Source organism: Martes martes, assembly GCF_963455335.1.
Source record: "Martes martes genome assembly, chromosome: 5".
Lineage (NCBI taxonomy): Eukaryota > Metazoa > Chordata > Mammalia > Carnivora > Mustelidae > Martes > Martes martes.
The window spans coordinates 42,569,952-42,714,130 of NC_137892.1; the positions used below are offsets into that span (position 1 = coordinate 42,569,952).

Sequence of the window (144,179 nt, forward strand, 5' to 3'; positions counted from 1 at the left end):
ACCCCAACCGTTCTATTCTGCACGTGAGGCTCTCGAGTCCCTTATCTCCTTCAGGTCTTTGCTCAGACTCAGTGAGGCCTTTCCTGTCCACCATTTTTTGATGAATGAACGAAAGAATGAAGGAATTTTTAACTATGGCGTAATGTTGTTCGGTTCTTCAGAGTGTGTGTTTTTAAATTTATTCCACAGGTAGAAATTATTACATGAATATTAGTATTGCTGATCTTAGCTATGCAATATACAGCAGAAAGAGTATCACATATAGGCTTTTAAAGATTTCTAATTTCTGTATCTTCAGTTTTGGGGTAGTCGAACCAAGCAGGTGGTTATGTTGCCACGTTAATGGCCGTGGTCATGGGGAGTAGGCCGGTGGGGATTTCCGTTTCTAGGGAGGATGACAGGTAAAAGTCTCACCATGATGCTCAAAATCCCAAGTATTGTCTTTGTGGCTGCCTGATTCTTGGCATTTCAGACCTAGTCCGGTTTGGTAGCCAGCAGAGGAAGAAAACCGGCAGGATATTTTCTGGAATGATCTGATGCAACTGCGTTTGCAGCTTTCCTGTCAGGACCCAGGGGGACCTTTATGGCCACCAGACTCACAACGTCTGGTTAGTTCCCAGTCCCTGGGCTCTGGGAAGGAGCGCGGAGGCCTGAGGGGCTTTCGCGGGGTCACCTGGCGGCCTCCGGGCCGTACGGCCGCGCCCGGCATTCCAGTTGGCCCCTGCGGCAACAGGTGAGGCCGGGCCGAGTGCCAATCACACAGCCAGCCCGCCCGGCGTCCGCGCTCCGCGCTCCAGGCGGCGGCGAGCTCGAGGAGGAGGATCCCGGCGGCTGCGCCGCGGCGGCGGCGGCAGCGGCAGCGGCGGCGGCCTTGCCTTGCCTTGCCTGAGCGACGGCACGGAGGCGGGAAAAGCTCCCGCACGGGGGCGCTGCCACCTGCGCGGGGGAGGAGCCAGAGAGGAACCGGGTTTTTCTGCCGCTCGAACGCACTGGAGTTGGGAGAACCCATCCTGACCATGAAGGGCAGCAAAGGCATCGAGAACCCGGCTTTCGTCGCCTCCAGCCCAGACACCCCGCACCGTTTGTTTGCATCGCCCTCTCACGTCGAGGTCTCTGACTTGTCCATCAACACCCAGCGACAGAATTCGCAGACGCGGGAGCCTCCGGAGCCCCAGAAGTCACCGGAGCCACCCCGGCCCCCGGCGGATCCCGCTGTCTCCCAAGAGCTGTCCGTTCCAGAGTCGCTGTCCGAGTTTGAGGAGGGACCCTGCGGGTGTGGGAACTTAAAACCGCAGAGTCTCCAGCGCTGCAACACGCCCCAGGGCTTTCTGCTTTACTACTGCCTCTTGGCCCTCACGCAAGGTAAGGGCCAGCGCCCGCACGAGAGGGCAGGGGCCCAGCGAGGGCGAGGAGGGGCGCGCGGAGCTGGTGGGGCGGAGAGGGCAGGTGTGCGCGGAGCCCGCATGGTCGACGTGCTGGGCGAGGCAGCGCCCGGCCTGGGGACTTCCAAGCGGTCCCACAGACGTCCGCAGGCTCAGGCATCCTCATTCGAGCTTTTCCTTTGTACCAACTTTTAAAACTTGCCATATGAGCTTTTCCTCCCGCCTTTTGTGTTCTTTCTCAGTTTAGCCGTTTCCGATTCCTTAAAGGAAGTGGAAATTACTGGAGCCTTCCTTTGGGAACAGTTTACACCGGGGGTATCCATTCTGTGCTACAAAAGCATGTATCTTGCTAAACTCCTTATTAAAGGGATTTTATTTTATTTTATTTTTTACATTGTTTCTGGAAGGGAAGGGTTAATTTACAGGTGAGGGTAAGGTAGTTCTCAAAGGAGAAATTTGTGGAATAGGTTAGGTAGCAGCATTCATGTATTGTTGAGTACATTTAGTTTGAGTTGTGTGTGGGCACAGGTGGAACCCAGTGAATGTTAGCAAAGGCCCGAGGCGTTGTTGAAGGGTGAGGCTTTTGAAACGCAAAGGAGTTGTGCAGTGTGTTTTGCTCCAGGATCTCTTTTAGGGTCTCTTGGGAGTTACTGATAAAGTCCACGTTTATACCCTTAAGAGTTTGCAGTCTAGACCTGGTTTGGAAGAGTGAATGGTAGAATAGAGGAAGAATGGCTCCCAGGAAAGGAAGCATGGAGAAGGTAAAAGCTGTTGCTGTGTTGCCTAATGCAGGGGTTGAAAGAAACGGGAAGGGAAGTTACACTAAGGTGACAAGACACATTGAGGAGAGGTGGTCATTAAGATGGAGCATCCTGAAGGAAATGCTGAAGGTTAGTTAGAATTTGATGGTATGTAGATATTTTTTGGTCACTTGAGCCTTACTTTGAAAGTATTTTGTAAAAAGGCCATCCAGGGCTGATTGGAAGAAGTGTAATCCAAGAAATATTTTTGAGAAGGGGGAGGAGTTGGAAATTGCTCTTTTTAAAGATTAACAGAAGAGTAAATCTAAATATATTCTTTCTTTTCTTTTCTTTAATTAACATATAATGTGTTATTTGCCCCAGGGGTACAGGTCTGTGAATCATCAGTCTTACACAATTCACAGCACTCACCGTAGTGTACCCCCCCCCCCCCATGTCCATTATCCAGCCATCCACCCCCCAGCAACCCTCAGGTTGTTTCCTGAGATTAAGAGTCTCCTATGGTCTGTCTCCCTCCCCTTCCCATCTTGTTTCATTTTTTCCCCTCCCTCCTCACTCCATTCTTTCTATTCTTATTCCTGCTCCTCTATCTGAAAGGAACTCAGAACTCAGTGCCCATTGCTTTTGCACATAATAGGTGTTCAGTAAGTAAGCATTGATTGCTGGTCAACTGCAGCTTTTCTGCCAAAGGTTGTTTTGTGCCAAAAAGTTATTTCCATTTCCACCTTTCTTGTCCCCACCCAAGTTCACCTTCTCTCAACGTCTTGGTCTTAGTTGTCCAAAATCTGTGACTAAATATTTCAGTGTCATAGGAATGCAAAGTTCAAAGAAGTTGGACACAATTAAAATTTCTTGTTTTATCTTAAAACATATTCAGAAGTTTCTGTATTCAGGAACACATTCTTGAATTCCCAAAGGAAGTCTCCAGTAAAATATTGTTTAAAATTATTAACAAATATTATTGACAGCCCTAGAAAGATGGGTCAGGTTTAGCCTAGAGTTATATCTACCTAGAGGTCCCCAATTTAACAAGCATAATACTAGATAAAGGTGACCCAATATATTCTTGTTTCAGTTTAAATCTGAATTATTACCATTTAAGTTTGAATTATTACTTAATCATGTTTCTCAGACATGATCCCTGGGAGGTCCATTTCCATGGTATATTAAGAAGTGTTTGGGAAAAACAAAAACCCTAAACTTGTCAGGTTAGTTTACTTAACCCAGGATTTCTCAAAGATAAACAGGGTTTCTCTTAGCACTTAACCTTCTAATGTGCCTCCTATTTTCATGTATGTATAATAGAGACATGTAGTATACAATATTTCCTGAAATCTCCTTTATTAAAGCAGAGTTCTTAAAACTTCTGTAGCATTGAATTCAGAGTGGCATTCATAGGCTTTAAGTGCTAAATCTCCATAAGAGTTTATAAATTTACTTTCTCAAAGAAATTGTACCATAAAGACAGTTGAGTTTTCATGACTAACTTTTAATCAGTATATCAAGTGTGTTGGGAAAGTGATTTTGGGGGGAGGGGAGGGAGGTGATCTTTGGATGGGGAAAGTTTCATATTCTCAGATAAGTTTATCTCATAAGCATGACATTCCTAGGTACATTAGACACTATACCTTTAAATTTAAAGAACTGTAAATTGGCTTTTGACTTATTAAATTGGCATAAAAATAAAATCATGTTAGGACTTTTAAAACTTGTTATATCGATTTTCTTCAAATATATTTACAGTTGCAGTCTTGATAAAGCAAAATTTAAAGAAGTTGTAGAAATCATGACTTGTGTATATTCTGTTAATTAATGAGTGAAAATGAGTCCTGGTATCCTCTTAAGTAAAGGGAGTAACTAGTTAAAAACTGTATAATTTGATCAGATGCTTTTTATTTTCAATTTATACTAATGTTTAAACTCCTGTAAATTTAATCTGTATCTGGACAAAATCTTTTTGTTAAGTCAGTCATAATTAGGTTTCCAGCTTTTCATTGTTTACCTTATAGTCTTCCATCACAGTCGTAATTAACAGATGAAGTGTGTAGTTTTTCATTTACTTTGCATATGATTTAGAATGCCAGTAGTTGAAATGACTCAGTGTGTGTTTATTTTTGTTCTAGGACCTCTTAAGTTATAACTTTCATGTCTATAAAAGTTTTAGAGGAAAAGATGTTTGAAGCTAAATTTCACCTTTCATAAGACTAAGTCAAGGATCTCTAGTCATACATAAATACGTTTAATAATTGAACAACCTGGGAAGCAATTGGGCATTACTTTAAAGACCTCTGAGTCACCTGTACTTTTTTTTATTCTTCTGAGTGAGGTCTAAGAGAGTATGTTACTCTTGGAGTCTCGCGGACTGGCTTCATGAGAATTCACCAGTCTGATTTTTTATTTGTTATATAGAGAAAAATGAATTTATCTACAATTTAGTTTATGGTAAGCATTGATTTTATTTAACACCTGAAAATTCACAAGTGTACCATTTAAAAGCAAACTGATTTTTAAGGAAGTTTGTTTGAGTTGCTAGCTTTGAAACTTTGGGACTTGTAAATTTGGCACATTAAGAAAAATCAATATAAATGAACACTCAAACTTTAGTCATAACCAAACTTTAGTACGTTGTTTTAAAACTCATAATCCATATGGGGAAGTTAATAAAAATCATGTACATACATTTTCTTTTCTCTCTTTTAGGTATTATCGTAAATGGCCTTGTAAATATTAGCATTTCCACTATTGAGAAGCGCTATGAAATGAAGAGTTCTCTGACAGGCCTGATATCATCAAGCTATGATATCTCATTCTGTTTGTTGTCTTTATTTGTGTCATTTTTTGGTGAAAGAGGACACAAACCAAGATGGCTTGCATTTGCATCCTTTATGATAGGACTGGGAGCACTTGTATTTTCAATGCCAAAATTTTTTAGTGGAAAATACCAGTTGGGGTCCTTTTTTGAAGGTAAGTTTCTGTTATGTTTTTGTTTGTTTTAATTTAAGAAGTACTTTAAAACAAGCCCTTTAATTCTATATTGCAACTCATTTGTACAGGTAAGAAGGGTAAGGGCTTAGCCTCCTTCACTATTTACTGCTTTGTTTTGATGTGAATTATGTAAAGTAGATTAGTGCATTATTCATTGCTTCAGTGGTTGTTCACGTTATTAATCCTCTGAATCTTATTCCCCAAATTACCCAGTCTTCCTCAAAAAGCAATGATCAGTTTTCCTTTGCACTTGTAACGTCACTGGGGCTTTAAGAGCTATAGTTTTCCCGTGTGTGTGTGTGTGTGTGTGTGTGTGTGTGTGTGTGTCTGTCTGTCTGTCTGTCTGTCAGTCAGACTCCCTACTAAGCAGGGAGCCTGATGCCTGGATTCCCTGGACTCTGAGATCATGACCTGATTCGAAGGCAGACACTTAAACAATTGAGCCACCCAGGCATCCCCTGACCCCCCTTTTCTGGTTTTATTTGCTGTGCTTACAGCTCCGCACTCTGGACTTGTTGATTACTGATTCCTGAGATAAAGAGAGATGAAATTTATAGAACTGAAGCCTTTCCTAAGAACTGAAGCTAGCTGTACTTATGACTATATTAGAGACAGAGAACTTTATGAGTTATCTAATGTGTTGCTCTGGTTAGTTGAAAAAGTACATTATTCAAAGGCTCAAAAGGAAATTTGACTGTATTTCTATGTTTTTTTTTTTTTCTCCCAAAGAATCCTTTTCAATGAAGAAAACAATTATGGTAGAGCCAGAGGGATGTTCTAATGAAGATCTTAACATTTTTACTGTCTTTCCTGGGATTTTTAATAGCAAATGTTGAGAAAAAGAGGGTTATAAAATTAACTTTCAGGAGTTAGATAAGTGAGGAAAAGGCTTAGAGTAAGAAGAAAGGAGAACTGGGGACTGTTGCAATATAGGCATTATTTTTAAAAAGTTAAGGTTCTTACATTTGTGGAGTTTCAATATTGAAAATTATTATTAAAGTGTTAACATTCCTAAGACCAACTTCCAAATTATAGAACGACAACAAATAGGAAAATATTTTTAACAGTTTAACAATAATATTTTTAACCACTATTCAGCATGGTTTAGGAGTATACTTAGGTAAGCAGTCTTCATTTTGGAAATAAAAATAGAATATGCAAGCATATAGGACCAATAGAGGGTGTTTTTAGAGAGTTTTGGTAGAGTTTGGAATAAATGAGATAAGGAAAGTATGTTATCAGTGAAAAGATCACTTTTATTGATTCTAGATTGGACAAGATTCTGTATGGCCAATGTCACATAATTTCCCTGGAGGTAGTTTTAGGAACAAGGCACACTAGGCTTTAATATGACACTTTTGAAATCGTAACACTGAAGTCTAACCTTGAGTCTGTCACATAAGAAACATGATACTGATTCTGTGATAGCAAAAATACTGTTCATAGCATTTACATGGTAATCTTTGTACTAAATCAAATTCCCTAGTCTTCCAGTTGATCAGATGCCCTACTTGCTTTTAAAGTATATGAGTTCTGATAATATCTCTGACTCTCTAAACTAAAACACAACACCTGTTCCAGTACCAGAGCCTGATCTCTCTTCAACAATCTTCTTAGCTTCATCTCTTGCCAGACACACTTTGAACTGTAGCTGATCTGAACAATTTATAATTCGCAAGGGGAAATGGCCGCAAATTAAGGTGTGTGTCATTGGGGGCAGAGATGAAGCCAAGAAGATTGTTAAAACCAGGTCACATTATACTGTACTATGCAAGTTTTCACCAAGTTCTTTTTGATATGTCTTACTGATATTTTTTATTATTTTAGTTGAAGTAGATTTGAGGAATTGGCTTATTGTGAGGTTTTTAATCTAAATTAGACTCATAATTTAAATAATAGTTATCACTGGCAAATGGAAACAAAATCTCAGGTTGCCCTTATGTTCTGTCATTCATACAATGAATATTGCTTTGGACTCTACATGGTGCTGCGATAACAGCGAAACAGTTTCATGCCATTAGGATTTTCTGTGGTAGTGGGAAGAAATACAGAGTTCATAAACAAATGAAATAATTGAAGATTAAAGTGGTTTTATGAAAGAACAAATAGTATGAAGTAATAATGCATAAAAGAGAAAATATGTGGTCAAGGGAAGGCCAATAACTGGATAATGAGGAACCAGCTTTGAAAGATGCTTTCCAGGCTGGAGAAAAACATGATAAATGGCCTTGGAGGGGGAGAGAGTTTGGCAGGTTTTAGGAATTGTCACTTTGGCCAGCATGATCAAGGCAAGGGAGAACATGGCATGACATGAACTTGGAGAGACCGGTAGATGCCAACATGAGGCATTTAGATCTTCCTTTAAGTGCTGTGGGAAGTTATGAGGAAGTTCCGCCCACCCCCCCTTTTTTAAAAGATTTTATTTGAGAGAGAGCAGGAAGCACAGGAGCGAGTGGGGGTGGGGATGGGCAGAGGGAGATGGAGAAGCAGACTCCCCACTGAACAGGGAGCCTGACTATGCAGTGCTTGATCCCAGAACCCCAAGATCATCACCTAAACAGAAGGCAGATGCTTAACTGACTGAGCCACCCAGGTGCCCCGAGAAAGTTTTCCAACGGGACGCGCGTGACCTTACATTCTGATATGATCATTTTGGCTTCTGTTCTGAAGGATGAGAGTAAATAGGAGAGAATCACCTAGGGTTTTTTTTATTAGAGTCCCAAAGGTGGTTGGACTGGGTTGGTATTAGTAGAGACTTAAAGGAGTGACTGATTCTCAATGTATTTTCAAGGAAAAAGAGTACTCTTTGGTAGATTGATTACGAAAGAGGAGTGAAAAATGACTCCTTGAATACCTGGCTTGGCCAACTGGAGCCATTCACTAGAATGCAGAACAGCACTGGGAGTGGAAATCAAGAAATCAGGTTTTGGAATTAGTGGGAGCTGAATATTATGTATCTCGGTAGTGTTGTAATATATATCTTTGAACATGCATGTTTGTATGAATGTGCAAGTTACTCTTTAGTCTTCATTCCTGGAAGGGTTCATATTGGGTTTGAAGGGCTTCCTCATTCTAATTTTTGGTAGGTAATGCCACACTGACTTTTAGGAAGGGATGTACCAGTTACTCTTTCACAGCCAATACATGAAAATGCCTAGTTGCTATCTTGAGTTTTTGCGTTTTTTTCCCCTGAAAGTTTTCTTTAGTAGGAATGTGTCTTTGTGGTATGTTTGTGTGTATGTGTAGGTATTCAAATATAACAGATACAGAACTCAGGACTGAAACTGTATTACATATCTAAAGGAAAGGGGTCCAGGCATTTAGAAACAGAAGGAATGTTAGAAATCATAAATTCCTTCTTTTACACCTCTAGGACAAGAGGTGAAGTGACTTCATAGTGATTTCATAGAGCAGTCAATAACAGCTAAAAGTAATACTAGTTTTTATGCTTTGTTTAATGTTTTTATTTTTTTAAATTTCTCATAGGTTTATTAACTATATTGAATAGCTTTAATATTTTTATGAATTTATTTATTTTTTAAGTGTTTACATATTACATAATTACTTTTGTGAATTTAAACCATTTTCCCCCAATTTCGAATAGCCGGTTATAATGATCTGTTCTTTCTTAAAAACATAATAACTGGTCTGTTCAAGTAAGTTAATCCACTTTTGCAAATTTTGGACTCTATAACCAAAAATCTTCATGATTTGTCCAAGTCTAAGGAGAATATACAAGAAAATGATATGAGTGGGAAAAGAAACAAAAAAGTTGAAAACTCTCTGTAAATAGATTAGAAACAAGGGCATGTACAATCTTGTTAGGTAATATAACATAAATAACCTAAAGTGCCTCACACTAAGAAATCACTTTATTAATTGAAATTATAGTGTAATTTAATTTGAAAATGACATTGAGAGAATTAGCATTTTCCTTTAGGTGCCTTTTTGTTACTGTTTTTTGAGCTTGCGAAAAGTCAGGGCTCAGGATGAAATTGCTCTGTAAGAGGAGATTAATGTAATGTAATACAGCTGGTAATTAGAGGAAAGCAAAATGTGAAATATGAAAAGCCTGTATAATTTCCACAGGTGATAGAAAAACACAAATGAGGTAAAGAGTTAGCAAAAAGGTAGAAAAGGGTGTTTGAAACAGCTTGAATTTTCTATTCTGTAAAAATAAAATTTGGGAAAATATTTTTTAAAGGGAAACTTTTATGAAGACCTAAGGGTTAGAGGTGATTATCTAACTTTGGAGATATTTATCAAAGGGAAGTTTTGGTTGTTATTGGATACAAAAAAAGGAAAGAATTAAAATAGAGAGAAATGCTTCTCAGAACTAATTTTTATATATGTTAGCCTGAAAATAGAATACTGTCATAAAATACTTTCAAGTAAATAATATTTGACATTCACTTTTGATATATTTTAACTTGTTATTACATATTTTAATATAACTTTCAAATATTATAAAAATATAATAAGTAAATCTTTACCACATAACATTTTGTTTTCCTCCAAGCACTTTTTAATTCCTTGTGGATGAGTGTTAATTTAATGCTGTTAAGGAAAATAATCTCTTTGTCTCTTTGAGATTTTTGGGAGGGGGATCCTTATTAAATATGTAGAAATTATAGGTAAGTAATTACTAAATCCAGTGAAGTTCTTTTTCTTTATTGACCAATAAATAGTTGGATAACTTTTCTTAAGTCATATTATTTTCATATTTCTCTTTTCCATTCCTTTCTCAGGAAAAGATAGCTCTCAACACTTTACATTTACTTCGGCATTAAATTTCTAATGTTTTAGATTGGTATTTCAGGAAGAATTCTGTATTGAAAGATGTTGGTTATGCAAAGTGACTATTTAAAATGTTGAACTGGGAAAATGATAAGCGTGAGACCCAAATGTGTGATTTAATTTTAGTTACTGTTTTGCCTTTTATCTTGTATTCATAAGGATTTTTTTTTTTTAACATGGAATACTTGTCTAGATTGGAGAAGACATAGGGCCAAGGATCTTACAGTTTTACAGTTGCTAATTTAATACAGTATAATTTCTCTGGGCCTCTGAATGTTCTTCTTCCTTGATATTTCTTCTTCCTTATAAAGAATCAGTTTTATTTTTCTTATATTTCAATTTAATTGCAACAAATGAATAAAAAAGGAAAGGTAATATCTTAGAATATGTAATGATGTAATAAAACAAATGATTCAAAAGATTTTTAAATTCCATATGTATAGTAAAAGAGCTAGAACTAACTTTTAGGGGTAGTCAGTGCTCCGGATGAAATTAGCACAGTTTTTAATATCCAAGGCACTTCAGTCTTCCACAAACTTCCCAGATTATATGAGTTACACTAGATGCTTGCTACCGTCACTTACTGCCCCTTGGGGGCCCTGACTCAGCAAGTCCGTAGTAGGACTCAGGAATTTATATTTTTTAAAACTAACCAGGTTATCTTATAAGTCCATTTGGGGAAACATATGTCCAGCTTGGTGCTTAATTATTTTGTACAGTTTCAGCTGTGGGCACAGAGGTTTCTTTTTCATTTCAGGATTATTGCTTTTTAAATTCCTTTAAAATGGAAGTTTCACAACTGTCGTGAAATACTAGATACTTTAATGTAGCCAGTTTTGTTGAAATTCAAATGACCAAGCTTCTGAAAAAAAGGAAACTAACAGGGGCACCTGGGTGGCTCAGTGGGTTAAGCCTCTGCCTTTGGCTCAGGTCATGATCCCAGGGTCCTGGGATCGAGCTCTGCATCAGGCTCTCTGCTCAGCAGGGAGCCTGCTTCCTCCTCTCTCTCTACCTGCCTCTCTGCCTGCTTGTGATCTCTGTCAAATAAATAAAATCTTTAAAAAAAAAAAAAAAGGAAACTAACAGAGAAAATTAAATAGGAGGCATGTGTCAATGAGTTGTTAGCACAAACTTATTTCTGCTCACAGCTATAATTTGTAAATAGAGATTTAAAAACGCATGCCCTTGAGCAAAAGAATATAATGTCCCCGCATTTCTCAAAGTATGATCTGCAGAGCACAGCTTCTGAAGATATTAAAAGTATCTTAAAAATATGTTTCATGGTTCAATGAGGTTGGGAAAATCAAAGTTAAGGGCTGTCTCTGTTACATCCCTGTAAGTTAATGCAGTTTTGAATCTTTAGTTAAGAGGATGTGATATGCACCAAAGGACTCCACTGCTTGGCCCCTTTACTCTGCTTCTGCTGCTCACTTTATGTTTTCTCCCCCAGATAAGGGTTTTGGTGAACAGGCTTTGGGGACATCTGTTCTTGCTGTCTTACATCATTTTGAAAGCCCTTGTTGAATTTAGAACCTTGATTATGGTCAGCATTAGAACAGCCTGTGATGGATAGTAGGTGTTCAAGAAACATTTGTTGAGTTGTCAGATATTTTAATGAATGAATGGATCCTTTCAGTGGAGGCATATTAAGAGTCTAATGACTTCCCCTCCATAGAAGGGCAGTGAGAGCAGTTAATGTCAGATAGAGGCAGTCTGGGATGTTCTACTCACATTTTCCATAAACTTGGCCTAAAGAGTAATGAGGCTTTTTTTTTTTTGGGGGGGGGGCACCGAGGGGAGTTTTGGGAGGAACTGTGTTATCAGAGGCAGAGCATAGATGATCTTTATGGGTAAGATTTGGGATCTGAAAAATTTACAGTGCGAAAAAGGAAGCTAAAACGAGAAGCATATTCAGGAATAGTAACACAGTGTTTTGATATTCTGCTTTTGGTTTTTGTCTTAATTACTTGCTAAACTGTTGATTTCCCTGTGTAGCTACCATGCTTCTAAGGTGATGCTGAAATGGCAGGATTTTTTCTTGATAGAGTATTAGTAGTGATTACCCTTATTTGTTTTCATGTATAAAATAAAAGGAAATGCTCTGATAAGGCATTCAAGTTGACCAGAGGCATAGTTGTGTCTTACTGGTATAGTGTATGGGAGGTGATAATTAAGCAATGCTTTTGTTGCTTCCTCAGAAAGGTTGGTAAAAATGTGGTTTGTGTCAAGAAAGAAATGAGGAAATTCTATTTTCTAAGTCACTGTTCTTAAAAAAATACCCAAAGAGGTACTGTGTGTTTTAATGTATTTTTTCCCCAGTTAATTACTATTAGCACATTACACTGAGAGAAATTATGCAGCAATATAGCAGGGATATTAGGGTCAGACAAAACTGAATTTAAATTTTTGCTCAAACGCTGTGTGATAGAACTGTGTGGGCCTGGATAAACTTTACTATAAATCACGATGATGATAATAACCCCTACCTCACTGGAGACTGTATGATACTGTATACTGTACTATACTATAGTGATAAGGAGTGCCTGGTGCATGGTAAGTGCTCATTAAATAGTAGCAATGAATAATAATGATGTTCATGATTATTAAGTAACAGCTATACTAATGTAAAAAAACTACCTTTCTTGGGACGCCTGGGTGGTTCAGTTGGTTAAGCTTCTGCCTTCAGTTCAGGTGATGATCCCAGAGCCCTGGGATGGAGCGTGGGGCTCTCTGCTCAGCTGGGAGCCTACTTCTCCTTCTCCCTCCTCAGCTCTCCTCCTTGTTCTCTCTTTCTTTCTCAAAAGAAGGAAACAAACACCCCCCCCCGCCCCGCCCTGCCAAAAAAAACAAAAAACAAAGAAACCAAACTACCTTTCTTAGTTTATCTGGAAAGTCTGGCTAAACACTTCCAAAGTAATATATTAGCGAGGATTTTAATTAGCTATGTTGCCAGGATTATATTCTTAGGAGATAAAGAAGATAAATTTGTTTGGTGTAGTTCAGCTTAAATGGATCCACTCAAAATAGTACACTAAAATATTACCTTTTAAATAGTCAAAATGCCTGTTTAAATATCTTTAATTTTTTATCTAATTTTAAACATGAGACATCCTTTGCAAGCCATTCAGAAGATTAAAAAAAAAAAAACCCAAAAGAAATGGAGTAAAAGGAAAAAAAAATGGAATAAATGAAACAAAAAGGAAGGAAATAAGAAATTTTTATACCATAACTTAGACTATCCACTGCTAATATTGTTCAGTTTTCTTAATGTATATATATGTTTGTATGTGTATTCACAAATAGTCACACATAATACAAACATTTACAGTATAGTCATTAACACATAGTCATGCTCACTCACATCCACACACTCTTACTAACATTCATATATATTCATACATCTTGCATCACATTTACACATATGCATTCAAATGTACATTTAAAGGAAACAACATTTTGAATTTCTAGATAATCACTTTTTCTTTAAGAATATATATTGGTGGGGCACCTGGGTGGCTCAGTGGGTTAAAGCCTCTGCCTTCGGCTCAGGTCATGATCCCAGGGTCCTGGGATCTGGCCCCACATCGGCCTCTCTGCTCAGCGGGGAGCCTACTTCCCCCTCTCTCTCTGCCTGCCTCTCTGCCTACTTGTGATCTCTGTCTGTCAAATAAATAAATAAAATCTTACAAAAAAAAGAAAGAATATATATTGGTCATTGTTATATGTTAAAACAGAGTTGCAAATTATTTATGTCTTTATATTCATTTTATAGATAACCTATTTAATCAGTCCTTTTTTGTTGTGTTTTTTTATTAGTACATTTTTCTGGTTAGAGAAGTCCTGTGGGTCATTGAAGACAATTTGGACAATACTAAGGAATAGGAAGAGAAAAAAAACAATTCATTGTTTTTTCTCAAGGAAAAGAACTTTGAGACTGTGTTAATGTTTTTAATGTGCTTATTTCTTTTAGAGTTAATTTAATATTTTGTATAGTTTGTAAACTTTGAGCATTCTTATTCTTATATAACATTCCATTTTAAATTTTAACTATTCTCATGAAGTTGAATATTTATATTTAAAAAGTTTTCTAGGGCGCCTGCGTGGCTCAGTGGGTTAAAGCCTCTGCCTTCGGCTCGGGTCATGATCTCAGGGTCCTGGGATCGAGCCTTGCATCGGGCTCTCTGCTCGGTGGGAAACCTTCGTCCTCCTTTCTCTCTGTCTACTTCTGATTTCTGTCTGTCAAATAAATAAATAAAATCTTTTTTTTTTTAAGTTTTCTATTGTAAATTACCTCATGCCAACATTGTTATGTTTAAAGATTTTACTATATTTTGGTAATTATACAGTATTTAACATTTCAGAATTGTCTTTTTTCACTCAAGATAATTCTCTAAAAACTCAGAGTGGTGGTTATCCATTGTTCATTCCTTTTTAATGCTAATTACCAAGTAGTTCATGTAATGAGTGTATTAGGGATGGTTTGTTTAATCATTCACCTACTAAAGGACATCTGAGTTGATCTGTTTTTTGGTTGTTACAAATAAAGTTATGAACATTTGTATGGATTTTTGTGTAAACATAGTTCTCATTTCTGTAGGATAGATGCCCAGGAGTAAAACAGCTGGGTCATATGATAGTTTCATGTTTATTTTTTTGAGAACTGCTAAGCTATTTTCCAGAGGGACTGTACCATTTTATAGCCCATCAGCGAAGTATGAGTGACCCCATCATTTGGTGCTGTCTTTATTTTTTATTTTAGTCATTCTGATAGGTTTCAGTGAAATCTCACTGTGGATGCAACTTGGATTTTCCTAATGGCCAATGATGTTGAGCGTCTTTGCTTGTGTCGATTTGCCATCTGTTTAACCTTGGTGTAATGTCTGTCCATGATTTTTGCCCATTTTCTAACTGGATTGTTTAATTTGTACTGTTGAATTTTGAAAGCTGCTTATGTATTCTAAGTCCTAGATCTTTGTCACATAGGTGATTTTCACATATTTTCATCCAGTGTATAGCTTATCTTTTCATACTTTTAACAGGGTTTTTCATAAAAGCAAAAGTTTTTAATTTTGAAGTTCAGTTTATCAGTTTTTCCTTTTATGGGTTATATTTTTGTTGTCAAGGCTAAGAATTCTTTACCTAGTCCTAGATCCCATTTTTTTTTTAAATTCTAGTTTTCCATTTTTGTCTATGATACATTTTGAATTTTGACTCTCTTTGTATTCCCCTTAGCACTAGCATTCTCTGTTTTTTTTCCTTTAATGTACCAAACAGGTAAGAAACATATTTGTCATGATAATCATCTGCTTGGAAAGGGGAAAATACATAGCAGTCACTAGTTCAGAGAAATCCTGAAATCCCACTGGGAAGATGGTATGCTTGTTCCTTGAGTAAAGCTGCCTCTTGGGAGGGTTCATTGTTCTCTGTTGGTTTTTTAATCGTCTTTGGCTATATTTGAAAAGGGCAAATGGAGGGTATACTCCTTGGATAGTTAGACTCTGGATCAGCCTGTTTCTTACCTGTAGAAATTTGGGAATTAAGGGTTATTTTCATACTCATTTAGTTATAATTTGAGAAGAGGCTGATGGTTCATTTGGTGATGCAACAGTTTCAAAAACAAATTTATTATCTAATTGATTCGGGTGCTTGTGCCAATAGCCATACTCATAGTTTTGTTGTATGTCTTATCTTTCTTAACCTCATGCCTCTCTCTGGACTTAATTAAGCATATCAGACTAATGGGAGAGTAATACCCTTAGGTACTTTTCTCTAAGCTGTATCTTCCAATTAAAAGTACTTGCTTGGTACCATTTTAATCCTTTTAATGGTATTAACAGTGAGTGTGGCCTTGTTTTTATCCTTGACATGGTCTGTTTTAATTGACCTTTGTTACTCACAAAGGACTTCTGAGTTTTATCTTTTATAGGATTTGGATGAGAAGCAGTTGTCTCTTCTAACTCTGAAGTCTAATCCTATTCCCTTTCATTCCATCCAGAATGCTTGGCACAGATCCACTAATCACCCACAATGTCATTACTGTCAGTTATTTGGGTTATTGGAAGAGGTCAGAAAGGCAATGACCCATAAAGCTCTGTAGGATGTTAAAATATGTTACTTAAAAAAGAGTTTCAGCACAAGCTTGCACTGTTTTTTAGCATATTATCAGGCAAAGGGTAGATAGTTAGTAGGTATTTGTTGAATGAGGACACCCTATAATGCACAGAAAAGCCTGCCACATTGAAAAAGAGCAGAAGGGAGGAAGGAACTGTTTCAGAAAGTTAGTGAATAAATAAATTACAGGATTTCTTTATTGAAATGATTCTGAGGATCTTGAGTAATACTAAATTGTTCATGTGGTCCCTGGGATAATGCGAAAAACACTTCTTTCTTGAAAAATTATCTGTAACCATGCCATTTTCTTTTCATAAATTGTACTTCCTGTTATCTCCATTTTGTTATCAACGTGGTCATGTTTCCAATTTCAGTTTTATAAGAGCAAATAATTGCTGTAATATAAAATATTTTACCTTATGTCTGAGTTTTTAAGATAGAGTCAGTGGTATTAAGAAGTGATCATAATAACTAAGTATAAAATATAAAATATTGGTCCTTTTAGTTTTGCTAAATATGACATTTTCTAGGATACAGTTTCTGTGACTGAATTCTGGTTACTTCAAACTGAAATATATTCTCTAGTCCTAATGTAACATTTAAATTTCATTTATTACATTAATCTGTGATTTCTGTTTGTTCTTTTTCATATTAATCTGTTATATTCTGACATTTCCAATTCATTTTTTGGTATTCTTATTTTCTTTTGTTTACTTTATTATTATAATATTTAGAGGCTATAAATTTTGTATTTGTCAGGTTTTAATTTTTATAATATCCATTACTGTTATTGCTACATCAGACAGAATTTTGGGGGAATGTAGGAGTTATAATTTGTTCATCATTTTCAGTATTTAATTTTTAATACATTTTTAAAATGTCAATTTTTAATACATTGAATTAACACCCAGGGCTTTTTGCTATGAAATTTAATTGATCTTATATTCTTTTTAAAAAAGATTTTATTTATTTATTTGAGAGAGACAGAACAGGTAAGTGGGGGAGGGACAAGGGGAGAGGGAGAGAATCCCCAGCAGAGTCTGTGCTGAGCACAGAGCTGGATGCGGGGCTTGATCCCTTAATTCCAAGATGGTGACCTCAGCAGAGAACAAGAGTCAGATGCTTAACTGACTGAGTCATCCAGGCACCCCAAATCTTATATTCTTGTGGTAACCCTTGTTTTTTGAAAATTCAAAAAGACCTGTAGGATATAAGTTATATTGGATGTTCTTCATTTGTCCATCCAGATCCTGGGGCTATGCTAACCTTCAGAGGCAAGGTCGGCTCCATTACTGAATGAGTTTTAGAGACCAAATTGACATATTTAAGTGGGAAAATTCTGAGTCTTATGGGCAGAAACCCAATCTGAATCAGTATTATAGGGTTTCACAACCCTTTTACCAATTCCCAGACCTAAGCTAGTTCATAGATAGAGTTCATTATTGATTATCATTATTGATAAGAAGGCTAGATATCTTTGAAGAGCTTTACAACAAAGCCAGGAGTATATGATGCTTTTCTTTCCCTAAACCTACCCTAAAACATTTTATCCAGTGTTGAGGGGGAAGGGTAGTATTCATATTCTTTGGAGATGATTAGATAATAGCTCTGAACTCATCTGATCTCTGGAGTTCTGGAGTAGTGCCAGACTTAGAGAGGTCCAATAATAGACTTGGCCCCAAGCTGCTCTATATCACAGTGAGAACCCATCCTGTAATTTCTCTTAATCTTAGGATATAGAAAGGGGATAGATATACTAGCTTGAAGAATCTTCACACTGGTTACCTGACCTGTGGATTGAGAGATATTATTGTAGGAAGAAATAATTAAAAACCCCTGAATGAAATACTAAACTGGAAATAATATGGTATTCTTAAGAGGATTGTGGAGTTTAGTGATGCCATCAAGATTTGAAAGATAACAGGGTGGTTAGTCCTACTACATTCTCACTTTTTTTTTTTATGAATTTGGTGTAAATGCATGATAAAATCATGGAAAATGACTTTAGACCATTGTAAACACAATCAAAATTGTAACTATTTTTTTATTACTTTATAATCATAGAGTATACATAATACTAATTATAGCCATGTTTCCAGATTTGGTACCTTTTCTAGAGCAAATCAACATAGACCCTGATATCTAATATATAGTTATTGATCTGGTGCATGTTTTGTTTCATTTTTCAACTACAAAATAATCAAGATGACTTGCTTTTCTATGGAAGAACAAGAGTACATCACTATTCTCTTATATCAGTGCTGCACACTCGTCTTGCTCTTTAGTGTAATATGGTCTAGAGCAGTGGTTCTCAACTGAGGCCAATTTTTCTTTCTGGAGAACTTTTTGATTGTTATGACTGTATTGGAGGGTGCTATTGGCACCTAGTGGGTAGAGGTCAGGGACACTGGTAGACATCCTAGAAGACCTACAGGAGAGGCCATTCCACGACAAGGAATTATCTAGCCCTAAATTGACATTTGTGATAATCTAGTCTAGAGGTACCATGATCATCTTACTATCCCACAGAATGTCTTGCTGGACCTTATATTGATGGTATTAAGCTAACTGGACTTGGTCAGTTAAGTATTTATTTATTTATTTATTCGTTGTATTTTAGAAGCCTCAGTAAAATATATGCATGCTAGGGAAAAACCACAAAAACATCAAGAGCCTACCATAACAGTATGGCCAAGGCCATGTTATAGTACCCCCTTTGCACATTCCACATTCTGCACTTGCATAGCCCTCGATGTATCTTTTGGGATTTGGGAAGCCTCACCTACCTCATTTGTATACATTAATCTAACGTATTTATTAGGTAATGCTTGAGATTGCCAGAATTGAGTAGGAACTGAAACAAGGTAAAATTCTCACAGCAGGTATAGACAGTATTTTTGGCAGAGAGGGAGGATGTCAGAAGCCTCTGACAAGTCTTCACAGGGAAATCGTTGTGAGGACCCCAGGTTTTTGTAGTAAGACCATCCTTTCTTCTGCTTACAGTATTCTCCATTTGAAAAGCGGCTCTTGGTTTGTCACTAGATGGTGGTATGTTAGATGTAAATGTGATCATGATCTGAACTCCCCATTATGAAGTATTGTTATTTACTGTAACAAATAATAAAATTAGACATATGAAACAGTCTTATTAAATGAAATGGTAGATACAAGTAGGTTTGGAGAGCACAAGTAACTATATAGGCAAGCATCTCACATTTGCAAGCTGCTTATTTTTATTGCCTTGTAGATGGATGTAAAGATATTTTTGCCACTTGTTAATGCTCATTTGGGCATATCCTTTGTGGAAGAGGTTCTCAATGAGGAATAAAAGAGGAATAAAAAAAGAAAAAAAAGAAAAGAGGATATATAAATAAATAAATAAATAAAAAAAGAAAAGAGGAATAAAAGTCTGTGCAGGGAATTTCATTCAGTGTCTTCTGGAATAGTACCATGTAAAGAGTGGCCATAATGACATAAGCTTGGATCCACAAACATGCCTTTCCCCCATCAAGACTGGTCTGTTAACCCCCACTGCAGATGGACTGCTTGATTTGTTAACTCTAGGGGTGTGTCCTGAGAGCTTCTGATATGTCAGCTTTCCCCAGGGCAACCAATATACCCAAAGGCAGTTAAAATATATATCTCTACTAGTTGCAAATTATCCTCCTAACTTAACTATATATTCTAGATAGGAATTTCTTCTCACTGCTCTCCATGCCTTTACCAACACTCAACATTGTTTGACTTACAGAAGGCCTTACTCATTATAATTATATTCTATACAACACTACTTCTGACCAAGAAACTTATTTGCAGCAAAAGAGATATAGTAACAAAGTCCTGCGCATGAAATTCACCTGTGTGTCTTACTCTGTACCCTAAACCAAGAAACAACTGACTTGTGGGGATGGTGTTCATTGTGTTGTCATTTGTAGAACAGAATTTTCTTAGAACATGATACATGTGTTAAATAAGGCAGAAACCACTCTGTTTTGCTGGATCCTTTATAGACAGAATGCATAGGATAAGGAGCTAGGGAGTGCCAAAGGATTAGTGCCTCTTCCTACTGTATCTAAAATTCCATTTATGGAATTTTTGCTTTCTGCTTTGGTCTTGTTGAGTCCTAGTCCCCAGGAGATAAAAAGCTTTCATCAGATAACCCAGTCATTATTCCCTTAAAGTCAAAGCCTAGACTGTACCCTAATTATATATGTGTGTGTGTGTGTGTGTGTGTGTGTGTGTGTATTAATCTATTTATATTAAATAATCAACAGGAAGAAAAGATGGTCACTGAACTGGCAGAAGTGATAGGTCCTAGTTACTCAGGGGAAATTGTGTTGTTTCTATACAGTGTCTCCAAAAAATATATTTTGGACTGAGGGAATTTACTTGGGTGCCTCTTAACACTCCCACACTCAATAGTACTTGTTAAAGGATAACTATGGCAACCAAACAGAGATAAAACAGCTGAAGACTTACAAATGCTCTGTAAAATCCTAGACCAACTGAGGTACAGGCAGGAAGTAAAGGAAACAAAACCTGGATGATAGGAAAGGAAGCAATGTTTGTCAACTCGGTCTTTCTGACCAACTCTAGAAGGAAGAACTATGGAGCTTGTTAATTGTCCTACTGTTATTTTCCTCTGCCTGTTACATGAAGACCACTGATGAGGACCAACATTTCAGTGTTGGTTTCAGGTAGGATAATAACTGGATTGACATTACCCCATGATGATGTTTTGGTGATAGATTCTTGTGGATTTCTTGTGTTGGAGATAATGTTTCTCATCTGGACAAAGATAAAAATGGATGCTAAGATACCAAAAATACCCCACAAAAAATGGATAGTCCTGGATGGATATCCTCTGTTTGTCTTTCCAGATCTGTCATTCATTTTATCACCCAGTTAAAGGCCCATGGACTATGTTGCCTTAGTACTTTGCTACCAGGATTCTTGTTGGGTTTAGCCAATGGGAGTTTGCATATTGGAAAGAAAGAGGTCATAGTACTTATTTTCCTGGTATGTTCCCCACCACAGTTGGTGCATAAGTTACTGTGTGCCTTTATATAACTAAGCTACAGTTTTTGTAGTGTTTTGGCAACTGCCTAGTGGTACTGGCACTTACTATTTGTTCCCTTTAACTCTGTCTTTGTAAAAAATCCATACCCATAAGAAAATGTTGAATTTCCCTTATCCTTATCCTTTTTGTAAGTATTCTACTGCAATCTTATGTGATACATAAAAAAATGCATACATATTTTCTAGCTTTATAGTCTTTCAAAAAATATTTTGATTTAACGTTCCTCTTTACAAGTGACTTTTTTTTTTTTTAAGATTTCATTATTTATTTGAGAGAGAGACAGAGAGAAAAGAGAGTAGGGGGAGGGGCAGAGGGAGAGAATCCCAGGTAGACCCTTGAGCCAAGCACAAGCCCATCGTGGGGCTCAATCCTATGACCCTGAGAACAACACCCAAGCCCAAACCAAGAGTCAGAAGCCCTACTGACTAAGCCACACAGGCACCCCCCAAATGACTGCTGTTTTGAAATGGAGTAGTGCTAATACTATATAACAAATTGGGAAACTTTGTATTTTCTTCACTATATAGGAATAGTTTAAATAACATACAAAGGTTGATTGTTTTTGGTTGAGCTTTGACATAAATTCTCCAGAAAAAATATTTAGAGGTAGACTTCTGATTCCCATTTCAATTTATTCCAGAATCATAGATATATACAAATTTTATATAATTTAAAGTCAATATTTTTATTTTAAGACATTTTCAAATTTCTTGGCATAAGATTATACATAGAATTTTCTCATGTTTTATAAAAGGGTTTTATGCCTTTGTGGTCATTCCTATGAGATTCATGGTGTGTTGGATTCTACTTTTCTTTCCTTTTTGTTTTTGTTTTTGTTTTTTTTTTAGGATTTTATTTATTTATTTGACAGAGATTGAGAGAGAGCACAAGTAGGAAGAGTGGCACACAGAAGGAGAGGGAGAAGCAGGCTCTCCGCTGAGCAGGGAGCCTGATGCAGGGCTTGATTCCAGGACCCCGGGATCATGACTTGAGCCAAAGGCAGCCACTTAACTGACTGAGCCACCCAGGCACCCCAGGATTCTACTTTTCTTATCTTATAGTGAGTTATGACCACTTACTTTAGAAAAGTAGATTGGCTGTTAGAAATTATATTAAGTTTTTCTGCTTATTTTATGTTGATAGAAGCCCTTATAGAAATGTCTTGAATTTATATCCCAAGCTATTTAAATAATCAACTAATTTTACTTTATGTCACCATTAACCATGCAATGAATCTGTTAAATACTTAGGCTCTTTAGTCGTAGAGATTTTGGAAGTAGATAATCTAATTTTGATTTTGCCTATCTGTAAAATGTGGAAAGTAATGGTACCTCCTTTATAAGTTGTTTCTGGGAATTAGATAATACATGATAGGGAAGGATCTTGCATAAGATGATCACTGTTTTGGCTATAAACTTGAGTGAGGATCGAATGTAAGTAAGGCATGATAAGCAAGAACCTGGTGAGTCATATAGGCAGTAAAAACTTCAGGGTTCATTGTCACGGAATGGAGAAAGAGAGTAGTAAATAAAGATAGCGTTTCCTTTGGGCAAATTGGGAGACGTGGAAATTGAGCCGGACTTGAACAATGGGTATGAATACAGTGGGAAAAGCATATGGTGTGGTCATTTTAGGCAAGGAATATTATGTTGAGTGATTCTCATGTTTTAAGCTTGATAACTAAAAAACATAAACAGATATAGGGAAATGAGGCAGACAAGATGGTTTTTTGAGAATGATGAGTTCTGTTTAAGACATTTAAGGTAGAAATTTGGCATTAGAAATATGGTTCTAGGGATGCCTGGGTGGCTCAGTCGGTTAAGTGTCTGCCTTCGGCTTGGGTCATGATCCCAGGGTCCTGGTATATATAGAGTCCCGCATTGGGCTTCCTGCTCAGTGGGGAGCCTGCTTCTCTCTCTGCCTGCCACTCCCCCTGTGACTGGGGGAGTGAAATCCCATCTCAGCCTGCAGCATCCTGCCCTACCCTTGGCAGCAGGATGGGCCCAGAGGAAAACGTGTTTTCTAAACGTCCAGGTTTTGAAGGTAAATGCCTGGGGAGTAGCAGGCTGTGAGCCTCTGAGTGGGGATGAGGATTGGACTAAGTTTGATATTTAACTTATAAATGTCCAGGTATGTAGATTTTCATTTTCTCCTTTACCTTTAGTATCTGCACAGGTTAGTGGGTAGGACTGAACACTGGTTTGTCGGTTAAGCAAAGTTCTAAGACTTAGTTTTATTGGCAACATTCCCTCTGTTCATGAAGAGCGTAGGCGCTCCCTCTTGTGGTGTAATGTCAAAACAATGTTTTTAAATTAGTGTTGAATGTGTTTTGCCAGGAATTGTTTTATTTCTCATTAGATGTTGAAATTCTGGGTTCAGGCACTTTCTCCAACTAATAATACTGCAGAATTCACATAATAGGTAAACCTAGCTATTTTAAAAATCTGTTTTATAACAGGTGCAATGTAATAAATTATTTAATATTACTTAGGATGAATAATCTTCATGTCTCCATGGCATCTCAGAATGAAGTATTTCTTGGTAGGCTGAACTGAACCCTCTAGTAGTAGTTGTTTTTGTTTTTGTTTTTTTTTCAGGAAGGGGTAATTCCTTGAGATTTATAGTGTGTTTAAATATTTGTCTTTTGCCTTTATACTTGAATGATAGTTTAAGATTTATGAGTCACCTTTTCTTTCACTGATTACTTTTTAAAAATAATTTCCTTTGCTTTATGAGATATGTTGCTCTAGAGAAGTCTGATGCCAGTTAAGTGTTTTTTATTTCCCTCTACATAAGTTACTATCTTTTTTCTTGATGGCACAAGTGTTTCTTTATCTTTAAAATCTGGTAACTTTATAAGGGAATAGTCTTGAAAGCCCTGCATCAAATTTTCCTGGGATGCCTTATGCCCTTTTAAATTATAGATCGGTCTTCGTTTATTTCAGAAAAGTTTCCTAAGTTTTACCTCAAAGTATATACTTTTTCCTATTCTAGTTGATTTTGCATATGTTTGATTTTCTTTGTCTGGATCTCATTTCTATTATTTTCTCTCAAATCTTTTAAGTCTTAGTTTGGTTTATTTAATTTTGTTCATGTTTCTCAAGTCACAGATATGTATTCTCTCTTTGTAATTCTGAGTCCTGTTTTCTTTTGCCCATTTTGATGTGACTTTCATTTCTATGGTAGTTTTCATTTTATTTCATGTCTTGCCTTGAGTTTTTTCAGCCTATTTTTTTCTTCTCTTATTCATCACATTTATGAGCTTATTTAATCCTAGTTTTCAGTTTTTGATTTTAGGAAGCAATTGTTGTCATCACTTTTAAAGCATGGAACTACGGTAATTTAAAAATCTACATCATAGTGATGTTTTTGTGGAGACTGTTCTGCCATGTGTTTTGCCTTTCCTTTTTGGTTTATTATTCACCCTTCAAGGAAGCAAATTTTTCCTTGGTTAACCTTTTGTAAGATGTTTGTATTAAATTTTTAAAAATATTTTATTTATTTATTTGACAGAGATCACAAGCAGGCAGAGAGAGAGGGAGAAGCAGGCCCCCTGCTGAGAAGAGAGCCTGAAGCGGGGCTCAATCCCAGGACCCTGGGATCATGACCTGAGCCGAAGACAGAGGCTTTAACCCACTGAGCCACCCAGGCGCCCCTGTTTTAGTTTTTTATTGCTGCATAACATATTATGCAAACTTAATTGGAAACAGCGCAGTAATTCTATCTTACTGTTTCTGTGGGTCAGGAGTCTGGCACAGTTCAACTGGGTTCTCTGGTCAGAGTCCGAAACTCAGGGCATTAGCTGGCTACATTCTCATTTGCAGCTTTTCAGAAGCTCCTTTTCCAGGCTCATTAAACTGTTGGAAGTAATGGTTTTGGGGGATTGTTTAACTGAGATCTCCATTTCCTTGACAGTCATCACTGGGTGTTGCTGTCAGCTTCTAGATGCTTTCTGCATTCCTTGGCATATGGTCATCTCCATCTTTAAAGCCAGCAATAGCTCAGAGAACCCCTCCTTGACTTCAGACTTTTCATCCCTTTCTTCCAGACTGCCCCATTTGTTGGCATATAATTTTTCCTGGTATTCTTGATGGTTCAATGATAATCTCGTCATTGTTTTTATTTCTCTGGTGTTGGCTGTGGTCTCTTCTCTCTCACTGGTGATTTCTTTTTTCTTTTTGATATGTCTGGCTAAGGGTTTATCAATTTTATTAATTCCTTTAAAGAACCAGCTCCTAGTTTCATTGATCTTTTCTATCATTTTTTTCCCCCTGTATTATTTATTTCTGCTATAATCTTTACTCTCTCCTTTCTTCTGCTAGCTTTAGGGTTCATTTACTGTTCCTTATATAGCTCCTTTGGGTGTAAGGTTAGGTTGTATATTCGAGATTTTTGCTTCTTGAGGTAGCCCTGTATTGGTATATCCTCCCCTCTTATGACTGCTTTTGCTACATCTTAGAGGTTTTAGACCATCATGTTTTCATTTTCATTTGTTTCCATGTATTTCTTCTATTTCTTCTTTAATTTCCTGGTTTACCCATTCATTCTTTAGTAGGATGTTCTTTAACCTCCATGTATTTGTGATCTTCCCAATTTTTTTATCATGGTTGACTTCAAGTTTAATAAAGCTGCGGTTGGAAAATGTGCATGGCCTGATCTCAGTCTTTTTCTACTAGTTGAAGCCTATTTGTGACCCAGTATGTGGTCCGTTCTGGAGGATGCCTCATGTGCACTCGAAAAGAATGTATATTCTGCTGCTTTAGGATGAGATGTTTTGAATACATCTGTTAAGTCCACCTGGTCCAGTGTATCATTCAAAGCCATTGTTTCCTGGTTGATTTTCTCCTGAGATGATCTGTTCATTGTTGTAAGTGAGGTGTTAAAGTTTCTTACTATTATTGTGTTATTATCAATGAGTTTCTTTATGTTTGTTATTGTTTCATATATTTGGATGCTTCCTAGGTGGCGGCATAAATATTTACAATTGTTAGATCTTGTTGGATAGATCTCTTTATTATGATATTGTGCCCTTCTTCATGTCTTGTTACAGTCTTTGGTTTAAAATATAGTTTGTTTGACACAAGTATGCCTACTCCAGCTTTCTTTCTTTCTTTTTTTAAAGATTTACTTATTTGACAGAGATAATGACAGTGAGAGAGGGAACATAAGCAGGGGGAGTGTGAGAGAGAGAAACAGGCTTCCTGGTGAGCAGGGAGCCGACTTGGGGCTCTATCCCAGGACCCTGGGATCATGACCTGAGCCAAAGGCAGACGCTTAACAACTGAGCCACCCAGGTACCCCTCCAGCTTTCTTTTGATGTTCATTCTCCATCTCTTCACTTTCAATCTGCAGGTGTCTTTAGGTCTAAAAGAGTCTCTTATATGGGAAGCATATAGATGGGTCTTGTTTTTTTGTTTTTTTTTTTTTTTAAATCCTGTTACCCACTGTCCTTTTTTTTTTTTTTTTTTGTGGCGCATTTAGTCCATTTACATTGAGAGTGATTATTGATAGATTTGAATTTAGTGCCATTGTGTTATCTATCAGGTTGTTGTTTCTGGAGATTTTCTCTGTTCCTTTCTAGTGCTTGTTGCTTTTGGTCTTTCTTTCCAACTCAATGAGTCCCCTTTAATATTTCCTGCAGGGTGGTTTAGTGGTCATGAATTCCTTTAGTTTTTGTTTGTCTGGAAAATTCTTTATCTCTCCTTCACATTCTGAATGACAACCTTGCTTGATAAAGTATTCTTGACTGCATATTTTTTCCCATTCTGTATGTTGAGTATATCATGCCATTCTCTTCTGGCCTGTCAGGTTTCTGTTGATAGGTCTGCTGCAAACCTTATATGTCGTCCCTTGGAAGTTAGGGATTTCTTTTGCCTTGCTGCTTTTAGGATTTTTTCCTTTTTTCTGTGTTTGGCAAATTTTACTATTATATATCTTGGTATTGGCCAGCTTTTGTTGATTTTCGTGGGAGTTCTCTGTGCCTCCTCGATTTGGATGTTTGTTTCCTTCCCAGATTAAGGAAGTTTTCAGATATCATTTCCTCAAATAAACCTCCTGCGCCTTTTTCCCCATCTTCTTCTGGGACTCCTATGATATGAATGTTACTATGTTTTAAGTAGTCACTGAGTTTCCTGTATCACTGATTTGTTTCTCTGCTTCTTCCATCCTTGTGCTCATTACATACATTTGGCTTTGCATCTTGGTTATAGCATTTTTATTTCAGCCTGACTAGTTTGGGGTCTTTTATCTTTGTGGTAAGGGACTCCTTGGTGTCTTTGCTTTTCTGAAGACTAGCTAGTATCCTTATGATTGTTGTTTTAAATTCTGGGTCAGTCATATTACTTATATCTGTTCCGATTGGATCCCTGGCTATGACCTTTTTTTTTTTTTTTAAATTTTTTTTTTCATTTTATTTATTTGACAGAGAGAAATCACAACTAGGCAGAGAGGCAGGCAGAGAGAGAGGAGGAAGCAGGCTCCCTGGCTATGACCTTTTATTGTTATTTCTTTCAGGATGAATTTCTCTTCCTTTTATCTAAGTGTCTGTCTTTTTTTCTGTGTTAAGAAAGCCTGCTATGTTTCCTGCTCCCGAAAGTAATAGCTTTATGAAGAAGAGGGCCTGTAACCTCCAGGACCTCGGACTTTAGGCAGTGTTTCTGGTGTATGTTGTGTGCACTCTGTTGCTGTGTTTTGGCTGCTCTTTCCCGCAAGTCATTCTTCTGCAGAGTTTGTCCTTGCCAGCAGTGGGAATGTTTGGTCCTTGTCCAAAGTGAGGAGAGTTTTAACTAGGTGTGTTATGGGCTGCTTGTTAAAAGGGACCAGATCCTGTTTCCACTAGGGCTGAAGCTTTGCAGCATTCTGTGGTCAGTGGACTTGGTGTCTATGGTAGGTTCATCCCGGTCTCCTGGGGGAGGGGTGCTGGGTTTCTGGTGCTCTGGTTCTCAGGCACACTTGCCCTTGTAAAGAATCATCTGCAGAGCGCAGGTTGGTGGGGCTTTGTGTAAGTGGCTGAGGCCTTCACTGTTGGTGCTGTTCTGCTTACTTAAGTCAGTCCATGCTGATGTGGGGCGGAGAAAAATAGTGCCAGCCCCCTCCCTGGTCTCCACAGTTTGTGCCTAATGTTGTTTGGGAAGCCCTCGCAGAAGAGGGATCACTTTAAAAAAAAAAAAAAAAAAAAGTGGGATCACTTTCTCCTTATGTGTCCCAGGCATTCCTCAGGTCCCTGCCTTCACCCTGTCTGTGTCCAGACTGTCTGCCTTCCCAGCAGTGCACTGCACTGTGTTTTATCTTAGGCATGCCAGCTGACTTTCAAAACTCTAAACTTTAGGGACCCAACTCAACACAGCTATGTTTGGTCTTCTGAAGGAGGGTCTCCCTATGCTGTGGCTGGTGCCAGTTTGTCCCAGACCAATTCACAGGAGCTTGGAGTTCAGAGAAAAGCAGGGCAAAAAGCTGGTGTCGAGGGTAGCTGCTTTCAGTGGGTGTGTCTGTGCCCCTATGCTAAGGGACTGGGCAGCACAGTGGTGCCCTCTGTCACATTTGTCCCCTGAGATGTAATGCCACCTCTCCCACGTGCACTCCAAGAAGTAATAACTGTCTTCCCCAGTTTGTCCCAGGGAATCCTCATATTGCGATATCTGCTTCCAGGCCTCTGCCCTCCCTCAGCCTCCTCCCCCCGCCCCCCAACCCAGAAGAACTATTCTGCTGGCTGGGCTTCACACTGACAGTAGCACGGATTTCTAAAACTCCAGTTTTTGAGTTACACTGGTTGTGAAAACTCAAAATAATCAGCGCCTCTCATTTTCCCTGGTATTGGTTTAGGGGAAGTATTTTTCATGTGAGATCCCTTGCATGCTGTGTGCGCTTGCTCCCTTTGTTTTTCTCTCAATCTTTCCCTCTCTCTCTCTGTCTCCACTCTCCATCATCAGGGCTCCTTCCCCCCCCTCCCCAAAGTCACGTCTCATCTCCATGCTAACCCCCTTCCATGTTGTGGCCTTTTCTCCCTTTAGTTGTGCATTTCGATCTCTCAGTTCTCTGATTTCTTGGGTGTTCAGAATGATTTGATTTTTATCTAGCTGTGTTGGAGGGAGGAGGCAAGCATAGGATCTTCCTACTACTATGTGATCTTAACCCCACCTCCCCAGGCTGGATTCTTTCACTTAGCAATATGTATTTAAGATTCATCCAAGCTTTTCTGTGGCTTGATATGTCATTTCTTTTTATCAACTCTAAGAAAAGCAATAGAAATTATTCAGAAATAATATAGAGAATAATATATTGAATATAGTAGTTTTCATAAGTAGATCTTAGGCCTTGTTTACTTGGGAAAAACGATACGAGATGATGTTAATTGTTACCAAGCTTTTCATGTAGTACTGTGAAATAGGTCATAACTGGGATAACATGTTGGTATCTCAAAGCCTAGACAACTGGAGTAATTACAAGGGATTTGGTCCAGAGAAAGACTGCAAAGATCAGTCACATAAAACAGTATCCAAAAATAAACCCACACCCAAGAAATTTAATTTGATTAAATTTGGTTAATCGGACAAAATACTACATTCCAATTTTTTCACTAAACTGTATTACATATAAATTAAAAATACAGTTGAGAAACACAAAACCCGAGTTTGAATTGTGTTGGGTCCACTTGTACACAGGGTTGTTGTTTTTTTGTTGACAAATATAGTACAGTACTTACTGTAAATGTATTTTCCTTATGACTTTCTTAACATTTTCTTTTCTCTAGCTTACTTTATTATAAGACTATAGTACCTAATACATGAAACATACAAAATATGTGCCAATCAACTGTTTATCAGTAAGGATTCTTTTCAGCAGCAGGCCATTAGTAGTTCAGTTTTGGGGGGAGTCAAAACTTATACATGGATTTCTGACTGTGCAGGGACTGGTGCCCCAACTCCTACGTTGTTCTGGGGTCAACTGTAAAGTAAGAAAAATTCTATGGTAAAATCATGTTAGTTTATATGTAATCTTGGAGAGGGGAAGACTTTCATTAAGTCAGATATCAAACTCGGAACCTACGAAGTAAATTTGAAAAATTCATTGAAAATATATGCAAGTGGCCAATAGACATGTAAGAAATGCTTCATTGTATTGATGATCCTAAAAAAAATTGAATTAAAAAATATGTACACACACACATGTGCATGTATTTGTTTAACCAGAGAGACTGGAAGTAGTTTAATTTTATTATGCAAAGTGTTGCTGCATTGTTGGTGTGATTGCATATTTGTTTAACTTTTTGATAAGGCATTTGGCAATATCAAAATACAAATATTTACACACTTTGACCTAGCATTTCCACTTTTTAGAAACTGTACTACAGTTAGGCTTGCATAAATATGCCAAGGAAATTCTTAAAATGCTTGTCACAGCATGTTTGTAATGACCTAAATATATGTACAATATAATAATAATAAATGTTATGTTACTAATTATTAAGTGTAAGTTGTGGATTAAGTTATACTACATTTATGCTGTGGAATGTTATGGCAGCCCACAAAGAAATTTAAATACAGTTAAATTCCAACATCAAGGATGTCAGGACATAAGTGAAATCTGGAAATTGTTGAGCATGAGAATAGTATGTTTAGTATGGACCATACCTGTGTAAAAAAAGTAAATGGATATAAGATGTGTGAATGTGTGAGAAAATACCTGCAAAATAATAAAAGGAACTGTTGACAGTGGTCATTACCTCCATCTAAGTTACATGGGAGAGCATCAAGTAGAGGCAGGCAGGGGGAAGGGAGAGTTTTGTATTTCTCTTGGTCTTTTTCTGTGCTATTTAAAATTTACTTAAACAAACATGTTGAAACCTCATGGACTACTTCCTCTGGGGTAGAAACAAACACCAAAACCCACAACCTACTCACATGGTCAAAATATCAACTAGATTACTACAAAGAGATATTTCTCTACTATAAAAAGAAATGGGAAAAAATAATAAACCAAGAAATACATGTAAGTATATTTAATTGTGCAGGGTATCAAATAATAAGAGATCATTCTTAGTCCAATCTGCTACCTCCAGAAAAGTGAATATTGAAACCAGAAGTCACAGGTCAAATGTCTGACATGGCCAGGGAGGTAAGACAAATATTATGCAGACTTGGCCTGGTTATGAATACAAATTATCTGCTGAAATACTCATCAACCTCTTATAATAGTCAGATTATAAGAGGGTATATTATAGGGCATATTTTAAATTACAGGGTATATTTTAAAATGTAGGGTATATTTTACATTTTAAGTTAAAAAAGTAAGTTTTTTACATGTAAAATTTACATCTGAAAATCTGATGGCCATGGACCAGTTAAAGAGTCTTCAAAATTGGTGCTTTGGGGGTCTTACTCATCTCACTCTTCAGGAAGTAATACATCTTGATCTGATATTAAGGAAATGAAAATAGAATCATCTACGGCTGTTGTTAAAATGCAGTTTCCAAAAAATAAAAAAATAAAATAAAATGCAGTTTCCTGGATAATACCAGCTTCAAAGGGAAAGAAAGTGCTGGGAATATATTTTATCAAACATTTTTATTCATTAATATTATCAGGTGAGTTTAGGAAATATGGGTTTATTATAATATCCAGACTTTGTGATTTTTAAGATTTTAATGAAATCTTAAAAATAACAATTTTTCCTTTGGTGATATTCAGAAGAATATTCTATACGGCCGAAGATTGCTTCAAAAAATAAATTTAGTAAAGTAGTTTGAGCTATAAGAAAGAACTAGACATAACTTCAAGTATTATGGCTTTGTAGTGAATATTAAGAAATTACTATTTTGACCAAAATGTCATATAGCCTAAGTACGCTTTTCACATGTGTTCAGGGTATTGATTGATAATTCAGTATGCTGGTCATACTATATTTATGACTTGGAAAGAAAAATAAAAGCTAGTTTTTTTGTGTTTGTTTTGTTTTGTTTTTCCCATTATCTGAAAATTCCTTCCCAGGCACAGCTTACTTCAGTTGTGTTTATTTCAACTTACCCCCAAATTTGTTAATTTTGATTGTTAAAGTAACGTTGCTCAGTTTTATTCTACATTGTCTAAATTTTAACATGATAATATTTCTTAAATTTTCTTAAGTAATGTATATATTTTAAGAACAGTTTAATCAAAATGAAGTGATTGAAGGAAATAAAGAAGGTTCGGTTAGGCAACTGTAATTAATAAAAATAGATATTTCAATTTTTAGCTAAATTTCTGTAAATTCACAATTTAATTTTTTCCCCCTCAAAGGTACTTGCATAACAACAAGGAACAGGACCAATTGTAACTCTTCAAATTCTTCACTTTCTAACTACTTGTATGTCTTCATCTTGGGACAACTGTTGCTGGGAACAGGAGGAACTCCTCTCTATACCCTAGGAACAGCCTTTATTGATGAGTCTGTGCCCACACACAAATCTTCTCTCTACATTGGTAAGTTTTCTCTGTAATATTGTTTCAGTATCACTTCATTTTATTGCTTGTTTAATTTATAAGTAAAAACACAATAGAAGCTTATTAAAAAGTTAGTTGTAATTTCATGGGTATTTCCATTAGGTTCCCAATAGATGGCAGATATAGCAATATTACTGTTTTTGTTTCATTATTTACTGACATACGTCCTTCGGTTGAATGCAGTTATGAGTTTTGTTGACTTCCTGCTCTGTTTCCTGTTCTGGGCATGCCAGCCTTCCTAGAAGTGCCATCCAAGCAGTAGGCTGTCTAGATTACTTGAGTTCAGGCTTATTTATACGGGGTGGGGGATGGAGCGCTCCCATTCTACCTGATTTACCACATCCTACATGGACCTGACTAGAGTCAGCAAAAGAAATGACAAGATAGTACCCAGAAATTCTGTGGAATTTTTCATTTCTGATCAGCCCTTTTTATAGATGGCTCAATTCTTGGGGGGCAGGGAATCTAATTTTTGTTGCTGTAAATTTCTCTTAAATTCCTTCTGTGATACTCTTGCAAGGTAGAACTTACTAGGCTATGCATGGCCTTGCCTTAAATGACTGTGTTTCACATTTCACCTTATCAGTTTATTATTCTAATAAAGAGGACTGTCTCAGTTCTTTCAGTCTGCCAAAACAGAATATCCTAGACTAGTTGACTTATAAACAACAGAAATTTTATTTTTCACAGCCCTGGAAACTGAAAAGTCTAAGATTAGGGTACCCACAGAATCAGTGTCTGGTGAGGCCCCTTCCTACCTTATAGACATTTCATCTTTTTCCTGTGTCCTCACATGACACATGGGAGGAGAGGGCTTTCTGGGGTATCTTCTTATAAGGGCACTAATCTCATTTATGAAGTCTCCAATCTCATGATGTAATCTGTTCCAAAGGTCCCACCTTCTCACACCACATTAGGGATTAGGTTTCAACAGGAGTCTTTTGTAGGGGGGACACAAACATTCAGTCTATAGCAAGAACCTATTGCCATCGCCCCTGGAAGTCAAATACATTCAACGTAGCCCTGACAGACCATTAAATCTACTTAGGCACATTCCATAATGTGAAAACGACTACACTTCTGTTTATTTTCTCTACTTGTTTGCCTTGTTCTCTCAGCAAGCTCTGATTCTCTCTCTCTCTCTGATCTCCCAGCTGATCTGTACAGCTTTTCTTGTATTTGCTAAGTTAACAATGATTTATTTCAATTAGCTAGTGATGATGCTTTCCAGTCTCCCAGTTCAATAAATTTCCTTTCTGAAGCGCTCTTCTGATCAATACATCTGATAAGACAATTTTAATCTTTATGTTTTGAAAACACACAAAATAGGAAGTTTTTCAAAAATTATTTAAACATGGTCGGTGGGGTAGAGGCCCACAGGACCATCCCAGACTCCATAAATCTGTAGGATGACTGACTCAGCATAAAATCATACTCATAGCTATGGTTTATTGCAGCCTAAAGAAACCAAGCAAAATCAGCAAGGGGAAAAGATGCAGGAGGCAAAGTCCAGACAAAAACTGGGTGCTGCCTTCCAAGATTTAGCTCCCCCTAGCAGAGCCATACAGCTTGCAATTAATCCTGCAGGCAGTGAATTTGAGATTGATTGATTGATTGATTGATTGATTTTTTTACCACAAGTTCACTAGAGATTCAGTGCCCAGGGATTTAATTGGGGGTTGATCTTATCGCAACACTCTGCCTTGCATCTATCAAAGTTCTAGACTCTCAAAAGGAATACAGGTGGTCAGCAAAACCACATTGTTTATGCAAAGTCCACACAGTGAGCCACCCTTATTAGTTATGGAATGGTGGCATCCCTCTGGACAGTTAAATAAATCCCAAACGCCAGTCAAGGGCCAACCTTGCCAACATGGCTTTCTAAAGTTAACAGTCACAGGCCTCTATGTTAAGTCTTTCCTATACTATAGGAACTCATCAAATGGCAGTTTTTTTGAGTAAAGGAAAAAAACAAAAGCAATAAAACTGCAAAACTCATTTTAATTTTATCTCTTATTTTTCTGTTATGGAAGATATAATCACTTATCTTAATCACAGTATCTTATATACTGTTCTTTTCACTTTCAGATAACCATATTTTGCAATAGATACTTGGGTTTTTTTACATGAAATCCTTCTTTTTTTTTTTTATAACTTTTAATTTCCCCACTTTCAAAATCATCCACCATTCTTTCTTTTAAAACAACATCTATTACTGATAGCATACATTCTTCTATGAAACACATTTTATGCATAACAAAGCAAAACCAGGCAAAATGAAAATGGTCAAAATCTGCTCCGTTTTTAGAATGAATTTGCAACGTATCTATCTTCATGAACTTTTCTAGGTCATTCACCCTCTATTCCTTTATTTCTTTGATGCTTTCCCTGGGTTTCCCTTTGTTCTTTCATTGAAGTTTTTAATTCATTTAATGTTATTTTGTGTTTAAATCTTTCATTTTAACCTGTGCTTCCTAATTGCTCTATGTTCTTATTTCTTGCCCTTTTTTTCTTTCTTTTGGATAATCTAATATTATTTCATTTCTTCCCTCTCAACTTCCTGGCTATATGTTATTTTATTTTTCATCTACTAATGACCTTTTATGAAAACTTGATTTTATGAAATTCTAATGTTAATTGATACTTTTACCACATACCTACTCATCATAGATATCCTAGAATCCTTTAACTAAAAATAGTCCTTTTAACCCTTTTCCCTGATGAATATATTCAGTAGGAATAGATGACTAGTTGGCCATTGATTTTTTTTTTTTCAGTACTTTAAAAATACTGTTCCTTTGTCTTTTCACTTCCACTGTTTCATATAGGTTTGCTATTTGAAGATTTTTCTCTTTGCATTTGATTTTTCATTGGTTTTATTTATATGATGTGTATATGTTGTTTGGTATTTGTTATTGGCTTTAGGATATTTCCTATGATTATTCATTTAAATATGACTTCTATCCTGTTATCTCTTCTCTTAGGACTCCAATTACATGTATGCTAAAACTTTTAAAAAATGTATTCTTCATATCTTACTCTTTTCTGTATTTTTTATCTTCTGTTTTTATTTTTGTGTTTCTCAATAAGTTTTTACTAACCTAATTGATTTGTCCAGTTTGGTAATCCTCAGTTCAGTTTTGAGTAATCTGCTGTCTCTCTCTTTCATTTTAATTGACGTTTAATTGACAAAGGTGTTTTATACTACAGTTTTTCTCCAAACCCCACTCTGTGTGTTTTTTTAATAAATTACCAATCTCTGATATATTTGGGAATATGATTTGGGGTCCCCTCTATGTAACTTCACAGAATTAGTTTATTTGAAGCAAAGCTGTACTTACTTAGTGGGCAAGTCTAACTCACCCTTACTTTTAGAGTATAGCTTCCTAAGTGCCAATATAAAATGTAGGATGGGGACAGTTTATAAGGTATAACTTCCAAGTTAGCAGCACTGAACTGCAACTTTGGTGTCCCTACTTCCTAGAGACTAGCAAGGAGTGAGTGCCAGGCACTAGTGAGTGCCTTTTGTGGAATAAGCCAATATGCCCAGGAAATAATCAGTCCCAATTTTTTGGACCTTTCCAGAATCTTGGCTCAGTGGTCCTTCAAAAGATCATCTTGCATGACCTCTACTTTGGAAACTTGGTCAAGTACATAAGTCATTTTTATCATTGACATATGCTTAGCTTTGGGTATGATAGATTCTGGTCTTTTGTGTATGTGAATGAGAATCTTAACAGTTGATTAAAAATTCAGAAGGTGGTAATATATAAAGATACTAATGTATGCATAATTTTTTGCAGAAATTTAAATGTTACATATGGCAAAATTTTAAATATCTGAAAGAAATAAGGTCAATTTAATTCTGCTACAAGTAGCAGAAGATTCCCTAAGTGCGGGAGTTTAAATTAGTGGCTTACTTTTATGAAACAGGCTAATCACCAGGTCCAGGTTTTAAAATCAGCTGTTGGAGTGCAAAATACATATTGCTTTTAGAGTGTGTACACAGTAGAGAAGGCTTCTCATTTCACAGTATTTTCTTCCATAAGAATTGTAAACAGTAATTATCATCATCCATAATAAAGTAGATGTACTACCTCTTGCTGCCATTTAACATAATGTAATTTTCCTTGAATTTATAGTTGTGGGGTTTATTGCAATTATTATAGTCTAACAACTTTTACACTGAATTACATATATATTTATATTTAAAATGTATTTTATAGTTATATTTATTTAGAAAATATTTTTAAGCTCCTTGACTTAACAAGTGGTACCATTCAGATTGTATTCTTTTTTACTGGAAATATGTGTAATTTTGTTGTAATTCTAATCATTTCAATTTTTCTACAGTAAAATATATCTTTCTGTACTACTGTAAGACATTCATAGCATGTACAGTTGACTATTTTCAATGTCTTTGTTCTTCTAGGAATTGGCTATTCTATGTCAATATTAGGCCCTGCTGTTGGCTATGTGTTGGGAGGACAGCTGCTATCCTTATACATTGATGTGGGTATGGGACAAAGGCAAGGCAATATCTATTTTTCTAATTTAAATTTATTTTATTTTAATAATGTTAACATCATAGAACATTTCCAAAGTATTTCCTCAGCTAGAGGGAGGGATTTTTTCAGGAAAAAACCCTGAATACATACAATTTTTCTATAATGTTTTAGCAGCATTACTTCCTGAATTAATGCTGTACCACCTCCTAGTATAATGCATTTATTCATGAATAAGGATGCTTAAAAGTTACCTGTGAAATTTTCAAAATACGCATCTAGGACCCCATACATTATTCAGAAAGAAGAATTTAATCAAAATTGGTTGTGCTATTAGTAGGTTTAGCTGGAAAAAGATAACCTGAAAAGCCTCAAGAGTTTATGATCCTCAGACTGTAGTTCTGTCGTAGTTCCGATATGGTCATGGGAGTCACAATTGTGTGATTTTAAATGTGGCCATAGAGGATAATAATAGGTAATATTTATTTATCCCATACTATTTTCTATATGTCATTGGTTTTGTGTGTTACTTTATTTTACATACCACTTAATTTCATCCTTTTAATAATCCAATTAAGTAATTGACACACAGACATTGGTGAGTGGCTGAGGCATGAATTCAAGTTGATCTTTCTGACCCCCAAATTCTTCTTTTAACCTCCAAGTTACCTTCTCCTTTTCATGAATATAGAGAAGTTGGTAAATTTGGTGAGGCCATATTTTCTCATTTTACCACTAGGAATCAAAACTGCATAGTCCTCTGTGTGACTCTGAGTAATGAATAAGAAAATGTGGTGATAGATACCTGATTTGTTCTTTGAGCTGTTAGTCCCAGGTTATATTTTAGAGACTATGTAAAAGACGTGCAGAGAAAGTTCTTGAAGCACAGAGCTGAGTTTTTAAGAAAGGTTTTTAATTTCAGTGGAGAATTACATGAGTTGTAGGAATGGTGTATTTGGGGGAGAAAACTATTGATACAAAAGTATAAAAATCATTATAAAATACTGTTAATAAATTACTTTAAGAAGAACTTTATAGTCAGATAGAGAAAAAAAATACTCTATGATTTCATTTGTATGTAGAATCTAAAAAAACATACAAACAAAAAAACAAGCTTATAGATACAGAGAACAAATTTGTGGTTACCATAGGCGGGGAATGGGAAAAATACATAAAAGGAGTCAAAAGGTACAAACTTATGCTTGTAAAAATTAAGTCATGGGATGTAATATACAACATGGCAACTATAGTAGTAATAGTGGATTGTACATTTGAAAGTTGCTAAGAGAATAAATCTTTAAGTTCTCAAAACAAGAAAAAAAATTCCGTACTATGTGGTGAACAATGTTAAATTTAATGTGGTGATCATTTTGTAATATATAGAAATATTACATCATTATATCGTATACATGAAACTAATATAATACCGTATGTCAATTATACCTCAGTAAATGAGTAAATAAATAAAATAAATGAATTTTATATTTAAAAGTATGCCTTAATTGAAGCACAGTATATGGGCATTTAACACAGATCAGTGATTTGCTGTAAGAGGTATTCAGTATAGTAGAGAAGAAAAACTTAGCCAAAGTTAGATAAACAATATTCAGAAATTCTACGTATGCTTTCAGATATTCAGCATACCTATGTTTACTATTAAATATTTTGCACTTCTGTGTCATATTGCCATTTGAAATACTTTGTAAACCATTATTCTTATAGCTCTCATTTATGCCTGCTCTCTGTTGTCTGATTCATCACAATGACTCAACTTAAAATGTTGGGTATTATAATACTATTCCCTTATATATGCACTTGAGTTACAAAGTATATACTTACCGTAACTGCATTTTAATGAACAAGGTAGAGTTGACTTTTATATTTTGTTTTTCTGTCCTATAGCATAGCTATCACTGAAGATGATCCACGATGGCTTGGGGCATGGTGGATTGGATTTCTTTTGTGTTGGCTCTTTGCTTGGTCTTTGATAATACCTTTCTTATGCTTTCCAAAACACTTACCAGGTAAACATATTTTTATTTAAACTCAAGGAGCTTTATTCCAATTCTAGGCCAAAGGTTGCTTATAATTTCTAAGAACCCTAGAAAATTCATCGTTTTAGAGAATTTGAGTTGTCCATCTATGCAAACTTTTGAATATTTGTCTTTTTGAAAAGACAATTTTGGGTAGCTTTCTTACTACTCGTGTTTTTCCTTTATTTCCAATTAATAAAAGCAGTAAAACTGTATGTATTCATTTTTTTACTATATATATATATATATATATACTTAATAATATATTATTAACAACTATGTTAATCATTAAATACTATAATAATATATAACATGTTAATAAGATATTATTGCATATATACTTAATAATAAATTTGTTTCCTGTGTGTTATCTGGAATCTTGCTTTATGTATATGCAAGGTATAGGATCTTTCAAACTATTAGTTTGCATTCAGTTCCTCACTAATAATCAATCTCCGTTAAATCATTGATGTTATTTGTTGATGAGAGTTACAAATACTTTTTTCAGTTTCACCAAAGTAATACTGTAGTGTACTCATTTTTACCATATTTCAATATTAGTTTGCCTGAAAAGAAAAGATTAATAGAAAAGAATATCCATTCCTTTCTCTGTAAAATTTTGCTTGTATATAATCATGTCATTCAAATACATTATCTGTCGAGGTATTTTTCTATAGGCAGAAATTAGGTAAATAGTTTTTTCTACTGTCACGTGTAACAGGATGATGATTAACTTTTCAGAGTGAGCAGAAGAAGAGTTGACAGAGTAGAAATAGATGGACTCATTGGTTTCTTTCTACCCTGGACCATCAAACTTACAATTCCATATACTGACTGTTTTCTCAGATTTATTCACAGCGCCATTATTAAAAATCAAAGGGACATGGTAGTACATGGTAAATACTTCATCTGCAAAGCATGTTAGGATTAAAGAGACTAAGGGAAAATATACTTTGTTTAATATATAATGGATGAAAAAGAAATCCACTTTAAAGGAAGAATTTAAGAGATACTTGTAAATAAAGGGAATAAATATGTCATTGGAACAATATCATCTCAGTTTAATTTCTAGACTGATTGGAACATCCTTAGCTAATAGGAATAATACTAGCTCTCCAGGAAAATTACATGCATAATAATTTGTACAATTTTGTTTGACAAATAGAGAAACTGGCTTCCTATGTTATAGAATTTATATATTTGTAAAACTGTGTGTCAGTTAAAAAGTAGGCATTTAAAAAAATGAAGAATGAAGTGATGGAGCAAGTACATTTACTATTTTTTTAGGTACAGCAAAAATTCATAGTGAAAGAACTTGCCAGACTCATCAGGAAAAGCATAGTTCCTTAAAACACACAGAGGAGAATTTTGGAACAAGTTGGAAAGATTTTCCAGGTGCTCTAAAGGTAAAATAACACTATACACACACATATACCTTCCTCCACATATAAATAGCTACATATGTATATATTACATATACACATGAATAAATATATGCATATATATACACAGATATTTTCATGATGCAGTTTTGTTTGCCTATTTACTATAGTTATAGCTCTTATAAATAAATAATTTCAGATTTATTTTTATTATGCTTTGAGTAAATGAGAACTACTCCAGGGTAGAATGGTTGAAAGAACGTGAGTTCTCTTATTGGCAATATTAATATTCAGTGGTCCCTCATTAGCGCTATAGCCAATCATTATTCCTTCCCATTTTCCTCATGTAATGAATGGATCAATCAGTTATCACTGAATTGTAAATATGTATTTAAGAATGTCGTTCCAATTTTAGCATATGTGCTGCTGAAGCGAGCACTATGTTTGAGAATGTCAAACCAATATTTTCGCCTTGTGAAAGAAGTGGCAGTTAGTGGTTACTTGGTTTGATTTGAGGTTAAAGAAACAAGTGTTATGGTCTGCTGCATTCTTTCCATTTATCATCATTAGTTTTATACATATAGGAGTTTATAATTTTACCTTTTCAAGATTTGAAATTATATACTTTTCAATTATTTTCATTTTCCCCCTCAAATGAAAGCCTAAAATGTTCTTCCTCCATTTATCCCACCTTTCAACTCTCTGTTCTCTCCCATGCGGGCAAATTCTTGTGTTTTGCTGAGACTGTTCATGATTTTTAATTCCAACTACTGTTGTATTTTATACTAATTTTATTTATTTTATAAATTCTTATGTATAATGCCATCAAGGGTTATTACTCCCTGCTGCTTTTTTTTTTTTTTTTTTTAATCCCTACGGTTTCATGCTTCGAGGTCTCAATTCTGATTCAGATCTCTCTGGGTATTATATTGGATTTCTAGTTTTCCTCAGGCAGAATACCATCTAAGTATCCTTGAATATTAAATGATATTTCTGACAGGATGGACACTTTCGGATCACATTCTTTTAGTCCTAGAAGTTTGTGGGTGTTATCTTGCACTTTTCTACTTAAATGTGTTGTATATGAGAAGTTCCATGTTAGTGTGATTCTTTTGTATCTCCATTTACAAATCTATACATTTTTTCATGTATCTTTTTTTTTTAATTTTTTATTTTTTTAATTACTTTTCAGTGTACTAGAATTCATTGTTTATGCACCACACCCAGTGCTCCATACAATACGTGCCCTCCACAATTTCAGGCAGTTTGTTAGGTTATGCCTCAATTATATGTGTTTTTTCATTAATCCTTACCAGGAATCCATTATCTTTTTTAATCTGAGGATTTGAATATTCTCTGCTATTATTATTTTTTAAAAAATAGAGAATGTTTTCATTCAGGTACTTTTTCTCCTTTTGTCATTATTGTTATTCCTATGTTAGATCATCTGGATCTGACTTCTAACTCTTATCTTGCCCCTTTGTCACTCCTGTGTGTGGGTGTGTACATGTGTGTATTTTGTTTGATTAAAATTTTTTTGCATTTAATATTCTAGAACTATAATTTGGTTCACCTTATGATTAGATAAATTGGCTTTATTAATCTCTATACTCTCCCCTGATAGATGGAAAAGATTCTGAGAAGTCTAGCAATCCACATTTAAAATTCCTCTATTAACGACCCAAGGTTCTTAGGTATTGACTCCTTTACTCATGGAAGAGTACAAATTTGGTGAGACCATTCTCATCTGTGCTTATAGTCGAGTTCATTTATTAGACAAGGAAATTCAAAACACAGTAAAATAAATCAGACAAGGGGTAGATTTAACATATGGAGATTTATAGTAGATGGGGGAAGGGAACCTTTCCATGCCAACTTTTTCCTGCTTTACTCAGTCTCTGTATATGATAAGGCACAGTCACCCTCTGAATGAATCACCTGTCAGTTCTCTAGGTCCTGCACATATCAGTGTTCTCAATGTAATATATGTAAAGCTATTAATATTCCATATTTATGCTTTTATACTAGAGAAAATGCTAAAGTTTTATAAATATGCTGTATTTATTAAAATTTTGTCATTTTATCATGCTGCTATTCTAATGCTTCATTTTGCAGTATAATCATAGTTACTCATTTGATGAACTCTTTTTTTTCCTTAGAATTTGATGGGGAATGCTGTCTTTATGTGTTTAGTTATTTCAACCTCTTCGGAAGCCTTAATTACTACTGGGTTTGCTACATTTTTACCTAAATTTATAGAAAATCAGTTTGGATTGTCTTCCAGCTTTGCAGCCACCCTTGCAGGTAAACCATTTTCCTCTTTATTCGAGTTTAATCTAATAATTTTACTTTAGCACATTAAGTGCTTATTAGAATAGTGTATACTCTGGATAGCCCCACTTTTTAAAATTTAAACTCTACTGATTTTGATACAAGTTTCTGATTTTCTGATATTAGTCTGTTGTATGAATGAGAAATGCAGAGGCTGTGTAGCTAAAGAGAATATTTGCTGATCTTAATATTCAGCATATTAATTTTATTAATCTCTTGATAACCATTTTTTTTTTAAAGATTTTATTTATTTGACAGACAGAGATCACAAGTAGGCAGAGAGGCAGGCATAGAGGGAGGGAAGCAGGCTCCCTGCTGAGCAGAGAGCCCGATGTGGGGCTCGATCCCAGGACCCTGGGACCATGACCTGAGCCGAAAGCAGAGGCTTTAACCCATTGAGCCACCCAGGTGCCCCGACATAACCATTATTTTATTCATAGGTTCCTAAATCACGTGATAGTAAGTCACATGTTAAAACAATACTTGTTTTTGATGTTTGCTTATTTTCCATATGAGTAACTAACTGAGTACACTTTTATATGTTCTTACTTTCTGTGTTTTGTTTTTTTCTTATCAGGGGCTGTTTTAATTCCTGGAGCCGCTCTTGGTCAGATTTTAGGTGGTATCCTTGTTTCAAAGCTCAAAATGACATGTAAAAACTCAATGAAGTTTGCTTTGCTCACATCTTTGGTTGCGTTTGCACTGAGTTTTGTATTTATTTATGCCAACTGTGAAAATGAGCCATTTGCTGGTGTGTCTGAATTATATAATGGGTAAATATATTTCAGTGTTTTTGGTATTAATATCAGGGTAATAAACAATGTGCATATTCTTTTTTAAATAATAATTAATCTGTTCTTTATTGAAATATAACTGGAGCTTGCCCAGTTCTTTTTTTTTTTTTTTTTAAGATTTTATTTATTTATTTGAGAGAGAGAGAGAGAGCATGAGAGGAGAGAAGGTCAGAGGGAAAAGCAGACTCCCCATGGAGCTGGGAGCCCCGATGCAGGACTCGATCCCATGACTCTGGGATCATGACCTGAGCTGAGGGTAGTCACCCAACCAACTGAGCCACCCTGGCGCTCTTGCCCAGTTCTTTCATCAACGTGTCCTTTTTACGTCCTCTTCCCGTTTAGTATGATGGAATCACTCCTACCTACACAATGTGCATATTTCTAAGTATTTGCTTTCTTGAGTCAAATAATGAAAGATTGTCTTTTTTTTAAATTGGAAGACTTTCTCCTATAAAAAAAAATGTAGGTTTGTTTTGTTTCATTTAGATAATTGACATCTTACTAAACGTTGGGTGTTTATTTGGAGAGCAATTTTAAGGAGCATCTATTCCATCCTGGGTACTATGTTCAGGGATACAGAGATGAACATAACAGAATCTTGAATCCCCTGAAGGGTTTCACGTCCTAGGGAGAATTTCACATTTTATGTTGCTATTGATTTAAGTCTTTAAAAATAGAGGTGACTCCCTATGATGAAATTCATGTATTAGGTAGGTTGGAAATAGTCTAGGAGAGAAATTAAAAAGGAGGTGGTCCAAGGTTATAGTAATGATTACTGTTTCTTATGTATGTATGTATGTATGTTTCTCCTATAGGAGTTCATGTTTATTGTAGAGAAATAAATGACTTCTTGTTCTGACCTGTAAATATGCTTTTACTTATAAGTGGTGTGATCATTTTATCTTTCTTTGCCTTGTTTGTTTGGTTTTGAAATCCTAAACCGTGAGTTAGGGGATCAGGCAGGAGGGCGTTGCACAGTGGTACATTTATAGCCTGCCGCTTTGTTTCATTGCATGTGTTTGAGGCTGATGAGGGAACTGTTACTCCATCCAGGTCAAGGACTCCACAGTTTTGCAGAATATGGCATTCCGATAACCTAAACAGAATGTACTTTGTTTGGATGAGTTTGCCAGTAGCGATTAAGATTTGTAGCTGCTGTTCATTTCTGTCTACATTGAGATGCTGAGCAATGTTAAGTTCAGTTCCATTACATTTATTCAACAATTGTTGACTACATCCTCTAGCTGACCTTTATGACAGAGTCTGTATTCTAAAGGAGTTTACAATGTAGCCGGAGAGATTGGGAAACAAAATGGTAAATGAACAATGCATTAGGTAATGGGAGACATACAAAGGGCTATGAAATTCAAAAGAAAGAGAGCTTTTCAGTTTCATTTAATAAGATTCAGGGAGGGTATGGGCTTAAATATCCTTTAAGGATAAAAAGAGCTTTGAGAAGAGAGGCAAAGGGAATATGTTAGCGATGAATGCTAGAAAGTAAAGACTAGGTTCAGTTACCAGTTTAAATGGGACTTAGGTCATGTGCCTATTAATAAAAAAGTACCTGGAAATGTCAAAAGGTGGATAGAGTTGAGCTCTGCAGACCTTTCACACCTACAGACTTTGCCCAAGCATATCCTGAGAAACCACTTATTTTTTTGTATGTTCCTTTTAGAAGAACAGAAAGTTCTAGAAAGTTTAACACTAGTTAATCACCTTGAAAAATAAATGATGTAGATGTGAATCTATTTGATATTTTTCAACCTTAAACATGAATTACTACCAATCAAGTTGTCCTTAGCCTATGGACAGGAAGGAAGACAAGTGAGAAGGTGTCAGCTGGAGGGGTGTGTGTGTGTTTAGATATAAATATAGATAGAGACAGAGTTTAATGTCACAAAGGAGGTGAGACATTGTCAGATTGTTGTCTCTTTGGTCCCAAATTCTCAGTTTTAGCTCTGTGTGCTGCATATTAAAATGTACATGGCATGGGCAGCTAATCAGTATAGTCTCATCCAAGAAACACATGTATATGAAAAAGTATATTTGGATAGAAGAATAGACTAAGAAGCTTAGTGGAAGAAAGAAGTTATGAAAATGTAGAGTTTCTAGTAGAGTGAGGCAATGCGAGTTTTTGCCCTTGCCGTGTAATCACAGCTGGTTAAAAACTGCTTTCTGACTATGAATTAATGAGTTAGGCTTATTGATAAGTTCAGTTAAAACCCCGTCAAACAGCTATATATATATGTATATAAAATAAACTTAAAATCAACAATACTGATTATTTCAGGGGATATTATTCATATTTATAATATTCTACATTAATTCATTCTTAAAGGTTTAATATGGGCACAGCAATTGAAGGAGACTCTCATTTCTAGAATCTGTTAATTATTAAAACTTCCCATAATTCTCTTACTGCCTTGACAATCTACAAGCAGTTTGGGTCTGTTTGGCAAAAAGTGTTGGTGGTGATTTTTGTTTTACTTTATACTTAGAACCTCATAAAATATGAAATACTGTAGTAAGTACACATAGTATTTTTTATCTATCTGGTCTCTAGCTAGAATTTCTTTGCTTATATGAAACAGCACCTTAAAGAAGCATACCTATTAGGATGTTGTAATAGGTTTAGGGAAATCTTTGCTTATGGTAGAGGCCTAATTATAGAATAGTTTGGATTTGAATAAGAAATTAACATTTAAATTCTATTTGTGACAAATGTGTTACTCATATATATGGATGTGTGCATTTATATGCATGCATATGGTTTTAAATACTCAAAAATTTTATAATTTAAAATACTTTATATTTTTAAAAAATACTATGTGTATATTGAGACCATTTAATAAACTTTGCAAGCATTGATTATTTTCCTAATAATAGTTTCCCCTTTATCTTAGGCAGTACATCTTTATAAAATATGTAGGCTTCAGTGGCTTATATAGCCTTGAAAGTAAGGAATATATGCTGCATTTCTCTGTTTCTACTGAAGTTCTCATCATACAGTTTTATATTTTCATGTTCTCAGTAGTCATTGGTAGTGTGAGAATTATATATTGGAAAATTTAAATTTAAAAATGTATAGAGGCTCGGAACACCTGGGTGGCTCAGTTGGTTAAGTCTCTGCCTTCGGCTCAGGTCATGATCCCAGGGTGCTGGGCTCGATCGAGCCCCACACCGGGCTCCTCGCTCAGCGGGCAGCCTGTTTCTCCGCCTCTGCCTGCCACTCTGCCTGCTTGTGTGCTTGCGTGCGCTCTCTCTCGCTCGCTCGCTCGCTCTCTGACAATTAATTAATTAATTAATTAAAAAAATTAAAAGAAAATGTATAGAGCTGTTTCTAGGATTGAAAGGATAGTATTTTTCTCGTCGCTGTACTTGTGTACCAGAATGCTTTTTCTTGTGAGTAAAAGAGTGCTTGATAAGGAAATCTAGCAGCAGCCCGTGGAATCGGTTAGGAGAAGAGACTCCAGGCAGGGTGACAAGTTATTTAGAGTTACTCCTTGATCACCTTTCCTTCAAACTTCCCCTGATTTGCTTCCAGTTTGTTTTGTGTCCTTCAGTCTGTTTGTTTCATGAGCTCCTTATTCTCCACCTACCCCTTACATACCGTTGCTTTCTAATAGAGCAGTTATTACCTTCTGATCTTTAGATAAAGCACTCGTTTACTGATTCTGACCTCCAGTGCAAGGACGTTAGCTTCACGGTTTCTATGAAGAGGGGTTTTATTATCCCTTTCCTTCTGTCCATCCCCGCCCGCCTTTTCCCTTTCTTCCTCCCTCTCTTTCTCTATCTTTGTCTCTCTTTATTTCTTTTAGATTTATTTCCATCACTTGAGATAGAGTCTAGCACATAATTGGAGCTCACTATGTATTCATGAAATAAGCGGACTCCTGAGACCTCTGTACTCCTCTCACTCTATGCTCCTCATATGGCTGATCTTATCATTATCATGGCGTCAGCCACATCTCTATGCAAACGATATTAAAATACCCAGCTGCAGGCCAGCTTTCTTCACCAAATTTTAAGACTCTTAACCTCAATGTGTATAAAACTGCAAAACACCAAGTTAGACAGTAGAAGTCACTCTCAACTGTTTCATCCTGTTCCCATCTTAAAATACCAAATCATGCATCCCATCTTTTGGATGATTCTACATCCAGGATGTTTTTCAAATCTGTCTCCTTTAATCAAATGTTCTATTTTGATTCTCCTTGTCTCTTGTCATAACTTACTGCCTGGGATATTGTAATTTGTCTCCTTCCTTTAAATTCATTACCCCGTATCACTACTGGCATTCTTTCTTTAACATGTGCTTTTGACGGTATCACTTCCCAGTGTAAAACTACTTTGATTACTTTTCAAAAATAGGTTAAAGCCCCCAATAATCTGGTCCCTGACCCCTGCAACTACATTTCCGATCATTCACTGCCTCAGGCATCATTCATGTTTGTCCATAGAGGATGCTATTTCTCACCTTTACGCCTTTGTACCAGCTTCTCTGAAGTACCCTACACATTCCCCATTTATCCAACTGTTACTCATCATTTAAGACTCGCTCAGAGAGAAGCTCCTAAAGACACTCACCCAGACTTTGCCTTGACCTTCTTCAGTGCTTCTAAAGTACACTTTGTAAATACCTGTAACTACTCAACCATGTCAGTGTCTAATTATCTGTGTCCATCTCTGCTCCTAGACTGTGAAATCTTTGAGGACCTTACTCAGCTTTGTATTCCTGACACCTAACATAGGGCCCAGCATTTGCTCAGTGTTTATTGGTTGAGTGAATGAATAAGTAAGAACTGGAGAAATGTCTTTTCTTAAAGTAACCCTTTACCTTACCAAAGATATTGCATCCTATCAAGAAGAAGCATGGAGCACAACTGAGCCTGGGAACCAGGATTTTGGCAAAGACAGAAAAGTAACATAATCTCTTGGGGCCCTAATTTTCCCACTGATAAAATGACTATGTTGAATGCCATTATTTTATTCATCCTTCTAGTTTTAAAATTTTGCCAACACCCCAGAGGAATTTGGTAGTGTCTGCAGACCTTTTGGTTGTCGTAACTGAGGGATGTTACTGGCATCTAGTGTGTAGGGACCAGAGATGCTGCTAAACATCCTACAATCCACAAAATCATCCCTCCCTTCCCTGCCACCTCTTGAAAAAATAATCTAGTGCCAAAGGAGAAACTTTGTTTTATTTGCTTACCCTGCCTATTTTTCTTATCACTGACATACATTATATAAGTATTGTTTATACTGCCTCTCTCTCTCCCATAAGAAATTAAATTCTATGTGAAAAGGCAGATATTTTGTTTGTTTTATTCATTAAGTAATTAAATATGTGTTGAGCAAGTAAATAATTGGTTGAAGGGCAAGATACAGCAATGCTTCTGAACTGTTCATTAAAAGTTATAACATAGGTAATTTGCCCTTATTTCATTTCTTGTCGACAGGACAGGAAAACTGGGAAACTTGACTGCTCCTTGTAATAGCAATTGTAACTGCTTGCGATCTTACTATTATCCTGTCTGTGGAGGAGATGGAATCCAGTATTTTTCTCCCTGCTTTGCAGGTTGTAAAAATTATATTTCAAAAAGACATCTAAAGGTAACTTGTGTCTTCTACTTTGTTTTAGTGAGGCTGTGTGTTTGTATATGTACGGATAGCCATCTTTATCCCTCCGGTGGAATTATGTAGGGCTTGATCTTCCCTTGCTCGCGCTACTCCTTCATTCAGAAGCCAGACATAAAATTTCAGTCTAGTTAGATGAATAACTCTAGAGATCTGCTGTACAACATTGCACCTATTATCAATAATAATGTACGCTTTAAATTTGTTGAGAGAGTAGAGTTCACGTGAAGCCTTCTTACTTTAACTATATATATATATATATATGTATATGCATATATATATATATTTTAAGATTTTATTTATTTATTTGACAGACAGAGATCACAAGTAGGCAGAGAGGCAAGCAGAGAGAGAGAGGGGGAAGCAGGCTCCTTGCTGAGCAGAGAGCCCGATGCGGGGCTCGATCCCAGGACCCTGGGATCATGACCCGAGCCGAGGGCAGAGGCTTTAACCCACTGAGCCACTCAAGCGCCCCTCTGTGTATATTTTTTAAGTCCCTGAGCACTCCAGCTGAAAAAGACTCTTCTTCCTTTATATCTCAGACACACTAAATGTGAAAAAATCAATTTTTCAGTTATTCACATTCATCTTTATAACATTACTTCTGCTACTAGTGAAATATTTACATTTTTATAGTTTTATTTTTTTCTCAGCCATACTCTATGCCCCTAGAAGTTAGAGAATGTCTATTCTTACTAAATACCATGTATATAATAATAGAAGCATGATAAATATTTGGCTTTTATTTGATGTACCATGGATTCATTTTAAAATACTCATATCATTAATTCTCAAATACAAATTTACTTTTAATTCTAGATTAAAATTCATATTAGTTTACCTAGATAGGATTTTTTTTAACAGTTAAATGGTTTAAGAGAATCCAATAGAATTTTTTTTTTATGGTTGGTGAGCTGTTTTATTTATTTATTTATTTTTTGTAATTTTATTTTATTTTTTTTTCAGTGTTCTAAGATTCATTGTTTATGCATCACACCCAGTGCTCCATGCAATACGTGTCCTCCTTAATACCCACCCAGGCTCACCCAACCCCCCAGCCCCCCTCCCCTCCAAAACTCTCAGTTTGTTTCTCAGAGTCCACAGTCTTCATGGTTCATTTCCCCCTCCAATTTCCCCAATTTTATTGGATTTCATCTTAGCTAAATTTAAGCGTTGGGGGCAAAAATAACATTCAGATTATTTATAGTACATATGTTATGCATTAATAGATAATGTGATAACTTTAAGAAGACCTAGGGGAAATATATACTAAGATATAAGACATCACAATGAATAAGATATGTAAGAATTATATGATAAAACAGCACAGTCTTGAATATTTGAAATGGAAATGGAGAATAACGAAATGGCATTCGTTTTCCCATATAAAGAGAAGTTTAAGATTGCAAGAAAAGATTTCTATATAAATAAGTAGAAATAGATAATTGAAATGACCCATAAAATTACTTTAGATTTCTTCTAAGACCAACATGGATGTGTGTGTGTGTGTGTGTGTGGTTATACACATTTGCATGTTTATAAGTACATACACAGATCTATGTATGTTCATGTACATATACATACATAGCTTTAATGGTCTTATGTGTAATAAATACAGTAGAAGTTTGTCTGAACATACTAGGATTTGATCTTCCTGAAGGAAGTTAAGAATATGAGAAGCAATGTACATTTTTTTCATATTACCTAGCTTATAGATTTTTTAAATGATCATCTAAGAACATTGAAAAATATGGCAGAAGAAACGTCTGTGGTGACTCATGGTAGACCTAATAGACGTGGATGCCATATGTACAGTTTTAATCCTTGGGTTAAACTAATTAGATCATTACCATTAGGTGTCTCTGAAAAATAAAAGGGATCAGGAAGATTTTTGAGGTCTCAAGTCTGTTGACTTCAACAGTAGACATCTTCAAACCAGTAGACATCTGGGATTGCTTTAGTTTCAAAACAGATTGAGAAAATTACGTGTTTGTGTCAGTTACAAGGAATCGAATTCTGCCAGTGAGCATGATGCATATTACAGAGTCAGAAATAAGTGTAAGGTAGCTAAATGTTCCTTTGAGAGGCAGATATATAGGTATTATTTTCTTGTGTCTAAAATATGATTAAGAAGTGTTATTGATTAACTCTACTTAGAAAAAGATTACAACAAGGAGATATTTGTAGGGTTTTACTCACATAACTAAAAATATTAGACACAAATACCAGCCTGCATACAGAAACCACCCCCCCCAAAAAGAAAAAAAATCTAATAGCCAGAGCACATTTTAATTGGTATGGGTTATTTTGATATGATTAATTTGATATTTATATTTTTCTCCAAATACTGTAATTACCATCTTAACTAGCAAATTAATTTTCTAGGGATTATTTAGGAAAAACAGATTATTTTGACTTCCATATTTTCTATTCATTCTGGCTTTCTCATGTCTATTTAGTCCATGTAACAACTCATTTTTTCACAGGATTTTTTTTTCTTAATGTCATGTTTCAAATAGGCAAAATACATTGTTAATAATATAGTAAATCCCTATGTACATTTGTTCACAAAAATATTAGTCTTCTATTTTACACTAGTGACCCAAACAACAAAACAGATATTGACTGACAGCTAGGTATAGTTATAGTGCAAACAAAATTGTATATATTTTTATGTAAGAGAGGTGTAAAATTACTTTGATATAGAAAATACTTCTCTCTTAAAATTTTAAAAGGCTGTATTTCTTTATTATTTTATATATCCAGTTGCTGAATATGTAAAATTCCATTTTGGGACTGTCATCTGCATATTTGGACATCCTGAATCAGTGCCAGTGGCTTTAGATTGCCTTTAGCACTTAGAAAAGGTTTCTGGCCTTCAGAATAGTAAAGGAACCATTTCCCTTTGATTTCTTTGGCTTTACTCTGACTTTATTGGGGCCCTAAACTTGTAAAAAGATTTATAGTAAGGGTAGAATTGAGGTGTAAAAAACCTTTAAAAAATAATTATGCCTTATAAACTTTTTAAACTCTCACTTCTTTTTCTATAAAAGTGATACTTGTGATCTTTTAACATGTTACCTTTTAATACTTTATATTATTAATTTATATGTATATTTATATTAAACAGTTAATATCTTATTTTATATTTACATAAAATAGGCTTCAGGATAATGAAGTAATAACTTCTAGTTTTTTATTGTCATACATATGTCATCTTAGAAGGCATATAGTTTCCTTTCAGTAAAGCAATTACAGAAAGTTTAGAAAAGTTGTAGTAGTTTAGTTGAAAGTAGCATTTTTTCCCCCTTAGAGACTTGTAATATATTACTTGATTTTACTGTGGGGCTTGTTGAAATTACAGTGTTTGTCCTTTCTAACTAATGCAGAGAGTGAGATTGTCACCCTACATGCTTCTTTGCCTTCTATATTAGAAAACTATTTGAATAATTACGATCCATTAAAAGTAGTCTAGAATATGAGATCTGGTAATTGTTATATTCTTGTCAATTTATTTTATAAGTCATAGTCAATAGTAGGTTATGATTTGAATCAATGAACACAAAACTCAAATACAGACCATAAATATGACCAAGAGTTAATTACTCTTTCTCAGCATTATTTGTTGTGTACAGGTTAAGACTATGTAAAATGTTTGCCATCTCTAGAGAGCACCTAACTTAAAATGATAAAATATGTTTTTGAGAGGGGCACCTGGATGGCCTAGTCAATTAAGTGGCTGACTCTGGATTTTGGTCCAGGTCCTGATTCTAGGGTTCTAGAATGGAGCCCTATGTTGGGATCTGTGGTCGGCGGGGAGACTGTTTGAGGACTTTCTCTCTCTCCCTCTTCTTTTGTCCCTTCCCCCATTGTTCTCTCTCTCTCTCTCTCTCTCAAATAAATAGATCTTTAAAAATATGTTTTCAAGATAAGTACTTTCAATATTTTCTTGTCTAATATTTCTAGGTATATTACAACTGTTCCTGTATTACAAAGAATACAGAAATGACACCTACTCTGGCAAATTTTGATCTTGAAGCTAAAGCTGGAAAATGTGAAAATCGATGTGCAAAGTTGCCCATTTTCCTTGGCATTTTGTTTGCTACAATTATCTTTACATTTATGGCTGGTACTCCTATAACTGTGTCCATCCTAAGGTATGTATTATATTGTGAAATTTGCCATCCCTAAGACGTGGTAGTTGAAAAGAATATGGACTCAAGGGTTCAGTTGGGCTTCTCTTGACCATTGGTTCCAATATTAATTTGGTTCTCATAAAATCATTAGTTCCATGGCCTGGAAAAGCTACTTCATTGAACCCCAGAGGAATGAGGTTTAAATATGATCATATATGTGAAAATGTCTTAATATTACCTATCTGGAATGTACTTGACTTTTGTTTCTCTGCCTCTTTCGTGAGGCTTCAGTTGAAGTTGTTGAACTGTGTTTGAGTGTGATGGAAATACAGTGCATTACACCTATGTCAGAATCAGAATGACAGAATCCTACCTTACATAGTAGGTGTTGTGATATTCAGCCGTCCTGTAAATAGTGCTCTGCTGGATGAGAAGCTAACCGCCCCCCGGCTCTTAGTAGTTTCTGAGCTTCATTCAAGTTGCTCTTTCTCCTTCTACATCACTTGATAAAAATATTTTCTGTCTGCCCTTTCTTAAGTTCATCAGCCTTTCTCTGTCTTTCCTAACAAACTCTAGCTTTTTTACTCTTCAGTTTTTGTTCCCCGATACTACCTTTTCACAAAATGTTTTGTCAATTGGAAATTTTAGAGAGTCAGTCTAAAACTATTAAGTTGTCTGTTAAGATTATCTTATGTGGACTTTGGAGTTATTTAGATAATTGAGAAAATGTTTTTTTAAAACTTCACTTTTGAAAAATTATCTGCATTACCTTTCAACTGCATGTTGATCTCTTTTCTCCTATCTAACTCTTATGTGCCAGCATCATGTTTCATTCATCTTTGATAATCGTTACTTAAAATAAGATTGAGCCTCAGCAACTGTTTTACATTCACCCACATTTCTACCTTATCCTGTAGGTATGACTTCTATCTCAAAGTTAGTAAGTTAGAGTAGGAATTATTTGCTTGTGACATAAGGAGATAGTTAAAAATAAGTCTTACTAATAAATATCCTTTCTTTTTTTACATTTGTTACAATTCATACATATTCAATACATTTGTTAAACTTTATTTGACCCTTTTGGTGTTACTTGTATTTGTAGTATTTTAGTTCACATGTCATTTTTCTTCTTTTATAGTTCCAAAAGGTTGAACTGTATATGAACTGTTAAAAATAGTTTATTTCATGCATATAACATTTACTTTAATCTAGAAATGCTAAGCTGGTATAAAAATAAATTTGCTCAGAGAGTAAATATACTATATAGCCACTTTTGGTTTAACATGTATTTGATATCTCCAGGTGTGTTCATCACAGGCAGCGGTCCCTAGCATTGGGAATACAGTTTATGCTGCTTCGATTATTAGGTATGCTGTTTTTCTTAATTCATTGGCGACTGTTGGTTATTTTTTTCATTAGTGCTATTGGTGTACTCACAGTATGTACATAGAAAATAATTAATTTAAATGTCATGGAAAACTATATAATTGTCATTGAAAAAAGCTGTTTTCTAATATTTAATATGTAGTATTGTTTGTATATCATGTAAGAAAATAATGGCTTTCTTTTCACTTACCTGATTGGTTAACTGTGGTTTCCAATTCTGTTCTATATTCTACTACAAATATAACTTTAGGGGTGCCTGGGTGGCTCAGTGGGTTAAGCCTCTGCCTTCAGCTCAGGTCATGATCCCAGAGTTCCTGGGATTGAATCCCACATTGGGTTCTCTGCTAGCAGGGAGCCTGCTTCCCCCTCTCTCTCTACCTGCCTCTCCACCTACTTGAGATCTATCTCTCTCTGTCAAATAAATAAATAAAATCTTTAAAAACACACACACACAAAAACCCCAAATATAACTTTCAGGAGTATGTCATATTTATTTAAAATACAGCATAGGATCATGAACATATGTTTAATAGAGTATAGTAAAATACATAAATTTTTTTCTATCCATGTAAAGCCTATTACCAACATAAATTATGATGAAATCATACTTATAACTCTGGTAAATCCTTTTCTCCCAGCATTTATCTCCATTTGGGACATAATTATGTTGCATCAACAATGAAAAATAATGAGTTAAAACATTTAAATGAAAATATGACATAGTATTGTGGGTAATTGAGAATTGATGGAAGATTTTATGGAAAATATTGTAGAAAGAATATGTAGAAATATGTAGCAAGATATAGAAGGACAGAAATACTGTGTTATACGTATAATTATATGTGTATATGATTATACACACAATATTATCCACATAATACTGAGATCATTTATAAAAACAAAAACTAAAGCAGGGACAATAGAGATCACATAGACCAACTTTCCCCTTTTCAGAAGAATAAATTAAGGCTCTGAGACATTTAAGAATTTGTCCATAGTTATACAATTTGTGGTGAAAATGAGACTAGAAGAATGGTATCCTTACTCTCACTCCGGTGCTCCTTTGACTCTGCCGTGTTGCAGGTCATGAAAGAACAAGCTGGATGTAGCTGAAATCTTTGTCTAAGAAATGTATTTGATTTGTATCAGTTAGAAACTCCTTAAATATATGAAAGTTTAGTACCTCATGACTTCATGCAAGGGAGGGGGTGTGTTTGAGATAGTATTCCCAGGCATGTTGGGGTGTGTGTGTGTGTGTGTGTGTGTGTGTGTGTGTACACATACACAGTTGTGCTGTATACATGCACATGCACATAGCACATACAAATAATTTTGATTTTTAAAAAGTAGAATAGCTAGGGCCCCTGGGTAGTGCAGTTGGTTAAGCATCTGACTCTTTTTTGTTTTTTAAAGACTTTATTTGTTTATTTGACAGACAGAGATCACAAGTAGGCAGAGAGGCAGACAGAGAGAGGAGGAAGCAGGCTCCGGGCTGAGCAGAGAGCCCGATGAGGGGCTTGATCCCAGGACCCTGGGATCATAACCTGAGCCGAAGGCAGAGGCTTTAACCCACCGAGCCACCCAGGCACCCCTAAGCATCTGACTCTTGATTTTGGCTTGGGTCATGATTTCAGTGTCGTGAGATCAAGCCCTGTGTCGGGCTCTGAGCACAGCGAGGAGTCTGCTAAAGTTTTTCCTCCTCTCTGCTTCCCTGTGCTCACCCTCTCAATCTCTCTAAAATAAATAAGTAAATCTTTAAAAAAAAGTAGAATAACTAATTTCAAAGGCAAATTCATTAAATTAGGAAGGCTGTGGATTAAAATATCTAGCGAAGTGTTAACCCAATAAATACCAGATTTTTTTTATGTAAATAATTTTCTGAATTGATTGGAAGTATATAATAATTACATAATTATTTCAGAATGTTTTATCTGTGTTTCTTTCTATCCCTTTTATTTGTACATGACCTGATTGATTTATATATGGACAGATTAGTTTATATAATTGTTTATATAAAATATATTTATAACCTTTATAATAAAAACCTATTAACTAGAGACTGTAGTATTTACTGATTGTGTATTTCACATGTAATTCTTCTAGGCACAATACCTGGACCAATTATATTTGGTCTCACAATTGACAGCACATGTATTCTGTGGGATATTAATGAATGTGGAGCTAGAGGAGCTTGCTGGATTTATAATAACATCAAGATGGCCCATATGCTAGTAGCCATAAGTAAGTGGTAATTTCTTCATAACTTTAGATTAAATTGATGATGTCAAGAGAAAAAGTTCTTACTGTTACTTACTTAAGTTTTGTAATGCTCAGTCCATGCTGTTGGGCTATCCTGAAATTCTGAAGCAGACATCAGTTATCATAGCAAGTTATGAAGGGGTTTAATGAGTTGTAAGATTCAGTCTAAAATAGAAGAGAATAACATTTTAACTTTTATAAAATCACATACACTTCTTTTAAACAACTTCTCTCAAAAATTTTTTTGAACGTCTAACAAAAAGCTAAAAGACAATTCTGAGAAACTCTCTGGAATGATTGTCATCTAGGTACCTGGGCTTTGGAAAGCACTTAGAGCTGAGGTAAGGAAATATCCTTTGGCTCTAAAGCATGTTGTAAGAAATGTTTTTATAGTTTAAAAGGTCAGCTATGATGTTTAACCCTTTTTGCTTTTGGTAGTCTACCTTGGATAGTCTTGATTAAGCAACACATGACAATGAAGACTGAGAACGCAGACCAGTGTACCTGTTTTATAGGAGTTAATATTTAAAAATTTAAAATCAAACTAAAAATTATATATTTAAATTAAAAATAGAGGTAGAGGTTTCAAGTTGGTCACAGAAAGACCCTGAAGTCATCTCCTCCCATGGATACAATAAATTTACAGCTACATATAGAATAATTTCTAAAGAAAAGGGTCTTAGCACTGCACACAGCACCACACAACAAAGGACAAGAGACGCATTGAGTAGGGTAGGAAAGGCAGAGACATGGCCTTGCCCATGATCTTACCCCAGACATGTTAATTTCGCAATTGGGAGGGATCCCAAAAATAAAGAGCACTTCCTTAACGAGTGAAGGGATTGAGTCACAGAACAGGCATGCTGACCCAGAGGACTGGCACTGGGAAGACAAGATCTCTAAGCATCTGGTTTTGAAAACCAATAGGGATTAAGACCGAGAGAAACACGGAACTATAGGGAACAGAGATCCCACTCTTATAGGGCTCGTGTGCAAACCCATTCATCCTGAGACCCAGCACAAAAGCAACAGAATGAAGAGCACCCAGAATATAAGCACTGAAGACCCACTTAGTAAGTTTAAAATTGCTGCTGGAGAGGCAGAAACCTGCAGGGACTTTATCCAGAGACAAAAGCTCTGGTGGGCACGATTTTTATGGTCTCATCCTAACTTGCTGGTGACAGAATCAGTGAGTGCCATTTTCCATGCTCTTTCTCTAGCCTGCTAGCACCAAAGGGCATGCTCTATCCACCTTGCACTGTAACCAGGCTGGACAAGTACTCTGCACCCCACCCACCCTGTGCAGAGATCTGACCACAACTAGGATGGGCAAGCTTTCTGAGCCCCATCCTTCCCATTCAGCACAAGATGCAAACAGGTGGGCAGGTTCTCTGAGCTCCACCCTCCCAATGTAGCAGACAAGCTACAACTGAATCAGGTGAACATCCCAACCTCTGCCTTAACCACGCAGCCACCATCCTAAAACTGGGCTGGCTCATCATTGAGCCTCATCTATCCCATATAGCAGGTACGTCCCTATTAGAGACAGCAAAGACATGCAGCCTCCATGAGGGATGTCTATAGAGGGTTTGGGTCTGTAGCCAGGGAAGACTCTGTTTTTGGGCTACATGAAACACTCTTATACAAGCTCACTACCTCAAGACTGAAAGAGGTAACCATTATACCTAATGCATAGAGATAAACAGAGAGACAGGCAAAATGAGAAGAAAGATTCTAAACCAAAAAACATAGTAAATCACAGAAAAAAGACCTTAAGGAAATGGAGAGAAGCAGTCTACCTGATAAAGAGTTCAAGGCAATGGCCGTAAAGTTACTCACCAGTTTTGTGGAAAAAAATGGGGGACAGCAAGAACTTCAACAAAAAGGTAGGAAATATAAGAAAGTACCAAAGCTAAGTTATAACTGAACTAAAAAATACTCCAGGGGGTTCAAGAGCAGAATGGATGAATTAGAGGCATCAAGCAGCAAGCTGGAAAATAGTAATGGAAAACACTCAAGCAGCAAAATGAAAAAAGAATTAAAAGACAAAATACCTTGAGAGACCTCTGTGATAGCATCAAGTGAAATAACATTTGAATTCTAGGAGCCTCAGAAGGAGAAGAAGGAGAAAGGGGCTAGAAAAATTAGTTGAAGAAATAATGGCTAAAAACTTTCCTAATCTAGAGAAGGAAACAGACATGCAGGTCCAGAAATCCCAGAGAGTTCCAGATAAGATGAACCTGAAAATAAATACACCAAAACCAATTATAATTAAAATGATAAAGGTAAAGATAAATGGAGAATCTTAAAAGGAGAAAGAGAAAAAAAATATATATATATAAGGGAAACCCAATAAGGCTATTAGCAGATTTTTCAGCAGAAATTGCACAGACCAGAAAGATGTGGAATAATATTCAAAACACTGAAAGGAAAAAACTGCCGACCAAGAATACTTTTCCCAACAAAGTTATCATTTAGAGTTGAAGGAAAGATGAAGAGTTTTCAAAGTAAGCAAAATCTAAGGAAGCTCATCTCCACTAAACTGGCCTTACGAGAAAGGCTAAAGGGACTTCTCTAAGCTAAAAAGCAAAGGCACTAATTAATACAACATGAAAACAAAAATCTCAGCAGTAAAGGTAAATAAATAATAAAGGTAGTAGATAAGCCTCATAAAAAGCAAGTGTTAAGGTAAAAGACAAAATTGTAATTTAAAATATAATAATTAGGGGAATATAAAACAAAAAGATATGAAATGTGTCATCAAAAATCTAAAACATAGAGGGTGTGAATAAAAGTATCAAGTTTTGAAATGCATTCCAAATTAAGTTACCATCAACTTAAGAGAGACTGCTATATACATGTTATATGTGAACTTAATGGTAATCACACACATTAAAAAATTATGGTAAATACAGAAAGAAAAAGAAAAAGGAATCTAAGCATAACACTAAAGAAAATAAACCACAGGGGTAGAGAGAAAGAGAATAAAAAAGGATCAGAGAGGAATTACAAAAACAGCCGAAAACAGTTAAGAAAATGGCAATAAGTACATACCTATCAATAATTTCTGCAAATGTAAATGAATTAAATTCTACAATCAAAAGGTATAGAGTGTCTGGATAAAAAAATAAGACCCTTACATCTGCTACCTGTAAGAGGTCACTTACAGTCTAAAGATGCTCACAGACTGAAAATGAAGGGATAGAAATAGACATTATATGAAAGTTGAAATAGTGATACTTATCTCAGACAAAATAAACTTTAAAACAAAGACTGTAATGAAAGACAGAAAAGGGCATTCCAAAACAGTAAAGGAATCAACACAACAGCATTTGTAAACCCAACATAGCACCTAAATTTATAAAGCAAATATTAGTAGTAGTAAAGGGAGAAATAAACAGTAATACAATATTAGTAGGGGACTTTAATACCTCGCTTAGATCAATGGATAGATCATCCAGATAGAAAATCAATAAGGTAACTATGACCTTAAATAGATTAGATGGACCTAATAGATATATAAAGAAGATTCCATCCCAGAACAGCACAATACACATTCAAGTGCACATGGGGCATTCTCCAGAATAGATCACATGCAAGGTCACAAAACAAGTCTTAATAAATATGAGAAGATTGAAATTAAATCAGGTATCTTTTCTGACAAAAAAGTATGAAACTAAAAATCAGGTATAAGAAGAAAAGTAGAAAATTCAAAAAATATGTATAGATGTAAAAACATCCTACTGAACAACCAGGGGATCAAAGAAGAAATCCAAAAGAGAAATTAAAAAAATACCTTGAGATAAAAATGGAAACACAATGTTCCAAATTTTTTGAATGCTGCAAAAACAGTTGTAATAGGGAAATTCATAGTTATACAGATACAGGTCTACCTTAAGAAACAATAAAAATCTCAAACAATCTAACTTTATATTTAAGGGAACTAGAAAAAGAAGAAAAAACAAAGCCCAAATTTCTTAGAAGGAAGATGATAATAAGATCCAGACAAAAAATAAGTGGAACAGAGACTAAAAAAGCAATAGAAATGATCAGTGAAACTGAGAGCTGATTCCTTGAAAAGATCAACAAATCAACAGGCTTTTGACTAGACTCATCAAGGAAAAAAAGAGGGAGCCCAACAAATAAGATCAGAAATGACAGAAGAGAAATTGCAATGGACGCCACAGAAATACAAAGAATCATAAGAGAATATTATGAACAACTATACACCATCAAATTAGACAATCTAGAAGTGATGGATATATTCCTAGAAACATGTAATCTTCAAGACTGAATCTTAAAGAAATAGAAAATCTGAATAGAAAATAGACCAGTTGCTAGTAATGAGATTAAACCAGAAATAAAAAAAAAAATCTCCCCTCAAAGGTCCAGGTCCAGATGGCTTCATAGATGAATTTTACCAAATATTTAAAGAGTTAGTACTTATCCATCTCAAATTATTCCAAAAAAATAGAAGAGGAAGGAACACTTCCAAACTCATTTTATGAACCCAGCATTACCCTAATATTAAAACCCAACAAAGACATTACAGAAAAGAAAATTACAAGCCAACATTCCTAAAGAACATAGATGCAAAAGTCCTGAACAAAATATCAAACTTAATTCAGTAATATCTTAAAAGGATCACACATACTGACTAAGTGAGGTTCATTCCAGGGATGCAGTGTTTGTTCAACACCCACAAAAAAATCACCGTGACATATGACTTTAACAAAATGAAGGATAAAAAAATATATGATTGTCTCAAAAATAGGAAAAACATTCAACATCCATTTATGATTAAAAACTAACCAAAGTAGGGAATAAAGGGAATGTACCTCAACATAATAAAGGCCAAATTAGGAAAAACTCACAACTAAATAATATTCAACAGTAAAAATCTAAAAGCTTTTCTTCTAAGATCAGTAACGTGACACTGATATTCACTCACCACTTTTATTTTACATAGTATTGGAAGCTCCCCCCACCAAAAAAAACCTGTTGGAACTAATAAACAAATTCAAAGGTTTCAGGATACAAAATTAATATACAGAAATCTTTTGCATTTCTCTGTACTAACAGCAAACTATGAGAAAGGAAAATTAAGACAATCCTTTTAGAATTGCACCAGAGAGCCCAGAAGTAAACCCACATTTATATGCTCAATTATTCTACAATTAAGGGGGCAAGAACATTCAATGGAGAAAAGACAGTCTCTTCAATAAATCACGCTGGGAAAACTGGACAGCTACATCCAAAAGAATGAAATTGGACCACTTTCTTAACACCATGCACAGCCATGAACTCAAAATGTGTTAAAGACTCAAATGCAAGGCCAGAAACCATAAAACTCCTAGAAGAAAAAAAATAGTAAGCTCTTTGACAGCAGCCTTAATAATATTTTTTTGAATCTATCTCTTCAAGCCAGGGAAACAACAAAAAGCTGAAAAGCTTTTTTGTACAGTGAAGGAAACCATTAACAAATGAAAAGGCAAACTACTGGATGGAAGAAGATACTTAGACATGAGATGGCCAATAAGGGGTCAATATCCAAACTATAAAAAGAACTTATACAACTCAATATCAACAACAACAAAAGCGAACAGCCTGAATTAAAAGCTAGGCAGAGGATCACATAGACATTTGTCCAAAGAAGACATCCAGATGGCCAACAGACACATGAAAAGATGCTTACCATCACCCATCATCAGGGAGATGCAGATCAAAACCACAATGAGATACCACCTCACACCTGTCAGAATGGCTATTATCAAAAAGAAGAAATAACAAGTATTGGTGAGGATGTGGAGAAAAGGGAACTCTCATGCACTGTTGGTCGGAATACAAACTGGTGCAGCCACTATGGAAAACAGTATGGGGTTTCCTCAAAAAATTAAAAACAGAACTACCATATGATCTAGTAATTCTACCTCTGGGTATTTCTGGGTATTTATCTGAAGAAAACAAAAACAGCGATCCAAAAAGATGTATGTACCCCTATGTTTATTGCAGCATTATTTATAATAAGTTATGAAAGTAACCTAACTGTCAATTGGTAGGTGAATAGATAAAGAAAATATGGTTTATATATACAGTGGAATATTACCCAGCAATAAAAAGAATGAAATTTTACTTATGTGACAGCATAAATGGACCTAGATGGTATTATGCCAAATGACATAGGTCAGATAGAGAAGAACAAATAATATGTCTTCACTTATAAATGGAACCAAAGAAAGCAAAAAAAAAAAAGAAACAAAATAAAATAATTCATTTGTTAATACTTAAAGGCCCAAATGCATGATTAATTTTTGTTTTTATATTTAGGTGTTACTTGTAAAACTATCACCATTTTCTTCAACGGGTTTGCAGTCTTCTTGTATAAGCCGCCACCATTAGACACAGATGCATCATTTGAAAATCAGAATCCAGTTGTGAGTACGGTTTCAGTAGAATGTGACCTCAGCAATATAGGACATGAGGGGTGAAGTAGAAAATGGAGATGAGTTTACAGCTGGAAAATTGGCCATCATTTGTAAGAGTGCACATTGCCGTTGCAGCATTATCTACCCAATATGGACAATCACATTTTAAAAGTTGGTATTTATAATTAAATGTGTTTTCTGTACATTTATGAACTTGTTTATTTTTGTTTTAATGTAAGAAACAGACCTGTGCCTTCAGAGCCCACCAAATGCCTCAGAATACACACACACACACACTTCCCATTGTCCAGGTGTGAAATAACAAGCTAATAAACTAAATTAGAAAAAAAAAAAGCCAATTATTAACTAAAAGTTTACATTTTAGAAACAAAATGACATTTCTTTTCTTCTTGAAATTTGTTTATTTTAATTATCATTGTAAGTAGTTTGGGCTTATTTAGAAAATTTGTGGTATAAAAATGTAAACTAATCAAATATATGTGATGATTTTTAAGAACTGTTACTGAAAACTCAGGAATTTAAAACCAGCTATTTTGTTTTTAAGTTTTATACACTGGTCTGTCCTTCACCCAGAAAGTTACTGAACTACTAAAATATAGGTTGATTGTCTTCTTTGTGTCCCAGTATATAATGAGTTCAGAAATCGCATTATATATACATATTGTCACTTTAACTCAAGAATTCCAGGAAGTAATTTGCTAATCTTGCCTATTTTTAGCATTTTCCTTTAATGATTCCAAGACAGTATTATTCAATTATTATTCAATTATATTTTTCCAGGAGAAAGTACCAGATTCAATAAAGAAAAGTGCCAATTATATATGAAAAAATTTCTTAATGAACTGTTGATCAGTGTTTATATAACTCAGTAATTTAATTTTTCTCATTTAAAAAAACTTGTTACCTAGGATATTATTTATAGCACCTTAAATAGTGCTTTGTTCATAGTAGGCATGTATTAGGGTTGTTTGACTTTTTAACTGATCCATTTATTCAAAAGATAAACTATTTCGCATATCTGGTAACATTATAACATTCCATGTCTTAAGCTCGGATTTAAGCCAACTCTGTCACTCAGAATGTAGAGGAAGTAGATCAGTGAACAGCAACAAATAATTCTACCTGGTCAAGAATTTTACCGATCAAGAAAAGCATTGAAGTTCATACTTAAATTAGAAAGAAGAAAAAAAAAAGTCACCCTATCTATACAAATAGTTTGAACAAGTTGCTTATAATGGACATTCGCAATGGTTTTTAGTTCTCAAGGGTTTTGCTTTATTCAGTGTACTCAATTTTGTAAGATGATACATTTTTACAAATTGTTAATGAAAATGGGTAAAGTGAAAGTAATTTTGATCCTTGAAAGAAGTCCGACTCTTATACATATTTACAAAGAATAAATACCTCCTTTCATGACAGGGCAGTGTAGACACTACATATTATTTATACTTTTGGATCAACTAGGTTATATGTGTTGGTATGCTACCTTAAGAACAAAATTTTTCATAGTATATTTTTTCACAATTTATATGATTAATTTTATATTAAGTTTGAATCTATGAATCGACCTGTGGTGATTTTTGTACATAATTAGATATATATCTTAAAACTTATTTTTAATATTTAGATTTCCTGAATTATAGGACATAAAAATCTAAAACTCTTATACATGAAAGAACTATATATGATTGACTTAGCTATGTAAATTGGAGAAAATATAAGTAAAATTTTAGCTGTTTTCTTTTAGTGTTGTCTTTAATTTAAACAATTATGTAAAATGCATATATGTATCTTTTTAAAAATGAGCATATTTGTACCAGATTGTTAAGTGTTTAACCTTATTAAATGGCACAGATTTTGAAATGGGGTTTGTATCTATTTATGAATACACACACATTTAATGGTTGGGAAGGGAAAATCACTATACTTTTGAACTTGGTAAAAGTATTTTAATTCAGTGATTTCTGGTATCTCAGCAGATGTATTTAATTCAATATAAACCACATTCATTATGAAACATATACTAAAATTGTTCCATACAGTAGTTTTCATGTATGACAGAGGGGTATGTAGGATTTATGTGAGTAGGATACAGTTGCAGATGGTCTGATATTGCAAAAGTAATGTGTTTTGGAAAGGTTATATTTAAATTGTCTTGGGTTAGCAAAACACTTTACAATATTTTTAAAGAAATAAGGTTGGACTTTAATTTTAGAGGTAATTTCTTTTTCCCCACTACAACACATTCCAGGCTTCTTCAGCAAAATTTTTTGTACCTAATGCAGTAAACATTAACTTATACATTATATATGAGTGATCAAAAATAAATAAAAGACAGTCTATCTTTAAAAACTGTAAGGTAAATTGGATCAAAACATTTTACTGTTTTTTACAAAATTAACAGCTTATAAAAATCATCCTCAATTGGCATTTTAATTTTTTCTTTTTAGGTTTAGTTTGACTTTCCTTTTTAAACTCTACTTTGTAACAATTTTAGACTTTTAAAAAATTGTAAAAATAGTACACACAATTCTCCTGTAAGTTTTACCCAGCTTCCCAAATGTTGACATATCAAATATCCATAGAAAAATTATCTAAACCAGCAAATTAGCATTAAAGAAATAGTTAATACCACATTTGCAAGAGTACATGGCAGAACTACTTTCTGTGATGTCAGTATATCTTTTTGTAATTGTTGAATTGTATGTATTAGAATGGTGCATTTTACTATATAATTTAGGCCCCAATATAGTTGATTTGCAGAAAGAACTGTTATTAGAAACAGTGTTTATTTTTATTTGTTTATTATTAACGTATAATGTATTATTTGTTTCAGGGGTCCAAGTCTGTGATTCATCAGTCTTACACAACACACTGTGTTCACCACAACACATACCCTTCCCAGTGTCCATCACCCAGTCACCCTATCCCCTCCCCACCACCCCCCTCCTCAGCAACCCTCAGTTTGTTTCCGAAGATTAAGAATCTCTTATTGTTTGTCTCCCTCTCTGGTTTCATCTTGTTTCATCTTTCCTCCCTTCCCCTGTGATCCTCTACCTTGTTTCTTAAATTCTGCTTATCAGTGGGATCATATGATAATTATCGTTCTCTGACTTGCTTTGCTTAGCATAATAGCCTCTAGTTCCATCCATGTTGTTGCAAATGGAAAGATTTCAAATTTTGATGGCTGTGTAATATTCTATTATATATATACACCACATCTTCTTTATCCATTCATCTGTTGATGGACATCTAGGTTCTTTCCATAGTTTGGCTATTGTGGACATTGCTGCTATAAACATTGGGGTGCATGTGCCCCTTTGGATCACTACATTTATATCCTTTGGGTAAATACCTATAGTGTTATTGCTAGGTCATAGGGTCGCTCTGTATTCAACTTTTTGAGAAGCCTCTCCATACTGTTTTCCAGAGTGGCTGCATGAGCTTACACTCCCACCAACAGTGTAAGAGGGTTCCCCTTTCTCCACATCCTCACTAACAAGTGAGTTAACAAGTGACATTAACAAGTTGTTTCCTGTCTCGTTAATTCTAGCCATTCTGACTGATGTGAGGCAGTATCTCATTGTGGTTTTGATTTGTATTTCCCTGATGCTGAGTGATTTTGAACAATTTTCAGGTGTCTGTTGGCCATTTGTATGTCTTCTTTGGAGAAATGTCTGTTCATGTCTTCTGCCCATTTCTTGACTGGATTACTTGTTCTTTGTGTATTGAGTTTGATAAGTTCTTCTTCTTCTTCTTCTTTTTTTTTTTTTTTTGAGTTTGATAAGTTCTTTATAGATTTTGGATACTAGCCCTGTATCTGATATGTCATTTGCAAATATCTTCTCTCATTCTGTCTGTCGTCTTTTGGTTTTGTCTGTTTACTTTGCTGTGCAAAAGTTTTTCATCTTGATGAACTCCCAATAGTTCATTTTTGCTTTTCTTTCCCTTGCCTTTGGAGGCATGTCTGGTTGCTGCCTATGTCCTCCTCTAGGATTTTGATGGATTCCTGTCTCGCATTGAGGTCTTTCTTCCCTTTTGAGTCTGTTTTTATAAGGAAATGGTCCAGTTTCATTCTTCTGCATGTGGCTGTCCAATTTTCCCAATGCCATTTGTTGAAGAGACTTTTTTTCATTGGACATTCTTTCCTGCTATGTCAAAGATCAGTTGACCAAAGAGTTGAGGGTCCATTCCTGGGTTCTCTTTTCTGTTCCATTGATCTATGTGTCTGTTTTTGTGCCAGTACCATACTGTCTTCATGATAACAGCTTCATAAAACACTTTGAAGTCTGGCATTGTGATGCCACCAGCTTTGTTTTTCTTTTTCAACATTCCTTTGGCATTCAGGGTCTATTCTGGTACCATAAAAATTTAGGATTATTTGTTCTAGCTCTATGAAAAAAAGTTGATGGTATCTTAATAGAGATTATATTGAATGTGTAGATTGCTCTAGGAGCATAGATGTATTAACAATATTTGTTCTTCCAATCCCATTATTAGAAGAAACAGTGTTTAAGAACAACTATTGCTGGTTCTTTCCAAGTCTAATGAGAATGCCCTAAGAGGATCTTGCTGGTGTTGAGGATATTTCTAAGAAAGTATGCTGATGTCTCCTTCCTAATTGGATGTTTTCTTAGTTCATTCCCATCAGATTGGAGCATGTACCCCAATATGGTGAGGGAGGAAAGGAACACAGAATTAGATTCCTGGCTTAAGCCCAGGGACCAAATTCCCAGAAAGAAAGCCTTGGAGGAATAACTTTATTCATAACATCTGAAGATAAGAATTTCTCATTCCATGAAAAGTGACATTCTAGAGCAGTGTTGAAGGGATTCTGTCCATAACAGCTGCCTGCTCTGAGGTCCTACTAGACAGTGTCAGCAACTAAGAATACAGAAGATGGAAAGGGCTTAGGGATTTTTCCTCTCTCCCCTTAGTAGGACCCTTTTCCACAAGTCAGTTCTTAGATGGGGGCATGGGAGAAATTAGACCTTTGTAATACCTAAAAATGGTCATAGAGCTATGGAATTTATCCAAGAATGTTATCAAAGGGGTAGAGTTAGTAGTCCCTACAGAATATATTTGAAGGTAGCAACAGAATAAGACACTTAACAAGTAATTTTTTTTACAAGTCCCACCTCTTTTGAGTTACTTTACTATTTTTGTATCTTTTTACTTATTCAGAGGAAATAAACATGATTTTATTGTATTTCTTCCTCTCTAACCCTTGAAAATATTCCTTAATATTTTGAAATCCATCAGCTAGAGTTTGGGTTGAGTGGTCGCCAATGACTAAAATAGAAGTTGCCTGTGGAGCTTTCAAAATGAACAGTGTTAAAGCCCTATCCAGGACCAGTAAATTTGCTTTGTGAAAAACTGACACATTGAAGAAGTGGCGTGAAGAGCATAGATCGCATTTTGTTGTCAGTGATTTAATTATGTTTTCTGATTTCCAATTTTGATCTCTAAGGGAGGGAAATTTTGGCTTGAAAGTAAAAGTGAGACAAGGATTAATGGGGTCCTTTTGGGGGTTGAGATATTACTGGGGCTTTTTCTAGAAGCATGTCTCTGGGATCGGACAGAGTGGGTTGGGAGAGAAAAGGGTGCAGAAAGCGATGGGGAGAAATTTACTTGTTTTTAAATTTTTCTCAAGGCTCTGGATTTCAGAAATAAAGCATCAGAGAATACTGTTAGATTCCTTCTTTTCATGCATTAGTGAGTTACTTTGGTAATGATGTGGACATAATACCCACTATTATTTCATGGAGAGATAGAAGAGTAGTTGGGTTGAATGCGTGCCATACTGTAATGCGAGAAGTTCTGATAAGGGAAATAGAACGGCATTGACATAGCTTCATGGAGATTCTAAGGCTATAGACATCAAAGACAGGATGTACATGCTTCTCTGCTATGTTCTTGAGATCTTCTAAAGAATGTGGAAACAGGGGCGCCTGGGTGGCTCAGTGGGTTAAAGCCTCTGCTTTCGGCTCAGGACATGATCCCAGGGTCCTGGGATTGAGCCCCGCATCGGGCTCTCTGCTCAGCGGGGAGCCTGCTTCCTCCTCTCTCTCTGCCTGCCTCTCTGCCTACTTGTGATCTCTGTCTGTCAAATAAATAAATAAAATCTTTAAAAAAAAAAAAAAAAAGAATGTGGAAACAGCTGAGCACCTGGCTTCCCAGTGACAGAATACCTTAACTTGTCTCTCTGCTAATTGTCAGCAAGACAGAAGCTTACCCAAGGAAAGAAAAAAGTAAATCACTGTATCAAATGTGTACTCTTTTTTTCCCCTTATCTCTCTTTTCTTTGTCTTATATACATGCTGCTTTTGCATTGGTTACATTAAATCAATCTATTTCTGGCTTTCCTTTTTATATGAGTAAATGGTGTAATGATATAATCATATGTCTTTGACAGGTAATTTGAAAGTCTGAAAATTATAAGCAGCAAAACCAGTTGGGTAATACTGCTTGAAAAACACTTCAAAATAAAAGAAATAGAAAAGATCAGGTAATTCTAGTGGAAAATATTGCTTATTGCTAATCTATTAGGTATGGGGAAATGTGCTAGGTATATTATATGTTTATATTCATCACAGTCTTATCAGTTGTTTCTTATGTGAGACAACTAAAGCCCAGGGAGATAAATTTCCAAAGCCAAAAGTCTAGTAATTATCAAAGGAGAACTTGAGTCTGGGTGTCTGTGACTCCAAAATTCATGCTTATCCTTTTTCTCACCAGAATTTACTGAAGTTAACTACATAGATACATTTTTTTAAACCCAAAGAACAACTCTTATTTATGATTATCCGATATTTCTTTCAATTCTAAAAATTATATTTTCTGAAGTTATGAATAATAAGTTAGCAAATTTGAGGCACTAGACAAAAATGTGCTCTCTGTTAAAAAAGTGTTTCAATGAAATCCTTTCCTAGTCTTTCCAGGGTTATAATTTACGTTTTTACCAGCAGGTGGCGGTATTGTTTTTAGTAAAAGTTGCTTTAGGAGCCTAATTTTTTGTTGGAGGAGGATTTCTGGCTCTTCGGTAAAAATTTCATTTGCATTTTTTTCATTATCATTGTTCATATCTTTTTTTGTAATTTTTCCAGAATTATTTTCTCATTGCAGATCACTGGAAAGCTTTCTTGTTAGAAGGAAAACTGATAACTAATGAGAATCATTTGGCGGATTCATCTTTTGCTACTTCGACTTCTTTTCTCATTTAGAAATAGGATGATACGTACTTCTGATTTCATGGGTTTTCTCTCTAGATACTGACCAAGAATGAATTTTGATATTAGTCTATGTTTTATTTTTAAATAGCAAACAGCCATTTAAATTACCTTCCATAAAAAGAATTGATCCTTTAAAACTATAGAAAAGAAATGCAAAAAAACAAACAAAAAAAAACCCTTAAAATTTTGACCAGGTTTGTCTTTCTATTATTAAGCATGAATTTTTTACATATTAACATTGTTCACTACTATACTGGGTTTTCCTCCCATCCATCTCTATAAGACCTCCTCAAAATAGAATTTTAAAAACTGAATCTGAAAATATAGGTAATATGTTCTTATACTTATTATTTACTATTAAAAGGGACATCGACTGTACTTAAAATTCTCAAAACCTTTTGGTTAGCCAGGAAATATGTAGTTTTCTTACAAAACTGCCTTAGTATTTTCTTTTTAAGCCAGTTGGGGTTTTAATATGCAATGTTGTGACTAGAGTTATTCTCAAAAACTTATGGAGCACTGGATGTGGTGCCTAAACAAGGAATTTTGGAACACCGAAGAGAAATAAAATAAAATAAAATGAAGAAAAATAGCATCTAATTGGGAAAGTAAAGCATAAGTATATGAAATGTTAACAAATAAAGCAATTCAAGATTTAAACAAAAAGTTGAAATATTTGACCTCCAGAAACATTTATTGATCTTTTACTTAACGCCAGGCTGTTTTAAACTCTAAAAATTGGGGAATAAAGAGGGGAGAAAGAGATAGAGACAGAGAGGCACTCTGTCTATATCTTCAGAGGGTCAGGGGCTTTTGTAAATAGAACTGTATTTAATCCGTTATATAAAAATACAGTTCAGTTTTATCCCCAGGTCTTTTTTTTTTTCCTTTTTCTTTTTTTTCTTTGTAGAGGAGTTAGTGTCATGCATAGCACTGATAATTAGTACAGAAATGTAGTCCCTCCCTTTCTGTCCCCTTCTCAAGCCAGTGCTTACAGTCAGTAAATCTACAAAGAAATATAATGTGGAGGGTTCAAATTGTTTCCAGAACATACAATGGAAGTGACTCAACAACTGTATCTGGGATTTTAATGCAAGAAGGTGACAGCTGTGTTAGTGGCTTAGAAAGTGATGAATTGATGTGATGTTACAAAGCAATGCCTGATCACAAATGACTTGCACAGCTCTATGCTCAGGCTGGTTTAGTTAGAGCTCTCTCTGTAATGGAGCAGACATTTAGAAGCCCTGATTATGCATCTGACCTCATTTTCCACAGGTAATACTGCTTTTTTCTTTACAGAGAAGAGAGAGACTATTAAATAGGACTATTCTCGGGTTCTATTCACCTCTCTTTACATCCTGCTTACAAATTAACATGTATCTGTCTTTCATCTCAACTTAGTGGAAAAGACATTTCTATTTCTCAAGGTAAACTACAAACCTGGTTTCTTCATCCATTCCGAATTCCCCTGATCTTCTTTCTGAGGACCTTGTGCAATCAATTTCCCTCTGTTCTGTAGAATATATTAGTCTCTGCTCTCTTTCGTCCCTTGCACATCTGAAGAGTTCAAGGTTCTCCCTTCTGTAGAAAATTATTTCTCTCCCCTCATACCTTCAAAATGCCCAACACCAGCGTTGATCTGTCTTTTCATATTCAGGTTTATAGAGGACATCTTTCTGGGGCTAAATCACAGGGTGTCAAAACTCAGTTTGTCGGTAACTGAACTCACTGTGTACCCTGCTGCCCCACTCCTCCTCCACCTCCTTTCTTCCCCTCTAGTTTTTTCCATTTTGATGAATGGCTGTACCCCCCTGACTCCCAGCCTCCCCTGCTTTTGTGTTCTAACTCTATCGGCTGTTCTACCCCAAACCCATAAGCAATCCCCATGTTGACAATTGACTATAAACAAGCAACAAATATTACAGACAATGGTTATAATTTCAAGGAAAAGATAACATATAAACAGTTTTAAATTTCTTCAGTAAAAATGTATTGGGTTGTATTATATGAGAGCAGAATAAACATAATGCCATGTCTAGATATAGATGACATTTTAATTTCTCCATTACCTTTGTGTATATTGTCAAGAAATAACTGAACTGAGGAAAAATCAAGAATGACAAAATATTAAATTTTATTTCCTGGCTTAGTTTTTATTTTCAAACATCATTTCTTTCTTGAATCTATGATAATAATCTGATATGATTAACTTGCTGATATAAACTGGAAATGGAAATGCTCATTTCCTTGAATTCTTCTTTTCCAGTTTTATAACATGAGCTCACTGACCAGAGCGAGCCCTGGGGAAAAGCTATGAGATAAATTTGATGGTTTTGAATATTTTAAAAAATAATTTTATCAAACATTAGTGTGGCAAAGCAAAAATGGCACTAGGCAAGTTTAAACAGGAAAGGAAGACTTTATTCAGGTTGAGAGACCAGAACTCAGTCTGAATGAGCTCTGCAGGAACAAAAGGTGGTATGGTTTTCAAAAGATGGGGTGAGAGAGCATAGGCCATCTGTGGTTTGCCAACTGGTTTTCACCAAAGGAAAAGTAAACTTTCTCTTTTTTTAAATTGAAGTATAGTTGACTTACACTGTTAGTTTCTTATTTTAACATACTGACTGGACAGTTCCATCTATGAAGTTACGCTCACTGGGATAAGTGTAGTTATCATCTGTCACCATGTCTGTTATGACAGTATTGACTATATTCTCCATGCTGTACTTTTCATCTCTATAATTTATTTTATGACTGGAAGTTTGTGCTTCTTAATCCCCTTCACTGATTTTGCCATGCCCCTCCCCCCAACCTCTGGCAACCCCTAGTTTATTCTCTGTATTTATGCTTCTGTTTTTGGGTTTTTGTTGTTTGTTCATTTGTTTTCTTTTATGGATTTCACATGTAAATGAAATCATATCTTCATGCCAGGAGGAAGTTTTACAACTCAGATTAAGGAATGCACTGAAGTTAGACTTCTATCCTTCTGCAAAAATGGGGGTGAGGGGACATGGGGATAGGGGTTCTCTCTTTCTTGATAATTACTTTTCAAAGGCATGCCTCCCAAGTCTTGAGAAAGACATTCCTAAGTTGTAAAACAGGCAAGCTTTTAAAAATATTTACATTTCGGTGGGGAGGAGTCAAGATGGCGGAGAAGTAGCAGGCTGAGACGACATCGGGTAGCAGGAGATCAGCTAGATAGCTTATCTAACCATTGTGAACACCTACAAATCCAACGGGAAATTGAAGAGAAGAAGAGCAACAATTCCAGAAATAGAAAATCGATCACTTTCTGAAAGGTAGGACCTGCGGAGAAGTGAATCCAAAGCGACGGGAAGATAGACCCCGGGGGGAGGGGCCGGCACCCGGCAAGCGGCGGAGCGACGGAGCCCAAAATCGGGACTTTTAAAGGTCGGCTCCACTGGGAGACATCGCTCCAGAGGCTAAACTGGGGGGAAACCCAGGTGGGGTCAGCATAACCCCAGGTCCTGCGGGGTCACAGAAGGACTGGGGGTGTCTGAGTGCCGCAGAGCTCGCAGGTATTAGAGCGGGGAAGCCGGCTACAGCGACAAAGCCGAGGAGTGAGCTCTAAGCCCGGGGTTACCTTGTGCTGGTCACAGGCTGGGTGGGCTCGGAGCGCGGCCGGAGGCCATGGAGACGAAAGCGACCCGGCGCTTTTCTTCAGCTCCAGCAATTGACTGCTTTCCTCGAGGCGCGACCTCAAGCCGGGGAGGCGGGGCTGTTGGGCGCTTTGCTCTGAGAGCGCACTGAGGAGCGGAACCCCAAGCTCTCGGCTCCTCCGGGCTAAGAGATTGGGAGGCCGCCATCTTCATTCCCGTCCTCCGGAACTCTACGGAAAGCGCTCAGGGAACAAAAGCTCCCGAAAGCAAACCCGAGCGGATTACTTAGCCCGGCCCCTGGCAAGGGCGGTGCAATTCCGCCTGCAGCAAAGACACTTGAGAATCACTACAACAGGCCCCTCCCCCAGAAGATCAACAAGAAACCCATCCAAAACCAACTTCAGTCACCAAGAACAGCGGAATTCCACAGCAGGAGAAAGCAAATCTTATCTGGACAAAATGACAAGGCGGAAAAACTCACCTCAAAAAAAAAGAACAAGAGGCCGTACCGAAGGCTGGAGACCTAATCAATACGGACATAGGTAACATGACAGATCTAGAGTTCAGAATGACAATTCTCAAGGTTCTAGCTGGGCTCGAAAAAGGCATAGAAGATATTAGAGAAACCCTCTCCGGAGAGATAAAAGCCCTTTTTGGAGAAATAAAAGAACTAAAATCTAACCAAGTTGAAATCAAAAAAGCTATTCATGAGGTGCAATCAAAAATGGAAGCTCTCACTGCTAGGATCAATGAGGCAGAAGAAAGAATTAGTGACATAGAAGACCAAATGACAGAGAATAAAGAAGCTGAGCAAAAGAGAGACAAACAAATACTGGACCACGAGGAGAGAATTCGAGAGATAAGTGACACCATAAGACGACACAACATTAGAATAATTGGGATTCCAGAAGAAGAAGAAAGAGAGAGGGGAGCTGAAGGTATATTGGAGACAATTATTGGAGAGAATTTCCCTAATATGGCAAAGGGAACAAACATCAAAATCCAGGAGATGCTAAGAACGCCCCTCAAAATCAATAAAAATAGGTCCACAACTCATCACGTGATAGTAAAATTTACAAGTCTTAGCGACAAAGAGAAAATCCTGAAAGCAGCCCGGGAAAAGAAGTCTGTAACATACAAGGGTAAAAACATTAGATTGACAGCGGACCTATCCACAGAGACCTGGCAGGCCAGAAAGAACTGGCATGATATATTCAGAGCACTAAACGAGAAAAACATGCAGCCAAGAATACTATAAATACTATAAATACTATAAAGATAAAGATAAAGATCTTCCAGGACAAACAAAAGCTGAAAGAATTTGCAAACACCAAACCAGCTCTACAGGAAATACTGAAAAGGGTCCTCTAAGCAAAGAGAGACCCTAAAAGTAGTAGATCAGAAAGAAACAGAGACGATATACAGTAACAGTCACCTTACAGGCAATACAATGGCACTAAATTCATATCTCTCAATAGTTACCCTGAATGTTAATGGGCTAAATGCCCCAATCAAAAGACACAGGGTATCAGAATCGATAAAAAAACAAAACCCATCAATATGCTGCCTACAAGAAACTCATTGTAGACCCGAAGACACCTCCAGATTTAAAGTGAGGGGGTGGAAAACAATGTACCATGCTAATGGACATCAGAAGAAAGCTGGGGTGGCAATCCTTATATCAGATCAATTATATTTTAGGCCAAAGACTATAATAAGAGATGAGGAAGGACACTATATCGTACTCAAAGGGTCTGTCCAAAAAGAAGATCTAACAATCTTAAATATCTATGCCCCTAACATGGGAGCAGCCAACTATGTAAACCAATTAATAACAAAATCAAAGAAATACATCGACAGTAATACAATAATAGCAGGGGACTTTAACACTCCCCTCACTGAAATGGACAGATCATCTAAGCAAAAGATCAACAAGGAAATAAAGGCCTTAAATGACACACTGGACCAGATGGACATCACAGATATATTCAGAACATTCCACCGCAAAGCAACAGAATATACATTCTTCTCTAGTGCACATGGAACATTCTCCAGAATAGACCACATCCTGGGTCATAAATCAGGTCTCAATCGGTACCAAAAGATTGAGATCATTCCCTGCATATTTTCAGACCACAATGCTCTGAAGCTAGAACTCAATCACAAGAGGAAATTTGGAAAGAACGCAAATACATGGAGACTAAACAGCATCCTTCTAAAAAATGAATGGGTCAACCAGGAAATTAAAGAAGAATTGAAAAAATTCATGGAAACAAATGATAATGAAAACACAACAGTTCAAAATCTGTGGGACACAACAAAGGCAGTCCTGAGAGGAAAATATATAGCGGTGCAAGCCTTTCTCAAGAAACAAGAAAGGTCTCAAATACACAACCTAACCCTACACCTAAAGGAGCTGGAGAGAGAAGAACAAAGAAAGCCTAAACCCAGCAGGAGAAGAGAAATCATAAAGATCAGAGCAGAAATCAATGAAATAGAAACTAAAAAAAAAATAGAACAAATCAATAAAACTAGGAGCTGTTTCTTTGAAAGAATTAATAAGATTGATAAGCCCCTGGCCAGACTTATCAAAAAGAAAAGAGAAAGGACGCAAATAAATAAAATCATGAGTGAAAGAGGAGAGATCACAACCAACACCAAAGAAATACAAACAATTATAAGAACATACTACGAGCAACTCTATGCCAACAAATTTGACAATCTGGAAGAAATGGATACATTTCTAGAGATGTATAAACTACCACAACTGAACCAGGAGGAAATAGGTAACCTGAACAGACCCATAACCAGTAAAGAGATTGAAACAGTCATCAAAAATCTCCAAACAAACAAAAGTCCAGGACCAGACGGCTTTCTAGGGGAATTCTACCAAACATTTAAAGAAGAATTAATTCCTATTCTCCTGAAACTGTTCCAAAAAATAGAAATGGAAGGAAAACTTCCAAACTCATTCTATGAGGCCAGCATCACCTTGATCCCAAAACCAGACAAGGATCCCACCAAAAAAGAGAATTACAGACCAATATCCTTGATGAATACAGATGCGAAAATTCTCACCAAAATACTGGCCAATAGGATCCAACAGTACATTAAAAGGATTATTCACCACGACCAAGTGGGATTTATTCCAGGGCTGCAAGATTGGTTCAACATCCACAAATCCATCAATGTGATACAATACATTAATAAAAGAAAGAGTAAGAACCATATGATACTCTCAATAGATGCTGAAAAAGCATTTGACAAAGTGCAGCATCCCTTCCTGATTAAAACTCTTCAAAGTGTAGGGATAGAAGGCACATACCTCAATATTATCAAAGCCATCTATGAAAAACCCACCGCAAATATCATTCTCAATGGAGAAAAACTGAAAGCTTTTCCGCTAAGGTCAGGAACACGGCAGGGATGTCCGTTATCACCACTGCTGTTCAATATAGTACTAGAAGTCCTAGCCTCAGCAATCAGACAACAAAAAGAAATTAAAGGCATCCAAATCGGCAAAGAAGAAGTCAAACTATCACTCTTTGCAGATGATATGATACTATATGTGGAAAACCCAAAAGGCTCCACTCCAAAACTGCTAGAACTTATACAGGAATTCAGTAAAGTGTCAGGATATAAAGTCAATGCACAGAAATCAGTCGCATTTCTTTACACTAACAACAAGACAGAAGAAAGAGAAATTGAGGAGTCAGTCCCATTTACAATTGTACCCAAAACCATAAGATACCTAGGAATAAATGTAACCAAAGAGGCAAAGAATCTATACTCAGAAAACTATAAAGTACTCATGAAAGAAATTGAGGAAGACACAAAGAAATGGAAAAATATTCCATACTCCTGGATTGGAAGAACAAATATTGTGAAAATGTCTATTCTACCTAAAGCAATCTACACATTTAATGCAATCCCTATCAAAATCCCATCCATTTTTTTTTAAAGAAATAGAACAAATAATCCTAAAATTTATATGGAACCAGAAAAGACCTCGAATAGCCAAAGGAATATTGAAAAAGAAAGCCAAAGTCGGTGGCATCACAATTCCAGACTTCAAGCTCTATTACAAAGCTGTCATCATCAAGACAGTATGGTACTGGCACAAAAACAGACATATAGACCAATGGAACAGAATAGAGAGCCCAGAAATAGACCCTCAACTCTATGTCAACTAATCCTCGACAAAGCAGGAAAGAATATCCAATGGAAAAAAGACAGCCTCTTCAACAAATGGTGCTGGGAAAATTGGACAGCCACATGCAGAAAAATGAAATTGGACTATTCCCTTACACCACACACGAAAATAGACTCAAAATGGATGAAGGACCTCAATGTGCGAAAGGAATCTATCAAAATCCTTGAGGAGAATGCAGGCAGCAACCTCTTTGACCTCAACCGCAGCAACTTCTTCCTAGGAACATCGCCAAAGGCAACAGAAGCAAGGGCAAAAATGAACTATTGGGATTTCATCAAGATCAAAAGCTTTTGCACAGCAAAGGAAACAGTGAACAAAACCAAAAGACAACTGACAGAATGGGAGAAGATATTTGCAAACGACATAGCAGATAAAGGGCTAGTATCCAAAATCTATAAAGAGCTTATCAAACTCAATACCCAAAGAACAAATAATCCAGTCAAGAAATGGGCAGAGGACATGAACAGACATTTCTGCAAGGAAGACATCCAGATGGCCAACAGACACATGAAAAAATGCTCCACATCACTCGGCATCAGGGAAATACAAATCAAAACCACAATGAGATACCACCTCACACCAGTCAGAATGGCTAAAATTAACAAGTCAAGAAATGACAGATGCTGGCGAGGATGCGGAGAGAGGGGAACCCTCCTACACTGCTGGTGGGAATGCAAGCTGGTGCAACCACTCTGGAAAACAGTGTGGAGGTTCCTCAAACAACTGAAAATAGAGCTACCCTATGACCCAGCAATTGCACTCCTGGGTATATATCCTAAAGATACAAATGTGGTGCTCCGAAGGGGCACGTGCACCCGAAGGTTTATAGCAGCAATGTCCACACTAGCCAAACTGTGGAAAGAGCCTAGATGTCCATCAACAGATGAATGGATAAAGAAGATGTGGTGTATATACACAATGGAATACTATGCAGCCATCAAAAGACATGAAATCTTGCCATTTGCGACGACATGGATGGAACTAGAGGGTATCATGCTTAGCGAAATAAGTCAATCGGAGAAAGACAACTATCATATGATCTCTTTGATATGAGGAAGGGGAGATGCAAGGCGGGGGGGTTGGGAGGAGGTAGGAAAAGAAAAAATGAAAAGATGGGATTGGGAGGGAGACAAACCATAAAAGACTCAATCTCAAGAAACAGACTGAGGGTTGCAGGGGGGAGGGGGAACGGGAGAGGGTGGTGGGGAAATGGACATTGGGGAGGGTATGGGCTATGATGAGTGCTGTGAAATGTGTAAACCTGACGATTCACAGACCTGTACCCCTGGGGATAAAAATACATTATATGTTTATTAAAATAAAAAAATTAAAAAAAATATTTACATTTCAAAAGGGCCAAGAGAAAATTTAGCGACCAGTATTCTAATGTTCTCAGGAAAGTAAGAGCAGGGGCCTAGAGTCAGGAAGATTTTCTAAGGTTTAGTTAAGCTGAGAAAAAAATGTTAACGCTGTTGTGGTCAAGGGGATGCAAATTCTTTGATTTCATTTCAATTTGCCCTGGCATCTCTCTGAGCACATTTTTATATAACATATCCCTGTGGTTGCTTGGTATTTGATTTTGGATTTAGAGACTCTGTAATAAAGTAGCCTTTCTTAAATTTGGTCTGACTTAACCTATTATTTTTTTTTTTAATTAGCACATCTGTCAATGATTTGTGTTCTTACTCAAAAGAATATAACAGAGCAATTAGTTGTTAGAAACTGAAAAAGTAAGCCACAGTGTCCTCAACAGACATTGATCCTGCTTTGACTCTTAAATTCTGATATAAGAATACTCATAAAAGGCTGCTGTGAACAGAGCAGGCAGAGATAACAGAGGCTCAGACACACTAAAGCTAATTACCTACAGTAAATGGTTTGAATGTGGGCCAATAAGAGATTGGGGAGTAAGCATATTAAAGCCACTATAATAGAAGACATGAAATGAGACAAAAGAAATGAGGGATGGAAATGTAATGCATGGAAGGAAAGTCATACAGGAGATTAAGAAAATTACATTGCTATTGTGTTTCATTCCAGTTAAAGTGAATGACCTTCATTGGCAATGGTTCACGAATCCAGTATTTATAAGAGAACACAGATGCATACAGTGGCATACAGGTTAACTTCTTTTTGCCTTTTTCTTCTTTTCTCTTTAATGCCTAGATAATGAGCTACACTGCAAATACACAATCTACACATGTGAAACCTTATAGAATAGAGATACAATAGGCTATGCTTATCTAGTTGAAGACAATGTTTTATGTTCTCCAGTCACACACCTGCTGGACTTACATATTAATAATTTTTAACTGATGAAGGATGTATTGTCACCATTTTCCCAGTTTTCAGGGACTTGCTAGGCCCAGAAAGTCTGTCCCTCTGTTGAATGGATGCTTCCATTTTGGTGGAAAGCAATTTTTTCATTAATTCATTCTCATGCTCATGTAACTGTGAATAATACATTTATTCCCATTATAATAATAATTCCTATAATTCCTATGACAAGACATCACTGGATTCTGGGGATGGGGAGAGGAAACAAAACCTAAATCTGGTGCCATCTCAGAACTGTCCTAGATAAAGTCTGTCTTAGAATCATTCTCATTTTAATGAGTATGCCCTTAACCTTCAGTGGGTGGGAGGGAGCAAATATCTTTCTATCATTAAAGTTATGAAAATATGGGATACAGACTGAGGTGAGTTTACCACATTCCTATATTGCATAGTAGTTTTTCAGAAATTAAGTATTGGTCCAGGGGTTCCAATACTTTCTTAGTTTACAGCAAACTTAAGTGTCTCAGTAATTTTTTTCCTGGCACATCTAGATCCAAAGAAGTGGCTAGCAATGGCGGTTAACTACATAGGTCCAAGAATTTAAAAAATATTTATTTCTTAAAAGTTTAATAGTTAATTGAAAGAAACAACACATAAAAGTTTAATAGTTACTTGAAAGAAACAACACATAAAACAACACACAAACATATTTTTGTTTCATTGCTAATCACAATTATTAATGTGTACAACTTTTGAACACTGCAAAACTTCTCAAATCTTTGAATCAGATTGGACACGGTCGTCCCTTTTTCCTATCCTACATTGATTTTCATAGGTACTTGCTTTTTGTCATAGTGGTTGCTGAAAACATACTTTTGCAAATATATGACATCATCTCAAGGAATATAGTGCAGTCAAATGTTAAGATTTTGATAACCTCACATTAGCAGTTTGTATAGATTACAATGGATGTTGAGTATTGCTGTGTTTGGCTCTTGACCTTGGGGTCGCAAGTTCATGCCCCACTTTGTAGAGATTACTAAAAAATAAACTTAAACCTGTTAAATATTCCACAGGACCTTTGTGAATTTGTTATGGCCTAGTGGGTTGTATGAAGGTAAATACAAATTAAAGATGAGGTTTAATTCTGCCTGTGGAAAATAAGGGGAAAGATTTCTTCTCTCTCTGTTTTCTTAGGGAAGTTACTTTAGAGAACTTGTGAGTGTAGTTTCTTTCTGTCCCCTCAGGAGATTCTGCTTTTAATTATATTTCCTGAAGCTTTGGCCTGTGTTTCAGAATGATGCTAGACACAAGTTTCCTCCAAGTTTTGACCTATTCAAACATTACAAATTATCATTATAGATTTACACATCTAGACATTTTCATTTTTTATATATTGAAGAAATGATTTGTATTCCATAACATTACCACAACTTTCTAAAAGTTAGAAGGCAAGCATCACACTCATTTTTAAAAATTGATTTTAGAGAAGAAGAGCAATCTAACAGGGATTATGTGGCGTGCCAGAAAAATGACAAGGTGAGTACCTTGGGTAAGTATGATACTTTTTTTTTTCATTACTTTAACAAATTTAGAGTATGTGGCTTGCCAGAGAGTCAAATTAAGCACCTAAATTTCAATATCTCCTCCTACTTTCCATAGCCTATACAAGAAGGTTTTTTTTAGAGATTGCTAAAGAAGAAATATGGTTAAATTATGAGAAAAAAACCCTCATAATTAAAGTGTTAAAAGTTGTAGGACATAAGAAATTATGTTCAAGTAAGGTTCTGGAACTTCCTTTCAGAAAATTTTACTTTATTGATATTTTACCATATTAGTTAAAATTATAACATTGTTATATTACTATTGATACAAATCAAATAATCCCACCATCCCTTTAGTCCTTTCTCAATTTTTGTTTATTTAATTTTATAAAACTAGAAAACATAATTGTGTTACACAGAACTTAATACTACCTTTCTCCCCTTTCATTTATTATGTCATAGGCATAGCCAATGTCTCCCTAGGTATATCTAACCCGGTATTTAGGCAACCTCATAGATTTCCAAAGTATGACTATGATGATTAGTTTACTCTTCATTTTCATATTTTAAAAGAATAATATGGCAGGCCAATACCTTTAATTAGGTTTGAATGCAGTTCTGATCAGATAGGAGGTGAATTTGATGAGTCTATCAGTTACCTGATGACTAATCAATCTTAGCCGGTTGTGTATGATATAGTCTTTCCGATAGATTTGATAATTGAGGACATAAAGGGTTTTAGAAGGAAACTGAAAGAATAGATAAACAGTTTTCTTTGTCAATATTTTTGAAACCATGTCACTCAACTTCATAGATCTGAGATTGGTATCTTAGAAAAATTTCAAAGGAGTAACACATTTTGAGCAGAACACGAAGAGGACAAGATTGTGTTTATATTGTCAGAAAAGAAACCAGACCAGATCAATAAGACTAGGAGTAGATTCTTTGCAAGAATTAATAATATTGAAAACCCCTAACCAGAGTTATTAAAAAGAAAAGAGAAAGTACCCAAGTGAGTAAAGTTATGAATCAGAGAGGAGGGATCACAACTAGTACCACAGAAATATAAACAGTGATAAGGGAATATTATGAAAAATTGTAGGCCAACAAATTGAGCAATCTGGAAGGAATGGATAAATTCCTAGAAACATACAAACTACCAAAACAGAAACAGGAAGAAATAGAAAATTTGAACAACCCATAAGCAGTGAAGACATGGAATCAGTAATTAAAAATCTCCCAACAAACAAAAGTCCAGGGCCAGAAAGCTTCCCAGGGCAATTCTACCAAACATTTAAAGAGTTAATACCTAGTCTTCTCAAACTGTTCCAAACAATAGAAATGGAAGGACAACTTCCAAACTCATTCTATGAGGCTAGCATCATCTTGACCCAAACCAGACAAAGACCCCACGGATTCTCAGGCACACAATATTTAATAAACACCTGCAGAGCACAGCGGGGTGGGGCTTGAGGTAAGAAGCTGAGGCCTCCCCTGGTGACGCTGTTCTGCTCACTCAAGTCAGTCTGTGCTGACGGAAGGGAGGGGTCAGAGAAAAATGGTGCCAGCCCTTTCCCTCATCCCTGGAGAGGGGAGTTCGCACCTGCTACTGTCTGGAAATCCCTCACAGAAGAGCAAACTATCTCCCTTCCTTTGTCCTGGGTGTCTTTCAGATCCCTGCCTTCACCCTGTCTGTGTCAACAAAATACACCACATTAATAAAAGAAAGGATAAGAATCATACGATCCTCTCAATAGGTACAGAAAAAGTATTTGGCAAAGTACAGCATCCATTCTTGATAAAAACCCTCAACAACTAGAGATAGAGGGGACATACCTCAAAATCATAAAGACCGTGTATGAAAGACTCACAACTAATATCATCCTCAATGGGGACAAACTGAGAGCTGTTCCTCTGAGGTCAGGAACAAGCCAGGGATGTCCACTCAGTGCTGGAAGTACTAACGTCAGCAATCAGACAATAAAAAGAAATAAAATAAAAGGCATCCTGATCGACAGGAAGAAGTAAAACTTCCACTGTTTGCAGACGACATGATACTCTATGTAGAAAACCCAAACACTATGCCAAAAGTTTGCTAGAACTGATATATGAACTTAGCAAAGTTGCAGGTTACAAAATCAACGTACGGAAATCTGTTGCATGTCTATACACCAATAATGAGGCAGAAGAAAGAGAAATCAAGCAATCGGTTCCATTTACAGTTAGAAATTGTAACAAGAAACCATAAAATACCTAGTAATAAATCTAACAAAAGAGGTGAAATATCTGTTCCTACCAACCATGTAAGAGGGTTCTCCTTTCTCCACATCCTCGCCAACATCAGTCATTTCCTGACTTATTAATTCTAGCCATTCTGACTGGTGTGAGGTGGTATCTCATTGTGGCTTTGATTTGTATTTCCCTGATGCCGAGTGATTTTGAACACTTTTTCATGTGTCTGTTGGCCATCTGGATGTCTTCTGCCTATTTCTTGATTGGATTATTTGTTCTTTGCGTATTGAGTTTGGTAAGTTCATTAGAGATTTTGGATACCAGCCCTTTACTTGATATGCCATTTGCAAATATCTTCTCCCATTCTGTCAGTTGTCTTTTGGTTTTGTTGTCATTTCCTTTGCTGTGCAAAAGCTTTTTACCTTGATGAAGTCCCAATAGTTCATTTTTGCCTTTGTTTCCCTTGCCTTTGGAGATGTATCCTGTGAGAAGTTACTGCAGCCAAGGTCACAGAGGTTGTTGCCTGTGTTCTACTCTAGGATTTTGTTGGATTCCTGTCTCACATTGAGGTCTTTCATCCCTTTTGAGTCTATTTTTGTGTCTGGTGTAAGGAAATGGTCCAGTTTCATTCCTCTGCGTGTGGCCGTCCAATTTTCCCAACACCATTTATTGAAGAGACTGTCTTATTTCCATTGCACATTCTTTCCTGCTTTGTCAAAAATTAGTTGACCACAGAGTTGAGGGTCCATTTCTGGCTATTCTGTTCCATTGATCTATGCATCTATTTTTAGGCCAGTACCATACCGTCTTCATGATAACAGCTTCATAGTGTAGCTTGAAGTCTGGTAGTACATTTTAGAACAAAATAGAAAGATACTATCATTGTTGTTATGATTTTATACAGCTGAGCATGTCCAACAAATTCCTCCCATTCCCTCCCACAGAATATCAAGCAGGTTTTTGAGAAATTGATTCATCTAAATTGATTAATTGACTTGTTTACATTTCTTGACTTGTTTCAAAATTCTCTTACAATAGCTTCTAATAGTCTCAACTAAATATTTCAAAAATAATCAGAATAAGGAAGGGAGTATATTCTCCAGAGAAATTTAACCAGAAAAGATCCTATCTGGTCAAAAAGGAGCACAGAGATGAGGAACTGAGCTGAAAATAAGGAAACAGACATAACACAATTCGGCATAGTTACTTGTGAGACTGGGACTGAAAACAGGAGCCCAGAAAATATAATCTAATAATGTGTTTTAGACCCTGATGGACACGGTGATGGATAAAACAGCCTAAGATTAAAAAATAAGCAATATACAAATAAAAAGGAAGGGAAAGGAAAGGAAAGAAGAGGAAAGAACAGCCAGGAAAGCATCACCACCACCAATATTGACAGACTAGAAACATAATTATAATATTTGATTTAGAAGCATGTGCTAATACAAATAATAAATGACTGAATAGAAGCTGAAAAAATTATTATAGTGGGTAATAATTGGAAGGCAAGGTATATTTTAAGAAATACAATATTTTGGGGTGGGGGATGGGCGAAATGGGTGAAGGGGAGTGGGAGGGACAGGCTTCCAGTTATGGAATGAATTAAGTCATGAGGATGAAAGGCACAGCATAGAGAATACAATGGTGTAGGAATAGTGTTGTATGGTGACCGATGGTAGCCACACTTGTGGGGAGCATGGCATAACAAACAGACTTGTTGAATCACTATGCTGTACACCTGAAACTAATGTAACATTGTATTTCAATGTTACTTCAATTAAAAATAATATTTTTACCTGTCTAAATAAGAAATTAATGAATACCATCAAAAATTGACACAAAATTAACAACAAATAATATTATTTAGTAACAAAGAAGTAAATAAATAAGAAGGTATAGAAAACAGATTTGAGGATAGTTACCTCTGGTCATTAGATTGGTATATGGGTCCGAGGAGTAGAGGAAAGATGTCTGTGTTAGCAGAAACTCATGTTTTTATTAAGCTCTCGGAACTATTTCACATTTCAAACTTTATGTATATATTACTTATGTATAGATTAGGTTAAAGTTAAAAAGCCTCTTTACTTATGCAGGGAAACTTTTTTTTTTTCAGGGGAAAAAAACATTGACTTACAAAGGGTTTTGTGGGTGTTTTAGTGGAATGCTTAAAATTTTCCTTTACTTTTAATTTAGTTAAAATTTAGTTGATAGCATACTCTGTTTCACTCTACTCCACCCATGTACTTATGAAAAAGATGCCCGGGAATTTATATATCTCAGGGGGAAGCACATTGTTTGAAGACATTGTTTGAAGTCCTGATTTCTGAGATTTAGGATTTGTCCATAAATATGGAGTATATACTGACTCTATGTCTGCTCATGATGCCTGAATAATTAGCTAAAAAGTGAAGAATGCAGTCAGTCAAGGCAATGCAGTCTTTTGATTCATTGCCAAGTTTCCTCAGTCTTGTATAGATACAAACTCAGTGCTTTCTAGCATTTATAAGGAAGTGTTTTCGATGCATTTGCTATGGAATGGTTAGACATAACTCCTAGTTTTTGTGTGGGTGCACACACATGCATATTCTTTTTTTTCTTATAAAAGAAATCAAATCTTGAGTTTTAAGAAGTTTTTTTACTAAGTAATAGAAGTATTCTGCCAGCTTATGGCATGGAAATGATCAGGAGTTGGTCAGAAAGGCAGACTCTGTGATTTGTTCCCAGGGAATAAATTTTACGTCAATGTGTGCCTTAAAAGTTAACGTGCTCCACACAGCTTTTTGAATTAAAAAATGTGTATAAACAACAGGAAAGCTCTGAAAATCAAAGTAATATTTCTTTATCCATTACTGATAAGCAGTCTCTCAATGCAAATGAGCACATGTCTTTAAAAAATTTTAAAGAAGGAAAAGAGTTTTATTCACGCCCACATCCGGAGAGCTACCCAGGACACACAGCCTTCACGAAGAAGAGTGCTACGGGGAACGACCATCTAGTACAGGTTACACGCGGTTTTTACATGAAGAGTTACAAATCATCATGACCAAAGACCTTGCAGAAAGTTACAGACCTGATCTTTTTTTTTTTTTTAATTTATTTATTTGACAGACAGAGATCAGAAGTAAGGAGAGAGGCAGGCAGAGAGAGAGGAGGGGAAGCAGGCTCCCCGCTGAGCAGAGAGCCCGATGTGGGGCTCGAACCCAGGACCCTGAGATCATGACCTGAGCCAAAGGCAGAGGCTTTAACCCACTGAGCCACCCAGGCGCCCCTACAGACCTTATCTTAAGCTTGTAGTATGTGTAGGACTGCTCAATTCCAATCTTAGAGGAACTAAGGAGGTTTGGCTCTTATCTTTGTGTTTGGAATGTTTCTTTGTAGGTTATTTGTTAATGAAGCAAATGTACAATGTGTACTCTGGGCAGAAACTGAGCCCATGCTTTGAGGTTTTGCTGACTCTGGTAAATGTAGAAGTATGGTTTTTCTGAGACCCCATACACAGGGCCCACAAACATTAAAAGCCGAAGCTCTCCTTCACTCTATCCAGTCTTTAGCTTTAAGATTGAGAAAATGAGAAACCATCTACTGAATTCATTTAACATCTAGGTATCCGAAGCTTTAACATTAAACTAATAAAAGAGAAACAGTTCACTCTGGGAGATAACAAGCCTGAAGAATCTCCCCAAAAGGACCTTCCAGTCTTTTTTCTCTTTCCTCCTGCTAGGACATTTCTGACATGCTTTTACTGCATCATATTTTCTCTAGTCACAAAATATGAGACTCCTAGACCTCAAGTATGACACTATTTAGAAAAGCAACACTTGCAATCCCATCAACAGCTAACTTTGCCGTGGCAGTCTGATTTCAGGATATTTCTGAATTAGTGAACATTGAAACAGCGTTTCTATTGAGCAAAGGCAAGGAAAGTCATTTGGACTCAATGACTAGAGTGGGGTATAGGATGGTGGATACAAATAACTAAGGTTACACACTGCTTTTCAATGAAATCTCTTGCTTTCAATCACTAGGAATTAACCAAAATAAAACCTAGTTTTATTTTATTTTTTTAAAGATTTTATTTATTTATTTGACAGAGATCACAAGTAGGCAGAGAGACAGGCAGGGAGAGAGGGGGAGACAGGCTCCCTGCTGAGCAGAGAGCCCAATGCGGGGCTCGATCCCAGGACCCTGAGGTCATGACCCGAGCCGAAGGCAGAGGCTTTAACCCACTGAGCCACCCAGGCGCCCCTAAAACCTAGTTTTAATGTAAGTTTTTTTATATTTGCTCTCAGGTTTTCCTGAGGGTGTTGTTCCTGAAAGTCAAAGAATTTATTCAGCAATATTTGAAATCTAAGGTCTTGGGAAAGTATATCTATTTTTGCAAAGATTAACATGTACATTTCCTCATATAGCCATCCCTAAATCAGTCATGGATGAAACTTAATACTGGAAGACCAAATATTCCATGAGCTTTTGGTACATCTCCAAATTTATGTGAGAGGCAAATTGCCTTGGATAAAAAGTTCTAATATTATAAAACTAAGATCATGCTGTAGTTTTTCAATATTTGTAAGATTTTTATTTATTTGAGAAAGAGAGACCAAGCAGGGGTCAGAGGCAGAGTTAGAGGGAGAAACAGACTCTTCACTGAGCAGGGAGCTAGATGCAGGACTTGGTCCCAGGACCTCAGGATCATGGCCTGAGCCGAAGGCAGACGCTGAACCGACTGAGCCACCCAGGCATCCCAATGCTGTTGTTTAATGCCAATAAATACAAGATTTCATTAAACATCTGGTTCTTCTTCAAACTTTAAGCTTATTCTTTTTTTTTTGGGGGGGGGGGCTTTTCTTCTTGCCTCATGGATGTCACTTTTTCTCCTGTTCCCAACTTGTCCTCTTGCTTATGTTATATACGACTTGCCTGAATCAGTTCTCAAGTCCCAGGCATGCATTTCTGATTTTCCTGTTAAAATCACATACTCAGTGCTGGCAAAAGTCGATTGAGAGTCTACACATTGCTCTTCTTGTCGACTAAACTGAATCTATTCTTTGACTCTAAATCACACGGATTCAAATCATCTTAAATCTTTTGGACGCTAGCATTTCTTACTGTACCAAGCTACTTCAATGCCCAGCCACATCCACTCAGCACATTCTAAGGAGCTGATTCGCAGATCTCTGCTCTACTTCCTGGCATCCTCAGGGATGGGTCATGGGAGCAGGTTTGACCCATGTATGGAGGAGGCTGAAAGTACCAGGAAGTTGACTGCTTATAATGTAAACCGATATTCTAAACTAACATTGATAATACATAAAACAAAGACTTTGAAAATATTGAAGTTAGTCACCTAAAGGTTTTCTGTGATTTTACAGAGACTGCATAATTTTATATACTCAACTACTGATTTATGGAAATATTACAGAGAACCTTGCAAAAACAGCCGTCAGAAAATGGAAAGAAATGTCAAAGTGTCCTCATAGTGCTAGCATAAAACATACATTTCTTTTATCATTTTGCCTATTCTGTTAAAGAAGATGTGGAAATCTCTGCCTTAAACAAATCATAAAAATTACATTCCTTGTCACACAAATCTAGTGAATGTGTCCCCTATCCACCTAGTTCCCACAGCAGGGCATTACCTGCCAGTCATTTTTTTCCATGGTGTATTTATTTTGAGCTTGCTATTTTCTGAGTGGCCTATCTATGACATGTTGCTAATTTCTCTCTAAGCAATAAAGCAAGGTCACAACTAAATGAGGACGAGGTACCATAACTGGGGAGAGGAGAGCAGGGGGAAACTGATCCACTGCTGTCTACACAGACTTCTAACCCAGTGAACCTTGAGTTCTCCCTGTATTGTCCCCAGTGCTGGTGTTGCTGACCAGTCAGTGCTGAAATAACTCTGCGCACCTGGTAGAAAGGCTCCCGATGGCCCAGACAGGAAGAACGTATGGGACCTCTCCTAAATCATTGTCAGGGACAGAATGCTAATATGCAAAAAGTTTATTGGTTGTGCTTAATTGGTCTGCTACTGACCTAAGCATGAATGTGGCTCAGAAATTTAGAGTACTGGACAGGCCATATATGTCATTACATGCATGCAAATCATTTATCTCCTACTTGGCTCTTAATGAAATCAATACACTTCAGATATAGTCAGAAACTTCTATGTTCCCTAAACCAGTCCAAATGTCATCACATATGTTAAACTCTTGAGACCACACAACCTTTTCAGGTAGGTTTAATAGATGAGGAAATGGATAGTTGAGAAGGTTAAATGACAGTTATTCAAATTAACCACTATAAAATGATGAAAAGAGACACTTTAGACCCAGTAACATGAAACCTCACTCTATTCCCTGCACACAGCACACATTTAAAGTATGTTTATGAGGCAGCCTTGGATTAGGTAAATAATCGTTCTGAACAGCCTATAAGTAAACATAGTCCAGGAAATGAGTTTCAATACTTAGAAATAATAGCAAACATCATAAGATTTCCTGAATACTAACAGAAACCCTGGGTAAGTACAGGACCCTAGGCAATCATCTAGACTGTTTGACATTTGACTTTTTTCCCTGATAAATAAAATGAAAGAAACAGAAGTATAAATAAATCAAGCGTAATCACTATTTACCTTTGATAACTTTTACTTCTCTTCACAAAATAAATCAGAAATGAAGTTATAGCACATCAAAGATTACTAAGCCAGGGTTGCCCCTGCCAGGGAATTTAGAATGGAAATAGAAATGCTACTTTCCCCCCTAGATGCCTCTTCATCTTCCTCTAATCTCCAATTGACCTTTTTACCACTCTCTCAATCCATTCTCTTGGTTTTTATCACTGCTGGTGAATATGACGAGGTGGGAAATGTTGAAAAATGCTTAAAATGCTCTTCAGAATTGCTGTCCTCTCAGAAGAAAATTGCATTAATTTGACTCTTTTTTTTCTTTGGTTTATTTCCCGATATGAAGGGTCTTAACCTTCTGGAAGATTTGGCTCTTCCTCTCCCCTCAACCCCCATCATACTTAAAATAATCTTTTCATTAGACTAACCTTTTTCTTTCTTTCTTTCTTTCTTTTTTTTTTTTTAAAGATTTTATTTATTTATTTATTTGACAGACAGGGATCACAAGAAGGCAGAGAGGCAGGTGCGGGGGTGGGGGAGCAGGCTCCCCGCTGAGCAGAGATCCTGATGTGGGGCTCCATCCCAGGACCCTGGGATCATGACCTGAGCCGAAGGCAGAGACTTTAACCCGCTGAGTCACCCAGGCGCCCCTAGACTAACATTTTTCAAAGGACAGAGCAAAGACTGGCTTCAAGAAGATTTTGTTTTCCTACCCTGCAAAACTCTTTTATCAAGGAGATACTAAAGACCTAGTTAAAGACTTGAAATTGGATACAGTAAACTATGGACAACACAAATATTCTCACCTGTGTTTCCTTATGTCTGTGAACAGTTATTTAAAAGTGTGAAAATTCAAACTGAGAAAGAAAGGTTTGCTGATTTGTCTTTTTTCCCTCATGATTAGACACATTTTGCTCAGTGGAATTAGGTAGTTCAAAGGAATAGATATTAGGAAATGGTGTTCTCAATTAAGGGTACTCTTTTATTTTTAATTAACTATATCCATAAATAAAAGAAACTCTTAAACACAGTTATTATTCTTTATTTGATGGTGAGATTTAAAGGATTTGTTAAGAGTAGCCATAGATCTTGGGATGCCTGGGTGGCTCAGTCGGTTAAGTGTCTGCCTTTGGTTTAGGTCACTATCCCAGGGTCCTGGGATGGGATTCCACATCAGGCTTCCTACTCAGTGGAGAGCCTGCTTCTCCCTCTACTCCTTGCTCATGCTCTGTCTTGCTATACTTGCCTCTCTCTCTCTCTCTCTCTCTCAAATAAATAAACTCTTTAAAAAAAGAGCATCTATAGATCAGAACCTGGATGCTTGTATACCACTTGTCTTTCCTTCAATTAGAATGAAATTATGAGAAAAATGGATTTATGTAATTAAACATGGTATTAATAATTATAATAATATGTTACTCTTTCTTTGTAATGATAACTACCATAATAATATGGTATTCATTCTTTGTTTGGTCCCTGTCCTTTCATACACTATTAATTACCTGTAACTCTGGGGATCTACGGATCCTTTCTTCCCATTTTCCACAATATTCTAAATCTTTAAGCTTAGGGAAATCAAGTCAGCATCTCTGCTTTCAGGAATGAGATTTTCTTTGTGTAGTAAAACAAATAAGTAAATAAATAGCAGGGATCTTTGCAAAAGTTTTCTTACAATCACAAAATAACAGAATATGGGGTTTCTGGAAAGTTCTTGACATCATTGATTCAGCCTCTAAGGGAACTTCGTAATAGGAAAGCTTTAGAATTAACTAAAAAACAGATTTCTAGTTGTAGAGTACTGCCCTATTTCCAGATTCTTGCTGTTTGTCTCTGTCATTGATATTTTATGAGAGTCATCTGGAAAAATGGAGCTTAATTTCCATTCTTAGTGATAATATTTTAGAGACCGGCCCACAAGTGAATAGTTAGAGAAAGACAGCTTCAAAATGATATGGCTCAGCCCTGTGTTTTCTGCTATAATCTCGCCACAGTGCCAAGGGGACATGGGAAAGCCATCAGGAGCATGGACAAGTTGCGACTCATCTAAAAACTAGGGCAAAGTACCTTCTTAGTGCAACAGGCAATATGTGAGTGTCCTAAAAGCAGGGACAAGCCTACTGGGCATGGAGAAGCTGTTCCCACCAAATCAAATTTTCTCTCTCAGCATAACATATCACCTAGCTTTAATTGAAGTCACGTGCTTAAAAAGAGCCTTTTGCTCATTCCTGGTATTCCCAAATTTGCATCTTAGTGTTTGAAATTTGCAAGTAGAGAAGCTAGTATCTTGCGAAAGTGAAGCAAATTCCGGCTATTTGGCTACTTTCGTCTTATTCTGCAGGACTGCATTATTTGTTCACCTTTTCTCTTCCTGTTGGAGTCAAAGCCTTGTGTCAACCTTTGTTTTAAAGCTGAAAAGTTGCATTCCCCCCACCCCCATCGTAATATGTAGAAAGGGTGAAGAATTGTGAGGGTAGGCATTGGACTGGCAGCTTCTTCATAAAATAAATGTTCTAGGAATAAGAAATCCAGTACATGAAATCATGTATGAGGGTTGAGTAGTTTTTGATATTTATGTATTCAAATGAAGGTATTTCTTTACTTCCTATAACTTGTTTGATTTTTCTTATGACACCTTGACCTTGTAGACTATAAGAGTTCTCATGTCCCCCCATGCCCACCTCATTATATTAATTTACAATACAGTAAACTCATTCAAATTCAATAATTCAAACAATTTTTATTTTTACAACCTGGTAATGTATTCTTTTTTAGGATGATTCAACATCTTATTTATTTATTTTTTATTGTCATCCCCAGCTGTTTGCCAAAATGCCTTCTGCCAGGATTTCCCTTAAATCAGTGTTTCCTTTCTGTAATGATATTTACCCTATTTCCTTTCTTGAGGTGGTAGGTGGAGGTTGGGAGGAGAAAGAAGCTTATGAAGAGAAGACTATAAATCAGGAGATACTCAACAAATATAGTACTTATTACACATGGCCTGCTTTTATTTTCCTACTTTTATTTTCCTACAAGGCAATTGAAAGAGCAGATTGTCACTTTGTGTTTCCTAGTAATGTTAAAATATTCACATGGTTATTCTTTCTCTTTTGCTCGGATAAATTAAGTGAAATATCCTGAGTCCGAATGATCTAGGGAAGTGAAAAATAAGAGACACTTTATGAATAATACCGTGATGTGAGCAACCATGAGGAATGCTCAAACCTTGCTTCTGCCACACATGCAGTTCCTTCAGCTCCTTTCTTACCATTCTTCACACTTTTGGAAATATATCTATTCTATCACTATTTCTATCTCTCAACTCTAAATTGTATAGTACCACACAATTTGGGAATAGACATTCAATTACATCTCGGGTGATTTATATAGAATACTATAACAGACTTCAGTGCTGAGAGGATAGTAAATATCTTTATTCATGCCTGTTTGTGACTCAGAACATTTAGGAAAGATCTGAATGAAGTTTTCCTAGTAGCCACAATATGTACTTACTTTTTTTTTTTTTTTTTAAAGATTTTATTTATTTATTTGACAGAGATCACAAGTAGACAGAGAGGCAGGCAGAGAGAGAGTAGGAAGCAGGCTCCCTGCTGAGCAGAGAGCCTGATGCTGGGCTCGACCCCAGGACCCTGAGGTCATGACCTGAGCCGAAGGCAGAGGCTTTAACCCACTGAATCACCCAGGCGCTCCAATGTACTTACTTTTCACTATAATTTAGAATTTTATGCTGTAATGGGGATCAAAATCGGTATCTACAGATATTAGGTCTAGAACTATTTTTTATAGTCATTCTCTCCGTTTACTCACTTCCTATTCTCTCTCCAACCCACTCTAAACAGTTTCATTTCTACCACTTCACTGAAATTACTCTTGCATAGGGGCTTTGTGATCTCTATCTCCTGGGTAATCCACAGAATATGCTTGCTGGAGCTCTTAACGTTTAACACCATTGATTTTTTTTTTTTTTGTAAGATTTTATTTATTTATTTGACAGACAGAGATGACAAGTAGGCAGAGAGGCAGGCAGAGAGAGAGGGTGAAGCAGGCTCCCTGCTGAGCAGAGAACCCGATGTGTGTCTCGATCCCAGGACCACTGGGATCATGACCTGAGCCGAAAGCAGAGGCTTTAACCCACTGAGCCACCCAGGTGCACCTTAACACCACTGATTTATTTTACCTTTCTGAAATGCTTTCTTTACTTGACTTCTGGGCTACAACCCTCTTTAGAACCCTGGACACTTTTCCCCTTACTTCACTGGCAACTCCTTTTCAGACTCCTTCTCTGGTTTCTTCTCATCGTATTTATTCATTTATTTTTTCCTTTACTTGTAGCAGGAATTACTGTCAAGCTCCACTCATCGGGCCAGAGACCCTTGTGGTGTTTGGAAAGACTTACCCATTGTGTGGCATACTACCTACGCTTTCTTCTCTTTGAATCACTAAATCTTGAGATACCTGGCGCTTATCTGTGTATCTGTGCAACTTTCTTTTTTTTTTCTATTTAGACTCACATCTAGGATCTGATCTAATCTCAAAGCTTCAAATACCATCTTCAATACCTGTAATTCCCCACTTCATATCTCAAGCCCTCATTGTGTTCCTGAACTCAGATTTCAGTAACTATAAATGCGTGCTTGACTTTTGTACTCGAATGTGTGATAGATTTCTTTATTACACTTCATTATCCAAACCTTCCCCTGCACCCGACAAACCTGAGAGTCCCTCAATCTCCATTAGTGATACTTTCCATTTCACAACCAAACCATGACCAAACCATGAGCAATGAAATCATCTCAGTCTTCAAAATGATATCCTGAACTGGATTAATTCTCAGTTCTCCTTCCACTGCTGCCACACTGGCCCAAGCCACATAGCCTCTCACCTGGGCACTGCATTAGCTTCAGCCAAATTCAGTTAATATGCCACAAAAACATCAAGTAATTCTGCCTGGTAGGATTTAAGACAAAAATCCTATTCCATGAGAATTTTCAGTGTTCCAAGTTATCTAACTTATAGATTTAAGAGGAAAAATATTACTTTGTTTACATTACATTTAAGAAAACAAGTCTCTGTACTTAAATATGACAAGTAAGATGCAAAGGTGGGGGATCACTTTCAAGTGTGTATGAAGTGTGAGCGATCAACACATATATTTAATTAATAAACGTCTACTTCTCTAGGATAACTTTCTCACTATAAGGACTGATGCGTCACCCAATTACAGTCAGGATGCGATGTCTGCATTTCATGAAAGCTCTGATGTACCAGGCTCCCTCTGATGGCAATAATGATTCTGACCCAAAGTACTTACTTGCTTGTACTTTCACACATTCCCGTTCATCCTAAATGATCTGTTTCTCCACTGGAAACAAATTAGGATAGTAAACAATACAAAATTCTTTTTTTCTAGATCTGTGATGAGGTTTTGTATCATTGAGGTGAATCATTCTAATGTTTGGCCCCAGGCACTGGTGAAGAAATCCATGAAAGTAAGCTTCTCAAAATGTCTCAACTATTCTCAGTTTCTTCCAGGTATATAGTCCTAATTGAGAGCAGAGCTAAGAACTCTGACTTTCTTTCTTCCTATAATTTTTTTTTTTAAAGATTTTATTTATTTATTTGTCAGAGAGAGAGAGAGAGAGAGCGAGCGAGCACAGGCAGACAGAGTGGCAGAGGGAGAAGCAGGCTCCCTGCGGAGCAAGGAGCCCGATGTGGGACTCGATCCCAGGACGCTGGGATCATGACCTGAGCCGAAGGCAGCCGCTTAACCAACTGAGCCACCCAGGCGTCCCATCTTTCTTCCTATAATTTTTAATAATACATCTCATTTAGAACTCCTTTGCTTCTCATGTATTTTTCCTTGAAATCCTTAGATTAGAACATGGGAAGCAAGCAGACAAGAAAGAAGTAGAACTAAGAAACAAAGTATATGATAAGAACTGAATCCCAGGTAACAAGATAGTATCTTAAATATTATAAAAAATAAGGACAGGGGCACTTGGGTGCCACCATCAGTTAAGCATCTGTCTTAACCTCAGTTTACAATCTCAGGGTCCTAGGATGGATCCCTGCATCAGGCTCCCCGACCAGAAAGGAGTCTGCTTCTCCCTCTCCCTCTGCGCCTCTCCGCTGCTTGTGCTCTTTCTCTCTCTTAAATAAATAAATAAAATCTTATAAAAATGGAGACATATTTTGCTTTAAAAACTAAAAGGAGGAAATTGCATTATTGAAATAGCTTGTCCTCATGGTTATCTACCATGTGTACAAATAGTCATTATCTTAACCTCATATCTTTTTTTTTTTTTTTTTTTTAAAAGATTTTATTTATTTATTTGACAGACAGATCACAAGTAGGCAGAGAGAGAAGGGAAGAAGCAGGCTCCCTGCTGAGCAGAGAGCCCGATGCGGGGCTCGATCCCAGGACGCTGGGATCATGACCTGAGCTGAAGGCAGCGGCTTTAACCCACTGAGCCACCCAGGTGCCCCTTAACCTCATATCTTATTCCAAATCGAGAAACTACTTATAATCATCCTCTGCATAGTAAAGTACTGTACTCTTCAACTGTCCAGTGAGTACTTATTTAAAAATTATTTGATTTTATGTTGATATGTTACTCGATACCATTTGACACGTAAGAAAATTTCACTATTAAAGTAATCATAATAATTTCTTACGGAAAGTGAGGAAGTCACTAGAAAAATATAAATAAGCTTATTTGGTGAATTCAGATTTTATTATTCTGAATTTAACGTAGTGGTAGAGACCATGAAAAGCTAACAATCATTAAATTAACCATAAAATGAAAGAATAGTATTAATTTTTCTTTAGTGATCTAAAGAAAAATTAGGGGTGTGTGTGTGTCCTCATAATTTGCATTTTTAATCCTTTAGCTCATAAAGACCCTCTCATATTTCCTTTTACAACTTTCCAGTCTTGGCTTGTCCCTACCCTGAACTGTGCAAGGTCAAAGCTTATTGAGTATACTCACTTTTCTATATCCCATTTCAATTGAAACAGGACTCAAGAAGGATTAAATGTTAAAATGGAAAAAAATATCACATGTAGCTATTTCAAAAAGTTTATCAATATCTTACCTAAAATCATCTGTATACAATTAGTTGTTCACATACTTTCACCAATGGTAATAGTATTCGTCAACCCGACTATGCTATGGTGCCCAGTTTTATGGTCAAACCGTAGTCCAGATGTTGTTGGGAAAGTATTTTTTAGATATGATTAGTATTTATAGTCGGTAGGCGTTAAGTAAAGCAGAACACCCTCTATCATGTAGGTGAGCCTCATCCGATCATTTGAAGACACTAAGAGCCTCAAGACTGCATGGTCCTGAGCATCCCAGAAGTTTTGTCCATTTGGTGAACATCCTGAGAGGTAGAAGGCCTTTTCCATCAATAGTAACAGAAAATTCACCAGGGAAGGATTCCATATAGCCTGGTCTGCATACCTTGCCCAACACTTGGCTCTGTTTGGACTGCAGAGTGAGGTGCTCTTATTGGCCTCCACTGTGTGCATATAGGGCCATATATGTTCGCCACAAATTATCTGGATAATAAGAACTGTTGTTGCTGCCGAAGTATCATTATCTGTTCATGAGTAGCTTCCTTGTGCCTCGAAGGTCACACCGTATTCCACTGAAATCTGGCTCTGGTTTCTTTATGTGCTACAGTTTGAAGAGAGGGGAAGAAAATAATGCTTGTGGGTATGTGGGAAGGAGAGAGGGAAGCAGAGAGAAGGACAAGAAGGAAGTCAGGGAGGGGCACCTGGGTAGCTCAGTGGGTTAAAGCCTCTGCCTTCAGCTCAGGTCATAATCTCAGGGTCGTGGGATCGAGCCCCGCATCGGGCTCTCTGCTCAGCGGGGGGCCTGCTTCCTCCTCTCTCTCCGCCTGCTGCTCTGCCTATTTGTGATCTCTGTCTGTCAAATAAATAAATAAAATCTTAAAAAAAAAAAAAAGAAAAGTCAGGGAGAAAAGATAGTAAGGCAACACCAATAAAAGAAGAGAGGAGAAACTGAAAAACAGAAACAAAGATCTCTGTGGGAGCAATGAAAGACGTGAGGAGGACAGAAAAAGTACAAATCGTTGATAAATTGAGGGTACAGAACTGCCTCAGAGTTCTGGGCCTTGGCAAAAGCTTATATGTTTGTGGAAAGTTTTGACTCCACTTTGAAAAGCATGGCTTTGGATGGAAACTCTTGCTTATTTGAAAGAATGGGAATGAGATTTTACTAAAATAATCTTTGAGTATTGCTGACTGACTGGAAATAACTGAAAATGGTTATTATCCTATAAGTGTTTTATAATGTGTAGTGAAAATGTGCTCTGAACTTGACCCCTTCAGCACAGGCCATACTTCTCTGCATTGTGAAAAGCAAATACCAAGTATATTTTGTACTGTTGGCCTTAAAACTGCACACAAAAGAGGGAGAAATGGTCTGCAGATTCTAATTCTTTGCCTAAGGCCATGTAGAAACACAACAACATATAAACCAGTTGTTTATCTCAACTTTAAAATGCGTATAAAATCAACAAAGCGATCCGAAGGGGTTGAGATCAGGCATCTCTTAATTGACTTCATTTCCACCTGTCAATGGGTTTCTCAAGAAGCTAGTCAATACACACTTATTTAGAGGTTAATAGGAACTCAGTTTCCATAACTAAAAATGTGCTGCCTTATAGAAGGGAGACTGGGAATCCGTGTAGCATTTGGCTTTATTAACATACTGACAATGAAATTTTTTTTTAAAGATTGTTTATGTATTTATTTATTTATTTATTTGACACAGAGAGAGAGAGAGAGAGAGAGATCGTAACTAGGCAGAGAGGCAGGCAGAGAGAGAGAGAGGGAAGCAGACTCCCTGCTGAACTGTGCAAGGTCGAAGCTTATTGAATATACTCTATAAGTATACTCAATATGGGCTTGATGCGGGGCTCGCTCCCAGGACTCTGAGATCATGACCTGAGCCGAAGGCCGGGGACCCAACCCACCGAGCCACCCAGGCGCCCCTGACAATGAAATATTTATGTACAAATGTACTTTGAAACATACTGCAGTAAGATTTGGGGCAGGATGTTCCTTTAAATACCAATCTTAATTTTACAACTAGGTATGCATCACAGCACTCGAGCAAAAGCTGTTTCCCTATAGTTGATGATACAATTCCTACATCTGACAACGTGTGCACATTATTTGTAGGACTGATGGTGTTGTCTTCTTTCTCCAAAATGATTGTGTACTCCTTGAAAGCAGGGAGAATATTTTATCTTCTACATATTTCTTTTTAAATCTTCCATATACTTTAAAAAATATTTAGCACAGAGCTAAGCAAATGGTGGTGCCTAATTCACATATACTGACTTCACGTAGTTCACCTTGCCTTAATATAGCTGCCGGAAGATCATGTGGGTCAGCCTACAAACTGATTTCTTTTTTTTTTTTCTAAGCCCATCTGTCCTTAACATTCCTTTCAAACTATCCAGTATCCTGTCCCCTGGGCCAAAGTCTTGAGGAGGGCACAAGTCATAGTCTATAAGTGTAGGTCACTATCTGTCCTTTCTCCTTCCATCTCATTTTTGTTGTTGTTTGTAAGGTCATATTTTGTGGCTCTTCCTTCCTCCCTTCTCTCTTTCTTTTTTTCTTTCTCTTTCTTTCTTTTCTTTCTTTCTCTCCCTCCCTTCCTTCCTTCTTTCTTTCCTTCTTTCCTGTTTTGTTTTTATTGAATCATTAAAACTTTTTATTGTATTCTTGGAAAGGTGGGTTTATAGCTGGCTACTTCCTCGCTGCTGCATGCTTATACCTGAATCTGGGCTCATGGCTCTGCATTATTTTTTTCACATCCAGTTTGGCAAAGCAAGTCACACATCTGGGCCCCAAAATAAAAATGGGTAATATTACAGACTTAATTGTGTCCCCTCAAAATTCAGATGTTGAAGCCTTTATCCCCAATCGGACTGTATCTGAAGACAGGGCCTTTACGGAGTTAATTACGGTTAAATGAGGTCATAAGGATGGGGCCCTAATCCAATATGACAAGTGCTCTTAGAAGAAGAGAAAGAAACACCAGAGATGAACATGCGCAGAGAAAAAGCCTTGTCAGGAGACAGTGAGTTAAAAAGTTTCGGTCCGAGTTCTAGTGTACAACTCTGGAAAGAGGCCTCAGGAGAAACCAAATTTGCCAACACCTTGATCATGGACTTCCAGCCTCCAGAATTGTGAGAGATAAGCTTCGGTTATTTAAACCACCCGTAGCAGAATAATATGAGATCTACAAAATTTCAAAACAAAAGGTATGGATACAGGGAGGCTATTAATGTCACTAACTTACAAAAGAATTTTATAAGGATTATTTTTGAATGTACTTTTTAGTATAACATGAAGTATAACACACATGGAGAAAAGTGGATAAATCATGAGTGTAAAGTCTGGTGATTCTTTTTTTCCAAAGTGAACCCCATGAAATAACCACCAAGATGAAATTAGAGAATGGTATGATTTGTCTGGGAAGGCATGTGTAAATTGTGAGATACTGAGCAGCCCATTTTTTCTTCATGAATATCTAATAAAGTCAGGAAAAGTTACTAGAAATGTGTCTTTTTTTTTTTTCAAGCAAACTTTGTTATAAATCACATTCTATCTCTATGTGGTTCTCTTTCTGGATGCCATACTCTTTTTTATTGCCCTAATTGCACCGTACCACACGGTCTTAATTACTACAGTCCTACAAGTATATGTTCTTCAATGTTGTCTTACATGTCCATGCCTCTCTGCCTTTTTATAGAAATTTGAGAATCAGCCTGTCAATGTCCATAAAAAGAATTGCTTGAATTTTGATTGGTGTGACAGCAAATCTATAAATCAATTAACAGAGACATAATGTATTCACAGTATCATGTTTTCTGATTCACAAGTGTTTTCTCTCTCCATTTATTTGTGTTCTAATTCTATTCAGTGATGATTTGTAACTTATGTGTAGAGGTCTTATAGATCTTTCATTGTTTCATTCAGAGATATTTGATATTTTGATAGGACTGTAAGTTACACCCTTTTCCACTCATACAAATACTTCTAGCTTATGCTATTCAATTTAAAATTAGCTTAATCATAGTTTGGGATAACTATTCTTGTGCTTATAAAGTTAAGGTCAAATGTTACATTCTTTTTTTTTTTTCAAATGTTACATTCTTAATAAAGTTTTTCCTAATCAGGTTTTTCCCTAATTAAATGGATGTGAATAAGCTGAAAACCTAAAATCTAGAAACTCTTTTTATTATTTTATTTGTTGGGTGAAACCTTTAAAACTTATTGATGCCATTATTTTTAAGCCTACAGAATTGGAAGGATATGAAATGGGCAGGGTGAAGTTATTACTGAGATCATAGACATGGTCAAGATGTATCTAATTATATCCATTGAGCAAAAAGAGTTAAGGGGGGGCAAACTCTTTGAGAAGAAATTAAATGTGTTTAAAAAGGGAAGGAAACAACACTAAGGGTTGGTTTTCCTGAAGGGAAGAAAAGGCTACATGGAATTGAGGAGGCTGGGAGGGAAAGTGTGCATTAAATAAACACCAATAGGGGCACCTGGGTGGCTCAGTGGGTTAAGCCTCTGCCTTCGGCTCAGGTCATGATCTCAGGTCCTGGGATCGAGTCCAGCATCGGGCTCTCTGCTCAGTGGGGAGCCTGCTTCCTCCTCTCTCTCTCTGCCTGTCTCTCTGCCTACTTGTGATCTCTCTCTGTGTGCCAAAGAAATAAATAAAATCTTAAAAAAAATAAACACCAATCATTTGGGAAGCAGTTCTAGCGTCACCTGTGGATGTTTGGTTTCTCTTTGGCAGTGATCTTCTGTTTTACAGTGTCTAGAGGGGGATTCGATAGCTAGGTCATGGGTAGAAAAGTGAGTGAATACCGGTTTTAATTTCAATTCACAGCAAGTGACCATGATCACGATTTAGCACCGTGGTCTGTCCTTCGCCTGTACTTGAATCATCTATTGCTGTGAAACCTGAGCTTTAGGTGAGAAAGCAGTATTCCTAGACAACTTCGCTGAGATTGCTCTAGGACTGCAGTTAGTGCCAAATCTAAGGCATGATTTTCTTATTAGAGAAAGTAAGTATTCATTTCTAAATAGGACACTGAAGCCGTGAAGGCATTTTGCAATGGTGACAGGTGTTTCCGTTCAGGAATAGTCTGTTTACTAAAGCCGAAGGAATAGTATTCTCTCTTTGGCATTAACTTATTTATTTATTTATTGCAACAGAATTTTATATTTCTTGGCTTGAAATGTATTTGTCTTTTATATTTGGTTCCTTGGTTTTCCTGGTAGAGTTTACTCTCTCCTCCAGTATTTCTTCAAACCTTTCCCCTTTCTGGGAGTTTCTCGTGGAGGCCTCCTTTCACGTCTTGCGTCTCCAGCTGGTGCAACTTCTTGAAACACACGTGGCCAAGTGCTGTAGAGCTCCTGCGGCTGCTCCTCGTTGGCGGAGATGATAGAATACTGGGTGTGCGGCGCGCGGCTCCGGTCCAGTGGGGCCTGAATTGCAGAAGGCCAAGGAGGCACACTGTTGCTGCGGGACAGCGACCACGAGCGGAAGCCATCCGCACTAACAGCCCAGACAGGACAGGCAAGAGGCGTGTCTGATCACCTTGAGGTAGGGGAAGGCAGCGCTTGTGTAGCGGGGTAGCCCCGGGAGCCCAGGCTCTCTGCAGGGACCAGGGTGCGTGTGCCCCGGCAGCTGGACCAAAGAGGAGAGAAGAGGCGGGCCTAGCCATTCTTCAGTGGTAGGTCTAATGACAAATTCTTTTAATTTTCCCTTGTCTGAGAATGTCTCTACTTCTTTATTGTCGCGGGATAGATCCCCTGGAACTCAGTTGTGGTCCTGGTCTTTCTTGCGGTGTTACACTGGTCAGCGGCTGCTGTGGGACTAACCATACTGCCTCTGGGCAGCTTAAAATAACAATCCTGTATTTAACTTTGAGTTTGTAGGTTTGCATTTTAGTCTGGACCGTGCCGAGGCCTCCTTTTGTTTAGAGCCGGGTTTCTTTCTTTATCTTAGATGGGGTACGAGTAACTAAACAGTCGTCCTTCTAAAGGTTAGTTGGTTCTCAGTCTGGGTGTCTCCTCCACTAACCCCGTTCACATGGCAGTGGTTGGGAGCTATGAGAGAAAGACAAAAACTTCAAAAATTTCCTGGAGATGAGGCCTGGAATTTGACACAACACTTCCTCAGTTACATTCTCTTGGCTGAAAGCAAGTCCCAGATCACCTGCATACTGGGGTGGGGAAGAGATGCCACCCCTACCTACTACGTCAAATTGCAAAGAGGGTGGGTGCCAATGGGAGGAGCGGAGAACTGGGGGCTTATTTGAAATTCATCTACCACAAATACCTTAAAACTTAAAGCCTTTGTAGGTCATTTATGTTGTCAAATAGATTAAATTCATTTCACTCATATTTTGGGTTTGTTTTTATTAAGAAGGTTGGTTTGGTACAATTTAATGCTCTACCATTAGAGGTAGATGTCCTACAATGATATTTTTAAAACATGAATTTTGAAGGAATTGGCGTCACAAGTTCAGAAATAAAAAAATAAAGCCAAAGAATAGGTGAAGTAGTAGTTGGGGAAAGTTCATTGTGTGGACACCAAAAAAAAAAAAAAACGTTCACAGCCACGAGCACTCAAACCAAAACACGGAATGAGGCACAGGTGTATATTGTTATAAAGCAGCTTCTATGGCGAGAAAACAGTGACAATTCTTCATAGTAATTTGTTATAATGTTAGAATTTTCTTAAATGATAGGAAATTGCTTTGTGGTTACCTTGTTTCAGTCTGTTCAGGAAACAGTTTGAGTTTTGCTTATAATTTCCAGAGGCGTTGGCAAGAAATGATGCAGGTCAAAGGTTGTCCTAAAATTAAGCTAAATAAAGCTTTGCTTGTATGAGTACATTGGTTTTGTCTGCTCAGGGACTTTGTAAGGCTGATCACCATATTTTTTTTTTTTTTATTTTAATAGTGGAAAGATTATTTGCACTTCTGGAAAAGGTAGATATCTTTACCATAAGATTATAAATGGTATCAACTGTTTTAAATAAAGTTCAAAAGACTTTTGATTTCCTTTGTGTAGGATGAATGTGAGAATTAAGATAATTTAGCAACAGCTGCCTAATCAAGATAGAAATGGAGCAGTAAAAGGAACATGGCAATCATTAGAATGAAAGAGAAATAGAATATAAGAGGGGGATGAAGATAAAGCAATAGATCTGTGTCCAATAGCATGACTCATGAATGAACTTACATTTCAAGAACCATGGTAGTAAACACAAGGAAAGACGGAAGGTAAAGCTCTCTATCATGCCAATGCTGGTTTTTTTTTTTCTATTGGTATGAAATTATTTTCCAAAGATAAAGATCAACAGTAAGGCAAATCAGTCTTAAATTTGGCGAGCCTGACTTCAACATGTTGTTTCTCTTGATGTCTTTCTATTATAAAATGAGCTAGAGCAATTTAATTCTCTATAGTAGCCATTAATAAAAGTAAATTATAAGTAATTTTTCTTAGTTATAAAAATGCACAACTTAATATGTGGTTTAAAGTAATCCTAATAAAGCAATCTTTATGAGGATATTGATTTATAAAGGATATTTACTTTGTAAATAATGATAAAAACAGAAATATGTTTTAGTGTGTACATCGAAGACAAAATTTTAAAGTGTCAAGAAAACATGAAGTAGAAAATATGAAATAGGAAAACTGAAACCAATCCTAATATAACCATAGTAAAAAGAGCAGTCTAAGTATTTTGTTTAATGGTGAAAAATCTCAGATTTGATGATACAGAACCAGTGTGATTCAACAACATGGCATTTCCCATCTAGAGATTTTGAAAAACAAAAAACAGTAGGTAACAATGACAGAGGTAGTTAACTGAATTCACCTGAAATAAAATTAAAGGAAACCATGGGTAACAAAATGCCGTAACAAAAATCATTGTTAAGTGATAGAGTTTTAATTTTTTTCCGGGGCTACATATCTCTTTAAAACTACAAATGACTCTGACTCTTACATTCTTCATAACAAGGAAAAATGTATTCTCAGAGAGATCAGGAAAATGTAATTGGGAAAAGGAAAAGTTACATTCTTTAGATTGATGGAAAGAGAAAGTGTTTCTGCTTTTTTATCGTAATCCTGGAATACAGTTTTTAGTATGTGTGCTGTCAAAGCGAGCCCTGGAATACAGTTTATACTTCTTTTTGTCTGTGGGTTTAGATGATCTATGAGATCATTTCCAGGCTTAAATTTTTCCCCCTACTTCCTTGAATTACTTGGATGGTTCTTATTGAAATACAGTATAAGTTGAGCAAAATTTGAAAAAAAAAATTGTTGGACCGGTACATGTGTATAATCTGAAAAGAATATGGTGACCTACTGTGCTTTGGGGGGAGAGTGGAGGGAAGGAGACTCTTTTCGTTCCGGAGTCCAGAATCAGGGCCTGGTAGGTTTCTGTAGCTTTCCTAGGATACGTAAGTCACTCTTAATCACTCATCACGCAACCTTTGCATGTTATTTTAGTGGTTAGCTGACGTAAAGGTCCAATTTCTCTGACTCGGTTAGGTGGTCTTCCTGCCTAATCCTGTCTTTATTCTTCTTCCTGTATTTACTGTTTTTCTTGCTAGTCCCATTCAGGCTGCTGCTGAGGGAAAGGCAACATGAGAGGACAAGACATTAGGGTTAGAGATAGACCTTGATGTAGTTGGGAATTTTCTGAGACCTCACCGGGTTGTCAGACGGACCTTATTTCAGATGTGGCTCTCTCAGGGCCTCACAAGCTTCGGTCCTCGGGTACAAGACCCCAGTGGGACACGAGCAGCCACGTGCTCATTGTTGTCCAGGGCAACTGTCACTGGATATACCCCTGTTATTCTGCAGTTTATTCAAGTTAGTGTCCGTATTTTTCCTATTTTGGTAATTGGAAGTTAAAAATGAAATATGTGATAGTAGAACGAATTGAAGGGAAGCCCATGAAAGTAATCAGAAAAATGAACGTTATCCAACTGTTCTATATTCATTAACCAATTATAATTTTCATATCAATTGTGCTGTCAGATTAAATGCATAATTTTTTCAGAGCCTGTACTTTGAGCTCAACTGATTATCACAAAATTAAGCTGCATGCTTTCAAATTAATACACATCACCAACAATAAAAATCCTGAAGTCTGAGGAAGTTTGCAATTATGCCGATGTATAGAGATTAGAACACAAAAGGCTGGTCTTGCTTTGTGATACTTAATCTTCTCTTGGTAAAGACTTGAGGTGAGTAATCTGCACCCACATAGCTCTACACATTTTTGAGGCAATTAGGAGGGGATAGGCAATGGATTTGGAGTAAGGTGGTGTCTCTGGCCTGGATTTTGACCTTCAGATAACCAAGAGCTACTGCTATATGTTAGAAGTCTTGTTCTTCATGACGCTGCTCATGCCAGCCCCGCAGAAGAGGAGGAGAGGACAGACGATGTTAAAGGCTTGTTCCTCTCCAGTTGTCTTGTGGGTATCTGCTGTATTCTTCCTTGGCAGCTCTGGCCCTCTCCGTGGTGGCTGTTGGTTTTGAAAAGCGGGGGAGTGTGTCTGTCACTGTAGCTGATGCCCACCTTGAGAGTGCAAGTGTCCACGCCAGAACCTAGATTCTGATACTTGCAAAATTGGGACCCAGGGTGATGGGTGATACAGTCTCATCACACTGTGATGAGTATTTAGCAGAACTGGAGAGAAGGTTCATTTTTCTGATACCAGCTTAAATTCTTTTAGGACTAGAACCAAATCTAGCATGCCCTGAGTATAGCTCAATTATGTATGCCTGTAGCCCCACCTACCAACCCGCCCAGATTCCAGTCTTCTGGAATAGATTCATAGATTCATGCATCTATGTCCCTCATAAAGATTAGTTTAGGCCACAAAACTTAACCTGCTTATACACTCCTCCAGGAAACCTCTATCATGGCTAATAACTGATTCCCAGCAAAGGACTCAAGCTGGGTCCTCTGCAACACAATAACAGAAATAGGCTTCTTAAAGTTTGACCTAAGCTGGTATTTGGTAGATTTTTATAATGTAAATATTAAAATGACCCACTACTCTTCCTTCCCAGAGTCTGTTCCTTTCACCAATTACTGCACCTGAATAAAGGTGTCAGTTCAAACTGCAGCCAGTATTTTGACTTGCCTGGAAATCTCTTCTTTATAAGTTATTTTCAATTTCCCTAAGTCAAAAGTTCCTGAAATGGTATTTGTCTTTACAAGGATTACCTAAAGTGAAGTATTCTTCAGATGACTGATCCATGAGCAGAGTAGAATTTTGATTCCTATGAAAATGATTTCTCTGTATTGTTTCCTTATAGTTCAAGAGCAACTCCGTTTTGTAAATTGATTTCCAAAGGTCTCTCGAGATCCGCTTACCGCTCTCAAGCACTTGCACGTGATCCACATGTAAACCATCCTCTGAGATGGAGTGATGGTTCTGCTAACTTCTAAAGTGAGCATCCATGGATGTAAAGACAGTGAATTTTTCCCAAATAATAATCTTGACTGTCTACCTCTTCACAGGTAATACAAACAGGGGGTAGAAATTCTTTGTTGAAGTGGAGATAGAGAGACACATTTCTATTGATAAAAATCCACGTATATCAAGTCAGTGGGAGACTGTAGTAAGAAAGCATGTAGCACTTGAAAGATTTGTAGACATTTAGGGACTTAAAGGCAATGGAAAATGGCCCTTCAAAGCTAACAAACAGGTGTTTTTCAGTTTGGCTGGGACACGTTGAAGGATAGCAAGAACTAGTTCATGAGTAGAATTCTTCCATGATGAATAGAATTTTGGAAATAGAGTATGTGTGGAACAGCTAACAGGTGGGTTTGGAGAGCAGCAGCTCTACCAGGTAAGTTCAAGGTCTTTGAGTCTCTTCAGTCTGTGTTGCTCATTCAGGTCATGGTGCCAGTTTCTTGGAAATGGCCACTTATTCTCAAGTTTCCTTGGAGTGTCACAGAAATGGTCATGGGTCAGGGACTGCAAAACATTCTCAAATGAAGGCAGTATAAAACCGAGTCTTCCAGATTCTGTATTTTCTTTAAATGCCCTGCATTGTCTTTTGTTCCTCTTTTCCTCCTCTGAGGCTTCATACTTCCTCTGAGGCCCCTCCCCACTGGCTAGCTTAGCAAGAGCCGCTTATTTAGTTACCTATTTGCATCATCTTTCTCTTGAAAATTTCCCTGCTCTGTCATGTGTTAAAAAAAACAACTTGCACAAAATTCATACTTCCTTTCTTAGTTCTCAACACAAAAGTTGGCAAATTTTGGTGAATTAATGAATGCACTGGCAAATGGAATTAGACATTAATATGCAGCCATTCTAGGGCACACAATTTATGTTCAAACAATTTTTTTTTCTAGAAAAAGTGAAACAAGTTGGGAATTTAAAGCAACATAGTTGACCTTGGTATTTGTCTCAATCCAGGCCTTAGTGGAGCTCTCAAATCAGTCAAGCAGGGACACTTTTCTTAGAGTGGTTTCTGCTTTAAATTTGATCTCTAGCAGGATGAATTGGATGTGCAATCTGTTAGGCTATTGAACACATTTATTCTGTAATTGTTCAAGTTCAAGAAGCTGGTTGGGGCTCCTGAGCATATGGGACTTTACTGCCTTTCTGTGGAGCACTGTGATGCCTCATACCAAGACCTTTTCAGATTTTCACTTAGTTTATACTTACTTTACTTTCTACTTACTTTACACTTAATTTAGATTTTTTTTTTTCTGCTCAGCAATCACATCCCCATTTGATATAAAAGTTCTGCCCTCTATCAGGTCCTAGGGCTGTCAGAGCAACAGTCTTTTCATCCTCCCTTAAGTCAATGAGGCAGCTGGGATACCGTGTCCTTCTAACCCAAGTTCCAAGCAGAGGGAGAGGCTCCCAGTGACCACCAGTTTCCTCTTCTGTAGCCACAAGATGGCAGTATGACAATTTAAATTCAAAAGTTATTGAACTTTATTTTACGGAGTTCAGAGGAGTTTAAAGACCACAGAATCCACTTTAAGCAAATACTGAAGTTGAATTGGAAACTGTATTCCGCAACAGATTAATGTTTGTGCCACGGTTCGGGAGATGGGTGACCTCCAGCCAGAATGACGCAGGCTGGGCCAATATGATGCTACAACTACACATTTTGCCTTCTTTCCTCCTCTGACGTACTTGAGTAAAATGGTTGATGCAGACCCATGCATTTGGCCTTTACACCATAACGAGGAGGTTTCCAATGACATTGACTGGCACTGAAGGACAACAGCAGACACTTTGGTTTAATTTTTCTGTGAAATGAAGACCAAGTAAATTCCATCAAGGAGTTAGCTTTTGTAAGGCAATAAATCTTGTTCTTTTATAGCAAAGTCATTTAACAATTCGTCAGAAGCTCATTGTTTTTCTCCGTGAGAGAATACATGGTGAGCTTTACTTTATGAAAATTTATTTTTTAGGTGCTTGAATCTGTATTGTAGAATGTAGGATTCACTACAGAGAAAAAAAACATTGAATGTATTTAGGACTATGCAGTTTGAAATATGCAGGTATATGTTAATAAGTCCAGGGAATGTTTTATTTCTTAGGACCTGCAATGTGTGTATGTATCTATGTGTCTGTGTGTGTGTGTGTGTGTATGTATGTATGTGTATGTATATATATATATATATATATATATATATGCATATATATGTGTGTGTGTGTGTGGATCTGTATGCACATACATAGTGACTACCTAATAGAAAGTTCCTGAATATTAAGGGAGTAATCCATGTAGAACACTTAGTATAGTCCTTGGTACATAGAACTCATGCAAAAATTGTTATTGTAACACTATTATTATTTGTTGTAGTAGTCATGGTTGTTGCTACATTGGTAATTATCCACAGGAACCAGTTAGCTTGGTCTTGTCACAAAGCTACAGATAAAATTTTTTATCCAATTATCTGTTTTGGAAATGCAGACAATAGTATTAATAACTAATTCATGTTGATTAAAGCTTTAAAATGTGTTTTATATGCATAACGTCTCCTCCCTCCCTCATTCTCCCTTAAGATGCTCAAATTACCTTTGCACAAATCAGAAACGCTCTCAACTCTTTTTCTTTGTGTCAGTAGTTACTGAGTAAAATCTGTTTTCTCTACTTTAACCAATGCTCAGCTATGTTTATCTTTGCAGAACCAAAGAGAAGCAGGAGTGATCTCAGTTTCTGTTACTCGTAATTACTGAGTGGGGCTGGATTCCTATCCAGCAACTGGGTTCCTATCCTTGCAACTCTAGACTTTAGGGCTAGATGTCCATATCCCCATAGTGAGCAGCAGTTGCCTGGACCGCTTTGGATTGCAATCTTCATCAGCCAGCTGGGCACTTAGAACTTCTTACGTCCAGAAGCTAATAGGTGAGAAGTGGAGATACCATCTTGGCAGGAGTAATTGATCTTGATCATAAGGAAATTGTAGGACTTTGGATACACAGTTGGGGCAGGGCAAGGTAAAGTCTTTAGGTACAACTTGGGTCCTCCTTCTTATGGACTGAATTGTATTCCTTCCCCCCAAGTTTGTATGCTGAAGCCCTAAGGCCTAATATGATGGTGCTTGGAGATAGAGTACTCAGAGATAATTAAGGTTAAGTGAGGTCCTAAGAAGAACCATAATCCAACAAGACCGATATCCTTAGAAGAGGAAGAGCTATGATACAGGGCATGTGCTCTCCCTGCACATGTAAGGAGAAAAGGACATGTAAGGGCCTGGTGAGGAGTTAGTCTTCTGCAACCCAGGAAGAAAGACCTCACCATAAATCAACCCTACCGGACCTTGATCGTAGGCTTCCAGCCTCCAGACCTGTAAGAATATAAATTCTATTGTTCAAACCTTGTCTGTGACACTCTGTTAGGGAGGGCTGACTAGACTAATATATTCCTATGGCCAATTTTTGTTGTTGTTGTTGTTGTTGTTGTTGTCATTGTACGGTTAGAGTAATTCCGGTTTGCAAACAATATACCAACATGGGTCCTAGTCCCTTCTGGAGTGAGGGTTTGAGTCCTATTGTCGGATAAGCCCCCGAGACCAGCAGAGGGGGTGGCTTTGAGGGAAATCTAGCACCGGTAGTGGTAAAGGGTATCAGTATTGGTGGTGGCCTGGTCAGCTGTTCCTATCCTAACCTTCCTGTTTTACATTTCTCTACGAAAGTGGTGCTTACTGGATTCCTGAGGATGCTGTTTGCTGAACAGACACACAGAGACAGAGAGCTCAGTGGGGCAGAGCTCTGTATACACAGGCATATGTGCTTCTTAGAATCTCTTCAAGGAAGGACTTACTACTTGAGCTCTTGCGTACTGAACTCTGTCTCAGAGTCTGCTTTCTGGAGAACTTAACCTACAGCATTGACTAACAATTGGGTCAATTGTAATAAAATGAGGAATGTTTAAAGCTTTAAAGCTTCTGGTTTTTATTTGGGGCCCTAGTCATCAATTTGATGGCAAAAGGCAAATTCACACTCAACATTCTTGCAGTGAACACTTGTCCTAAGATTGTGTGAACTGGTTTACAACTGAGAGTGTCCTAAGTGTACCCAATAGATGAGAAGCTTATACGTGAAAATATGCGGCTGTTTTATTGTAGTTTCCACTGATAGGACTTTATCACTTTGACCCCCCCCCCTTCCTTAGATAGCTATAAATGTTGAAGATGGACAGAAAAAGGCTATACAATAGAGATGAGAAACATGGCATTTTCCTTCTGTGGGTGATAGATAAGCAGGTATAATCTTATAATCTTTGTTCTAAAATTGTGTCAAACTGACAGTCATTGTAATTGATATTAAAAGGGACCAAAACAAATGGGACAAGCTGTGTGTGATCTATTTGAGATGAGACATCCATCCTTAGTAGACCATCTATAATTCTGTAATTATGTTCTCCAAGATATGTGAAATGGCAACAACAAAAAGCATGGTGTTTAGCTTGCACATCACGATACGTCCTATTCTGTTGATTAATTGTTCTTCTGAACAGTTCCTATAATGTGACTTTTTGTGTGTGTGTGTGTATCAGATTTATTCCGTGGGGCTTTCCCTTGGGTTAGCTGTTCCTCCACTGAAACAGGTCTTTATGGGGGGGAGGGGAGAAGGAAAGTAAGTTTAAAATATTTAAATAGAAGAATAATCCTCTAAAAAGTTGAACTGTATTTTATATTACAAACAAATTATTAAATGATAAATTTAAACATTCAAGGGGGATTTTTTTACTTTTAGTTTTGGTATAGTAATTTATGTCTGTATTAATGGGATTTTGTGATCCAAAAGATATTGTGAAATTATCCTTTTAGTCCTTCATCAACCTTAGCTTATTTCTATGGCCAACATGTTAAAGTCCCTAACCTTTCTTATTTACTAATTTGTGTACTGTTTGTCTTTATTTCCCAAATTTAAAAAAGTGATGAAATGCAATGTTCATGGACATTTGCTTTTTCATAGTAGCTTTGTATCCTGGAACACAGTTTTGAGGATTGACATTGATTTGATAAGTCTAAGGAGGATGGTAGGAACTAGAGATAGCAAATTTTATGTGGGACATTCAAAAGTTTGGACTTGACCTCCAAACCTGTGAGTAGCTTGGAAGCTGCAGGGGTGAAGTATGCATTTTTAGAGAGATCTTGACTGCTGTACAGAGAACGAATTATAGGAGATCTAAAATCAAAACAGAGAAAGCAGTCAAAGCTGTTTTAAAGTCCGGGTGAGATTGGAGGGAAGATTTAAAACAGAGACTCACTACACTTAGTCTGGATACTCCTCCCAGGTAATAACCCAAAGAGGGAACTTTTGGGAAGCCTCTCCATTGTTAATTTTAAATGTAAACCTTGTAGTCAGGTTTATTCCTTCTTTTCTCCTTTCCTAGCTTGCTTGCTTGCTTCCTTCCTTCTTTCCTTCCTTCCTTCCTTGAATTCAACAATTTCTTTGTGCCCTTGTCATGTCTTATCCTGACAACTTTGTGTCTGACGGGGAATGAAGCAGGTGTATTGGCTACCCTCCTGTCTGTCAGCCAGGGTTCCAGCAGGAAACCATAACCCATTCCAAACTGGATGATTCCAGAGTGGCTCAACCAAAAGAATATTTTTAAAAGTGGTAGAAGGTTGTATCCTGGAGTGAATAGCAGCTGCTATCACTCTTGACTTGGAGAAACAAGGAAAGGGAGTGTTTTCTGCAACCTGGAAGAAGACCTCCTTGTGGAGAGGAGCCACCTTGAGTGAAGCTGTGACTTTCAGCAGGGGTGGGAGGAGATTGGCAATCCGTGGCGATTTCTCGGAGAGGGAGCTGGAGAACAAGCACCTTGAATACCCTTCTACCACTCTCCTTATCCTTCCCTCCAGGATCTTGCTGGGCTCTCCGTTGGCTCAACCAAACAAAAGGCAAAAGGCTTCAAGTGGGTGTTTATGATGTTTTCTATTCAGGTGCTCATCCTGGACCAAAAAGACAAATACAGAAGTTTGGGGAGTTAACTGGCAGGAGCATACAAGAGGTAGAGAGAATGCCAGGAAACTCCCAGGCATTTCTGTGTGTGTGTGTGTGTGTGTTTTGATCCTTTCTGGACAGTATTGAATGTTGGTTTCACCTTGGTTTGACCCATAGGAACAGTGTGGGCAGGGAGAAGGATGACTACACTGTGATTTTTCTTGTGTTACTTTTGCCTTAGGAGCAGCTGAGGACCACATCCCCTTTCTCAAGACCATCTTCTTTTTAGAGTAGGCAGGTATTTTACAAACAAATAGAATACACGCAGCTAAATATTTGTTACATGTGTATTCGATGTAATACACAAATTGCACTTCTGTATTTACCTGGTGTTGTGAAGTCTGGCGCTTCAGGCACACTCCAGCATGTGTAAAGAAGCATGTAAGTAGAAAACAGGTGTATGCATAGATTTTGCTTTCTCTCATTGTGGCCTATGTTTGCCATGTGTGAATTATTTGGCATTTTTGCTTTGCACAACATTGTGGGTCTCCAATGATAAAAAGCTTCAGTGTCGGGTCTGTGAAATCCACAGCCTTCTGGTATTTTTACCTATATTAAGAGAAGTCGACAGAGGGAATTTCTGTCACTGCCAATCTCAAATTCGTTATTCTGAATACAATTGACATTCAATTGACATTCAAGTTCTTGGCTGGTCAGTTACAAAGTAAAAGATGTAAAAATGACAAAGAGAGTAAATTTAGGTAAGGGGAATTTGTGATGGTGTATTTACATTTAATATTGTCAAAGAAGAATCTTCTTGACATCAGTGGCCTTTTCTGTATCCTGGAAGGATAGACCCAGATGGTAAAGAGCTGAAAATCTCAATCTTCTTTCTAGACGTCTTTTAGATGGATGTTAATAAAATACTTTCAAAGAAAAGAAAGGAGACTGGCTGTTCAGCTATGCATTTCTTTACTATGCATTTCTTTAGTATATTTGAGACTAACCAATTTTTACTTCTTTAGAATACTATGCATTTCTTTACTATGCATTTCTTTAGTATATTTGAGACTAACCAATTTTTACTTCTTTAGAATATGCCAATATTTTGGGGGGAAATATCAGTCCTTTATCTTTGGTGTACTTTACTTACATGAGAGAATCTTAATAAACTTCACCCAAGAACTATCATGAGGTTTAAAAGCAAGAAAACCACTGGAATCGTGTGGCATAATGGAAAAGGACTGCCTTGCCCTTTAATCTTTCTGGCAAAGATAGTAATTCAAAAGCAATATGGTAATATGCTGGGACAGGGAGAGTCCAAAAGTAGGCTGTATTGCATGCTTCTGCAAGAGTGAATTGAACAGGGATGGATCCCAAAACTTCAGGTCAAGTGTAATAGCCAAATTTAGAAAAAGTGAAAGGCTGAAGTCCTCCCAGAGCCCTCAAGGAACTTTACCTGCCCTACATAAAAAAGACCACATTTTTTTCCCTGCCACTTAAGACACTGGAGGTGATCCAGTCTGAGTCAGAAAGTGAGAAGTGCAGATATAAAATCTTGCCTGGTTTCTTGAGTTCTCATTGGCTTTAGAAAAGCCAGATAATGGCAGGGAAAGGAGTCAAGTGAAAGATGAGAGTGTACGTCTCCCACCACAGATCTGAATGACCGTTCAGGCTTGTGCTGAAGGAGGAGTTTGGGATCAAACAGGAGGTTAAGGTTTTAACTTAGAGCAGATGAAGATTTTTAGTACCTGAATGTGAATCTTGGTTGGTAAACATGGGTTTTGATCCCCTAAAAGAACCCAGAAGTCATGGAATATGTATGAAATACAACCCAGGAAATAGAAACAGAGATTAAATGGAATGTGTTTGAAAACAAGGTTTGTAGAAAAATAAAGCTACTCCCTAGTTTCTGTAAACCTGTTATAATAGTGGTATGGGATATTCTCCAGGTTGAATCTAATGCCACAACACCCTAATTGGTCAATAGTATGTTTCCTGAATAATTCAATTTCATTAACAATGTGATAAGAAGGTTGACGGCGTTTGGTTTGAGCAAAATATATGGAGTATCCGTCGTTCAAAGTAAAGTGAATCCTTGAGTTCAGGTCTCTGCAGCAGCTACCTTTCCATTCTGGTCTTTAACTCTTTAACTGCCAGGAAAAATTTTCATTCCTATTCACTCAGCAGTGATACAGCCCATGTTTCATGCCATTGTTAAACATCAGCATCTTTGGATAGATAGGCAGACGAGGCAGACAACTGAGAATCTAGGGAGTTGGGGAGGAAAAACAGAAGTTTGATTCTGAAAAAGGGAGAGCTGAAGGAGACAGCAGTGCAAAGGGGAGAATATGCATATCTGACAAGGAAGTATTAGTTCCGTGAAGGCAAGGGATCCTGATAGACTCTAAAGAGAGTTTGAAATTTTGGGAAGTTTTAAAGGCTTGGACAAAAGGAGAGGTTCCTTTATTCTTTCTGAAAGCAACAGGATTGATAAGAACTAACAAAGGGTAAATTTCATGAATTCTGTATATGTGACTTAAGAGGGTAGAAAAATAAAATTCTATCCCGTTCTGTGAGTCTGGTGAGTTTTGTGAGTGGATCTTTGTCATCTTGGATTAATTGTTGCACAATCCTAATCAAAATACTTCCCATACTGGGGCGCCTGGGTGGCTCAGTCGGTTAAATGTCTGCCTTCAGCTCAGGTCCTGATCCCAGGGTTCTGGGAAGGAGCCCCACCGGCTTTGAAGTGGGGCTTCCTGTTTAGCAGGTGGTCTGCTTCTCCCTCTGCCCCTCCCCCTGCCAGTGTTCTCTCTCCCTCTCTTGTGCACTCTCTCTCTCTCTCTCTCTAATAAATAAATAAAAATCTTAAAAAAATACTTATAAAAAATATCCATACATATGTTAAGTTTAAGGTTCTTTGTGACCAGGTAGGATGCTAATTTTTCTCTCAGGATTCAAACTGATCATTTTCTACAAAACGTGAGGGAATCCACAGTGAAGAGTTGTAAGCTCCCAAAAAGAGCTGATGAAAAACTTATTTTAGCCAATGGAATGTGTTACACCAAGTGGTCACCGAAGTATGGCTTGAATCTCACTGATCTTTGTGATGAATGATTCAAGACACCAGAGCATGCCTTTCTACGTTGTATTCTTCACATAGGAAGTTCGAGTGCTCGTGCTGCTGTTGATTTCACCCTTCCCTCTGTGATGACCTTGAAGTCTTTCTGGTGCGTTCTCTGATTGGCGTACCAGTAGTGGGCAGTCCTTTTGCTGGTCTGGGATCTATAAACAGTGCTGTGTTGGTGGTATCACTGGTTGCATTTTCAAGGAGATGGCATCATAATTTTGATGGTTCCTTTGGATTTCTTTAGGGGTTTTTGGCTTTTTTTTTTTTTTTTTTTGAATTTGGTTTCTAGAGGGAGACCTTATTTATTTCAGTAGTTGGCTTAGGTAAAGCTATAAAATTTATGCTATGAGGCAAAAGACTGAAGGCACTGAACTATTTGAAGAGCAAAATTTGTAAAGTATTGCTATTTGTTCAGGTAGTATGTAGAGAGAGCAGAGAGGGGATTCCCAGACTCTATTTTTCTCAGGTTATACTTGAAAACGTTAATCTTTAATAACCCAGGGTAAAGGACAGGTAATCAGCACTTCCTTGAACAGTAACTTACATTTGATATATATTCCTGTCCTCTTCACAAGCTTTATGTAGTCCTGTAATTTTATATCTCATTATGCTCACTGGCATCCAATATAAAATGCCAATGTATAAATCAACTATGAAATTAGCCTAAATTATGTAATAAATTGCGTTACACTTCAGAGTTTTTGAAAATCTTCATTAAACTTTTTATAACTTACTTTAAGAACAAAATGAAATCTTCTCATTTTCACATATGCCTATGTCTACATATGAAAACACATACATAGCACACTTGGTTAATCATTTGAGGACTTTATTGCTGGGTATTTAATGAAAAGACAAAAGATTATCCAGAGTTTTGCTTCTGCCTGGGGTATAGAAAGTTGGAAATAGCGGGCCACTCTCAAAGAAGTATATGAGCAAGTTAAATAAACTAAAAAAAATCATAACTTTTTTGTCACAGGACAAATTACCTGATGTCTAATGAAAAACGTGTCCCTCTAGAGATATAGGACCCAAGAATATCTTAACTGTGCATAGTATGGGAGCGTGAGATGCTGGGCACCTTATAGGTTTATAAGAATTCACTTAAACTTTGAAACCAGTTGCTACAGGCTGAATGTGGACAAGAGTGAGGAGATAACTCCGTTCTCGTGCTGAGGACAGAAGGGGTATTCCCACCCACTCTCAGGATCTTCTCCAGGGACCTCCAAGAGGTACTCACAAGAATGGTTGGAGGTGGAATGGGAGACTAAGGAAAGCCCTCCTCCTTGGAGGCCTGAAGAAGAGCAACCAGCCCTGGGTAAAGGCTTTAGGGGCTCCCACTCCCTCATGAAGTAAAAGTCCTTGGCTGCTCTTCCCTCAGAGACTTTCACGGGGCCCCCAGATGAAAGTGAAGATCCATTTTCAATACCCAATTAAAATATGTTATCCCTGAGAGAGAAAAAAAGTAATTGGACTTTATCAAAATTAAAAAAAAATTGCTGTGAAAGACTTAACTCTTAAAAGCATGACGTGACAAAAGAGTATGAACAGTACTTGCCAATCACCTGTGAAAGGATTCATAACCACAATATGTAAAACACTCTCAAAACTCAAGAACATAATTGGGCAAAAGATTTGAATGCAATTCAGAGAAGATACATGCATGGCAAGTATGTGTATGAAAAGATGTTCAACGGTATCATTAGAAAAATGAAACAGCAGTGAGATGTTATTATGCACTTACTTGTAGGGCACAAATTTAAAAAATCTGACAGTACCAGCTGCTGGCCATGAGGCAGAGATACAAGAACAAGTGATTGTCTTTGTTCTTAATCGGTGTAAAAGGTAAATGAGTAAAGCAAAAAAACCAGAGTAACAATACACTTTGGTTTTATAGGAAATGTGAAAGGACAACAAAAGCACAATATGGGATATGGACCCAAGTATATGTATGTTTGCATGTACATATATGCATGTGCCTGTGTATGTCTTCACCTATATGTGTTCCCCAGCTCTTGTCCCTGATGATGAATGGCAGCAGCTTCACCCCAGTGACAGTAACATATTGCTCCACTATTAAGGAACCAAAGTACCATGAAGAAGTGCCAGGGCTGGGTAGGAAATGTACTGGAGGAGATGGGAACTTTTTTTTAAACCATAAAATAAGGAAGGAAGTGAGAATAACAGGAATATATTAAAAGTACATTGGTGCTAGCTCTGATGGGTTTCCAAAGGTCCAAACTGGAAAAACTTGAGATTCAAATAGTAATCATAAGGATCATGACCCATTGAATAAAATGGGTATCCTTGTGTTCATACTGATATAAGCAAACCAGTGGAGAAGGTTAGGAAACGCTATTTATTTATTTTTAAATTTTTATTTATTTTTAAAAAATATTTTATTTATTTATTTGACAGCGATCACAAGTAGGCAGAGAGGCAGGCAGAGAGAGAGGGGGAAGCAGGCTCCCTGCCAAGTAGAGAGCCCAATGTGGACTCAATCCCAGGACCCTGAGATTGTGACCCGAGCTGAAGGCAGAGGCTTAACCCACTGAGCCACCCAGGTGCCCCAGGAAACGCTATTTAAACAAATGATCAAAGTGAACATTATGAATGATGGGACAAATTTAAATCCTGAGACTCTGGATAGGTTGCAAAGTAAAGGACACAACATCAGTTATACATAATTAATTTCCTTTTTTTCACTTTTCATATTGGATGATGTAAAATCCGATCTTCATGGGTGAGGAACACACTTAAATACTCGGGGAAGAGTAGCATCATGTTGACTGAAATAGTATGAATATTTTTGGGGTGTTAAAAATTTCTGTTTGAGATAGTTTTAAAATAGGAAAGAAATGTTTTTGGTAGTCTTAATTGCAATTTACATTCTTCGTCTTGTTATTCTTGCTGTAATAAAAATATGGGTGCATCCTTCGAGGCCAGTTAAATTAGTAATTTTGGTTAAAGATTTTCCAGGGATCATTTAACGAGGAAAAATAGATTGTATATACTAATAATCAAAGTAGTAAGTTCCCAGATTGTGACACACTACATTTAGATTATATTCTAGAATAATGAATATATTTTATGACAGCAGTGGAACTATGGAGTGTATGGAACTTGAATGTATCTTTTCCATAATAAGATTTCTATAAATGATAAGTTTAGTTTTAGAGGAAGAAACATCTGTATTTTTCGGCTTCACTAAATACCAATGGCCTATCCATTTCCAACTGTTACTCACATTTAATATCTGAGGATTTGTTGTGAAGGCAAAAAAGCCAGAAAGTTGGTCTCGTTCATTTATGATCCTAATAGCACTCTTCCTGAGTTATTACAAAATAGTCCCTTAGAGACTGAAATTATTTGGTTTCCCTAGATGACATCTCTTACTTCCCTCTGCTCTTTTCAAAGGTTTTAGAAACTTAGGTGTTACATAGTTGAGTCAGCCTCCTGGATGTCGTACTGGTATAGCTTAACCATTAGGATAAAGGTTTATTGTACTACTCAGACTCTATGGAAGAAATGCTATACTTTGGTAATTTGTTGACTTTTTGACTCTGAAGATACAATTTAAAATGTGGATGTATCATTTATTAAATGGTGTCAAGTGTTCAATCTCTAGGAAATGAGTGTTTTGTGCCCTGATTGCCCACGTGTCCTATTTATGTTTCGTGGTTGTTAGACGTTCTTTCTTCCAGGAATAAGTATGCATGTGTGTGTGCAGGAGAAAGAGAGACAAGGAGAAGGAAAGAGAGAAATAGGAAGTAGAGGGATCATTATTTCCATTTGTGATGTGCATTTGGTGTTGGTAGGGTTCTTTTCAAACAAACTAAGATTCCTGGATTCATAACAGAAGCGTGCAATTTTAGAGTGAATTCTCAGTATCCCGGACAAATTTGTGACAAAGGGACACTTTCGGGTGATGTTCCAGTGAAAATATTCAGGTTGAGAGACAGCATTTGTCCTTGTGTCTTCCTAGGTAGTCAACAAGCATATTCCCCACGTGGTAGCTGAGTCACTGTGCTCATTGTGAACAACTTTACTTTAGAATGTGCCTCTCCCTGGTGACATTGAGAACTACAGAGTATATTCCCCAGCAAGCAGTGAAAATAGCCAGCAGTTTCTGCATTTTGTGAAAAACAAAACAAAACTAAGTAACCCTACAAGGGCTTGAAGGCACATTTGGTTTTTTGAATAGATCTGATAGACACTCTAATACCTTATCCTAAGTGTATATGGAGGTCAATTGATATTTCAGTATCATAATTATCAAAATAATTTACAGCCTCCTTCTCAGGAAGAAAAGCATCTATTTTTCTTATGGTGAGAGAGGAAGATCTCATAACCTAAAGTCCGTGATCTCTGTTGATAATGTGATTTGGAAGTCTACTGAAATACAGAGTAGTAGAGGGTTTCTTCCCGGGATACTGGATCTCCAAAAAATGCTGAAAGTTTGAGTCCAGAGAAATATCTAATGGTAGAACAGAGTTTGAATTCTTGGAATGTCTGCAGTAGCATCCTGACCAATGATTTATAAACTTAGGACACGTCCAGTATTTCCAAAGACTTCTTTTGCCAAGACAAGTCAGAAGTTAATTTTGGAGTGAAGTCGACTGATGCTAGAGTGTCTCATTATAGAGGCCAGGCACTGTCTTAGACTTCATATAACTATGATTGGTGTAGAACACTGAATGTCAGGGGATCTGGGATGCTTTGAATGGCACAACATACTAGGGGTGACCTAGACTTCTTGACTTGAGTATAAAAACCATATCTGCATATCCCCTCTACTCATGTTTGCTCTATACTTTTTTTTAAGGAAATATTTTATATTTTAAAATATTTATTTTAGGGGCACCTGGGTGGCTCAGTCATTCAGCATATCCTTCTGCTCAGGTCATGATTCCGGAGTCCTGGGATCAAGCCCCACTTAGGGCTCCCGGCTCAGTGGGAAGCCTGTTTCTCCCTCTCCCACTCTCCCTGTGTGCCCTCTCTCACTGTTTCTCTCTCTGTCAAATAAATAGAATCTTTTAAAAAGATACTTATTTAAAAGGGGGACTTTATATCACTCTGGGACAATGTCTGTCTCTTGCCAAAACAAACAAACAAACAAACAAACAAACAGAAAACGACCATAACATAAATTGGGAAGAAGTGATCTTAACATTTGACAGCACAAAGAGCATTATGTTTGCTGTCATGTAGATGGGGGTTACATCTTCACATGTTCAATGTATGGTTGAAATACTTGACTGGTGATCCTGGGTCGTGTTTTACTCTATCATACCTCAGTTTCCTAATTTGTAAAATGGATATAATTTCACCTTTTTGTGTTCTAAAGAAAAAAAAGTATAGTGAAATTGATGGACAAAAGAAATACTAATACAGGAACAAAGTAGGCATTCAGTAAACTGAAACTCATCCTAATAATCTGTTTCTTAAAAGCTGTTCTTTGCAACTTTTTCCTCTCTGTCTGCTAACAGCCAACTCAGCCTTCAAGATCTAAATTTTAAAAATCTCCCACCAAGATTTCTTCTATTTTACCTGCTGTAAATAAAAATGTATTCTGACATTTTGAAAGGAAAGGAAAAGCATAAACATATGAGGGGAAAATGAAAAATGTAAAGTATTTTTTGTCTTTTATTGTATGTGATTCCCTTCAGTTTTAAAGAGAATAATTAGTATAAATACTGGATGAGGTTCTTGTTGTTGTTTTTTTCCAAAGAAGAGCTGTTTTTATGGAACTGGTTTGTTTTTTAATTAACAGAGGGAGATTATACATTGTCATAATTTATTTTCAAGATGCTACAACAATAACACACAAATTACTGCAGAGAATTTTTTAAAAGAGAGACAACAGAGCCTAAGGAGGTTTTAACTAGAGACCTTAATAATGATCGTAAAAAAGGCTCCATAAAGAACAAAATTGTGTTTATGCATATTTAGTTTTTGCTTGAAATGGAGTGCAGAGCACACTAAAATTTGCTAAAGTAAGTGCTTCTCCCTTTAATGACCTGATGCATACTCTGTGTCTGTACAATTTGATCTGTTCCTATCAGGACAGCAGAAAGCTGTTCAACGTGAAGAGATCAGAGTATAGCACAAACTAGGATAATGGTAAATGGCTAATAAATGTCTTCATGCATATCGAAATTCTTCCGGGTATCATTACTGTATTTTAAGTAACTTTATATAATTAGTAAGCAGCTATTGAAGTTGGTTTAGAAATGAATCCCAATGTTTCTTATTTTAAAAAATTAAAGAATAATGCTTCCAGTTTATTTTTAATACATCCAAAACTTGACAAATTTACAAGATAGTAGCTGAGCCCTTTTCTTCCAAGCAAGTTAAACAAACAAAAAAAAACTTTATACGAAATTGGCTGATTCTTCTCCACACCTAAGTTAAAAAGCAATAATTACACAGATATAAATACATGCACATAATGCCCTTTCTTAGCTGGTAAGATTTTCTTCTTTGCCTCGGTTTATTTTAAAGGTAAACAAAAATGTGAGTAATTTTCTACCTATGATTACGCTGGCGGTGCTGTGAACTTAGAAGTTGTGTCCTTCCTTTTAACTTTTGCATTATTTCTCTATTGCTGCTGTAACAGATCAGCAAGAATTTAGTGTCTTAGCATGGCACACATTTATTTTCTTACAGTCCTCTAGGTTGTAAATCCAACATCAGTCTCGCTGGGCTAAAATCAAAGCATTGGTAGACTTCTGGAGACTCTAGTGGAGAATTCATTTTCTTGTGTTGTCCACCTTCTAGAGGCCACCTGCATTCCTCTGTCTGCAGTCCCCTTCTGCCATCTTCAAAGCCAGCAACGTTCGCGCTCTCTGTTTCCTCCAGGGAAGGTTCTCTGAATATCAGAACTCACATAGGGCCTACCTGGATAACCTAGAATAATCCCTCTAATTTTGTACCCCTAATCACATAGGCAAATGAGAAAATGTAAGGTAAAATAATCAAAAATTTCAGGAATTAGTATATGGACATCTGTGGGGCCTGTGACATGCTTTGAAGTAAGAAGGACAACGTACTACAAGGGTCCCCTCTTGTTACTGCTTGCCAGAGGTCTGGGCAAGGCAGTGAAAAGCCAACTTTTCAGTCTACCTTTATTACAAATGAAACATTTAGAATGAACAATGTATTTTAAAAGTAAGGCATTACAAAATGTAAATAGTGAATTCTAAAAAGCCCAATCTTTGGGGCCATTATTTCTATGAAGACAGAAAGGTACATGCTAAGATGTGAACCCAGGCTGCTTGCCTATAAAGTCTCAACTTTTTTTTGAGATTTTATTTATTTATTTGACAGAGATAGCCAGAGAGGGAACACAAGCAGGGGAAAGGGGAGGGAGAGATGGGGAGAGAGGAACAGATTCCCCACTGAGCAGGGAGCCCATTGTGGGGCTCAATCCCAGGACTCTGGGGTCACGACCTGAGCTGAAGGCAGACACTTAATGACTGAGCCACCCAGGCGCCCTTAGTCTCAAGTTTTAACCATGTGATATATAGCTTTTTTATGCAGTGGAGTAAACAATCTACACATCAACAAGTTGATAAATTAAATAATGTATACGAAAGACCCCAAGACATTGCTTGAACTGAGATTACTATTTAAGACTATTAGTTTCCCTATCCTACACATGGCCATTTAATCCATGGTCAAGTAAAATGACAGCAAGATGATAAAAAAAGAAGGCAAGAAAACAAGAGACACACAAAGGTAGAAGATGGTGATTTCTTTGCTCATTTGGCAAAAAGCTGTACAGAGTAATAGTTAAGAGCAGAGACTTCTGGAATGAGGTTGCCGAGTTCAAACCTGAGCCATGTGTGAATCTATATGTAAATATCAGTTTGAATCCTGCATCCAGCAACTCTCAAAATATCTGGGTGTATGTCTTCCTTGAGTGTTCAGTTTCTTCAGTAAGTGACCATAGATCTCTTTGGGGAAGGGTTGGAGAAATTACTATAATTAACATCGACCATGGTTTTGCTAGCTGCGGCTTTCCCAAGGAAATGGCCTCTCCTTCATGCAATAGGCCCACATCTGAAAACAGAGTCTGGCATGAAAACTGAAGATTTTTTATTGGGTGACTACCTTCAGCCTCCACACCACCCATTTTCATTTTGATGATTCATATAGATTTATATCGTTCTTGGTTTCCCATAGATTAGCCACATCAGATTCCATTAATCATCCTTAGGTAGTCCCTCCATTCCTTCTGACCTTGCTCCTTCTTGTAAAACTACTTGGCTTCCGAGGACTATAAGGCACCGTCTGGTCTCTCTTGCTTCAGGGTCCTGTCATCCCCATTGCGTGGGTCTGTGTCAGACTCTCCAAGTCTGAATCTTAGCCTGCAGAAGAAAGTCCCCAGACTGCATGAGTGGCACATGTGAACTCTGGCTACTCTGAGTATTTGTTGATAATCTTAAATTATTAGAAATAAAATAAAAATGAAGAACTAATCACTATTTAAAAATTGATAGTTTTATTTATATTGATCAAAATACGTTTAATGCACAAGCATTCTTTAATATATACATCTTACAATTACCTTGCATATAATACAATCTAATAGAGTTGTAACTTGCAATATAATTATAAAAATATTAACTACAGTCACTACAGTCATTGTCATCAAATATTGAGACACAAGTTTAAAATTGTATAATGAATGTCTTCCTTAAATCTTGTCAATGGTTGTATCATTACGGATTTGCCAAACTATCTAAGTATCTTGGTAAATTAGGTTATATGAAATGCCAAAATCACTTTACCTCTTCAATTATAACTGAGTAATAATACCTTCCAGGCCACTTTCTTGAGCTGCCATGCAAGAAGGCAGTGACACTACCAGTCGTGACCAAAATGAAAACTGTCCATTGACAATGCCACATTAATATAGAACCAGAAGCAGCAGCTTAGCAACTAGGCCAAGAAAGGGAAAGAGCATTAAGTGCTTCTGACAGTATTGTCTGGATATTTGAAATTGTGAAGAAAAGAACAGAGAAAACAAATTGCCAATCAAGTAACTCATATAAGGACGACAATTACCTGTAGTAATTTTTCCAAGTTTATTTCTGTATCAGCTGTAGGGTACTTGTACAGAATGAAAAAAAGCTGATAATGGGTAAGATAGAAAACAAAGGCAGACTACAGTTTATCTGGAGAAGAAAGTTTTTGTTGGCATGCTCACTCTTGTAGGAAAACCGTGGCTAACAGGGGTTACCTGCTATCAAGAAATATGAGAAACTTAGGAGAAAATGGGAGACATTCTGTGGTCCTCAAGTCACACAGCAGAGCCTAAGAATGTAATACAAACTGGCAGAAGTGGTGAGAAATTTCTCCAAAATGTATATACTCATCTTTGGTGTTGGGTTCTTACTCAGAATTTTTCTTGTGTAAATAATGGAATGCCTATATTTCATGGGCAGCTCCTTTTTTCCTGCTTTGATAATGACTGGCCTCTAACACCCTTAGGTCTGTCTGTAAGCATACCTCACATTCTTTTTCCACAAGGACTGATTAAGCAATGGGCTCATGACCTAAGCCAGGAGCATCGAGTCATTTTTAGAAACTGTGATTTAACGAATTTCTTGTAATAAGTAAAATAAGTTGGACGTGATACCAAAGGGGAAGAACACACCTCAAAATAAAGGTAATATAGAGAAGAAAAAGATCTGAGAGATGGCGGAAGAAACAGATTCATAATCACATTGTTTGAATGCCTGGATCTCATCATGTGTGAAGTCAGTTCATCTGTGTGGAAGTCCCAGTCAGTAAGCCAGGTTATCCCCTTTTGAAATTTACCTGTTTAATCCCAGTCCTGACTGTCCTCAAGTCATGAACCTAATCTCTGTCAGTAACATTGTAACTTTCACTTCTTGTGTGGTTGCTAAGTCTAAAGCTTTAGGCTTTTGGTCACTTCGCTTCCCCAGCATCTTGGACACTGATGCTCCCTCACATCACCCTTAACAGACATTTGGCAAATCTCTTACGACTGGCTAATGGAAAAAAAAAAAATAGAAAAAGAAAAAAAGAAAAAAAAAAAGACTGGCTAATGGAAGAAGATCAAGCTTAAGCTTTGGTTATCTATGGTTAGGCTGAGTATATGAGTATAAACTGAAAAGGGAAGATAGTTGCTTTAAAACACCACCTAGTGGTACTCTTTGTAGAGTGTGGAAAGAAAGATGCAAAATGCTCAAAATAAGCAGAGCTCTGGGGCTGTGCCTGACCATCCATTTTGTATAAAGAGTATCCCAAAGAAAGAAAACATGGATTATAGGGCGCCTGGGTGGCTCAGTGGGATAAAGCCTCTGCCTTCAGCTCAGGTCATGATCTCAGGGTCCTGGGATCAAGCCCTACATCGGGCTCTCTGCTCAGCGGGGAGCCTGTTTCCTCTCTCTCTCTCTCTCTGCCTGTCTCTCTGCCTATTTGTGATCTCTGTCAAATAAATAAAATCTTAAAACATGGACTAGTGGCCAGTGGCAAATGACTGCCTCAGTTAGTTAAGTAGGAGTTTAAAGATCAAGCATAAGGCTGTCTGGGGTAAAGGTGTATTTGTGGACGTAACTGAGCAAATATGAAGTGTAAAGATATTTGTATCTTATGATATGCCCACCAAAGTGCACTCACCAGAGCAGAAGCATTAGGGTTAAGCAAGTTAAATAACTCAGCAGGTTTATGTCATCAGCCCTTGTCTAGGGTCATTGCACTCCTAGTGTCCTAGGCATATGATCATAGTGGCTATTTTGCAGGGACAGAGATCATTTGGTGGACCCAACACTATGGGATCTGACTTACTAAGGCTGATCCTGCCACTGATGGTGTAACCTGCCAGCGAGAGAAACTGAGGCTGGTATCTAGTTATGAAACCCTTACTTAATGGAGTATCTCATTAGACTGTTGTTCTGTACATTTTTTGGGAAATGTGGATTCAGTTATTATTCTTACCTTAAATTTCCAGTTTTCTAGTATTTAACTGTTAATATATTTGTCTGGATTACCCAAGTGTGCTTGGACAAATTTCTTCCCTTGAGTTTCTGTCCTGGTAATCTAACATCTTCCCTCTTTCTTCACAAACCATGGTGTGCTGGAGCTGGTGCTTAGTGCCTCATTGGCAACAAGTGATATATTTTCAGGGATTTTTTTTGGACAACTTAGAGCCATTATTAAAAATTAATATAAAAATGTGAATTAAGAAACTTAAATATTCAAACCTGTCACTTAATCATTTTACTACATGTTATTATCTGTGCTCTTGAAGTTATTTGTATCTGTTATATTTGTATGGTGGCGATATCATGTAATAGTTTGATATTGTTTATCTTTTTCTAATTCTCAGAGTAAGCATTGTAGTGACCATTTGACCATGGTGGGAATTCATAGAAATCAGCAAGTTATATAGATCAAAGCTCCCTCCTTCCCCTTGAAGAACTGGTAATAAACATTTTCTAAAACGTGATGGCAATGTGACTTTACATAAAGTCATTATTTAAGAAGGGAAACATTTTCTCTGTATTAACATTAAATGAAAATAATTTTTGTTATAATTTTTATCTCTTTGGATTTAGAAAACAATATTGAGATAAGAAGACCTAGCATGAAAACTTTGAAAAGCCTTGTTGGGTTGTTAAAATGAGCTATCCCTCATGGTTCATGGAAGTTCCTTATAAGGTGGAGTTGATTTTTCCTTAATTTAGTAAAGAATCTAATGGGGCTTGTGGAACTTTATTAAGGATTTACAATTTTGGAAAAATTATTCTAGGTCACTATATATCAGTTAATTTGGGCCTTCGGGGTTGTATAATATCTAGAGTATTTTTCCTTCAAAAATTTATTTTGAAACACACTGAGCAATACTTAAATTCTTAGCTGATTGATGGGATCTATTTATTTTTAGACAGAGGTCATATACTTGCCTAAATTGATATATAATTAGGAAAATGCAAAATTTGAACTTGGATGCTTTTGATTTTCTGTGCAAACACTTAAGTACCCAAAAGTATGAAATTGTAGAAAAGGTAGAAATTTCAAAGGAAAAAAAAAGATGCTAAGGTGTTTCCCCTTGGAATTCTTTGGAATCACTCTTCTTAAGATCTTGGTGCTTGTTTGACACAACTTTGGTTTTGCTAGAGATAACCTACTCCTTTATGTCAGAAGTATAAGCTGTTATTTCTGGAACAGAAATACTTTTTGCTGAAGTTTAAGTAGTTTTTTTGTTTGTTTGTTTGTTTGTTTGTTTCTCTTGCCTCAGAGGACCTATCCACAAGGAAGTTGCTATGGTGTTAGTGTCAGAGATTACTACCTATATTCTCCTCTAGGATTTTTATGGTTTCAGGTGTCACATTTAGGTCCTTACTCCATTTTGAATTTATTTTTGTGTTTGGTGTAAGAAAATGGTCTCATTTCATTCTTCTGCATGTGTTATCTAGTTTTCCCTAGTCCCTTGTTGAAGAGACTTTCTTTTTCCCATTGGATTTTCTTTCTTGCTTTGTCAAAGATTAATTGATTGTATAGTTGTGGGTCCATTTTTGGGTTTTCAGTTTTGTTCTATTTATCTATGTGTCTATTTTTGTGCTAGTACCACACTGTTTTGGTCACTACTCCTTTATAATATAACGTGAGGTCTGGAATTGTGATATCTCCAGCTCTGCTTTTCTTTTTCAATGTTGCTTTGACTCTTCGGGGTCTTCTGTGGTTTCATATAAATATTAGGATTGTTTGTTCTAGTTCTGTGAAAAATGTTATTGTTATTTTGATAGAGATTGCGTTGGTATGTAGATTGCTTTGGGTAGTAAAGAATTTTCTTAAAAAGATTTATTTATGAGGGAGTTGGGGGCAAGGGAGAGGGAGAGAGAGTTGTAAGCAGACTCTGCAGTTGAGTGCAGAGCCTGACACAGAGCTTGATCTCACAACTCTGAGATCATAACCTGAGCTGAAACCAAGAGTTGGACCCCCAACTGATTGCACCACCCAGATGCCCCTGGTTAGTATAGACATTTTAACAGTATTTGTTCTTCCAATCCATAAGCCTGGAATGTTTTTCCATTTCTTTGTGTCATCTTCAATTTCTTTCATAAGTGTTTTGTAGTTTTCAGAGTATAGGTCTTTAACCTCTTTGGTTTGGCTTATTACTAGGTATCTCACTGTTTTTGATACATTTGCAAATGGGATTGATTCCTTTCTCTTTCTGTTGCTGTATTATTGGTATATAGAAGTGCATTTTCGGTATATAGGAACTTCTGTACATTGATTTTGTATTCTGTGACTGAACTGAATTCGTGTATCAGTTCTAACAGTTTTTATGGTGGAGTCTTTTGGGTTTTCTATATAGAGTATCATGTCATCTGCAAAAAGTAAAAGTTTTACCTCTTCTTTGTTGATTTTGATGCTTTTTTGTTGTTGTTGTCTGATAGCTGTGGCTAGGAATTCAAGTACTATGTTAAAATGGAAACAATCAACAAAACTAAAAGGCAGCCTATGGAATAGGAGCAGATATTTGCAAATGACATATCTGATAAAGGGTTACTATCCAAAATCTATAAAGAACTTATCAAGCTCAACCCCCCAAAAATGAATAATCCAATTTAAAAAAAATGGGCAGAAGACGTGAATAGATATTTTTCCAAGGAAGACATTCAGATGGCCAACAGACACATTAAAAGAGGCTCAGCATTACTCATCATCAGGGAGATAAAAAAATCGAAACTACAATGAGAGATCACTCATACCTGTCAGAATGGTTGAACTCAACAGCACAAAACACCAAGTTTTGGCGAAGATGCAGAAAAAGGGGAACTCTCTTGCACTGTTGGTGGGAATCCAAAGTGGTGTAGCCACAGTGGAAAATAGTATGGAGGTTCCTCAAAAAGCTAAAAGTAGAACTACCCTAAAAAAAAAAAAAAAAAAACTGCCCTATGGTCCAGCAATTGCACTACTAGATATTTACCCAAAGAATACAAAAATACTAATTCAAAGGGATATATGCACCCCAATGTTTATAGCAACATTATCTGTAATAGGCAAATTATGGAAAAGCCCAAGTGTCCCTCAACAATTGAATGGATAAAGACAATGTAGTGTGTATACACACACACACACACACACACACACACACTAGAATATTATTTAGCCATGAAAATCTTGCCATTTGCAACGACACAGATGGAGCTAGAGTATTATGCTAAATGAAATAAGTCAGAGAAAGACACATACCATATGATTTCACTCATATGTGGAATTTAAGAAACAAAAGAGTGAAGAGAAAAAGAGGAGGCAAACCAAGAAGCTCTTAACTATAGAGTATTCCCTGTATGATTCTCTGATGGTTATCAGAGTAGAGGTGGGGGGAAGATGGATTAAGTAGGTGATGGGGATAAAGAAGTATACTTGTGATGAGCCACAGGTGTTTTATGGAGGTGTTGAATCACTATATTGTACACCTGAAATTAATATTACATGTTAACTAATGAATTTTTTAAAAAGAACTTAAAAATGGGAAATACTGAAAAGTGGGACATTTATTTTCTATTATCAGGGCTCATCTTTGCCAGTACTCATATCCATATTTCTAAAATGGACTAACAAGATACTAGCTAGTGAAATAAGAACAAAATGTAACCAACCAGATAAATAAAAAACAGAAATGGAATGGTTGGTGTCCTGAGAAACAATTTGCAGAGGAATTCTACAAAATAAAGTGTTGGTGTTGAATCTTGCATTGTTAAGTGACTTTGCAAAGAAATTATACTGACACAATTTTGATGCATTTTTCCATTAGGAAACCAATTTCCACTTAAGTGGTAAAATCAAGCTCCAGCTTGATTGTTATAGTGAGAAAGATTATGCTATCAAGTCAGATGGATCCATAGAAAGGCAATATTTTTGTTTAGACAAATAGCAAAAAATATTTGAGTGCAAAAGAGCAGCACAACAATAAAAGTTTAATATAAAATAAGCTTTAAAGAAACATGTCTCTTATTTCTTAAAATGGAATTTACAATGGCTGGTTCAATCTATTCTAGAAAAGACTAACAAAACTTAATTCCTCATATTGACTTAAAAATTTAATTTGGATTATATTGAATGCCTGAAAGACATTGATTTTCTATATTGGTTTGTGCTCTTGTTAATATTATTGTCTGACTCTTACAATATTGTAAGATTTTATCCTCACCACTTTTAATATGGTGTGATTCCTTTGTTCTTTGAAAATCGTTTACTGAAATCAGTTATGTCTAATGGGACAGATATGCATCCTTAGATTGTTTGAAAAGGTTTGGTTTGCCTCTCTTGCTTGTGACCTCCTATGGTAATTTCTGACTTTAGCTCTAGCGCTGGAGAAGACAGTAAATATCTGCTTTAGTTAGAGCAGATCGAATGAGTGTTTTATCTAGAGTGGTTTGAAAAGCTGTTGACACTTGTATATATGCAAGTTGTATATATGCAAGTATATATCAATTTTGGTGAATCATTGGATCCTCACAGTTTAACATATAGTAACCCACTAAAGTTAAATTTTCAGTCACAAACTAGGTGACTTGTGTTGCTTGAATTTAGTATTGTAATTGATTTGTTCTTTGACTTCCTAGTTGATATAATCTATTAGTCTGAGGTGTGTATAATACACAGGAATTGTAAACTCAGAATTCCTTAAAAACTAGGAGTTCTAGTTAAAAGTAAGGGTCTGATGTTAACAAGAACATTAACAAGCATGAACATTTTTAAAGTGGTCACTGTTACAAAGATGGAGAGAAAGAAAAGAAACCAGTAAGATATCAAGTCCCTAGCCTGGGACAGGGGTCAAGTACACGTAAGTCTATACTCATCTGGAATCCCAGAGGCCCTGGCACACATCCATAAGGAGCTGTGTTTACACTGTTAAGTCAGCAGTATGATATCAGCTTTGGCAATGGTAGAGCACTGAAGACAGGAAACTTGGTCTGATAAATACCCCATGGTTGGTATGCATGTAGCATGGGTGTTGGCTCAGTGCCCTGGCTATCATCCATCTCTGAGGTCAAAGCTAATGGAATAGCAGAAGATACGTGAACAGGTTACATCTCTAGTGATGGCTCTTTGAAGTAACCATTCTCCTCCCCCCTACATTTTTTTTTCTTTTTTTATTCTCTACTTCTTAAAAGTAGCAGCAATAACACTACTAGGGGCTGGGAAGGATGGTAAGCAGTTGGAGATAAATTAATTTTAAAGAATGCTGTCCTATTTTACTTTGGATGGGTTTTTACCTACAGTTCTCTAACCCTAAGAGCCCAGGAAACAGTCACTACATTTTTAGAAGGAATAAGAATAAAGATCAAAATAAGCTTTTTAGGTATGGGTAGTGGTAGAAGAATTTTCAAAGGAATGCAATGTATTGTCATGGCAAAAGCAGAGGGTCAGGAATCAGGATACATCAACTGTAGCCTCTGCCATTGACCAGTAGCATGACCTAAAGGATGTGATTTATTTATCAGTACAATGAGGCATTTAGAATACGGAGGTCCTTGGCAGTCAGGCACTGTATGATTCTACCATGGCTCTAGATAAAGGATTCAAACTTGAACTGAACTCTGGGTCCTTAGTAGTGAGCTTGCTTTAAAATATATTCTCCTACCTCCTTAAAAAAAATGAGAAATAGTGTATGCACACCTCGCTGTAGCCCCTGCACTTTCTATCAACTTGCTCTTGATAGTTTTATGCCTAAAGGACAACATATATCAAGAGGATGATCATCTCTGTAACTCTCGACATATTTTACATCCTCGACGAATGCGTTTTCAGCTACTTATGCCAATGCTACAGAGGTAGTCAAGGTCTTAAAATGTCCTTGGTTGACGTAAGTGAAATAGAGTTTTCTGTGCTTCTTAACACTTTGTATTTAAAAATATATATGTGATAGTGGGAATTGTGGGTAGATGACGGCACTCAGTGAGAAAAGAAATACATCTTCCTGCAGGTCACAGAAATCCCTACTTAAATGGTGACTGTATGGGTAAAATGAAAGTCTTCTGAAGATCACTGTGTTTTGCAATGGTAGAGGTAAACCGATACTGAATATTGTATTTGGGTGGCACTGGTTTATTATAATGTAGAGAAGAAAATTAAGTAGCCTAGCTGAGTGTCCTGCACTAAAGGATTTAGTGACACCTGAGTATTTTCCAAGCTTTAGCCTGAATTAAGCATCATTGATCCCAATAACTGGCCTATTATTCCTGAAATGATGCTGTTTCTCCCAAAGCTATTACTGTGCTTGGAAGTATCCATTAGTCAAATATAGATGTTTCTGGTTCATCCAGAAAGAGTAATTTATGAGCTTGCCAAATAAATATTTATTTTTCCCTGAGTAACAACATGAAGTCCAGTTTCTCCTCAATAAATCCCCAAAGTCAGAGATTAAAATGTAACTGCAAATGTGACAAGTTGGGCAAATCTCACAAACATTATGCTGAGCGAAAGAAACCAATCCTGTACTAACTAGGCTGTAGTGATAGATGTAAGAAATGGTTTTATTTGGAGAGGTGGAGGGTGGGAGTGGGGGCCAGGCAGTGCCTCAAGTGGGGTGCATGAGACAAATTTTCAGGGTGATGATGATAATTTATATAATTTATATATATATTATACTATATATATAATATATATAATTTATATATATATGGCGGTTACATGGGTATAATACTGCTGTCCAAATTCATTACCCTGAATACTTAAGATCTACACATTGTGTTGCATTAAAATTGTACTTCCGTAAAAAACTATCTGAAAAAATTCAGAATATTTCTCTACAAAGAGTTATTAAAACATTGAACCAAAAAGAGTATGGGGGCTGCAGTTTTCAGAAGAAAGTTTTGAACTTCTGTCCCAGTGAAACAACCAAAATAGACAATAATCAAATAAATTGTTGGTCATTTGAAATTTCTAGAAGTTGTCCTAAAGGCAGCTGCTGCCCTGTGTGTGTTTATACATAGGCCATGGTGACATTCTCAAGCGGTAATTTGTGACCAGAATAATCATAACATTCACAGGGAGGGCAGATAGTAGCAAAGACTTCTGTAATGAAAATAATTATGTACTTTCTAAAAATGGATGACCATTAATGAAAAAGTCCTCCTAAAACACTGTTATTGGATACTTTCTAGATAGAGGGTCTTTGACTCTGCTAGCTCTAATGTTTCACTCCTGGCTTCAATTCCTTTTTGTCCCATCCTAGTTTCCAAAAGCTTCTGAAGCTAAGATTGTCCTGTAAAAGGAAATGGGACTTGAGAGTCAGAAAGAATTAAACTAAGTCTATGTTTCCTTATCTGTAAAATGGGAATAATATCTTCCAGGTTATGATGATTAAGTGTAGTAATGCATATGACTATCTTAGTGTGTACAAATAATTCACTAGAAGACTAATTAGAGTTGACACTGTGGATACCATGAATGAGATGACACAGCCTCGAACCATTGTAGTGGTGGATAAGCAAGGGATCCAAGCTACCAATACCATTTTTATTGTGCTGCCTTAGTGAAGTTTCTAACAGTAAGGTAAAAGACAAAGCTATCCAGGAGACTGTCTTTTTTTTTTTTTTTTTAAGATCTTATTTATTTGAGACATCGAGAGAGAACACGTATAAGGGGAACAGCAGACAGAGGAAGAAGAAGAAGCAGGTTCCCTGCAGAGCAGGTAGCCCCATGTGGGACTTGATCCAACCCTGGGATCATGACCTGAGCCAAAGACCTCAGCCAACTGAGCCACCTAGTCAGCCCCAGGAGATTATCTTTGTAAGAGAAATGGATATTGCTGCACAGAATCTGTTGCTTTTCCTACAATGTCTTAAAAATGACACCAAAAGGAATGTCTGTTTCCATTTGTCTCTTCTCTGTTGTTGTTTTATTGTGTAATAAATAATATTTCACCATCATTAACAACATAGTGCTTAAATTATAGTTGTGAGGGACACTGGGTGGCACAGTCAGTTAAGTGTCCAGCTCTTGGTTTGGGCTCAGGTCATGACCTCATGAGTTGTGAAAGGGACCCCCATGTGGGTCTGTGTGCTAGGCATGGCACCTGCTTGGATTCTCTCTCTGCCCCACTTGGGGCTCAATTCAAGACCATGAGATCATGACACTTAACTGACAGCCATGCAGGTGCCCCAGACTTAACTTCTTTTTGTCAGCTTCTCTGCATTCTTTTTTTTTTTTTTTTTTTTTTTTTTACTTTTTGCTATCTATGTATTTGTCTATGTACCTATCCATCCATCCATCTCTATCTCAGAGGATACTAGGAATAGCTAAAGAAGAATCTAGAGGAGTGGAGGTAGATACGAGGGTACATTAACTTTGATCATTAAATTTATTACTATGAGCCTGGGATCTCAGTGAAAATTGGGATCATGAGAAGGCTATCTAAAGACATTTAACTGCGGTACTGCTAATGGCTATTACCAAAATGAACCAAGTATTTGAAAATACCTTCTCCCATTCCATAGGTTGCCTTTTAGTTTTGTTGATCATTTTCTTCACTGTGCAGAAGCTTTTTATTTTGATGTCATTGCAATAATTCATTTTTGCTTTTGTTTCCCTTGCCTCGGGAGACATATCTAGAAATATGTCAATATGACTGATGTCACAGAAGTTATTACCTGTTCTCACTTCCAGGCTTTTTATGGTTTCAGGTCTCACATTGAGGTCTTTAATCCATTTTGAGTTTATTCTGAGTTCAGTGTGAGAAAGTGGTCCAGATTCATTCTTTTGCATAGAGCAGCTCAGTTTTCCCAACTTCATTTATTAAAAAGACTTTTTCCCTTTGCATATTATTGCCTTCTTTGTCAAAGATTAACTGATCACATATAATTGTGGGCTCATTTCTGGGTTTTCTATTCTGTTCCATTGACCTATGTGTCTGTTTATGTGCCAGTACCATACTGTTTTGATCACTACAGCTTTGTAATAGAGCTTGAAGTCTGGAATGGTGATGCCTACAGCTTTCTTTTCTTTTTCAAAGTTGCTTTGGTGGGGCACCTGGGTGGCTCAGTCGGTTAAGCATCTGTCTTTGGCTCAGCTCATAATCCCAGGGTATTGGGATCGAGCCCCTTGTTGGGCTATTTGCCCAACGAGGAGCCTGTTTCTGTCTCTCCTTCTGCCTGCTGCTCCCCCTGCTTGTGTTCTTTCTCTCTCTGTCAACTGTCAATTTAAGTAGAATCTTTTTAAAAAGTTGTTTTTGATTGCATACAGATTTTAGGATTGTTTGTTCTAGTTCTGTGAAAAGCGTTAATATTTTGGTAGGGATTGCATAAAATGTGTAGATTGCTTTGGGTAGTATAAAGATATTAACAATATTTGTACTTCTGATCCATGAGAATGGAATTCTTTCCATTTGTTCGTGTTGTTTCAAATGGTGGCCTTCGTGTCATCAGGGAAAAGTTATAGTTTAACTTTCCATGGTTCGGAAACCGAGAATTCCCTTTTGATAACCATTGGTTATAATATCATTGCAAATATTTTAAACATTTTAGAAGATATAAAATATTAATGACCTATAGAATTTTCCTATGTTATTCTACTTTTAGATAACTTCTAACGACGCATTCAGTGAGGGAAATGGGAAAGAATCTACAGATGTAAAATGACTCACCTTTTTTTCACTTCTGTTTTATACAAAGTGTATTTCTACCACTAGTGTATGCAAGTGCCTGTTCGGACAGATTGTCAATGGCATTTTAAAAAATCTCTATTCAAAGATGTATTCTATCTCATTGTTGTAAGTTGACATTCCATTGATTAATTTAATGATTAATAGTGAAGTTGACTACTTATCATGTTCAATGGAGTCAACTCTTTCACTCAGCATTTATCTTTAAAATTTTTGGTGATATTTTCTTACACTTTTTTCTTAGTATTTCTATAGTAAAATATTATTTTTTGTTTTGTGACATTTTTCCATAATTTAGAAATTCCTTTCCCATAGCAACATGTTAAATACGTACCTATGAGTTGAAAAGATATTTGTAGATACAGAGCAAATACCAAACATTTTAGAGAAAAACAGTAAATGAAAGAAGCTTCTTCATTCTTATTCTTTCATCAAACCAACCGATGTTATTGAATACTGACTGCCCTAAGCACTGTGATGAATTAGTCATGATTCCTGCTTATAAGAAGTTTACATTCTGATGGGGGATGAGCAACTAGGTAAAGAAATACTCCCTACTAATATGAGCAGAGTAAGGTTCAAGAAGTAATGAAAGTACTGAAGGAAAAACGTTGAGTCTTTTTCGGAAGAGTAAGAAAGGCTCCAAAGAAAGTCTCTACCTGAGCTGGATGACAATGGAGAGTTGAAATAATTTAGGCAGGAGAGAAAGAAGCCCCCTTCTTTTTCAAAAAGAGGAAAATGCACATTTGAAAATACCGAAATATTTCAATACTTTCAATGATGGTAGTGGTTGTTTTGGCTTGATCATTTTTGAAGACCTGGCTTTTAGCCCTCTTCCTTGCATCTTAATATTTTAAAAATAAGCCAGTAAGTGGATTCATTCAAGTGTGCATGAACTAATGAGAGGTGGTAAAGGAGAAGAAAGAGTTTTGGTATGGCTGGAGTGTGGGGTAGAGTAGGGATGGCAGTTTTGCTGGGAAGAGTGGGAGACATGAAGTTTGTTCTGTTGCAGCTGATACTGGTTCCATCAGAGACCTGTCTGACCACTTCATTGACACTGTAAAATTATTTAATAGTGTATAAGGGTCATATGCCCAATAATAGCTAGGAAGTTAGAAATATTATTTTTAGTTTTTATTTATTTTTATTTATTTGACAGACATCACAGGCAGAGAGGCAGGCAGAGGGGGTGGTGAGTGGGAAGTAGGCTCCCTGCTGAGCAGAGAGTCTGATGTGGGGCTGGATCCCAGGACCCTGAGACCATGACCTGAGCTGAAGGCAAAGGCTTTAACCTACTGAGCCACCCAGGCGCCTCTATTTTTAGTTTTTTTTTTTTTAACATTTTTTTAAAGATTATATTTATTTATTTGACAGACAGAGATCACAAGTAGGCAGAGAGGCAGGCAGAGAGAGAGAGGAGGAAGCAGGCTCCTTGCTGAGCAGAGAGCCCGATGCGGGACTGGATCCCAGGACCCTGAGATCATGACCTGAGCTGAAGGCAGAGGCTTTAACCCACTGAATCACCGAGGTGCCCTCTATTTTTAGTTTTTAAAGTTAATTCCATAATTGTTTCATTTGGAGCTTACCTAAACATAAATCCAAGGTTAATGTCATTTTTCAAAGTATTGGCAAGCTTTCTATAGATTTATGCCAAGAAAGAGGGAAAAGGTTTTATTGCCATAAAAATGTCACTTATTACTTAGATTCTGTCATCTGTGAAGTAGATGTTACTCTTTGCAGGTACTTTCTGCTTCAGAGATGTCAGAAAGTTTGATCTGTTTCCTGAAATTTCTGTTTTACATTGCTTTGTAAGATACTGAGCAATTTCATGTTTCCCATGCCTCAAAATATCAGTGTGATGTAACTTGTTCGAGAATACCATGTTGATGTGTGTTCTAAATGATGGTCATGTAACTTGGAGGCCAGATTCTGAAGATACCTGAGTTGTACCTTCTGATGTAATTTTTGAAGTAAGACTACCATAATGTATCTCCTTCTTGCCTTCCATAATCTGAAATTGAGAAGTTTTCTGTTGTATTCTACCCTGTGCAGCTGTAGGAGTAAAGTTGTGAATAGAAATTTCCTGTCTGTGCAAACGCGCTGCTGAACAAAGCTTCCTAGAATGCTTCATGACAAGAACTGTTCGTAATTAGAAAAACATCCCTGTCTTAAGTCTTATTTTAAAAAAAATAATATTCACAGATGCAAACCCTAGTGTGCATAAATACTATAAATATAGGATATTTGCTGAACTGATGTCATTAAAACACCCTCAAAACAGTTTGTGAAGCCCCTCAGCTCCCCACAAAATATTTCTGGTTCTTCAGTAGCTGATATTAATCACAATCTCTTTGCATTTTCATGCTCATTATTGGAGGTGTTCCACACTTGGGCATGATTTAAATTTCCATAAAAATGCAATGAATCTGGAGCTGGCATTAAAATGTTATTAAGATGACAAGTTATGATCAGTCCCTCCTTAGATGGGGTTGGTGAAAGGGGTTTCCCATTTATTAATCCTAGCAGAGGTCTTGCATGGCTGCTCATTAATCATTTCCCTTTCATTAAGATGTCTTTTAAGATGTAACAGAGCCAAAAAAATGAAAAAAAAGTTGTCCTATAACACTGCCTGAATGTCTCAGTCTTGGGTGGCTGCAAGTGACTCTGCGTTTCGCATATGGATTTGCTCTGCTGATTTGTCTCCTCCTTGCTCTCCAATTACTCTCTGATGGCATTTCTCCTGATCTTATGAATTGCCAAACAGTCAAGAGTCATAATGATCCTCAAGTTCCAAGTTCAGGGCTATGAGGTATGATCAAGTGTGAAGTTCTGGAAGTCAAGGAACTTTGGGTGAAGCATGGGTTGACTGAGTTTTAGCGTATACACATGAATTTAATTTGTTCTTGGCAAAATACATTATATACTTCTATAAAAATCATAAAATAAGTACTCAGCACACCATGTCAATAGAAATAAAGATACATAAAATAGAAATGAATTATATAAGTAAATTATACATATATCATTTATATATACAAAATGGAAATAAATTATATATAAATTACATGTATATATTATTTATATATATAAACACTTCTGAGTTTTCTCTTTTGTTCCTTAGATGTTTATTTATTTTCCATTTGATTGTATTTACTCAGAAGGGAGTGGCAATAGCTTCAGACTGTTTAAGAGTAATACAGGAAAATGTTACCTTAAAGGAATGAGAAAATATTGTATCACTTGATTGTATTCATAAGAGACCTCAGTTCAGGTGCCATAATTTGAGTCTCAAAACTCTATGAGAAGAGCCTATATGACTAGATGCAACAAGTTGCGGGCAGTAATGGGCAGCTTAGGTTTAGGGATGAGCGGAGGTAAAGACAAAAGAAATCTTAAGCACTCCAGCCAATTTGGGGGATGGGTGAAGATAGTCAAATGAAAGGAAATGTATACTTCTGTGTTCTCAGCTGGGTGATAAAATACATACTAAATAAATTCTAGGTAAAGGAACAAAACACAGTGAAAAACATATATGACAGAGTATATATGTATGCATGAAAACCACAAATTTTATTTATTCTTTTTAAAGATTTTATTTTGAGAAAGCATGAGCTGTTCGGGGCGGGGGTTAGAGGGGGAGGTAGAGATAGACTCCCAGCTGATCAGGGAGCCAGACAAGGGGCTGGGCAGCAGGGGGGGTGGTGGGACTTGATCCCAAGACCCTGGAATCATGACCTGGGCAGAAGGCAGATGCTTAACCCACTGAGCCACCCAGGCAGCTGAAAACCAAATGAAAAAACAAAACACACGAAACCTGTATGAATGTATTTTAGTGGGAAGACTGTTGGATGTACTTGATATAAAATAGGTACTCTGCCGCAAAAAAAAATTAGACACAGAATTACTGTATGACCCAGAAAATCTACTCCTAGGTGTCTACCCAAAAGAACTGAAAAAGAGGGATTTGAACATTACATGTATGTCAGTGCTCATTATAACCTTATTCGCCATAGCTAAAAGGTACGGCTAAACATAATGTGGTAGACATAGTCAAATTTTATTCATCCACAGGAAGGAATTAAGTACTGATAAATACCATAACATCGATCAACCTTGAAAATATAATACTAACAGAAACCAGACATGAAAGGACACTTATTGTACAATTCCACTTAATAGGCAAAATTATGAAGAAAGTAGATTGGAGGCAACCAAGGATTGGCAGTAGGAAGGAAAGTGGGGTTGTTTCTTGATTGGATACAGAGTGTCTCTTTGAGATGATGAAAAGTTTCAGAAATAGAGTGTGGTGATGACTACACAGAATTGTGAATATGATGACCGCCATTGAATTATAAGCTGAAAAATAGTTAAAATGGCAAATTTTATGTTATATATATTTTGCCACAATAAAAATATTTAAAAACTATAAATACTCCAATAAATTTTTAATGGATCAGAATAAATAAGGTAAGTTAATATGTCTTACCCCATCATAATGACGCCCTCTGGCATTGTGCCCATCTTCAAAAAATGCAATGCATTTTTAGATATTAGTTTGTTAATTCTCATACAAACCAACTTTTATTTGAACATCCATTTGAGAACATCCCTGAATCTTCACCTAATTTGTGCTGTACTGCAGTGAGATGATGCAGCTGCCATACTCTAAGGAAGTCCAAGCTACAGTGCTGGAGACAGAAGCCATAATAAAGGGGCCTGGGGCAGGGGAGAGAAAATCCATATAGAGGGAGAAACGCAGGGAAAATGTGCATAGAACTGGGTTGGCGTCAGTCACACTCTCAACACAGTCATATTAATGACCCCAGAAAATGGACAAGGAGCAGAATTAGTAAACCCACAGAGTCATAAATACATCACCATTGTTTTCATCTGTAAACTTTGACTATGATTCAATAAATGATTGAAACTGATACATTCATTGCCTTGTTCACTCAGCAACTAGATGTTGAGTATTTACTCTGTAGGACCCTACTGCAGTACTCATTCTGACCTCTTTGCACCAAAACTTCCTTCACAGGGACCTCCTTCTTTTATTCTCTGGGCCTTATCCTTCTTCATGACTTCATGTCACCAGATCTCTGATTCAGCATGTTTGGCTGAAAATGCCCAAATTCCAAATTGTAGCCCCTGTCCCCTGCAAAAACCTACAGCTTCTCTGAGCTTTTTAAGTCTTAGGCAGGTGTAGATACAATATTGCTAGATCCTGTATTTTTACATTGCAATTCATTGTTTTGACTCTTCCTTTTTTTTTTTTTTAAAGATTTATTTATTTATTTGACAGAGAGATCACAAGTAGGCAGAGAGGCAGGCAGAGAGAGAGGAGGAAGCAGGCCCCCTGCTGAGCAGAGAGCCCGATGCGATGCGGGGCTCGATCCCAGGACCCTGGGATCATGACCTGAGCTGAAGGCAGAGGGCTTAACCCACTGAGCCACTCAGGTGCCCCTTGACTCTTTCTTTTTAATGTCAGGCTCATTTTTCTACCTTCTGTTTTCTTAGGAACCTGTCAAAAATAGTTCTCTTATTTTTTTCCTGCCTTCTAAAGGAAGTATGACGCAGAGTGTAGAAATACAACAAGCATCTGGGAAG

General features: G+C 36.8%; 1 protein-coding gene across 1 annotated transcript; it reads left to right on the top strand.

Moving 5' to 3' along the window:
- The first annotated feature begins 1,003 nt into the window (after nt 1-1,003).
- SLCO4C1 (solute carrier organic anion transporter family member 4C1) lies at nt 1,004-65,362 on the top strand. The gene is made up of 13 exons (XM_080804388.1): nt 1,004-1,362; nt 4,844-5,107; nt 32,390-32,572; nt 37,026-37,122; nt 39,001-39,122; nt 40,419-40,537; nt 42,673-42,817; nt 43,422-43,617; nt 49,098-49,251; nt 53,242-53,432; nt 54,714-54,778; nt 56,901-57,038; nt 63,384-65,362. The coding sequence occupies exons 1-13, from the start codon at nt 1,017-1,019 to the stop codon at nt 63,542-63,544; spliced, it is 2,181 nt and encodes a 726-aa protein (XP_080660514.1). The 5' UTR covers nt 1,004-1,016; the 3' UTR covers nt 63,545-65,362.
- Nucleotides 65,363-144,179: the final 78,817 nt, after the last annotated feature.

What these genes read in the sequence shown, in the direction of transcription:
- SLCO4C1 (XM_080804388.1), top strand. Translation starts at nt 1,017, where the DNA reads ATGAAGGGCAGCAAAGGCATCGAGAACCCGGCTTTCGTCGCCTCCAGC. An exon ending in CAAATCTTCTCTCTACATTG is followed by an intron (nt 32,573 to 37,025) that starts GTAAGTTTTCTC and finishes TTGTTCTTCTAG; the next exon opens with GAATTGGCTATTCTATGTCA. An exon ending in ATTTTCCAGGTGCTCTAAAG is followed by an intron (nt 40,538 to 42,672) that starts GTAAAATAACAC and finishes TTTTTTCCTTAG; the next exon opens with AATTTGATGGGGAATGCTGT.